The 144,179-nt window shown below is 41.6% G+C and overlaps 1 protein-coding gene and 1 long non-coding RNA gene across 2 annotated transcripts in view; both read right to left on the bottom strand.

Moving 5' to 3' along the window:
- The window catches only part of LOC118787674, a 7,035-nt gene extending 2,071 nt beyond the window's left edge, over positions 1-4,964 (bottom strand). Inside the window, exons 1-2 of the long non-coding RNA XR_005005389.1 lie at positions 4,670-4,964; positions 3,457-3,523 (exon numbers count right to left, since the gene is read on the bottom strand). This is a non-coding gene — a long non-coding RNA (uncharacterized LOC118787674). The remainder of the gene's footprint in view (positions 1-3,456; positions 3,524-4,669) is intronic.
- A 57,752-nt stretch (positions 4,965-62,716) lies between these two features.
- LOC118787687 (UPF0606 protein KIAA1549L-like) lies at positions 62,717-142,887 on the bottom strand. The gene is given in 23 exon segments (XM_036543292.1): positions 62,717-65,060; positions 66,088-66,239; positions 66,846-66,994; positions 67,339-67,436; positions 68,947-69,282; positions 69,284-69,331; positions 75,492-75,624; positions 77,416-77,639; positions 78,505-78,629; positions 79,401-79,531; positions 83,595-83,785; positions 86,401-86,436; positions 86,681-86,844; positions 88,484-88,655; positions 97,521-97,672; positions 98,058-98,117; positions 99,401-99,569; positions 99,837-99,970; positions 100,458-100,677; positions 102,563-102,678; positions 102,906-103,433; positions 106,710-107,066; positions 142,272-142,887. Coding segments are annotated over 23 exon segments (4,194 nt in total). The 5' UTR covers positions 142,489-142,887; the 3' UTR covers positions 62,717-64,778.
- Positions 142,888-144,179: the final 1,292 nt, after the last annotated feature.

Raw genomic sequence — 144,179 nt, 5'->3', positions numbered from 1 at the left:
GGAAGGGAGTTGACGGCGTACTCGACCCAGGGGAGGTGCTGACTCCACGCAGACGGCTCCCGAGATGTCAGGCACCGTAGCACCGTCTCTAGCTGCTGATTGGCCCGCTCGGTCTGGCCGTTGGATTGGGGGTGAAAACCAGAGGACAGACTGACGGTGGCCCCCAGTAGTTTGCAAAATGCCCTCCAAAAGTTCGACGTAAACTGGGGCCCTCGGTCGGACACCACATCGGAGGGCAGGCCGTGCAGTCGGAATACATGGCTAACGAGCAGCCGAGCGGTCTCCCTGGCGGATGGCAGTTTGGGTAAGGGGACGAAGTGCACGGCTTTAGAGAACCGATCCACGACGGTGAGGATGGCGGTGTTACCGTCAGATGGTGGCAGGCCAGTAACGAAGTCCAGGGCGATATGGGACCAGGGTCGTCTGGGGACAGACAGGGGTTGTAGCAGACCGGCGGGGGGTCGGGTGGAGGTCTTGCTCTGGGCGCAGACGGAGCAGGCGGCGGTGAAGCTCCGGATATCCTCCGCCAAAGTGGGCCACCAAAACCGCTAGCTAATGAACGCCGCTGTGCGCCGGGCTCCAGGGTGGCCAGCGAGCCTGGATGAATGCCCCCACTGCAGGACCTGAGAACGGACAGGCTGGGGAACAAAGAGGCGGTTAGGGGGACAGGAGCTGGGACCCGGTTCGTTCTGGAGGGCGGTGCGGACGGCGGCTTCGACGTCCCACAGCGCCGCTGCGACAACGCATCGGGCTGGCAGGATTGTGCTGGGTTCCTGGGAGTCCCCGGCAGGGGCGTGCTGGCGCGAGAGGGCGTCAGGTTTACCGTTCTTAGAGCCGGGTCGATAGGACAGGGTGAAATCAAAACGGGAGAAAAAAAGGGACCAGCGGGCTTGTCGGGGGTTGAGGCGTTTAGCTGATCGGACGTACTCGAGATTCTTGTGATCAGTCCAAACCAAAAACGGAACACTCGCCCCCTCTAGCCAGTGCCTCGAGCGCCAGCTTGATGGCTAGCAGTTCCCGGTCGCCGATGTCATAGTTACGCTCGGTGGGCGTAAGGCGGTGAGAGAAGTAGGCGCAGGGGTGGAGCTTGTTGTCGGCGGACGAGCGCTGAGACAGGACCGCCCCCACTCCCACATCCGAAGCATCCACCTCCACCACGTACTGACGAGCGGGATCGGGCTGGGTAAGGACGGGCACGGCGTGGCTCTGACCTTCGACGAGCAGGGTGGCAGAGAACAGGGGACGGGTCTGAGGAAAGTGACGCAGCGGGGTTACACTCACCTGTAATCCCCCTGCTGCGGGTGACCGCTGGCCCTTGGCCGGGCAGTTCGCCACAAAGTGGCCGGACTGCCCGCAGTATAGGCAGGACTGGGTGCTGAGCCTCCGTTGGCGCTCCGCGGGAGACAGGCGGGTGCGGTCGACCTGCATGGGCTCGGTGGTTCCCGGGGATGGTGGTGCAGGACCCCTGGCCGCCATCGGGAGGGGTTGCTCACGGACGAGACCGGGCAGGCTGCTGGATGCTTTCTCCCTGCGTCTTTGCGAGAGGCGCTGGTCCACACGGATAGCCAGGTCCACCAGGGCCTCGAAGCTGGCAGGCAGCTCTCGAGTGGCCAGCTCGTCCTTAATGGGCTCCGCGAGACCGTGGAGGAAGGCGTCGAACTGGGCCTCCGCGTTCCATCCGCTGGTGGCGGCCAGGGTGCGGAAGTCGATCGCGAAATCTGACACCGACCGACGCCCCTGGCGAGCCTGCAGCATCTCTCTCGCTGCCTCGCGGCCCTGCCTGGAACGGTCAAACACCCTTCTCATCTCGTCGGCGAAACCGGCATACGAGTGGCAGAAGGGAGCGGCAGCCGAGGCTCCCGGCCGGGAGGGGCTGGCGGAGCCGGTGGGTAGGCAGCCGCCGGCGGAGCCGGTGGGTAGGCAGCTGCTGGCTGAAAGGGTTGGCTTTCTTGGTTGAGCTGCAATTGTTGCAGCCGCGCCGAGACCTCGGCGAGGCTGGTAGCGAAACCCTCCAAGGACCGGCTGATGGAATCCAGCTGGTTCTGGTGTCCCCCCAGCAGCGCTCCCTGGAGCTCCAGGGCCGTCCTCAGCTGCGGTAGGTCCGCTGGGTCCATACTGGCTTGTTCGTTCTGTCAGGAACGGGGATCGGGACACAAGCGCGGACCACCGGGTAAGCGAAATCAAGCGTTTATTGGAAATCGTCAGGCAGTTCGTAGTCCAGGGGCAGGCAGGGTTCAGAGACACGGGAAGGCAGTCCGGGGGCAGATCCAGGATCAGGAGTCGGGGCAGGCAGAGTCGGTAACCAGGTGGTCAAGAATCGGGCAGACGGAACCAAAACGGCAGGCGAAGGGCGAAGTCGAGAATCAGGCAGAAATCCGAGAACAGTGGTCAAAAACGTCAGGTTAGCTAGAGCGGGGACGAGACAGGAAAAAACTCACTGCAACGAACAAGCAAACAGACAGGGACACGCAGAGGAGATATAGGGCAGGGATGACGAGGTGATGGAATACAGGTGAGCAGACAGGCAGCGGGGCGGGGCTAAAACACAGGGGAAACGAACGAGAACACCGCGGCTAAGGGGGCGGAGCCCTGACACTCTCATCTACTTCTTGGTTGCCTGTCGTGTCTATACCGGAAAAAAATGAATGCTTTTTGACCCTGAACCATTTTCAGTGTCTACTCCATAGTCCACTCAGATGAAGATGGTTCAGGGGCAAAACGCATCCGTCAATTTGGCACGCTTCCAACAAAGTAAATTAAGAAGTTCATAAACTTGAGAGTGCGTTTTTTGGTTTAAGTCTCTGCTTTTTCTCACACCTAAAGACTCTGAAATGCTGGGGTTGAGCACGCCTGCCTCCCTGCTTGCCAATTGTCTCTGTCATTTGTTGTTCCACTCAGTCTGAATACAAGGGGGGTTCCAGTAGGAGACAGTGTTGGCGATGCATACTCTCTGCTTCTGTTTATGGTGATGCACATATGATGTGATCACAATGGAAGCACAACAAGCTATTCTGAACTATTCTCTATCTACACTACTGGTCAAAAGTTTGGAATCACCCACTATTTTAGTGGTTTCCAAAGTTTGACCAGTTGTGTATATCATGCATCCTCAACAATTAACATTTTGTAAAAAAAAATTTTTAAAGGACATCTCTCTTCTTATCTGTAGGCATCATACCTTGCAACCCTTGGAGGGCTGAATACAGGTGACACTGTAAGGAGGATCATGCGCCATGTCTTAACCGACAACTGTGCTACCCAGTTCAACTGGCTTGGGCAAGGACACAAGAAGGCTTTCACAGCCTTGAAAATAACTACTGTGATAAGAGGTGTTTGAATAAGTCACTGCATTGCTGTCATTATAATTGTAGAAAAGACAGTCTACCTAACAGACAAGACACTTTTCAATTCTCCTGCAGTTATTGCATAATATTCTCAATGCTCAAGAACTGTTACCTGTTCAGGTGTGGCCACTTCGCAGAACGTCAGCGCCAGTGAGTGTGAGGCCCACATAAAGAGCTGGCTGAAGTACAGTGGTGACAGGCATGGAGGGAGAAAAAGGAGAGCTGAGAGACAGCAGGGAGGTATGTCACAGCCCTGAATAGGGGGGAAAGTCATATGAGAAAGTAACATATTGCACATGAAAGTGTATAACTGACAAACAAGTAGATAATCATCAATCTCTTTTCACAGTGGATTTATAAGGCTATTATCTAGGTCAGGGGTTCCCAACCTTTCTCAGCAAGGGACCCCCTAAAGCAAACCTGATTCAATCCGAGACCCAACCCCCACGATCGTGCCACTTAAACAAAATTACACATTTACATCATTATTATGCTTAGGTCTTAATATACAGAGCATGGTATATACAGAGCATTTGTACGTCGCTTTGGATAACAGCATCTGCTAAATGAATAAATGTAAATGTAAAATGTAAATGCATGGTTTTAAGGGCCTGTGTCCACCTAGCGCTTTGTCCGCCTAACCCCAAGCTCTGGGTGCTTAGAACTGGAAAAACATGTCGCTGCTATCAACTGGGACTGACAATTTAGTGTAAAAAAAACAGGAAGAGCTAGGCAACATTCTTAGCTATGTCGATGAAAGCGTAGTAGGCCAGTCTATGTCGAAATTTGTTTACAATAAATAAATAAATAAGTTTAAGTACCTGCCTTCTAAGCATATTAATTAGATGATGTTAAATTAAACTATACAGCCTTACCTCGTAGTTACCAAATGTCACACTCAAACGGGCACCATGAGCGATAGGCTATGCTATTCCTTACATAGGAAAATCCAAACTGACCTAATTATGTCACGTGGTTCATGCATTAGGTGTCACATGCATTTCGCAATACTAAGGAATATGAAAATTGCATTTTGCAATTGGCAATGCAATATATACTACCAAGGAAATATACAAAGTGCAATGCAATCCTCAAATTAATTTGAATCATTTTGCTTCGAAATTAAAATGAAAATTCATTTAATTGCATTTACATTTGCCACGTCAATACTTGCAGTAACATTTCGTTTACAAAGACAAGTCTGTGGAGCAAAGGCATCAAAATTCAAATGCATTTTCATACTGCATAACCAGTTTGAACATTGCAGGCCTAATGGTCGGCGGAAATTAAACAATTAATAACTAAACAATTAAAAACTTTCTTACCTCATAGTTTGCAGTGATATCCTCTTGAACGGGAATGTGCTCACGTAACGTGCCTGGCGCTCGATCTGTCACTAAATGGTTGTGTATCTCCTTTTCTCCACAGGTGGTGAAACGCCGGTTTATTTCAGTTCAAGCGATTCCGAGTAAGAAGGGTAAAGAAATGCGAGCACAAATGGCAAACAGCCTACATGCAATTCTTTTCCATTGGTCTTTAAATATGTAGCCTATAGCCTATACATTGATCTAACGTATTTTTGTATTTTCTCAGGAACTAGGATCCGGTCCTGATGACATAACTGATTGTAGATCATTTGGTAAATGATTATCTGCATTGTTTGTTTGCAACCAGCCACCGTACGCAGGTCTCACTGTCCAATCAGAATGCTCTGTTGTTCCCAACTCTATTCTGATATGTATCTGGCGCCAGTTAAGCTGTTGTACGATTAAACTACAGTCGAGGTGTACTTTCGTGTGATCATTGACTCAAGCGCTGACAAGCAAACTTTTACACTGATCGTATTTCTTTCTTTCTTTCTTTCTTTCTCTCTCTCTCTCTCTCTCTCTCTCTCTCTCTCTCTCTCTCTCTCTCTCTCTCTCTATGTATTCATTTATTTATTCATCCATTCATCTGTTTATACACTTCAATAAATATTGATAATATCTATAACAACTTGTTATCTGTCTCAATTGGTTAAGACATGTTTATCAGTGAATAAATTGGTTATCAGCAATAATTTTCTTGTTATGCCATAGCCCTATTATGTTGGTACAGACCTTACAGCTCACGAATAGGCATGTCTCGAAAAATTAGCCATTGCACATGATAACATGTCATGATGACCTGTTCATTATTGATTTGCGTAGTCTACATTGTAGACTCAACAATATTGTCTGGGCATCGAATTGAAAACAAAAAAATAAAAGACGTCGGCAATTGGTTATAAGCCAACGTCTTGCCAACCAGACACAAGCTGCATGGTTGGATTGTGACGTAATGCAGATAAGTCGATGTCCAACGTAGAAACAATGTTACCCCGACGGCCAAAATGACGTTGACCCAAAGTCAGTAATCAACGTCATGCCAACCTTTGTCAAGCCGTTGTTCCAACGTCGGGCCAAGGTATGCTTGCTATCTGGGTATGTAGTTGAAATTCTGGGGTGAAAGCTAAGGTGTATGAATGCACTACATGGACAAGGCAGTAGTCCACTGGTGGTTTGTTTAGTAAGTAAATGATATTGAGTTAAAAGCAATAACGGGTTTGACTGTAGTCAGATGAATATTAGTGCATACATTTTTGAACGTTTGTTGAATGAGAAGATTAGCTTGTAACTCCACTGTTACAACTTGAGAGAATATTTAACGACATTCATATGAAAGAAAGAAAACGCTTACTTAACCAGTGTAGGAACATGCAAGTGAAAGCTTTCTAATGTTCAACATCGGTAAAAAGAAATAACGTATACACATGGTAAAATATTTTTAGTGTTTATAGTGTTCTCGTGCAGTGTGTCGAAACTCTAACACCAAGTTAAACCATTGCCAATGAAGAGGGAGTTGTAGTAAGATTGATCGTTTACTTTGACATTTCCTCATACATGCAGCATACAATGCAAACTGTAAATAAAAACAGTACAAAAATATTCAGTGAAAACTGTAAATAAAAACCAATACAAAAATATTCAAAGTCTGTGTCCTTGACTAAACACTATTGTACCTAGCTGTAAAACGAATATATAGCCTATATTGCCGTTTTGTACCATAGCAGTTACCGTGGCTACCAGCATTGCCATTAACTGTATGATAAACAAATCGCTACTACTAAGATCACTTATCAGACATCGTTCTTAACTAAATCGTTACTAATATATGTTCAGACAACATGTCAGATAATTAAACTTACGGCATTGCCTTTAAGATGCTTCACAGTAGCTTATGTTTCAATTGTGCCTCAAGTATCTCTATTTATCTGCCGAACCAGAAACAGTTTAACCGCAAGCGACCGAACTGCAAAGGACGTCATCAGACGACACAAGCAGGCAGCGAATATGATTATTTACAAACGAACCCTCAAACTTCAAAGCAGTTATCAACTTCTTATATTCTATAAGAAATAATTATCAACAACTTATTATTATTATTAGATTTTTTTGAAGTAGAATTTTGAAACAAAGAAAATAAATAAATGCCTTAAGGGCAACACAATACTCGTTGAACACTTGTCTATGTAATATTGAACATTTGCATATATAAATATGAACATTAGTTGAGCATTAGAATGTTCAACAAATATTAATGAAATGGTTTAGTAATTGTTGAATATTTGTATATATGTTGTTGAACAATTTGTATCGCATAGGTTGAGTGAGTAGTTCTAGTTCAACTAAATTATTTTGAGAATATGTAGGTATGTTCATGAATCGTCACATATACTCTATAGATAATCTGTCAAACTTCTACAGACAAAGTGAAACAGTTGAATTGTTGAATCTCAACAAATAAGCTGTTGAAATGTTACAAATACTCTTTAAACTCTGTGTAGGTGGGCTATCCAAATAAAGTGTTACCGACAATTCTATCAAATGTGATAAAACACAGTATCCTGAGTTAATTTTCACAGCATGTAGCCTGACTAATTACAATGTTGTTGTTACACACAATGGCCACTGTGGCACATGACTTTTTTGACATTTTTGTGCTAGTCAGAGTGCACATATCTTGGAAAATGAGAAACACTCTCATTATGAGCAGAACGCCCTCATATTTGGCAAATTCCACCCCAGACACCTGTCTTTCATATTGCTTAAGCAGCCGATGTCTGAATTTGCTTCGTAGTAACGGAGACCTGCAACTCTCTTTGTAGGTACTTAAGCTTGCATGCATATCTCTCTCTGAACTGGCCAATAAGCACCTTCATTTGTGGACAAGAACAGAGAGAGGGAAGGACATTATAGCCCTGTCCTTTATACTCAGGAGGACTACATAATATCCTGTACGTAACCAGTCAAATGTCAGTAATACACACTTATGTAAACTGCATATACTTCATTACAGTTGTGACTTTTGTTATGATTCCATTCTTGCATTCAATACCCTACAAAACTGTCATAGTAATTCAATAATAATTATACAATAATAATGCATTAATGTGTTTATCTAGCTAAAACCTGATCCTTTGATCCATATTCATGGGGCATTCCATAAGCCCCATCAGAGGACAGGCTGGACACCAGTAACTGTGTTCCATCACAAATTTTTAAAAAATAAATTTTTCATTGAATATGACATCTCTCCTGAATATTCATAATTCATGCATGAAAATAAGGTGGCATCTCTTTTCCAGTGCGGCTTCTTCCTGGTTTGTGCAAATACGTACACAAATATCAAATATATAAAAGACAATTTTCAATCATTCCAGTTAACGTCATAAAACAAAACATGAATTATTAAAAAGCCTGTGCCATTGAGTAGGAACATTGTTTGAGGACACTTAATTTCAAGGTTGTACATTAACTTGATCAAATATTTAAATGCATTATGTTCCTTTGCCTAATTTATTTAACCCTAGTGAAGTTGCTGATCCTGATATTTTATTGCTACATTATTTACCACAGCAGTATGCATTAAATCACCATGGCAACAATTTCAGATATTCCAGTGCACTGTTAATATCGTCTGTTTGCACAGCTGCAGTAACACCAGGCCTTAGAAATAAATCAAAAATGTCAATCAAGGCTTTTAAGGGGAAGGAAAGGTTTTAGGTCACTTATGAGCCCTCCAGGGACTTTCTCTGGGTATAGTAATCACATATAATTTAGCCCACTTCCTGTTTCCTCCCCTCGTTGCTAAGGAAGCTGAGTTCTGACAGGTAAATTGCACAGTTCCAGGATGATCGGACCCCAGGAATAAACAAGGAGAGACCATGACCTGGATATTTTTGCACAGTTCTTTGTCTTCTCTCTTTTACAGCACTCTCACAGACAAGCTGGTTTAATGACCCTGCAAAAGGCAGCCAAGTGCATCTCAGGCACACAGAAAACAAAAGCCACATCGCAGAGGCTGAATTTCCATTGTGTACACATCACACACACACAGATGTTTGTATGTATATGTTATGGGCCCTGGAACTGCTTTGGACAAAATGACATTCTACAGCAGCAAAGATATACAAAGAATGTATAGTTGGTAAGAAAACAATTATACAACAGGAAATGTTTGTGTTCAATGTGATTCAAAGCAAGCTCCATTAAGCAGCCCCTGCAAGAGTGTGTGGTTCTTTTCTTTCCACTCATGGGAGAAATACTGCAACACAAAGTTGGAGGAAGACAACATCTCTTATTCAGTCACTTAGGATTTATAATTAGCTAGTGTGTGTTGCAATCCACCACGTTAATACAAACTGTCAAGAATGAACCCCACAAAGGTGCCAAAGTCTTGGAAAATGTTATTGTCATCTGAATCGACTCAGATTAAAAGACATTTAAAGATGACAGGACTTCTGATGTTTTGGAATGGAAATTTCCTTTGCTTCACAGCAACATTACATATTTATTGCTGCTTTGCCATTTTCTACTATGATCAACTTTCTACATAGGTGAACATAAGAAGATGAAAAGATTTTATTGTGATTAATAGTTGTACTCCTGACACAAGGTGGCAGTGTCATGAGACACATGGACAGTTCCATGATAGAAATACTCACATCTGTGAGCCCCTACCAAATAAATCAGTTGGCACTGACTTGGAAGTCCACAAAACCTTCAAGGAAGCCCTATCCAGAGGTTTCACAGTGGACCGAGCACCACAATAGTCCATCAGCACTTGAGTCCAAACATTACCCTTTGGCATGGTTAAATATGAGAATCCCACCTCAGCAATCCCTCTAATCAGTCTCCTTGTCAGGGTTTCAGAGACTGCTTCCCGCAACAATCAGCAGGCGTCCTCATGATAGCCTGTCTGGCCCAGTTGCCTGCTGCTTTCCCAAGCTTCCACCAGAGGGACTGTCTTCCTGTTTGTGCCTGTCCTATGTGTGCCTAATCTTGTCGGATTGTTTTCACATGTTTGTAATTAGTATCTGTGTGTTTGGCCTATTTAAACCCTGCCTGTAGTTTTGTTCCCTGCTCAGTCTTGAGCTAGCTTGCATTGTGTGCCTTCCCATGCCTAAGTTTGCTTGTTGTTAGTAAAGAGTCTTTATCTTTTGAAACCCTTCTGTGTTTTGAATGATCTCTGCATCTGGGTCCCTCTTGCTCGACTCAGCTGACAGCAAGAGGCTGGTTCTTCAGATCATATGTTTAAGTGATGTGTAGTGCTTTGGCTGGCATTACAATAAAGTTGGGCTTTTGGAGGATGATGAGTGTTTGCCTCAGATGATGGTTTTGCTAAGGCTTGCCTGGGGATTGGGAGTGGTTTAGAAGTGGTCAGGGTTTCAAAACCCACCCACCTCTGGCTGAAGTCTCTTCATCAGCAATCAATAGGAGAGGGTGGATTGCACATACACTAAGGTATCACATTGGAAACAGGCCCTTCAACCTTCAGGGGACCACATGGCTTTTAAGGCAGCCTGCTATGCAAAGTAATATAAGTAATGTTGTCAGTGCTCCGCCTCCTTAGCTGTCGTGCTTTTGTTTTCCTTGTGTTTTAGTCCTGCCCCGCTCCCCGCCCGGTCTCCGCCCGCCTGATTGCCTGCACACCTGCTTTCCATCCCCTCGTCAGCCCTTGCAATATTAAGCTTTTTCTTAATATTGCAAGTGCCTAAAATAAGTAATATGAAAAAGGACTGAAAATGTTTTAGTTCGTAACACTTGGAAATATCCTGTGGAAAGCAATCAACCCCACATTTGAATTTTCACCTCGGATTTCCCCATTATAAAAGCTTATGATGAAATTTGAAGCTTAGTCAGTTCTGAAACTAATGGTAAACCCGCAAAAAAAAATGAAGCCTGTCTTGATGGATGGCATATCAGATATAATTTGCTACCATATGATTATTTGTCAGAGTGCACAAGTTAATTTGTGGTAGGGCTTGAATATTGTTTTGCTCACACTCACTGGTCTGGGAGTGTTGTGAGCCTGGTCTGACATTATTGCTTGTTTAAATTCAATGGATACACTAATGTTCTATTGCGATGGAAGTAGCTTTGGACAAGAGCGTCTGCTAAAAGCATTTAATGTAACATAATGTAATGCAAGGACAGGATCAGTTGCAGTAATGACAAAACACCTAAAATAACAATAATAAAAAACACCTTTGCATGACAAACCTCTGTAACTCAAAGCAGTTCAAACAATGGCACTTTGTATTAGAATAGACATGTCATGTATGACACGGTTTCTCAGCCAGTGGGTCACGGATCATTCTATAGGGGGGTCGCAAAACTTTCTGTGGTGTGTTTTAACCGAACGCAACACGAAATTTACGAGCTATGCGAATGCATGAAAAGTCAGTGGCAGGAGGCGAATGGGCGGAGTTCGCGGCGAAACTGCGAGCGACGCGAAACGAGCGTTCGCTTTGAGTTAAAAACATGTTCAACTCGAGCGAAAATTTCGCCTGGCGAAAGCCAATCACCTTCAAGTAGGGCTAAAAGCCACGCCCATTTCCCATAAATTTCAAATCAAACTTGCTAGCAGCGTGGTGTAGTCAAAAATGCTTGCTGTGATGTGGCGCGAAATTCGCTTGTTCATTTTTCAGGCAAGCGATCAAACCTGCGCGAGGAAAGCGAAGCTGAGTACAAATTGCCCATTGCCCCAGGAATATAGAACTGGGGATTGCCGGCGCAGTTCGTAAGTGCACTTCATAAAAGGCTCATTGCGATATTTGGGCGACAGTATTGTCGAATCGTATTTTCTATTGTCGTATGTCCCCTTTCCCCAATTCTACCATGCCTGGATATCATTTCAGAGCGGCAGTCTCAAGTGTGACATTAACGTGAGTAAAAAAAAAAAAATCAGTTTGCCTCATAGTCTGCCTAATGATTGAAAATGTTTGTATGTTTTCATGAAATTAATTATAATAAGCATATACTGTACTGTAGCCTAGGTCTAAAGGCATTTCAGTTAGGCTATTTATTTATTTCTCCCCTTAATGGGTTGTGGATGACTGGCATACAAAAAAAGTGGATCGCAGTAGGCAAAAGGCTGAGAAACCCTGATGTATGACACTCAGGGCCGCCCCAAGCCTTTATGGGGCATTAAAGCATATTTGATGCATAATTTAATTTACTTTTTTCCAAGGAAAATTTGTAATTCTTATAGGCTATTGTGTGTACCAAAAATGTAGGCTAAACAAACATCCCTTCCTTCTTACCACCAACTCACTTTTAAGGCATTTTGAATCATTCCTGCAAAATCAGTGGGCTAGTCCCTTCTTGTGAGCAGATGTTTCTGTTATGGACATGAATGGGTTTAAAAAAGACAGCGGCCTGAGGTGACCTAGCCAATCTTAGCTAGCTAACCTTGAGTAATGAGTACTGTAAGTAGGATTACTGGGGCAAGCAAGTGTCTGAATTGGCCAAGCAGTTGGCCTTGGTCCAGGATGTTAATTGCTAACAGAGCGTAGAGAGAAATTGGCACCTCACCACTGGTCTAAATTTGACCTACTTTTGTTGGTTTCATTAAAGGAAATACATTTTTTTCATTCAAGGGAAGCTGATTTTTGAAAGTTCACTTTAATTCTTTTCATTCCATTGTAGCCTGGCACATTATAGATATGCTTCGCAAACATATCCCCTTTTGCCTTGCAAGAATTCCAACTTGCAAGACAAAAAGGTGGTTCTGACAAAACACTGTTTTATTCCGTAGTAAAAGTTGTGTAGATCACAGTATAGGCCAGGCCTTTATGGGGCCCTAATCAGAATTTGATTTGCCCCCCCACCACCTCGGCGCCGCCAATACTATTGACTATTGTTAATGTTTGATCACTCGCACGGACTGTACGTTAGTCTGACTGACTGTGCTTGCATGATAGGCCGTAGCCAGGGCAAAATTTTAACTGAGGTCCAGAAGCATAAATAGAGCGGGTTTATTTTATAGCTGTACATTCATACTTTTTTGTTTTACTTTTTCCCCCAGGAAAATTTGTAATTCTTATAGGCTATTGTGTGTACCAAAAATGTAGGCTAAAAAAACATCCCTTCTTTCTAACCACCAACTCACTTTTAAGGCATTTTGAATCATTCCTGTAAAATCAGTGGGCTAGTCCCTTCTTGTGAGCAGATGTTTCTGTTATGGACATGAATGGGTTAAAAAAAAGTCTGACGATCTTAGCCAATCTTAGCTAGCTAACCTTGAGTAATGAGTACTGTAAGTTAGTTGATACAGCAACATATAGCAACCCTGTTGGCCCACATTGCACAGGTAACGTTAATTTTCAAAGCTGTCGAATTATGAGGCTAGCCAGTGCTGTAAGATGAAATCACATTGACAAGAAGCAGAGCACCAGCCAGTGCTGCGCTTGTGATTACTGATGAGGTTGTTATAGTTTGGTTAACATTACAAGCTAGCTAGCCGTTTCAGAGACGTGTGACAATTGCCTCAGGAATAAGTTCTAATTGACTTAAGACAATTTAAGCCATTTAGTATTTATTTATTTGGCGAATCGATACGACCATAGGGCTTACAGAGAATTCGCTCAGATTCGTTGAATGTTTGGCCTAGGCTATGCTCTAACATTAGCTTAATAGATGCATTGGTAGGGGTATTTATAATGATGTCAAAATGCTTTCGTTCACAAAATAAAATCATGTTCATTCACCAGGGGCGTAGGAACCGGGGGAGCAGCGGGGGGGGGGGCACACATGCCAACTAGTTCCCCAATAAAACAGGCCTGTGGTATAAATTAATTTCTCTAAATGAGTAAAAACATTATTTGTAGTCGTGTCACAACAACCAGCAGACTTAGAATAAAAGTTTAACTTGGAAATGGAATATCGTTCTCCCTGATCACGTTTTGCGAGCGCGCCACTTTTACTGACTGGATCATGATCAAAAAACATGCAAGCACAATCAACTTGAACCAGCCCTAAACATGGATCCGCCCCCAGGAAAAGAAAAAAAAACAGACATTGGATCATTTTTTGGAGTAAAGACTACTGTAAGTACGGTAGATGAAATGTTAGTGGTAGGCGTGTGTGAATTTATTTAGCGACCAGTTTCACGTTAGTCATCTTTTGAATAATTTGGCAACAACGATTGTAGCCTAGGCTGTTAGCTAGGTAGTAGGGCTGGGATGATATGCTTTTGTCACGATACGATATTATCATGATACTTTGGTGCCGATTCGATTCGTATTGCGATTCCAATATATTGCGATTCAACAAGTATTGCGATTCGATAGTATTGATTACTGCGATTTTTCTGGAACTATTTTTATTCGTGTCACAGTATTCAGCAGCCCAAGCGTTTAGAAGCACTCTCTACAGGCCTGGTGGAATTCTCGGCCACTCTTGGCTCACATTTGTCAGTGAAAGCAATAAAGCAGTGCAGCGTCACTATTACGCATATGATGTCACAGAAAGTATTGATTCTGGGAAGAAGTATCGATATTTAGTATCGTGCTATAAAAAATCGCGATATATCATGAATCGATTTTTTTTTCCCACCCCTACTAGCTAGTTTCTGTACTGTTGAAACTACTGTACGTTAAATAAAATTTGATTTCAGGAGAAACGACGACCGCAAGCACAGTACACCCATTAAACAGGTTTTTATTTTTGAAGATAACTCAGGGCTCCCACTCATTGACACAGCAGATTAACTGGGACGACACAGCTAGCTACAGCAGTCGTTTAAAAGGCACTGGGCTAAAAAAAACATCGAGTTCACGAGGTAACCGCCTTTACAAATCAAGGACGTAGGAAGTGTTCTTTCCAGGCTACTGGCCGCATGCTATTTTCAGTATCAAATTATCTATAGCCTACAACTGAATAGTATTCTGTTTGAGTATGTCGTAAATTTTAATATATGACGTTAGCTTGTCACTTATTTTGCTGATCATTTATGAACAAGCTAACATTAGCTAGCCAGCTGTTTTGTCACTGACATATTGCTGAGGTAAAGTTAGTATCAGCTAGCTAGCTAGTAATTCCGATGGGAGAATTATGTGTTTGTGTAACCTGAACATTCAAAGTATCACAGCTCAGTAAGCTATGCTGACAACCAGGGACCAATTTTTGTGTCAACTGTTGCGTTAGCTTGATGGGCACTAACATTAATGTAAATGAATACCTAAATGTTTAGACCGAATAGTGGACTAGCAGCCTTATTTCAAGCCATCCTGATATGTTTCATTCATCAATCAAGATATATGCTCCTTTAAGGACTTGAAGAATTGTGTATATAGATATACAATTAATAGCAAGTTGTGCCGTCCCATCCCATCCCGTACCGAGGACCAGACCTCGGCGACCTCATAGCTGGCTACGGGGGTGCTTGCATCAAAATGGAGTTAAGGTCCGTTACAATGGGCATGTGCATGAACATGACACCGGCTCTGTGACAGAGGCAGCGGGAATTGATTAAACCAGTAGTATTATCTAGCCAGCCCGTTAACATAATATTGCATTTTTGTATGATTACCATTGACATATCACAAAAAATAAATAAATGAAAAACATTTCAAGCTCTCTTGTGGGACATTTCAAGGGGCCCTCTCTTGGGGGCCCTCTGGTGGCCATGGGGGCTCTAAGCAGGCGCTTAGTTCACTCATGTGTCGGGCCGGCCCTGGTATAGGCATACACTGGATATTGCACGGTAGATCGAGTACCAATAGCATAGAAATCATGACCTTTCTTTATACCCCATAAGACGCTCCCCATCAAAGAACCTTTGTGTGAAGGTGTGTGTGTGTGTGTTAATTTCCATTGAAAAGGCATCATTTCCTGGAGTTGGGCTGGGCTTGAGACGAGACTGACAGGATGTCTCTGTCCTAGGTGTGAAAGAAGCTGCACAGTTCCTCCTCCATATGCTAACTCACTTCCCTCTCACCTTAGTGGGGCCATCTTGAAAGCCCATTGTTGTTACCCCCTTGTATGCATAATCCAAGAGTCAAAAGAGATTTTATTGTCAGCCAAGTATAGTAGGGTTGAAATAACATTTCCCTGGGACCCATAGTGCTACATTCAGACAGTGAAGGACGAAGACAACTTAAGGTGCACAGAATAAAATTAATAAATAAGACAGTGGGTACAATAATTACTAGAAAACAATAAAAGACAAAATAAAACAATAAATGGATAAATCGACAGGCAGAAATGTGCAACTAAAAAACTGTAAACAGAGTTACTCATTAGGTAAAGTGACTGTGCATTTAAGTTTTTGGGGTGTTCAGTCCAGGGGAGTGGATGGAGGAATGCTGTGCCCTGGGGTGTGGGTCAGTTCTTGTTCAGGGGCAGCAGGGAGTTGAGGAGCCTGACTGCCTGAGGGAAAAAAACTGTTGCAGTGTCAGGGAGTGAAGGTGCGGTACCTTCTACCAGACAGCAGGGGGGTGAACAGTCCATTGGAGGTGTGGGAGGGGTCTGTGGCAATGCTGGTTGCACACCGGATGCAGTGTTTATTGAAGAGTTCCTTCATGGTTGGGAGAGGGACCCTGATGATCTGCTAAGCTGTCCTCACTATCCGCTGTAGGGACTTGTAGTCAGTGACTTTGCAGTTCCCGAACGAGACGGTGATGTAGCTGCAGAGGACACTTTCTATGGTCCCTCGGTAGAAGGTGGTGAGGATGGGAGGAGGGAGGCTGACTATCTTCAGCCTCCGCAGGAAGTGAAGAACGTTGCTGGGCTTTTTTGGTTATGGTGGTGGTCCTTTGCTATGTGCACTCCCAGGAACTTGATGCTGCTGTCTCCACAGCAGAGCCATTGATGTTCAAAGGAGTGTGAGTAGCAGGGCTCTTCCTGAAGTCAACAACCATGTCTTTAGTTTTCTCAACATTAAGAGACAGATTGTTGTCTCGACACCAGTCCACCAGCTAACTGACCTCTGTTCTGTATGCTAGCTGTATCGTTGTTACTGATGAGCCCCACCACTGTTGTGTCATCTGCAAACTTGATGATGTGATCTGAGCTGTGCTGGGCAGCACAGTCATGTGTCAGCAGAGTGAACAACAATGGACTGAGCACACAGCCCTTGGGGGATGCCGGTACTAAGTTTGATGACCCTGGAGGTGTTCTTCTCTATAGTGACAGACTGAGGCCTGTCAGTCAGGAAGTCCAGGGGTCAGTTGCAGAGGGAGGTGTTCATGTCCAGTAGGCTCAACTTGCCTACCAGTTTCTGCAGAATTACTGTATTGAATGCTGAGTTAAAGTCTATGAAGAGCATTCTGGCATAATTGTCCTTTCTGTCCAGGTGGGAAAGAGTAAGTAGTGATACTCCGGTTGAAGCGGTAGGCAAACTGCAGTGGGTCCAGGAGATGGGCCTTCATGTGCCTCAGTACCAGCCTCTCAAAGCACTTTTTAACAATGGGTGTGAGTGCTACAGGCCGGTAGTCATTAAGGCAGGACACGGTTGACTTCTTAGGCACTGGGATAATTCTGGTTGTTTTGAGGCAAGCAGGTACTGTCGCTGTGCACAGGGAATTGTTGAAAATGTCCATGAGAATGCCTGCCAGCTGCTCAGCACATTCTCTGAGCACCTGACCAGGTATGTTGTCTGGTCCAGCAGCTTTACGTGGGTTGACTCTGTGTAGAGTATTCCCCGTAGAGCAGGGGTCTCCAACACGACGCTCGTGAGCTACCGGTAGCTTGCTGCCTGTTTTTGAGTAGCTTATGTACAAAAAAATCTGACAACAAATAAATGCACCCTGGAAACCTCTTCCCATTTCAATCCAATCAAATACACAGATGTCCCACCCCCCTCCAACACAAAATAATATCAGCTGTCAATCAAATAAGTTACCCTGTAGGCTAGCTACTGAGGTAGCTACTGAGCTAAAGCAAGGAGTTTGGTGGTGTTAGCATACCAGTTTAGCTTATAAAATAGCCAGATTTATGATGAATAAAGACAGTGGCCAGGCCAAAAAAGAAAAAAAACCACGCTATTTCCATGAGGAATGGGAACGTGATTTTTTCACGAATGTGAAGGACAAGCGTGTGTGCCTCATCTGCGGTACCAGCGTTTCAGTCGGTAAAAGTTCAGCGGCACTTCAGGGACATTCTAAAGCTCTTAACATGAAAAGGCTTAACGTGGCTTAATGTTCCAAAACAGCGATCAATGATCACCAAATTTCTCTCGGACATGTCTTGTCATAAACACTTTCACCTGTCAAAAAATCAAAACTGAAATCCAATGAGTATGGACGTTATCTTACATTAAGCATTTTCCTCTCCATTGATGCCCATTATAAAGAAAAGGCTTAACGTGGCTTAATGTTCCGAAACAGCGATCAAAGACCACCAAATTTCTCTCGGACATGTCTTGTCATAAACACTTTCTCCTGTCAGAAAATCAAAACCGAAATCCTATGAGTATGGACACTACCTCACATTAAGCGTTTTATTCTCCATTGACGCCAATTATAAGGAAAAGGCTTAACGTGGCATAATGTTCCCAAATAGCGTCTAATGATCACCAAATTTGTCTGACATCTCACGTCATAAACATGTAGTAATGTTTTCTATGACTTGTGTCTATGATGTGAATTTAAGATGTTTTGATATAATATGCGAGTGTGACAGAGTGCTGTCACTACAGATGAGTATGCGCTCTGACTGCCATACTAAGGAGCCTGGCTCTTTGGCGTCACGGTCAAAGCTGCAGTTTGGTATCCTGTAGACCTGTTTTAAAGTTTGACAAATAGAATCTATGTACACAAGTATTTAAAATGTTAGCAAGCCAGCTAGCAATCTAGCACCGCTTTAATATATTAAAGTACACTACAGAACACATGCCGGTTAGACTGAATACTTACACAAATGTAAATATTCTGTAATAATAATCACCTTGCTGCAATCCCAAGTTATGTGAAGATTCTACATAAGGAAGACTGTAGTTACATGACACACAGACTACTTCCTTCCAATACATTATACCATATTAAAACAGGTACGCCTTGTTTTAAAGTTTGACAAGTAGAATCTATATACACAAGTATTTAAAATATTAGCAAGCTGGCTAGCAACCTAGCACCGCTTTCACATATTAAACTACACTACAGAAGACATGCCGGTTAGACTGAATAAAGCAAAAATAATGGAACAAACTGTGTACCATATCAGGATATCAGGTTACACAGAATTAACTGAACAAGTCGCTCATTTCTTTTAACAAGTTCTTCCATAACAAGCGCGCTTAGGTTTTAGAAAAGTAATTCATAAATGTGTTCATAATACGAGCAAACCACGTAATGCATGCACTTCTTTCTTCGAATACGTTCTTCCATAACAAGACCGCTTCGGTTTTACAAAACGTATTCATGAATGTTATTCACAGTACCATCAAAGCAGCAAACACGACATTAAAGCAGATTATGAAACATTTTCATTGCAGTGAAAAACGTATCGCTTTTTCCAACGATAAACAGAGCTTAACACAAGATCAGCTGCAGCCCAGTTAAGCGTACCTGTATATACTTTCAATGACGAACGGAATCTAGCTTGCTAGTCAAATACGTTTTTATTTACACATACAACGCTATTTCATTTTGACAGTCATAATCATATTCGTTCAAACACGTAAACAAGCGGGCTTCGGTTATTACAAAACGAATTCATGAAAGCATTCATAATAGGCCTACTAGCAACGTAGCAAAAACCCTGTTATATTAACCTATATGTAACCAGCTAGTGGCAGCACTTCTTGGACAAGTGTCTCTTTTTGGCCACCGTAGTTTACCGGAAGCGCAAGTCCCCCCCTTCTTACAGCTGTTTCTGTTCCCGCAATTAACCTAGCGTTTGCGAGGTTAAAACAAGGAAGACTCGGCTCATTCGGGATACGTTCAGTCCACTCCACTCTATCTGCGGGAATAGACGGGGACTGCAGAAAGGTTGGTCTTATTTGATGTTTCAGTTTAGTTTAACATTTCTTTGAAATAATATTCATGGTGTATTGTCTCTCCAAACAGTTACCGGTTCTCCCCCTTCCATGCTTGGCTTCTTAGGCATGCATCAGAAACAGTGACAACGGTATTTAAAGTCTTTTCATTGTTTAAATATGTCGATTGCGTACGCTCGTTAACTATAAATTACTTTTATAGATTGATGCAGCGTACGAGGGCTACGGGTTAGTGCGTGCCTACTTAAATGCTGGAACGGAGGTATGATGCGTCGGCCATTAACACTCCCGGTAAAACTGAACATATGGCTTAATTATTAGCCCCATAATTAAGATTATGGCCATCTTACGTTAACCGTGTGCTCGTATTCACAGGTGTCTGCCATTGCTATTTTGCCTGATTATAAGTTTTGTGCTCGTTTACTTTTTCTTGTATTTGTTTTTTGTTTCTTTGTATTTTTTTTTTTTTGTGTGGCCACTCGGCGGCCCCCATGGTGGGCTTTTGTCGCATCCGGTAGATGCGGTTTTTTGTTTCCTCTTGAGTTAATTTTTTTTCTCGCTATTGTATTTTTGTTTGTTGTATTTTAGTTGTTTTGGTTAATGTTTAGGTTATTGTTAATTGGGATATTGTTAATACTGCTGCCAGCTGTATTTGGGAGACTCTTTTCCTCCTGGCTCTCAGCTTCCGGGTACTGGCTTGTCACCTTGCTTAAATATTCAGCTTCATAGGTATTCATCATAAGTTCTAACTTTCTCGTTTTTACCAGCAGGAGACAGTTAGCTGCGCCGGTGTTTGGGTTACTGGATGGTGGTTCCCTTCTCCCTGCACTGCATGAGGTGAACTAGGCGTAATATTTACAAGCACCTTCACGTTATACTGCGGCTTGCTGTGTGTGTGTTTGTGGTGTGTAATCCTAGATACTGGGACACTTGGAGTGAGTTTGATGAGCTGGCCTCCACCCCTCCAGGTAACTGCATTCATTGGCCCATATTTACATTCTAGTGCATTGGCTTTTTTTTTTTTTTTTATTTGACAGCCAGTCAAAATCTTGCGATTCCCATTCTTTGCCCTGTCCTTAGCTAAAGTGTTTTTATCTAATAGGATCTATTTTTATAATAAAGGCATGTTATTAATCACATTCTTCTCTCAGAATTCTTGTCATTTATTTAATAAAATTGCCCAGTCAACTGGAATACACGTCTCTCATTCTCATACAACTGCGTGCTGGGGAGCCTTTCCACTTGAATTGATGGTTACAAATCTTAAGGTGTAAGTCCTTAGGTGGCGTAGTTTGGCGTGGTGTCTTGTTATATATTACTTTAATAGTGTTCGGCCACATATTACGAAACATTTTCATTGCAGTTAAAAACGTATCGCTTTTCCAACTATAAAGAGTTTAACACAAGATCAGCTGCAGGTGAGTTAAGTGTTTCAGCGATCAACGGAGTCTAGCTTGTTAGTCAACTACGTTTTCATTGACAGTTATTTCGTAATGACAGTCATAAGATCCGTTCAAACACGTAAACAAGGGCGCTTCGATTCTTACAAAACTAATTCGTGAATGTATTCACATTGCTAGAGAACAAGAATTGTGATACATTGTGCGCACCTAAAATATGCTACTGCTAAAAATATATAAAATAATATTGCAGGTAGATGAGCAAAATATTTAATATTCTTAATTCCTATAATAATGTGACGGAAGCGCTCTGATTCCTTTTGCATCGTCAGTCAATGGCGGATGTAGCCCAAGCCTGCTATACTGAGAACTAACGATTCTGGCAACACGTAATCACCCGGTCTTCATAGTCAGTGAATCTTTGGAGTCCGAACGAACTGGTGAACTAAGGAACTTGTCAACAGTTCATCAGGTTAGTAAGCAGAGTTTCGAGTCTTCGTAGTCACCGGATCTTTTGCATTGTCCCACATCAGCTATGCCGAGATGGCCAGTGGGAGGTGCTTCGAGAGTTTTAGCATTTCAGCCATTGGCTAGTTGTCATGAACGTATTGCTGATAGTTTTGTGACAGGCTGCTTCGTGGACTGACCGCATATCTAATATCCACTGGAGGGAGAGTTATAGCTGCTATGCCAGCTAATCAGCGCGCATGTTTGCAAACCGGAAGGAACGAATCTTTTAGACTAGGGATTCAGTACACACAGTTCACATCAAAGATTGCGTGTTGCCAACTTTGTATTAGCTAGCAAGCTGACATGATTTAAAGAAATAAGTCATTAAAATCAAGGCTGAATATCCCGAGAAAAGCACAAAAACACTGAAAACGTTGCTCCCACTTCCAACATCTCTGAGGGGGGTTTTCCGCAACAAAAATGAAATTTACGGAGTACACTGGACATAAGGAACACACTTCGGGTTGCAATGTTTTTAGTATATGGTCATTGAGAGAAATATGGACTTAACGTTATTTAAATAATATCATCGTTAGACCTACTTAAACTAAAATGTTATGAAAAAGCGGCCATACTAAACTTAGGCCTATAGGCGTAATCGATATTCCGGTCGTGTCGTGATATTTTCCAACATGGACGCACACAACGGCCGGTCCGGGAAAATATTGTCTATATGAAACCGGTCTGTGGTCACATAACATTGACCTTAATTTATACTAACACGCTTATGCTGATGTAACGGGTGGTCTCTTACTGCGTTGTGTATTAGATTTAATATGATGTTACGTGGGTCGGCGAGCGAGCGAGTTTCGAACCGAGGTTCTTACTGCTCGCTGCCAACCCCTTACAGCCAGCGTCGTTGCCAGTTGAGCTAAAGGCAAATTGCCGTTAGCCTGTCGGCAACAACGCTACTTAGCCAGGTCTCAGAGGGAGTGACGTAGCCGCTGCAACCACTCGGCTACCTGCTACCCGCTACCTAAGGCTTTACGCAGGACTCACACGAGCTACTTCAGCTCCGCTACACTCACCCCCCTTTGACCTCCTCTGACTCCTCAGCGACCACTGGCGGCCAAGCTGTGCTTTAGCCAGTGATCCGGGTCACGGCACCAATGTAACGGGTGGTCTCTTGCTGCGTTGTGTATTAGATTTAATGTGATGTTACGTGGGTCGGCGAGCGAGCGAGTTTCGAACCGAGGTTCTTACTGCTCGTTGCCAACCCCTTAAAGCCAGCGTCGTTGCCAGTTGAGCTAAAGGCAAATTGCCGTTAGCCTGTCGGCAACAACGCTACTTAGCCAGGTCTCAGAGGGAGTGACGTAGCCGCTGCAACCACTCGGCTACCTGCTACCCGCTACCTAAGGCTTTACGCAGGACTCACACGAGCTACTTCAGCTCCGCTACACTGACATGCTTCTAATCATTCAAAATAATGAAAAACAGGTTCAGAATAACTGACATCCACTGCTTTTCTTTTTTGCTTTCCTTTTCTGTAGTTCACCAACTGCCAATTGTACAGATAAAGCAGTTTGACTCCCATTTGAAACCGGGACAAACTGTACTATCTGTCAGGGGAATCAGATGACATAAAGCTCCCCGCAATGAGCCAGTGGCACCCTGGTCACAGTTTATCTCGGTAGCCCGTAAGGCCCAAAGCCTGGCAGAGCTGAGGGACAGAGCTCTGCTGTTCAGGTGACACACAGCTCCACCTAGTGGTGGTGGAAGGGACATACAAGTTTTGGTGCAGCTGAATTCCGTTTGCAGGAAACCAGGAGGCTATTCATCAAATCTAAATTATTACTCACAGACCACAATTGTTCCTGTGTTACTTGTCAATCCATTTGCGCAGTTCCTCACACATTTTTATTTAGAAAGAGAGGAATTGAGAAAATGTCATGATCTGCATGCTTACCAGGAGGGTGTAACGTTGAAAATTAAAGACTGGTAAAAACTATGAGAGGATGAAAACATTTGTAATTCCCGAAAATCTTAGATAATGCCACATATCCATTTACATCCATCAGTGATGAAAACCATTATCACTCAACAAATCAATAGTTTTCATGTTTATGTTGAGGATTCAACATACTGTTGTTACTGACGCAATGCCGTCAAGTACAAATCAGTCAGACGTCATTTATGGACATTAAGACAGATAACATACCCTCAAACATACCTATAAAGTGGCATTATTCCCCCAAAATATACAACCACCTGCCTAATGAACGACTTACATTAGTATACACTGTATATTAAACAAGTTGATGGCAATGAGGAATTCTGAGTGACTTCACCCCATTCGTAGGAATATAATTTTGGACAGTGATGCTGTATTTCATATTGGGGTCGACCGATTATCTGGTCGTAAAATAATCGGGGCCGATATTTGCGAATTTTGATTATCGGTTATCGGTATATTTTTATCTAAATTCCCGATTTAAAAAAAAAACTTCTAAAAGCAATGTGTGTACTATCCCGACGCATCCCCCCTCTCAGAAAAACTGCTATTGGTATGGCTAACATTCCACCAAATTCCCTCATTGGCCGAGACAGACAACGTTATCTGACCTTGGAAATCAAACGTTTTCTCAGACCTGCTTCTGGAAACAAGGATGGAAGGTAGGCTAAGTATCCAGTAAAAAGGTCATTGTGCTCAAACCATGCCGTTAACCAAATTTTACTAGGCTGATTGTACCTTTTTGAAGCAGTACAAGTAGTCTACGCTTAAGATAAAAAACAAGCTTGGAATATAAAAGAAATAAGGACTTGTAATAAGGACTAACTGGCGAACTTATTAACAAATTACAATTACAATTTGTTACTGCACAATTAACAAATAGTAATGTATATTTATTCTTTCAAATGAAACATTCAAAGAAATTTACCCAAAAGCACAGCCCTTCTGAATTACAGTCGTCGTTCAAACAACCCTTCACGAAATTAAACTAGCTCGCTTGAGGGTGCACTGTATGTCGGAACGTCGCGGCAAAGCTGAAAATACCTGTTTGCCGCTTTGATGTTTCTTCATTTGGCCTCATCATCATCATGGAAGTCGAGTTATTAAAATAATTTGCAGCACACAGTTTGCACTTCACAGTATTTTCGCTAACTTTATCACAGTCCTTCCACACAGTACCCTACTTTTGTATGAGCTGTCCGTTTTTCACATAAATGACTTATGAGCAAATGGGCTCCTAGAATCTCTCCGCAGCTTCAGAAAAAGCGTGGACGCACAGGCTAGTTTTAAGGTTTGATATTTCATACTTTATGATGAAAATGCAGCCTAAATGATGTGTCAATTCCCTTTATTTCTTACGCAATGATTACCATCGTTCTTCCGATAATTGAATGCTTTTGAAATAGCGATAGGCATCTGCTGCGTAGCCAAAATAAGATAACCATAGAGAAATTTCACCCACAACGTCAATATTAGCTCACTTTTAGTAGGCCCTGTCTTTCTCTCATACACCGTCTCATTCGAACGTGCACACCCTAGCACACCCGCTGCAGCTCAAATGTGACCCTCCCAGATAATCTGTAATGCCAAATGTGGTCATTTTAGTTATTGAAATTTTCAGTTTATTTTTATCTTTGTAAAATAATTTTCATTTGATCTTTTTGCTCTTTATTTAACTTTATGCCTGAAAACATATAATATAGAGGGTTTGTAATTAAGTCCATGTTCTTTTCACACCGGAAAAAAACACGTTAAAAGCATTCAAATATCTGAAATATCGGTTATCTTCCTCTTTTTGTCACAGATAATCATTATCGTATCGGCCTTGAGAAAACCATATCAGTCGATTTCATATGTTGTTCCATCTGTTGCAGTGGTTTTCCATGACAGAAAGCTGTTTATCTCATGACACTAAACCAATTTTTGATATAAATAAGAAATTCTAATATATGTGGCAATGTACATGGCAAAGCCAGGCATGTTTGGTGAACTGGCCATTAATTTCTGAGGCAGGGGCCATTAGCAAAATAAAGTGCCTGAGCATATAATGCATGCTGGTTGGCCAGCCTTTTTCCTTCCATTCACACAACAGTAATGCAAAGCGTAGCACTTAAACATGTCAGCTATTCTACACTGTCAGTGTGATGCAGTGGTGTTCCAGTAAATCTTCCAGTGAGGCACTCAAATCTGGGAAATGATCTTGGTGTTACATACCTCACCCAAAAAAAGGTTTAGCATAAAGAAAGGTGACCTGAAGAATGAATAGGTGCAAATCCCACCTGAGGTAATCCATGTCACATCCATTTGGTGAAACACGTTAGTTCTCATGGGTTATGTTCTCTAACGAGACAGAGTAAATGCTATGGACTGTGTTTGAAACATAACAGACTTGACTGTCGAGTCCATGGTTCTTTCGGCACACCTCTTCTTTTAACAGAAAGCCTTGTATGCAGAGCACTGCCACTGTCCTCTTGCATCATAAAAATGATATGTGTTTCTAGGATGTGTTTGCATTCTGTTGTTCATTACTACAGGAAGGAGTCTAAATGCAAGCTCAACAAATACGGACAGCATTGTAAAATGTTAAAAAAGGGAGAAATATATGCTATTTTCCAGGAATATCAGTGGCCAGTGATGTAATTATAGAACAGCAGGTTAGCCTTTGCCATTTCTTTCATTAATTAGACCCTCTAGATTACAAGTTTTAATTGCAACAGCACTGACAATTGGTAAGGATAAGTAAGACTGTGTTTCTGTGCAGCCACTAGGACACTGATATGCATTCCAGCCTGATTAAATGTGCTGCTGTTTTATAACCTTAACAGTGCTCATTTGCATTTAATAAAGAAAACTGTTTCACACCAAAACCCATAAATTACCTCTCCTTGTTCTAATCACACAGTGTTGCTTCTCCATCCCCCATTTCAATTACCTCCCTGGTACATTTCTTTTCCAGATAACAGACACATTTTGTGGAATGACGGTAACAGTGCACTGACAGACATCAACAGTGACTGCTTTGGGGGAGAAACGTCTTTACCGCTGCGAAGCCTGAGTCATTGGAGAGTAACATCACCTGTGATGGAACACAAATGTGTTTTGTGATTCAAAGATGTTTTCAGGCTGACTTCTTTGATGTCTGTTAGAGAATCTGCAAATCTAGTGAACAACACAAGTTTTTATAGGAAAATACTGTTCACAGTTTACACTAATTAGGCAATTTACTACTGTAATCATAACATAGTGAGTAACAAGTAATCTGGGGAAGCAAAAACTGTTTATGCAAATTCATACTATTAAATAACTGGTATAATTACAAGGTTTAGGGTTAGGGTTCAGGGTAAGCCTAGGCTATTTACACGCCCCATTGAATCAAAACTTGCATTGCATTTAAGTAACTGTGTTAAAATATTTGTGGGTATTGATGATAATTACACAGTATCTGCAATGTAATGACATGTCATTGAAATGGCTCACTTCTAGTATTAAGCACATGTTAATCAAGAACACTAATGAGTACCACATTGCCATGGGCAGGAAAATTGTTTCCAATGACCAATGTCAGATTAGTTTATCGACTTCTTAGGGTTATATTTAGGGGAATTTAAGAGGATATTTTTAACCAACTCCACAGCTTGTCTGTAAACCCTTTTTTTTTCATTCCAAAGCAGAATTTTTCATTCCTTTCAATATTGCTGTGCAAGACACTTCCTGTATTGCCACGACTGCTTAAATTTGTTACCCAAAGTCTAAGACATATCAAGTATATCAACGCTGAATAGCGGCCAATTTGAGTGCCCTCAGGAAGACCTCATCGCCCGCTCTGTTGTGCAGACTCAGCTGAGGCTGAACAGTACCCAGCTGGCCCATTTTAAAACTTTCACAGATCTTAAACATCTGTAACTCTGAGAGTAACTGAGGCCCCGGCCCCTGAGAATTGCACAGGCAGACCAGAAGCCTGTCTGTTCACTGCAGAGAGTGAGAGAGTGAGAGTGCCGCACTCAACACAAATGATACATAATGAATGGTTTCTATTTCCCCCCTACAGAATGGGCACAGTCAGAGTCACATCATTTGCAAATACAGTACCGCTGGAAACAATACTGCAAGCCCAGTGGTTTCCAAACTCCATGAGCATCCCACAGATCCAAGATGGTTCATTTCTCTCTGAAGAACAAAGTTTTTGAATCTCGCAAGTCTGTGTTCCTCTGTTCAACTCTTTCCCAAGACTAGTTTCTCCTTCTCTCTCACTGTCTCTCTCTAACTCATTACAGTTTCATTATAGCCTTTCTTTAGTCAGGTATACTGAGTCATAACTGCATTGCAAATTCATTCTGTTAGGTGGAACTATGATAATGCAACATCAGTACGCCATTAATACCCCTTTTCCAATAGCGTTTTATACCATGAAATTCAAAACAGGATGAGTCTGCACTGATGGATGACCTTGCCGAGCAGGAACAAACCATGAAATTTTAGCCTATAACATATCTGTTTCTAGTTCATTGGTGCCAAGGCCATGGGTGGAGTTGGCAAAACATACTGGGAGAAAAGGCTGAGTGTACAGCAGAATTTTTTTCTAGGTTTCCCATGTAACCCTATGGTGGCTTATACTGACATGCAGAAGCAGTGAGAGCAGGCAGACACTTCCAAAACCATCAGCTTTGTCTCACCGGCATGTCACCAGCTTTCTCCTGATGCATGGCAGGCAGGCATTTCCATGCTGGCATTTTTTGTTGTTTTCATTCCTGTCCTTTTTTCCCCATCATTGCTTCCTTTGCAGCCTCACACACATTTTTTAGGTGATGGCTTTTTTGGTTCAGTGAATCTTACTGCACTGCCGAGGCAGTTCTAAAGCATTAATCAACTTAATGAATTAACCAGTGTCAAAATAATGCAAGATAATTTCTGAATATCTGAATTCTGGGAATATTATTTTAAGCCAAAAAAAGGTAAGGTGCAAATGATAGATATTGCTATGGCCATTAAAAATGACATATATCAGATATCTGAAGACTAAAAGCAATTTTGAGGGAGCAACATTTGTAATTATATACAATGAGTGAGAAAAACAAAAGAGAATGAAAAAAGTGGTAGGTATAAACCTCCTTTGGAACTGCGGGAGAGGGATCACACTCAGATGGGTGGGCTCTGGGTTTGACAGGACACCATCCACGGCACAGTGACCTCAGCATGAGAAGGCAAAGCAGGGAGAGAGATTAGTATATTTGTCTCCTTCCTCTCCCCTTAGGTGTGTGGGAGTGCAAAGGGGTGAGGGGAGCCTAACCTGACTCCAGCCCCAGGGTGGGACCTCGCTCGGCTCCTTTGACCCACTCTCAGCCTGCCATGATGCCCACTGAAGCACGTTCCATTCCTACGCACTCAGCCCTTCATACCAAATGCAAAACAGCAGGAACACACCATTAAGTCAGAGCACTGAACACTATGAACGGGGCTGGCCCAAGCCTTTATGGGGCCCTAAGCAGAATTTGATTTGGGGGGCCCCCCACTGCCTCGGCGCCGCCAATAATATTGACTATTGTCAATGCTTGATCATTCGCTCCGACTGTAACTTAACGTTAGTTTGACTGACTGTGCTTGCATGATGGGCCATAGCCAGGGCAAAATTTTAACTGAGGTCCAGAAGCATAAGTAGACCAAGTTTATTTTATAGTTGTACATTTGTACTTTTATTTTACTTTTTTCCCCAGGAAAATTTGTAATTCTAATAGGTTATTGTGTATCAAAAATGTAGGCTAAACAAACATCCCTTCTTTCTTACCACCAACTCACTTTTAAGGCATTTTGAACCATTCCTGTAAAATCATTAGGCTAGTCCCTTCTTGTGAGCAAAGATGTTTCTGCTATGGACATGCAGTCTTGGGGAGTAACGCAATACATGTAACGTCGTTACGTAATTAGGATACAAAAAAAGGTAACTGTATTCCGTTACAGTTACAGAAAAAAGACATAATCAGATTACCGATACATTTAGTAAAAATGGGGATTATTAGCAGGATTACAATTTTAAAATACAATTTAAAATAAAGAACGATATACTACCATGCACATTACAACACTTAACGAGTCTCACAACACCACTCTGGTCTGGAGTGAAACCATAGGCAATCTTACAGTTGCCAATTCATTATCATGGCCTCTAGTGAAAAAAAAAATGCTCTCACTGGGTGGAAATTTCGCCATTAGTTTGTCTTTAAAGCAGAAAAGGGGAACAACATCACAGTACAGTGCAAGTTATGCCTTAGAGCTGTGAAAATGCTGTCACCATCCAAGGACTCGACATATAATTTTAAGAGACAAATATAGGTAAGACCAACAGTTAATGTTAACTACACAGAAATCCAGTTAGCTAAAGTTAACATTAGTTAGTAAAGTGCTTGAAAGCTAAATTAGCTAGCTAGCTACTTGCACATTCAACTGAAAGCTACAAATACCATCTTACAAAGACTACAATACAAACAAAACAATAAGCGTAACTAGCTAGCTACTATCACATTCCACTGGCAAATACAAATATCACCTTGCAAACAAACACATAGCTAGCTACAATAATAAAAAACGCAGAAAGCTAGATAGCTTGCTAGCTAATTTGGCTTTCATGCACTTTCCTCAACTGTCATATTACTAATAGCTATCTGGCTAGCTATCAAACTAATACAGCCTCATCACGTCTCTTCTGACCAAATAGTTAATTTTACCACAGACACTGCAAGCAATTTGTTCTGACAACCTTAGTACGGTTAGCTAGCTAGCTACCAAGTTAACATTATAGTTAGTAAATTCGCATAGTTACCGCCAATGTGCGAAATACCGGTGGCAATCGTGGGTCCCCTACCCATACCCGCCAACATTTAGGTTTTTTCGGCGGGGGGCGTTGGATAGTAGTTAAATAATTGTATGTAGTGTGTAGATTGTGTTTCATAGACGATCTGGCAACTTGGGTAACGTCAGACAAACATGCAAAACTTATGGATCCGTGTATGACGATTAATCATAATAAAGTTTGCCAGGGAAATTACGGGAGTTTCCCGGGAGAAACAACAAAACGGGAGGGCGCTGGGAGATGGCTTTTGACTCATTGCAATGAAAAGCAAATACATTATTTTGTGTTTACATCCCATTTTGTACGAAAAATAATATCAGCCCTATGTTGGAGACAATGCAGAAATATGCTGTGCTTTCAAAACCGGATTACTCGACAACACAGAGGAATAACTAGTATCATCGGAAAGGGTAAGTTCTGCTGTTTATTTTAATATGCGGTACGTTGCGAAGCGATAGGGACTTCGTGATTTATTCAACCGAGAAGCAGAAGTGTGAAAATGGGTGAAGAAATTAGTAAAGATATTACTTTGCAGAAGTTGTATCTGTCTTCATAACGTGATTTTTTATGTATGTACAAATATGTGAAAAGCATCATTACAAAGCTCCGGTTCCGCCCTTTCTTGTGACATGTGTTCCATATCTATGCAATGACGAGTTCACTCATTCAAACAAGAGTAATGGGTGTGGAGATGGATGCAGAGCTGTATACAGATTGTAACTATGATTAGATTTGATGTAAATTCAAAATTATTTTTCTCGCCAGCACTTCGTGGCATAGACAAGCAACTAGCATCGTTAGCGATGAATACTTCGTGAGCAATTCAACCGAGAAGGGATGTGAATTTGGACGCAGGCTGCGTCTGTCGGGCTTTAAGTGTCAAAATACATTTTTAGTGACAATTGCAACTGACAATTTTTGCTGTTGAGGCTGGGGACCCCCGAGACCCCCGTATTTCGCACCCTGGTTACCGCTATTAATCTAAACGCGCATTCGCGCATAACAAAGGAAGGAATACAAACAAATAACAAATTAACCTAACAAGGAACATAAAACATTATATTAGGCTAAAGAATTTCACTTTAATTTACTTTAATATTGTGATACTTGAATTAGGTTACTGATTACATTTTTTAAACAAGTAATTCGTAATTGTATCAGAATACATTTTTAAAGTAACCCTCCTAACCCTGTGGACATGAATGGGTAAAAAAAAAAAAAAGACAGCGGCCTGAGGTGACCGAAGTTAGCTAGCCAATCTTAGCTAGCTAACCTTAAGTAGGCCTACTGTAAAGCCCCTTTCACACATGCACTGGACGCCCGAACGTATCCGGCCCTTAGCCGGAGGAGCTGCATGTGAGAACGCAATTGTCCGGATCAGGCGGACCGGACATGTGGCGGACTTCTTTCTGCCAGCTCCCTAGTACAAACTCCGCCTTATGTCGGAGTGAGCCCATGTGTGAACAGAGCAGGCAACGTTCCGGAGAATCCACGAGTGGGCGTGTTGATGACGTTTCTATTATGTGACTGGCGCGAAACCGGAAGAATACAAACATCTGCCCCGTACTCTTTTTCGCGTGCCTGTACATTGCTTTCCACTGTTTCGTTGACATTGCGGATGTTCGGATACATGCTATTTTGAGTCCAATGATCATTAAAGAGATAGTTAGCTATAGCTATACTGCCAAAACTTGTCTCTTACGATGATTAATAACATTGGTTAGTAGTTTATTATCTGGTTAGTAGCTAGCTAAGCTGTAGCTAAGTAATAGTGATAGGTATAATGAGATAGGTGAACTGGTGACCTAACATTACATAGCGAACAACAAAAAAACTTACCTTATTGTTATAATAAATGTATAATTAATAATAAATTATGTGTACCAGTAGCACCATTTGGATGGCTATGTGTGATTTTTTATAGGCTACCCAAAAGTATAATAGCTATATTCGCTTTCTCCTCCTCCGTGCCACATTATGTACCCGTATCACCGAAAGGTAAGACATTGAAAAGAAAAAAACTTCAACTCGCGAATACTTTAGGTGATCTTGTCAATACTTTTCACTCGTGAGAATTCAAGTGGCGTCTAACTGGAAAATACCACGAGGAAATCTGGACGTTTCTAAACTCGCAATGATTTCAAGCGACAATGTAACATACTACAAATTTAATTATTAATGGTCGCATACTGGGTACTACACTGAAAATAGCATGCAGTATACAACATATAGCCTATTTGTGTAGCACACAGTGTGCAGTAGGCGGTTTCGAATACAGCCACCGCGATTTCTGCAGCGTAGTTTTTGCGTCATGTCATGCCTCCTGCACGCTCTACCCAGGCGCCGCCCCTCACCTAAACCAAACCTGAGTATTTCCTGGAGGTGAGAACATCATCTGTCACGGACAATCTCCTGTTGGAGGAGGGCAATTCCGACCAAGTTGCCGACCTGATTTTCCGCACATTGTCCGGAGTTCATATGTGAAAACGGCTTATGTTAGTTGGTATAGCAACATATAGCAACTCTGTTGGACCACATTGCACAGGTAACGTTAATTTTCAAAGCTGTTGAATTATGAGGCTAGCCAGTGCTGTAAGAAGAAATCACAAGAAGCAGAGCACCAGCCAGTGCTGCGCTTGTGATTACTGATGAGGTTGTTATAGTTTCAGAGACGTGTGACAGTTACCTCACTCGCTTGGCAACAGAGCTACCCGCTGCCTGCTACCCCTCTCTCCCACTCTTTCCTCAGCAAACAGTTTTTGTAAAACTTTTAGGCAGGCTCTTCCTGAATCATTTTTGTCAATTAGTAAACCATACAATGCAGTGTTATATTTAGCGTTTGATATCAGTGAGCGTTAGCTAGTTAGCTAGCAATTCGGCAGCAGCGCTTCCGAATTACATTTTGTATCAACTAAACGTTATCGAATCGAACTAGATAGCTAACTAGCTAGCTAACATTTGATTACATTAGCTAACGCTAGCTAATTAGCTATCTAGCTCAATAACGTTTAGCTGATACAAATGTAATTAAAGCACATTACTACGAACTCGACACGATTGCACAGTGGTGTTTCTTCCGAAATATGCGAGTTCGTATGTACTGTACTGTACTGATAGGCAAAATAAGTGTAATCTATAATCTATTCTGAAATTAGATTAGTCCAGTGAGTGATGTCACAGGATTTCCTTGATTTCCAGTTTTGGAGGACTACTTTCTTAGTGACAGTTAGAGAAATGAGCAACGGATTCCTGAGTTTTGATGGGATGTGAATTTTGGAGATATCACCAAATGATAACTTTCATTTGTTATTGGTTGGACTAAAGACGAAAATGTCTGTGATTAGTTGGGACAGCTGTAATCCAACCCCTTGCATTGCGCCGCTGAGAGGTCTGTGTCACGCCCCCCAATTTGAGAACCATTGGCTTAAATAAGTCTTATTTGTTGGATCAACACGACCATAGGGCCTACAGAGAATTCGCTCAGACTTGTTGACTGTTCTGCCCAGGCTATGCTCTAACATTAGCCTAACAGATGCGTCGGCAGGGGGATTTATAACGATGTCAGAACGCTTTCGATCACAAAATAAAATCATGTTCATTCACTCACGCATATAATGCAAAATGTCGGCCTGAGAGGGGAAAAATGACCGAGGTACAGACCTCAGCGACCTCATAGCTGGCTACAGGGGTGCATGCATCAATATGCAGTTACCGTCCGTTACAGTGCGCATGTGCATGAATGTGACACCAGCTCTGACAGAGGCAGCGGGAATTGATTAAACTAGTAGTATTAGATAGCCAGTCCGTTAACATAATATTGTGTTTTTGTATGATTACAATTGACATAATATATCACAAAAAATAAATAAATGAAAACATTTCTTGTGTTGTACGACATTTCAAGCACTCTTGGGGGCCCTCTGGTGGCCATGGGAGCCCTAAGCAGGGCACTTAGTTCGCTTATGCGTCAGGTCGGCCCTGTATACAACTACAGGGTATAGAGCAACTAACAAGATCCAAATTCAAAAACAGCGCAATGAGTGCCAAAGTAAAAACGATAACAAAAAACACACAGCACACTGGACGAAAAGGCTCGGTTTCCGGAGATATCTGTATTCGTATTTGTCCCGATATGAAAGAAATAGGGAGATATACGAGCAGACGCGCTCCGGACACGCAAGTGTCAATTGTCATATCCGGAGCGTGTCCAAACTCCGTAATGGCACTGTATCAGCACGCATTGTATCAAAAGTCCGTATACTTACCCGGATTTCATCCACATCTCACGTATTCCAACAAAACGTTTCCGGATATGTTTCGTTCTAGTGTGCATAATTGGACTCCGTATATGAATCATAGGGAGGGCCTATAGTCCCCACCAAATCCTTACATTTCTTGAGCATTTATGCACATGCCCATTTTTCTCATGCTATTGTTTTTACATTTTTGGACTACATCGCCAATACAAGTTTCAAAAGAGGGACTTAAGAACAGCTATATTTTTACCCGATATTTGGCATAATAATGTAAAATACAGTATTTACAGCCTAAAATGCAAATTCACAGACAGAAACACTTGGTGCACAGTGTTTTATTTAGCAAATCAAGAAAAAAAAATCTTAGATTTTTTATTCAGTTCGCCAGTTCATGCCGCTGAACATACACCGTTTTAGCGTGTTCTGTGGGAGGCTCACGAGTGGAGACTTGCCCCCTTTCCATAATGCGCTGTCTGGTGGAGGCAGGTTTTCGACCATTGCATCTGTTGGTGTCCAGGACCTTCTGACAGCTCTGGACGATCCTTATCAGCCACGTGGCCTTCCATGCCAGTGGCAATACAACAAACACGGACTTGTCTTCCTGATCACTCTCCTTGTCCAACATCATCTCGGAGTCGGTGCCTTGGAGGAAGGTGTAGTCTTCATTATCCAGGATATCACACACAATTGCCAACCGTTTTTTGAAAAGCTACGAGGCAATATTAAGCAGAGGGCACAGAGCAAAAAGAAAACTTTTAGGCAACAGCTATTAGGACTTCTGACAAGTGTTCCGTTGAATTCTATATAGTGTGTGTATCAGTAACCCAGTGCAATTCAAGGTAACAAAATCATTCCCTGGTGTACTTTCATGTGAATATGGGTGTGAAGCATGTGTCCAGGTTGGCAGGTCTGAACTAGGATGTGAGCCTGTCTGAACCGCTGCCATTTACCACTGACATGAAATTACAATACAAGTCACTGAAAGTGTCCTGATGTATGCTGTGTCACTACAGACCCTGTCACGTCTGCTTGTTAGCATTTTCCTCCTAACTTCCTCGATTGTCCCTGCTAGAGCCATCTTATTTTGGGCCTTCAGATTTTCAAAGAACCTGTTGCAAGCCTCTGTGTCAAAATAAGTAAGTAAACAAATAAATAAATAAATAATCAATTAAAAGATGTAAAAACTTATCAATGTGTCATTGCCATTTGGATGTCTATGATGAATAGGCTTAAAGCTTACTTCTAATGATGCTGTCTGGTCCCTGTCTTTTATGGCTCACCTCATTGTGAGCTGCTCGAAATCTGTACAGAGAAGATATAAATGGTTAAAAAAAGGTAAAAGGTTTATATATATATATATATATATATATATATATATATATATATATATATATATATATATATATAAATATATTTATACAGCTGTATAAATGGATAACATTGTAAAGAACTGTAACCTATGTAAGTCGCTTTGGATAAAACCGTCTGCTAAATGAATAACTTAACTTGCTTGCTGAGTGCACAAATGGCGTGTTAATAGGCCAGACGCCACTTTTGGATAATTAATCGTTTTTGACTGAATACCCTCCATGAGGGTATGTTTTTACAATCTCCTATCTGCATAAACGTTTAGTCTGATCATCCTTAGTGTTGCACACTAGTCCTCATTTCACTGTCTTTATAAGGCTACATTATTTTCAGTTATTAGGCTGATTACATGATAATTGCTTCATTGGTTTCTAAATGTCTATCTGAGTGTGCCAACTTTGCAGAAATAGCAATAAGTTCTTATGTTGGTGCATTTCTCGAATCATCATTAATTTTGCACAACTGCATTTCTCAATAGGCTACAATTAGTGCAAACTGCAAAACATTACCTGCAAAAGCACATAACTTACTCAAAATGCATCATTTATGTCTAAAAAGTAGGCTATTTATGACAAATAAACAGGTCAGGGCCTGCAAAAAGAAAAGTTCCCGTGTCACTGGAACAAAGTCAAATGCTTAGTCATTTTGTCAGTATAACAGTTAACTCTAAACATTTTCTTATGAGAACAAGCACAAAGCTGCAGTTTTTCTGTTTAGAATAATTTCAACATTAAAAAGTTACTTTACTGTATGTGGGCGATTATCAGGATTCATATTTGCTGTATTTTCATTGCAGTTTGTGGCCATATTATGCCATTCATTATCATACAAGTTTGAATGAGTGGTTTAGAGCTACTTGTCTAATAAAAGTATTCACACATTTTGAAATTACTGTTCAGGAGAAGCATATTCTGACAGCTATAGAGTACACTATTATTACTTCTAACAATTGTGCTGGTGGAGTTAAAAATATTCTACCATGATACCTGATCTAAAAACATATGCTCACTTGTTGTACAGCTAGCCACAAGTCAAACAGCAGAGTTCCAGATAGGCCAAAATGATGACATTTCTCAGGTGAGTTAACTAATGGCACAAACTTTTGTAACCAGACTGGTCATTACATGAGATTGCATGTAATACACTATCAAACAGATAACAAAAACATTGATTATCCCTTATACAGGCCATGAATGACTTCCAGGCAGAGCAGCAAGCTGAGCAAGAGGTAGAATAGGATGAATGGGTACATACATTCATCTATGCATACATACATACATTCTACATTGCATGTGTTTAGGTTTAAGTTACTTCTTACTTACTATATATACACATCATCTTAAAGGTGGCCACAAGTATGCATGAAGACCACAATAGTGGCAGTGAAGGCTTTACTGAAGATGAAGAGGTAAATGTATTGTCAAGGTTAATGACCACATTACATGACAAAGACAAAAATGGTCTAAAGGAAATCAATTTCTACAATGTCCTTTACAGTTTAAACCCTGTGTTAATCCAAGTTACTGTTATTAAGGGAAGCGGATCTCTGGCCTCAGATGAAGACTTGGATGAGGAGGAAAACACCTTCAAAGTAATTTTCATTTCATTCTGATCTTTAGGCTTGATAAATAACTGAGATTACACACTCCGAACATACTGTACTCATCATGGATTTTATTTGGTAAATTTACAACATCCAGCAATCAGCACACAAAAATCAGTATTTTACATACACTATATTTATACCTTTATTTACACTACATACCATATCTACCAGATTTTATATACATGTACATAAAAACACTAGATTTACACTACACTATATCAGACAACAAATACACAACCTTTATTTACAGAACATTTACACTTCATACCTTTATTTCCACTCAACAGTCATCTACTGAGGATCCAGGGGTCATCACGGATGAAGAAACCGAATGGCTGGACAGGACAGAGAATGGCCCTGTGGAGGCTGCAAGTACCCACAATGCCTTGGTCTTGTTTGTGTTCATGTTACTTTCCAAGTGGAAGTGCATTTTCACTGTTTCTGACAATGCATTTGTGTCACTGCTCAGAGTCATTAAACTGTTTCTAAAGGCATTAAGTACACAGTTTCCCTTTGACCCAATCAGAAGCCTGGCAATGCACTTCCCAACCACTATGCACCTCTTTAGGAAGACAATTGGTGTCAATAAAGATGACTTTTTGAAGTGTTCCACATGTAATTCAGTATACAGCCTTGATGAGGCAGTCAAGATGTGTGTATAATGAACGAGGCAAAATTATTAGGAGAGATTCAAACAAGTGCTATCATGTATCCTATCCAAGCCACCCCCAGAAAAAGTTTAGGAAAAAATGCGGTACAGTCTTGATGAGGTCTGTTTTGGGCAAAGAAGGAAAGGAATACCTTTATCCCAAAAAGGTTTTCTGTTACCAGAGTTTAATCCAATCCATTAGAGATTTAATCAAGAGACCTGGATTTCAGGATGCATGTGAGAAGTGGAGAGAACGCACTGTCCCGGAAGGGATGTATGTGGATATCTATGATGGGAAAGTGTGGAAAGACTTCCGTGTTGTTGCAGGTCAGCCCTTTTTGGAGAAATCTGGTAATCTGGGGTTCATGCTCAATGTTGACTGGTTTAAACCATATAAGAACATCAATGATTCAAAAGGGATTATGTATTTGACTGTTCTGAATCTTCCAAGGGAGGACAGACATAAGGATGGGAATATCATTGTTGCTGGCATCATCCCAGGCCCAAACGAGCCAAAACACCACATCAATCGTTCCTAGAGCCCCTAGTTAGTGAACTTCACAAGCTCTGGGATGGCGTATACTGCACAGACAGCAGTGGCAGAGACCACTTAATTCACACAGCTCTTATGTGTATTGCCAGTGATATACCTGCTGCATGGAAGGTGGGGGGATTTCTTGGACATATGGCTACTAGAGCATGCAGTAAATGCATGAAGTCCTTTCCAAGAACAGCAGAAAATAAAACGGACTATTCTGGATTTGATGAGGTTGGGCCATTGCATAAGAACACAGATCTCTGTGTGTATGCCAAAAGAGCAAAGACTTTAGCAAAGGCTAAAACCAAGGCAGAGAGGGCAAAGCTTGAAGGCCAGTATGGTGCTGGATATAGCTGTTTGCAGGATCTACCCTACTTAGATGTTGTGCGTATGCATGTTATTGACCCCATGCACAACATTTTAGAGGGCACAGCAAAAAGGGCAATGGAGGTCTGGAAAGAACTTGGCATGATTTCTAAAGAGGGTTTCGAGATTTTGCAACAAAGGGTAAATTGTTTAAAACTGCCAAGCAACGGGTGAGTCTGATCTCTGACAAACTCTACATAGACAATAACTTATTTAAGGACCCAAATATCACCCCCTGGCTAGAATGACTTCACCTCATACCAATTCTTGGTGCCAGTGACTGTCTGTGAACTGAGAGCTGCTGAAAACATAACTGTCTAACCCTAATAATATAATGGTAGGAATATGGAGTTATTGCAGGAAGGAGGTAGAGAAAATAAACCATGCATGTGTATATATAAGTGCTATGCTACAGTCATAATGCGAAATGATGTTTATGAGCAGGCAGGTTAATGGGTGACGTGCATGTATAGTGTATTTACTTTTCTTTATTATTATTACTGTTATTATTATTATCATCATCATTATACATCCTTCATTATAATGATAAGTCCTATTTTTATTAAGACCTTCCTGTTGCAAGTGAAACCGGCCTGCCCTTGGCGTGTGTGTGTGTACGTGTATGGGTGTATGTGTGTGTGGGTGCGTGGGTGGCTGTGGGTGTGTATGTGTATGTGTATGCGTGTTATGCACCTTATTCTCTTTTCTCCTTCCCTTCTTCCCGCCATGTATCTCTATCGTGCTACTTCACCGCAATTGCACCCCTCTCTGCCATCACTACTCTTTATTAAGATTCTTACTTCTATCTCCCAGTATCTACCCATTATCTCTCTCTCCCCGTCTTCCCTCTTATCTGTCTCGATCATTGTTTATAAAAAACAAATCCAAAGATATTATAAAAATGACTTTCCTGCTGTAATATTACAACCCTACTCCAGACCCGCTGTACACAGTTGAGTCTTCAAATGACCTCCAAACTCGACTACCTATCCCCAATTACGTCAATGTTCTTCACTCTGAGTGCTTGTATGTGTCAGGGCTCCGCCCCCTTAAGCCGCAGTGTTTTTGTTTTTTCCCCATACCTGTGTTTTTGTTTCCCGTGTGTTTCAGCCCCGCCCCGCTCCCTGCCTGGTCTACGCTCACCCGATCCCTTCATTACCGGCACCTGCCTGCCTGCTCACCTGCATCCTATTGCCTCGTTACCTCTGCCCTATATCTTCCCTGCGTGTCTCTGTCTCGTTGCTAGTTCGTTTCAGTGAGTTCTTCCTGTCTCGTCCCCGCTTTAGTTCCCTTGAGTCGTTTGCTGTTGCTGTTGCCGTTTCCTGCCTTATTCCCGACTTCGTTTCTGCCTGCCGACTTGGATCCGTTGACGCCATTTGCCTGCCTGGTTCCCGAATCTGCCCGCCCCGACTTCCGATCCTCGATCTGCCCCCGGACTGCTTCCCTGTGTTTTTGAACCCTGCCTGTCCCTGTACTACGAACTGCCTGCTGATTGAGATTAAACGCTTGGTTCCGTTTACCTGGTGGTCCGCGTTTGTGTCCCGATCTCCGATCCTGACAGTATGTTTCTGTGTTTATGTTACATGTTTATTTTAGTTTTATTATATGCTTTCACATTCAAAACCTTCCCCCACATGCATCCTTACTGCACATTGTGTAATTCAATATCAATCACCACAATACCTATCCCATGGTACTGCCAGTGAAAATAACATCATGGAACATAAGAGGAATCAGCTCCCCAGCAAAAAGAACAAAAATACTAAATCACCTAAATAAACTAAGATCTGATATCTGCTTTATACAGGAAACTCACCTTACAGAGGCAGAATCTCGGAAACTTACAGCTAGATGGATTGGCCAGACATACCACTCCACATACAGTTCCAAGAAACGAGGCGTTTCCATTTTAATCAGTAAAAACATTTCATTTTCTCACAACTCAACTTTGATCGATCCAGAGGGACGTTATATCATTATCACTGGTACTATTGGAAAAGACACTCTAACTCTAGCAAATATCTATGGCCCCAATGCAGACTCTTCCTCCTTTTTACACTCATTATTCTCAGAACTGTCTAATTTTCCTGACTCACATATCATCTTAGGCGGTGATTTTAACATAGCATTGGACCCAAACATAGATCGCTCATCATCAACCTCCACTAATAAACCCAACCACTCCTCATCCTTGCTTAAACAGTCCATGACAGATTATGGACTGATGGATATCTGGAGAATGAATAACCCCAGTAATACTGAATACTCATATTATTCACCTTACCATAAATCATACTCCCGTATAGACTACTTTTTGGTTAACAACTCTATCACACACAGAATAAATGACTCAGCCATCCATAGCATTATCATCTCTGATCATGCCCCCATTAGTATTATCTTCTTAGCAGAACATCAGCCCCTCCCTCCTCCCAGATGGCGCTTCAATAACTCATTACTTAAGGACAAAGAATTTCACGACTACTTCAAACACGACTGGGCATCCTTTATAGAAATCAATAACACTCCTGGAATAACAGCATGTACACTATGGGAAACTGCAAAGACAGTCATGAGAGGGAAAATTATATCGTACTGTACATACAAAAAGAAAGAAGAAATTGCAAAAGAAAACAACCTGCAAAAAGAGGTGAAGAGATTGGACCTTCTGGCCTCTCATGCACCTACCGATTCAGTAATGAAGGAACTCCTGAAAACTAAATATGAGTTAAACAACATATTGAACAAGAAAACTGAAGGCACCCTCCTCAAACTCCGACAGCAACATTTTGAATTTGGAAATAAAACAGGCAAACTATTAGCAAATCAGTTAAAACAACAAACAGAGAAATCTATCATTACCTCAATCATAGACTCATCCGGAAATAAAACTCAAAACCCCTCCATAATTAATGACTCTTTTAGATCTTTTTACTCAAATCTTTACACTTCAGACCAGAACTCCTCGCTTAAAGATGCTGAAAGATTTCTCAGGAATGTCTCCCTACCTAAACTAACTCAAACCCAAGCAGAAGATCTAGAGGTACCTCTCTCCCTAGAGGAAATCACCAGAGCGCTTCATCTCATGCCTAATAATAAATCACCTGGACCAGATGGCTACCCTGCAGAATTTTATAAACAGTTTTGGCCTCTCCTTTCACCTCTGTTTTTTAAAGTGATATCTGAAATCCACCAAAATACCACTATTCCCCATCATATGAACACTGCCTATATTACACTCATCCCAAAACCAAACAAGGACCCCATTCAATGCTCCAACTATCGCCCCATATCATTAATCAACACAGACACGAAAATTATTAGCAAGGCTTTATCAGTCAGACTGGAATCTGTCTAATTAATTAATTAATACACATATTAATACACATACATCAAACCGGCTTCATCAAGGGGAGGCATTCCTCAGAAAACACACGAAGAGTATTCAACCTGATCAATTTCTATAAAAATAACACCTCCTCTAACAATCCACTATTCATCATAGCAACCCTTGATGCCGAAAAGGCGTTCGACAGGGTAGATTGGTCCTTTCTCTTCACCTCCCTTAATCACTTTGGATTCCGGTCATATTTCACCAATTGGATTAAAACACTGTACAACTCACCCACTGCATCTGTTATAACCAATGGACTTACATCAAAACCATTTCAGTTACAAAGACGTACTAGACAAGGATGCCCTCTATCCCCACTACTGTTTGCACTTTTCATTGAACCCCTGGCTGCTTCCATTAGGCAATGTGACCGTATCTCAGGCATCCAATCAAACTCAAACCACCATAAAATCAGTCTGTATGCCGATGACATTCTGTTATACATTACAAACCCCTCATCCTCACTTCCAGCAGTCCATAATCTGATCAGTAATTATAGTAGGGTGTCTGGCTACTCCATCAACTGGACAAAATCAGAGATTCTGCCTATATCCAAATTCAACTGGGATGCTGAGGCTGGGGCCCCCCTCTTTAAACGAACAGCAAAATCTATTACATACCTTGGAATCCACATTTCTCCAAATTTAAACTAATTATTCAAACTTAACTATACCCCCCTACTACAAGAAATAAAAGACATCTGGAAAGATGGAATAAATTACCATTATCTCTAATTGGCCGAATCTCAACCGTTAAAATGAACATCCTCCCAAAAATAAACTACCTCTTTGCCATGACCCCTGTCACCCCTCCCCTGGGCTGGTTCTCCTCTCTCAATAGTGCAGTCACTAGATTTTACTGGAAACACCAAAAACCACGAATTAAACTATCCACCCTCCAAAAGCTCAAACAATACGGAGGACTCGGGGCCCCAAATTTCTTTTACTATTTCCTCTCACACCAATTACAGTATATCTGCCACTGGACAAATAACACCAATCTACCTTGGCTAGATATCGAAAACACTTTAGCTCAAGAATTGAACATGAAAAATCTCCCATTTATAGATAAACCCATAAAAACTCACACTTGTTACAAAAACAACAACACTATCAGCACCACCCTAACTGCTTGGTGGAAGTCAAATGAAATTCTCCATTACAGCCTCTCAGCATCTATCCCTACTCCATTATGGCATAACCCCATGTTTTTAATCAATAACAAATCCTTTTTCATCTCAATCTGGAATGAGAGAGGAGTAACCAGCCTGGGACAGTTACTCGATGATGGCTTGCTCATGACCTTCAACCACATCCAAAAAAAATATAACATACCGGACCACTGCTACTTCCAGTATATCCAGTTAAAAGAAGTCATAAAAAACATCAACACTAGGAATTTTAATAATCACAGCCCTCCCCTCTATTTAAAGTTACAATCACTCAAACCTAAAAAAAATGTTATCCCAAATATACAAACTCCTAGCATCTGAAGACAGCACTATATCAATCCCTATTATATTATAGCATATGCAATAATTCATTCTCTATGACATGTAATTCCAAAACCCAGCTTATACAGTATAAAGTCCTCCATAGAACACACATTACTACCCACAAACTTTACCACATGGGCTTTAACCAAAGTAATACATGTTCATATTGTTCAGCCTCAATAGATGATTACTTCCATGCCCTCTGGCTCCGCCCACATGTCCAAAACTTTTGGTTGGAGGTCTTGAGCAGGCTATCTGAGATCCTTAACCTCAGCATCCCTTTATGCCCCATCATAGCTTTACTTGGCAATGACTCTACACTACATACACCGAAACATCTCAAATCATTCATATTAATATTACTAACCATCGCCAAAAAGACCATATTACTGAACTGGAAAGACAGAACCAAGATATCCATAGCTCACTGGCTCAATCTACTAATAGACAATTCAAATCTAGAAAAACTTACCGCATCTTTGAAAAACAACATTAAATCCTAAGAAGATAACTGGTCCCCTTTTCTACAATACCTTCAACGCTGAATCCTCTCCACAAATGACCCTTAACATTACTATTCTTTTTAATTTTTATTTATTTGTATTTTTTTTTCCTTTCTTATATATTTTTCTCTTTTCTTTCCGTTCCAACAAACCTACATTGTCTGTCCTGCCCCATCACGTCTTGTCAGTCTTGTTATGCTTTATGCCTCAACCTTTAAACGTAAATACATATATAGAAAGAATGATGTATTTATTTTATTTATGTACTTATTAAATGTTATTATGGGTTGTTTTTTTGTTTTTCCTTTTCCTTTTTTTATTTTTCTTTTTTCCATATTTTTTTTTCTTTCTTTTTCTTCATTGCTTCCCTTTGCTCTTTTTTTGTAGTTGTTGTTGTTGTTGTTAAATTAAAAAAAAAAAAAAACTACCAAGCAACATTGACTCTGGTATACCGTCAAAGATTGATGCAAGGTTTGAGGGCTTCACGGCAGCACAGTGGAAACTGTGGGTTTGTGTGTATTCCACCTTTGCCCTTAAAGGTGTGATAAATCATGATCACTATCGGCTATGGAGAATGTTTGTTTCAGCTGCACAACTGCTGTGCTCTCGTGTCATTTCTATGTCTGAAGTTGAGGATGCAAACAGGTGTCTGAAGATGTTCTGCATTTCATTCCAACGGCTATATGGAAAAACATGGTGCACCATGAATATGCATCTCCATCTTCATTTAGCATCTTGCATCCTAGATTATGGGCCAGTCCATGGGTTTTGGTGTTTCTCTTTTGAAAGAGCCAATGGTATACTAGGCCTGTATCACACTAACAATCGTGATACAGAATTGAATATCATGAGGAAGTGGCTCACAGAATGGCAGGTTGCTGGTAGCCAACTAGTATACCCTTTTCCCTGGGAGACATTTGATATGGATATGCAATCCATATTTGGCCAAACTGTTAGCACTAATGTTGTTGTAATATCAGAAAATCTGAATATCCTGCACAGCCTCTCTCATGACCCAATACCCTCTAACTTTCAGTATGACAAAGCTGTTGAGTTTGTGCTGCCTCCAATTAAACAGAGTACTATGTCCATATCAGAAAACTCTGCATTTCTTTCCATGTTTAAGGTGCTTTATCCACATACACACATTTTGAGGGTATCCTTACACTACACCTACTGTAGCAGGTTTAGTTTAGCTGGGGATGTGTTTTCAACATCAAGCTTCAGAACAGGGTCCTCTGCTTTCACATGTGCAAAGTGGCTGAGCTGTCATCCAATAACAGGTGATGCCATCATTAACCTAGCTGCACCCATGTGCCCAGGACAGATTCAGCATATCTGGAAGGTTTTGGTTTACAACATGAGGGAGGGCTCTGTGGCCACTGCTGAACATGTTGTTGCTCAGGTGAACTGGTTGGAAGAGCATGGGGATAAGTGGCACTACAGTAACAACAGTACCTGCACTGTCTGGGGAATAGACTATGTACCATGGTCTTATGCATCTTTCATTCCTCTGAAAAGGCTTCTTGGTCAGTGTGCTCGTTGTTGCTGTAAGGTGGCCTTTTCTGAAACAAGAAAAGAAACTGTTAATGTTATTGTAACACTTCCATCCATGAGATGTGTCTAAAAGTAAATTGTTTTTTATAAGTTCTGGGGTAAAAAAAACCAGCTATTGTTATTATTTCATTTCAATTGCTATTTTAATTTTGTTCAAATATTCAAAATGGGCTGATTAAATCCCCTTGGTTTGGTCAACTACACTGATCAACACTAATCAACAACAAAAATAAACAACCTTGTATAATAACATAACACTCCTACAGTCTCAAGTTCACTTCTACAGCTTAAAGTTTCGGCTATCTCCTTCCATCATCTCAGTAAAAGTGGAGATAACTGCAGAAACATCGTGTGATATGCTAAATTTATACAATTATAATTACCTGTGCGTTCAGTATAATAGATTAATATAGGCATAGTCTAATTTCTTGTCTGTGTTATATCATATCATCTCAGAAAGGCAAGAAAAGGCCGAGAGGGAGTGCGTTTTCTGTTGAGTTGCCAGCTCTGAAACCTTACTGGTGGGCAGTAGGCGGTATAGGCAAATGCTCGGGGCGCCGTCCATCCATAGGGACGCCCCAAGTGAGGGAAGAAAAAAAAAATTCAAAAATTTAACCTTTTACTAATACTATTTTCATACTGTTATTTTGAAATACTACAAAAAAGCCCACAACAACATAGCTTCATAGCCTATTTTCTGGGTTGCCCGCACCATTACTCTTGGGCAACACTTCCTGGTACACTGCCTGTACTGTGTGTGTGTGTGTGTGTGTGTGTGTGTGTGTGTGTGTGTGTGTGTGTGTGTGTGTGTGCGCAAGTTAGTTTGCACAGTTGTTTACAGACACAGTGGTTGACAGCTTGTAATGGGAGCGAAATAAGCGAAATGAGCGACACCGAAGAAAAAGCAGTGCCCATGACTAGCTTGAAGGACGAACACATCGTCGACAAGAAAGGTCACTCAACTTAAGTAGTTTGGAGATATTTACAATCCGACAAAAAAGCAGCATGCACTGCAAACTGTGCCGACGACACGTGTCATCAAAGACAGGCAACACCATAAACCCGTTTCATCATTTGAAACAATATCACCTGTTAGAACACGTAGAAAGTGAGAAATTATAGTCCCAAACGAGTGTTGTTAGTGGACCCTCGACAAGCACCAGGCCAGTACCCAGTGCGACTACCCAGGAGCAAACGATCGTATCAGCATTTTCCGTGCCAAAAAAACGAAAAGACACAAAGACATCACAAATGCTATTGCATATTGCATTGCAAAAGACATGCTTCCCATTATCACAGACAACTTTAAAACCTGAGACTGTAGACAGACTTTTTTTTTTTCATTTTTCCATTTTCTCCCCAATTTGGAATGGCCAATTCGTTATGTGACGACCACAAAAGTGTCACATTTGTGTTTGAAATATGAAAATGTGAAGAATCTTTGTCTTTTCTCTTAATACAATTTAATGTATTTTATTTTGGGAAAAAAAGGATTCCCCCAAATGTATGCATTCTAGCTGGAATGGTGGGTTTCCTCATTACTGCAGAGTTTGTGAACCTGACACGCTGCCTCCTCATTTCTTTCTTGTGCTACAGGTGGGTTAATATACTAAACTGTCACAAAACTAGGGTTTAGTCACATAGAAATGTGTTTGGAATGTAAGTGAACTGTTTTAGTTGATTGATTTTCGTTAGCGCTTTGTTTTGACTGTGTACGTAAAGAGAGCAAGCGCCGGTGAAATAGCCGTTTACTGACGACATATGCATTTTGTTAGAGCTAATCAGCTCAACATCCACACTTTCCCCACGCGCGTGTGCACGCGAAAATGTTTTATGAGCTCACCTTGTTAGAGTGTATCGTTTAGGTCACTGTATGTTAGCTCCCCACCATTTTAGAAAACTGTTCTGCTCAACGAGTCTATATAAGAACCGTTATGATTAAAAAATGATATTTGAAGTATATGCATATGAAGTTATGAATATATGAAGTTACAAACGAAGCACTTCATGTTGGTTTAACGTATGCTTTGCAGTGCTGCGATGGGAAAAGCCATTGTAATTGTTTGCAAGTTTGCAAGTATCCTAGTCACTTAGCTGGTTAATATTACCATTGTCTATACATTTTATTTGATAAATCGTGTAAAATATCAGTATGAAGAGTGAGTGAATACATATGTGGTGCTGGAATGTTTGTTTATTCTGAGTTTTGTATGGATATAGATACTGAAATTCATGGTAGTGTTAAAAAGACATTTCATTTGTAATATGTGAATCATAAAATGAGTTTAAGTAACAGAGATAAATTTGTTTAATGGAATTCTTGAATAAATTACTGCAGAGTTTGTGAACCTGACACGCTGCCTCCTCATTTCTCTCCTGTGCTACAGGAGTCAATCTGCTCACGCACGGTGCCGTTGTCATGGTACCCGTTACAGATTTTTGGTGGCCCGTACGGGGAGCGGCAGCAGATGCGCAGGCTACAAGCACAACCAGAATCAGCAGTTTGAAGTGTTCCGGGAGCTGACGCCTCTTCAGCCCAGATGCACAGGCCCTGCTTTCACCAGAACGAGTGCCTGTGAGGCTACGACTGTCCTACACGCGTGGAACCAAACCGAAAGCTGCGGGTGAGAGAACTACCTGGAGGAGCGACCAACGGTGAGGAAGAGGGAAAAGCAGTCATGGCGGACAGTGAGAGAAAAAGCTTGGTGTGGAACATCAAGAAGAGTCTGCTCACTCTGACGGCTGATGAACTTTTCCAACTAGCCCAGAGTGTTGGTCCTGTGCCGGGAAGAGATTCATCCATGCTTCAGGTTGGTGAGGAAGAAAGTTGCTTCGAGTACATTCTAGCTTTCATGAACAGTGAGACTTTGGTGGAATCTGAGGATTCAGGTATGGCAGTGTTGTTAGAGCTTAATGATACTGTGAATAATGTCATTCAGAGTCGTGATGTTCAAACAGGTACAGAGGTTAATGTGCACAATGTATTGTCAATCCCAGTACTGAGTGAGAATGTGACATCAGGTCCATCAGATGCAGTTACTGATGACATGACAACTGATAATGTAACCACCAGTGTTCCTGACACTAACACAAGCCGCACAGCTACAGTTAGTCTGGCTACCCCTTCACCAATCACCAACCCTCCACTCACACATCCTGATGTCAAGACAACGCAGAATACAGACACAGAGTTACAGAGAATGCTTGCTAGTTACGCTGAGCTCGGCAACAAAGTCTTACAATACATTAACAATCCCACATCACCGCCTACACTTACATCACCAACAATACAATCTACACCACAAGCTGGCAACACTCACACACCTGAACAACACTCGCACGGAAGACATGACCGTGACGTTCCCCTTCGAGATCTATCACTGCTTCGTTGCGAGTTCAAGATTCAAGGTGGACAGATCGGTGACCAAAGCTCAGACTTAAGCTACAACAATATATGCAGACAAATTGATGAAGGAGTTAAAGAACGATTCAGTGAGTCTGAAATACTGCGAGGCGTTCTCCGAGTCATCAAATCAGGAAACTTTAAAGACATGCTAATGCACAAAGATGATTTGGGGCCGAGAGGGAGTGCGTTTTCTGTTGAGTTGCCAGCTCTGAAACCTTACTGGTGGGCAGTAGGCGGTATAGGCAAATGCTCGGGGCGCCGTCCATCCATAGGGACGCTCCAAGTGAGGGAAGAAAAAAAAAATTCAAAAATTTAACCTTTTACTAATACTATTTTCATACTGTTATTTTGAAATACTACAAAAAAGCCCACAACAACATAGCTTCATAGCCTATTTTCTGGGTTGCCCGCACCATTACTCTTGGGCAACACTTCCTGGTACACTGCCTGTACTGTGTGTGTGTGTGTGTGTGTGTGTGTGTGTGTGTGTGTGTGTGTGTGTGTGGGGGGGGGGGGAATAAAAGAATAAAGAAAAACAAAGGTCACTGCACTGATACCATAAACTGCATAACATGTACGAAATGCACAACTGCTATAATATATCAAGATAAACGTTTGCTCAGCATACACAAATCACCGTGGTATATTGACTACATAACGTGGGTAGCCGCCATTTTAGTAACAGCATGGCTAATTTTAACGCCATCAACCTTAATGCAATACTAGCTAGCGGCTATTACGAGCACTTATTAGTTAACGCAATTAACATCGTACCAATCTAATATAACAGACGGTAATGCCGTAAACGTAAACATTACTCACAGTGTTTTAGTAACTCACACTGCTTGAAATAAGATAAATCTTATTCCAAACTAGCCTTAAACAAACTGAAATAACTTGGTGGCTACTCAAAACTCGCCGTTCTTCCCACTGCTGTCTCTCCCTGCCGTCACACCCACAATTCCTCACAAACACGTCGCTGTGGCAGCAGGTGCGCGAGTTTCCCCGAAGTCTTTCGTACACAGACGAAAGGTATTGTGGTGAATAGTTTATCTATTGCATAGTAGTTATCGTTGGAGCAGAGTGTTACTAGTTTACTTTGTACGATAGTAACGACAGTTCATACAGTTGGAAAGACTTCAGGTGTTTGGGGAATAACCTACAACATAATTTTGAGAAATACACCTTTTCTTTTAAGTGTGCTGCACGAACCATCCACTGTCTGCCTCAAGAAACCAGGCATACATTATCTTAATCTAGTTAGCCAACGTCAGCCCTGCTTGTAATAGTCAATTAAAATGCTTTTCCCTTTCAATCCCCTTTTGTAATTAATAGCTGTAACTTGTAAGTAGGGCTGGGCGATAAAACAATAACAATAATTATAGCGATATTTTTCGATAAAAGTTCTATGTAATTAATTGCCATGCTTAGATAGCACGCACAGAAATGAATCACGAACTGCCAATCATGTTGCAGGAATAGAGGTATGCATTGCGCAAGTTAGTTTGCACAGTTGTTTACAGACACAGTGGTTGACAGCTTGTAATGGGAGCGAAATAAGCGAAATGAGCGACACCGAAGAAAAAGCAGTGCCCATGACTAGCTTGAAGGACGAACACATCGTCGACAAGAAAGGTCACTCAACTTAAGTAGTTTGGAGATATTTACAATCCGACAAAAAAGCAGCATGCACTGCAAACTGTGCCGACGACACGTGTCATCAAAGACAGGCAACACCATAAACCCGTTTCATCATTTGAAACAATATCACCTGTTAGAACACGTAGAAAGTGAGAAATTATAGTCCCAAACGAGTGTTGTTAGTGGACCCTCGACAAGCACCAGGCCAGTACCCAGTGCGACTACCCAGGAGCAAACGATCGTATCAGCATTTTCCGTGCCAAAAAAACGAAAAGACACAAAGACATCACAAATGCTATTGCATATTGCATTGCAAAAGACATGCTTCCCATTATCACAGACAACTTTAAAACCTGAGACTGTAGACAGACTTTTTTTTTTTCATTTTTCCATTTTCTCCCCAATTTGGAATGGCCAATTCGTTATGTGACGACCACAAAAGTGTCACATTTGTGTTTGAAATATGAAAATGTGAAGAATCTTTGTCTTTTCTCTTAATACAATTTAATGTATTTTATTTTGGGAAAAAAAGGATTCCCCCAAATGTATGCATTCTAGCTGGAATGGTGGGTTTCCTCATTACTGCAGAGTTTGTGAACCTGACACGCTGCCTCCTCATTTCTTTCTTGTGCTACAGGTGGGTTAATATACTAAACTGTCACAAAACTAGGGTTTAGTCACATAGAAATGTGTTTGGAATGTAAGTGAACTGTTTTAGTTGATTGATTTTCGTTAGCGCTTTGTTTTGACTGTGTTCGTAAAGAGAGCAAGCGCCGGTGAAATAGCCGTTTACTGACGACATATGCATTTTGTTAGAGCTAATCAGCTCAACATCCACACTTTCCCCACGCGCGTGTGCACGCGAAAATGTTTTATGAGCTCACCTTGTTAGAGTGTATCGTTTAGGTCACTGTATGTTAGCTCCCCACCATTTTAGAAAACTGTTCTGCTCAACGAGTCTATATAAGAACCGTTATGATTAAAAAATGATATTTGAAGTATATGCATATGAAGTTATGAATATATGAAGTTACAAACGAAGCACTTCATGTTGGTTTAACGTATGCTTTGCAGTGCTGCGATGGGAAAAGCCATTGTAATTGTTTGCAAGTTTGCAAGTATCCTAGTCACTTAGCTGGTTAATATTACCATTGTCTATACATTTTATTTGATAAATCGTGTAAAATATCAGTATGAAGAGTGAGTGAATACATATGTGGTGCTGGAATGTTTGTTTATTCTGAGTTTTGTATGGATATAGATACTGAAATTCATGGTAGTGTTAAAAAGACATTTCATTTGTAATATGTGAATCATAAAATGAGTTTAAGTAACAGAGATAAATTTGTTTAATGGAATTCTTGAATAAATTACTGCAGAGTTTGTGAACCTGACACGCTGCCTCCTCATTTCTCTCCTGTGCTACAGGAGTCAATCTGCTCACGCACGGTGCCGTTGTCATGGTACCCGTTACAGATTTTTGGTGGCCCGTACGGGGAGCGGCAGCAGATGCGCAGGCTACAAGCACAACCAGAATCAGCAGTTTGAAGTGTTCCGGGAGCTGACGCCTCTTCAGCCCAGATGCACAGGCCCTGCTTTCACCAGAACGAGTGCCTGTGAGGCTACGACTGTCCTACACGCGTGGAACCAAACCGAAAGCTGCGGGTGAGAGAACTACCTGGAGGAGCGACCAACGGTGAGGAAGAGGGAAAAGCAGTCATGGCGGACAGTGAGAGAAAAAGCTTGGTGTGGAACATCAAGAAGAGTCTGCTCACTCTGACGGCTGATGAACTTTTCCAACTAGCCCAGAGTGTTGGTCCTGTGCCGGGAAGAGATTCATCCATGCTTCAGGTTGGTGAGGAAGAAAGTTGCTTCGAGTACATTCTAGCTTTCATGAACAGTGAGACTTTGGTGGAATCTGAGGATTCAGGTATGGCAGTGTTGTTAGAGCTTAATGATACTGTGAATAATGTCATTCAGAGTCGTGATGTTCAAACAGGTACAGAGGTTAATGTGCACAATGTATTGTCAATCCCAGTACTGAGTGAGAATGTGACATCAGGTCCATCAGATGCAGTTACTGATGACATGACAACTGATAATGTAACCACCAGTGTTCCTGACACTAACACAAGCCGCACAGCTACAGTTAGTCTGGCTACCCCTTCACCAATCACCAACCCTCCACTCACACATCCTGATGTCAAGACAACGCAGAATACAGACACAGAGTTACAGAGAATGCTTGCTAGTTACGCTGAGCTCGGCAACAAAGTCTTACAATACATTAACAATCCCACATCACCGCCTACACTTACATCACCAACAATACAATCTACACCACAAGCTGGCAACACTCACACACCTGAACAACACTCGCACGGAAGACATGACCGTGACGTTCCCCTTCGAGATCTATCACTGCTTCGTTGCGAGTTCAAGATTCAAGGTGGACAGATCGGTGACCAAAGCTCAGACTTAAGCTACAACAATATATGCAGACAAATTGATGAAGGAGTTAAAGAACGATTCAGTGAGTCTGAAATACTGCGAGGCGTTCTCCGAGTCATCAAATCAGGAAACTTTAAAGACATGCTAATGCACAAAGATGATTTGACCATAGACGAGCTCAAAGGCTTTCTGCAATCTCATTTAGGTGGGCGTAGCAACACAGAACTTTTCCAAGAGCTTATGTGCACAAAACAAAATGACGGTGAGATCCCACAACAGTTTTTGTACCGTGTCATAGGCCTCAAACAAAAGATCCTGTTCGCTTCAAAATATGCAGACACCGAAGTGAAATACAATGCAAACACAGTTCAAGATATTTTCCTTCACACCATATACCAGGGCCTTAGCCATAAGCATAATGACATACGCCGAGAGCTTAAGCCATTGCTCTCTGACAGCAGTGTGTCTGACGAGACAATTTTAAAGCAAATGATGAAGATAACAAACACTGAGAATGAGAGACAGAGACGTTTAGGGACAGTTAAGAAGCAGAAAGAAGTAAGCGTACATAGTACAGAGCTTGAAGTTGCAGCAGTACAGGGCAGTAGTACAAAGAAAGATGCTCCAGATAAACAGTCAAAGACTGATGCACTCCAACAGTTAACTCAGAAAGTAGAGGAGTTAATGAGTAAATTTGAACTGCTACAACGACTACAGCAGCCTCAGAACCCAGAATCTTGCCGTAATTGTCAAGTTAAAGTGGATCAAAAGAAAAGATCGTATAGCTGTGCTAAGTGCCTCGAACAGAATCGCCCAGGTTGCACTCATTGTTTTTACTGCAGTGAAGATGGCCACAGAGCAGTAGGCTGTTTGAAGAAACCTAAGCGCCAGGAAAACTGGAGCTGGTCTCTGCCACGGGACAAGCAGTGACCGGGCTCCACGTTCAGTCCCACAGTGCTGAGTGTAACGTAGGGGGCTCTGAGAGTCATACAAAGACAGCATTACCGAGTCAAAGAACAAAAGAAAGCAATGAACAAACTTACTCTGAATCCCCCCCTTTCCCTACCCACCCAAACAAGTAGGCGTCTGGCCAAGTTTATAGGAGCCAAAGCCCTTGCACGATGTGACCTTAATGGCTTGACAGTCAATGCTTTATTAGATACTGGAGCTCAGGTGAGCATGATTGATAGAGGCTGGAAAGAGAAGTATCTGCCAGATGCACCCATTAGGCCACTCAGTGAAATATTTGATGACCAGGAAGAGCTGGAAGTACATGCTGTGAATGGAGAGATCCTCCCGTTTGATGGCTGGGTCCCCATCGCAGTCAGCTTTAGTGGGAATGCCGCGTTTAGCCAGTCAATCATGATACCTTTCCTCATCTGTAGCATTCCACTTGCCCAGCCGTTACTTGGATTTAATGTGCTGGAGGAAGTGATACAGAATCGACCAGCAGAACTTGTTCCAGCCCTCACCACGCTTCTGTCTGATGCAATATCTGTCCCTGCTGAGAAAGTTGAGTTGCTGGTGAACTTCATACAGACTGACAAATCCTCCATGTATCAGGGACATTTAAGAACTGGCAATTATGACACTGCCGTTCCAGCCGGACAAGTAGCCTGGGTTAAGTGTCAGATCCCGTCCGTTGTAGATAAGTCAGACCCTCTCCTCTTGTTTGATGACAACAATGCCCATCTCACAGAGCTCGAGATAGGGGAGGGCTTACTAGAAATACAAACTGCAAGGAGACCTTATGTAATTGTACCAGTGAAAAATAGCACAAAGCATTCTGTCACTATACCAAAGAAGACAGCCTTGGGTAGCGTCCAGACTGTGGCTAGGGTGATTGAGAGTAGTCCACTAGAGATGCCTCGGCCCAGAACAGTAGTTAGCACCACATCAGCTGCTCAAGCTACCCCAGCCTTATGGCAGCCTCCTGTGAATCTCAGCCACCTTAGTGATGACGAACAAGAGAAAGTTAAGAAAATGCTGTGGGAAGAATCAGCTGTTTTTGCACGAGACAGCCATGACATTGGGTGTATTCCTAGTTTACAGATGTCGATCACCCTCAAGGATGAGATACCAGTACAGAGAGCCTACTCCTCCGTCCCCAAACCACTGTTCAAAGAAGTGAAAGAGTATGTACAGGATTTACTGATGAAAGGCTGGATTGTCAAATCAAAATCCTCTTATGCTGCACCAGTGGTCTGCGTCCGGAAAAAGGACGGTACTCTCCGCCTCTGTATTGATTATCGTCTCTTGAATCAGAAGACCATCCCTGATCGACATCCCCTACCTAGGATACAAGACCTGACTGACACACTTGGTGGCTATTCCTGGTTTAGTATCCTCGACCAAGGAAAGGCCTATCATCAGGGCTTTATTGCCAAAGACTCCCAGCACCTCACAGCTTTCATTACCCCCTGGGGGCTGTATGAATGGGTCCGTATTCCATTTGGCCTCTCGAACGCCCCTGCGGCCTTCCAGCGGAGTATGGAAGAAATGTTGGGTTCCTTGAGAGATGATTGCTGTCTCCCGTATCTTGACGATGTGCTTTGCTATGCAAGAACATTTGATGAGCACGTGGAAGGGGTCCGCAAAGTACTCCAAGCGCTGCAGAGACATGGGGTGAAGCTAAGACCTGAAAAATGTGAGCTGTTTCGACGAGAAGTGAGGTATGTGGGTCGTCTTGTGTCAGCTCAGGGAGTAAGGATCGATCCCAAAGACCTGGACACAGTGCGGTCGTTGGCCAGCAGGACACCACAGACAGTTGGAGATGTGAGAAAGCTCACCGGGTTCCTGGGTTATTACCGTTCCTACATCCAGGACTTTTCAAGGATAGCGAAGCCCATCTATGAGCTATTACAAGTCAAGCCAGGACAAGCAGCTGTAGCGTGTGGAAAAAGCAAAGGTCCACAACTACCTTCCAAAACACCTGTGGAGTGGACTGCTGACCATCAGAAAGCCCTTGACCGACTTGTTTCTCTCCTTGTTAGTCCCCCCGTGTTAGCGTACCCGAACTTCAACTCACCGTTTGTATTACACATGGATGCATCAGACCAGGGGCTGGGTGCGATTCTTTATCAACACCAAGATGGCAAGTTGAGAGTTATTGGGTATGGGTCTAGGACTTTAACTGCAGCTGAGCGAAACTACCATCTGCACAGTGGAAAGTTGGAGTTCCTTGCCCTGAAGTGGGCTGTGTGTGAAAAGTTTAGGGACTATTTATTTTATGCACCTCACTTCACGATATACACAGACAACAATCCACTGACCTACATTATGACCACAGCAAAGCTAAATGCAGTAGGCCATCGGTGGGTTGGGGAACTCTCAGATTTCAGATTTGACATAAAGTATAGACCAGGAAAGTCTAACATAGACGCTGACACACTGTCACGTCTCCCTTTAGATATTGAGGCTTATGCTGAGTCCTGCACTAAAGAGTGTACTGAAGATGTGGTTCGTGCTGTATGGGATGGAAGTAAAGTAGCCAAACAGAAAGATGTAGCCTGGGTGGCAGCTCTCAACATCTCTTCCCAAGCCGACCCATCTCCTCCCTTCGATCAGTTGAATGCAATAAGCCACGATGAGCTTGTGGACGCACAACGTACATATGAAGCCATCAGTGAAGTGGTTAAGCTGAAAGAGGCTGGTACGCCTTTAACTGATGAAATACGGAAAGCTGCTAGTGGATCTACCAGACGACTATTCCACGAATGGGGAAAGCTAGTCTTGGAGAATGGTCTTCTGTACAGGTGTGCCAATGATAGGAAACAGTTAGTACTTCCTGCTAAGTACAAAGATCTTGTCTTGAAGAAACTCCACAACAAGATGGCTCATGTTGGCACGGAAAGGGTCCTTAACCTCGCCAGAGAGAGATTCTATTGGCCTTTTATGGCTAGAGAGATCGAGGACCATATCACCAAGAAATGTCCATGCATAAAGTCAAAGAAGCCAGTTACACATGTTCGCGCCCCAATGGGTAGTATCACATCAAGCTCGCCACTTGAGTTGGTGTGTATCGACTATTTGCATTTAGAGACCAGCCGTGGTGGCCATGAATATATCCTTGTGGTTGTTGATCATTTTACAAGGTTCGCTCAAGCTTATCCAACAAAGAACAAGAGTGGGAAGACAGCAGCTGAGCGCATTTTCAATGATTTCGTCCTCCGCTTCGGATATCCATCAAAGTTGCACCACGACCAAGGCCGTGAATTTGAGAATGAGCTTTTTCGTACACTTCAACAGCTGTCAGGGATTCGTCATTCGAGAACATCGCCGTACCATCCCCAGGGAAACCCTGCAGAACGGTTTAATCGGACGATACTGCAGATGTTGAGGACATTGACTGAGAAAGAAAAAGAACGGTGGAAAGACCAAATCCCACGAGTTGTACATGCGTACAATTGTACTCGACACGAATCGACAGGCTTCTCGCCCTTCTTTCTTTATGGCCGTCATCCCCGTCTTCCCATTGATTTGCTGTTTGGGTTGATTGACGATGGAGAGTCTGACTTGCCAAAGGGATATGCAAAGAAGTGGGCAAAGCAGATGTCTGAAGCCTGTCGAATTGCCAATGAGAACAGCAAACAGGCCAGTGCCAAAGGCAAAGTGCTCTATGACAAGAGAGCAAGAGGAGTGGTACTACAACCTGGCGATAGGGTCTTAGTCAGGAACCTCGGTGAGCGTGGTGGACCAGGAAAACTACGGTCGTATTGGGAAAAGTCCATCTATGTCATTAAAGAACAGTTTGCGGACAATCCAGTATACGTAGTCTACCCTGAGTCTGGGGACAAGAAGAAGACGAGAACACTACATCGCAATCTGCTGCTATTAGTGAATGACCTTCCAGTTGAAGCTCCTCCATGCCACACCAATCCTGAGAAAAGAACACAGAAAAGTAAGAGCCAGACCAGACGTACCAACATCCCGGAACGCGCAGACCTACGGGAAGAATCAGATTCAGACTCCGATTCTGATGGCGACTCAGGTGGTCATCGTTATTGGCTGAGGGTACCTGCAGAAAGGATACAGGAAACACCTGCTGCAGTCCCACGGCAACGACCTGCCATCACTTTGAGACGTCCAACCCCGGTACCTGCACAGGCAGAAGAGAGAGCTGCAATAGACTACTTACCTGAAGCAGACCTGATGCCTGAAAGAGGAGTAGAGCCAGAGGAATCTGAACAGGATGAAAACCCTGTTGCTGAACCTGAGGAAGAAGATGGTTATGATGAGGCCCAAGTGCCCATCCAGGAAGAACAGCCTCCGGTCGATACAGTGCCAGACAACCAGACAGAGGTCAGAAGGTCGAGTCGGGGCTGACGATCTAGACAGATCTTTACATATGAGAATCTCGGTCAGCACAGACTGACAACACAAGCCACAGTTAACATGACAAACACGAACTTTCAGTCACCTGCTTACACCGTTCCTCACACCACCCAACCTCTACACTCATTTATTCCGTGTACAACACCAACATATCCACTTAACCCCTATTCCACTCTTTACCCCCCATTTACATATGTGCCTTACACCTTAACATCACCACAGTACATATTACCAGTTCCTGTTACCTGTTAGAAGGAAAAGTAGAAGTTGACTTAGGTAAAGTTCAGCAGAAAATGGTGGGACCCATTTCTTTTTGTCGGGGAGTGTGTGACGACCACAAAAGTGTCACATTTGTGTTTGAAATATGAAAATGTGAAGAATTTTTGTCTTTTCTCTTAATACAATTTAATGTATTTTATTTTGGGAAAAAAAGGTATCCCCCAAATTTATGCATTCTAGCTGGTTTTCTACCCTATGTGAAGCGAGATATATTTGCTCCGGACCAGCAGGGGGCAGGGTCGGGTGACGGGTAGCTGCGTGAATGGTGGGTTTCCTCATTACTGCAGAGTTTGTGAACCTGACACGCTGCCTCCTCATTTCTCTCCTGTGCTACAGGTGGGTTAATATACTAAACTGTCACAAAACTAGGGTTTAGTCACATAGAAATGTGTTTGGAATGTAAGTGAACTGTTTTAGTTGATTGATTTTCGTTAGCGCTTTGTTTTGACTGTGTACGTAAAGAGAGCAAGCGCCGGTGAAATAGCCGTTTACTGACGACATATGCATTTTGTTAGAGCTAATCAGCTCAACATCCACACTTTCCCCACGCGCGTGTGCACGCGAAAATGTTTTATGAGCTCACCTTGTTAGAGTGTATCGTTTAGGTCACTGTATGTTAGCTCCCCACCATTTTAGAAAACTGTTCTGCTCAACGAGTCTATGTAAGAACCGTTATGATTTAAAAATGATATTTGAAGTATATGCATATGAAGTTATGAATATATGAAGTTACAAACGAAGCACTTCATGTTGGTTTAACGTATGCTTTGCAGTGCTGCGATGGTAAAAGCCATTGTAATTGTTTGCAAGTTTGCAAGTATCCTAGTCACTTAGCTGGTTAATATTACCATTGTCTATACATTTTATTTGATAAATCGTGTAAAATATCAGTATGAAGAGTGAGTGAATACGTATGTGGTGCTGGAATGTTTGTTTATTCTGAGTTTTGTATGGATATAGATACTGAAATTCATGGTAGTGTTAAAAAGACATTTCATTTGTAATATGTGAATCATAAAATGAGTTTAAGTAACAGAGATAAATTTGATTAATGGAATTCTTGAATAAATTACTGCAGAGTTTGTGAACCTGACACGCTGCCTCCTCATTTCTCTCCTGTGCTACAGGAGTCAATCTGCTCACGCACGGTGCCGTTGTCACGGTACCCGTCACAGTTATCACTCGGTCCCATTGCACAACCCCCACCGTTAAACCGGGAGAGCGTGGACAAGCACATGCCCTCTTCCTCCGAGACACGTGATGTCAGCTGCTGCTGCTTTTCGTACTGCGGTCCACAAACTAAGCTAGCACACAGATGAGTTGGAGGACATTTCATATGCCGCTTTGGCACGTGGACCACAGGCGCCCGATCGACCAGCAGGGGTCGCTGTTGCTAATTGGCTCGAAGCCCCTGCCGACGTACTCACCCCTATCCCGCGGGAACGACGCCAATGTGTTCCGCCTGTGAGCTCCCGGTCACTGTCGGCTAGTAACACGGTCGGGTTCGAACCGACGCCGTAGCGTTCAGTCATTTTATGGTTCACATTTTTTGAAAGCCAAAGTGCTAATGTAGAAATATACAGCAGGGTATCATTAAATATAATACTACTAAATATGATGATTTACCAAGAATGTTAGATTTAATCTTTAAATGGGAAATCTACAATTAAGTGGCAGTAATTATATATATATATATATATATATATATATATATATATATATATATATATAAAATGGAACTGAAACTGGAAGATAACACTTACAAAATGTTTCAAACCGTCTGTACAAAGGGTTTGGCATGCTGACTAGAATTAATTATTTATTGTTTTATTTATTGACATTATCCTTTAAAACACTTTTAAACTTTGCAGTCTGAGCCATCTAACATGTGTACTGTATCACACTGAAGCATTTAATTTTTCTATTAAGATAATTATTTTGTTGAGAAAAAAGGACTGAAAAAGGATTTTACTCAATTTTACTCATGCATATTTTGATGTTGAAAAAAGATTTTATCATTATAATTGTTTTGAATGTTCTACCTCAGATTTGTGAAATGTTCCATAGTTTGGCAAGTGTTTGTCATGTTCTGACCATAAAGAATAGTTTAAAACCACAATTAACTGGTTTCTTCAACTTTCACTCAGGAGCAAAAATCAGCCTTTAAACTTGAAAGAAACAATGATTTGACATTTATCATGATAATTATCAATATCGACTGAAATGAAAAATTTCATTATGATAACATTTTTGGCCATATTGTCCAGCCCTAGTTGTAAGCCTTTGCATTTTCATTATTGAATAGTCTTATATATATAGCAAACAGCATGCATCATGTGAGAGAAGTGCTCATTGAATACATGTTTTGTGCATGAATGCTAGGTGTAATTACTCTTGCTGTTTGTGTTTAGAATTTTATAGGCTATAATGTGGCTTAGGTGCTATTATTGGCTGGGTTTCACCATCAGCAGCTTTTTTTATTAATATAATGTAATACCTAATGGTCACATATACTCCTCTTCTCTCTTCAGATGTACTTTTGAAATATTTCAGTCCCACCCCTGCAAATCCTGGGCCACCTGCAGACACCAAAGACATAAAGCTATGCAGTTTCTGTATGAACACAATGAATGGTGGTGGAACTGGCTGCGATGCAAGGGGCACCAGCTAAAATCTTGCCTAGGGCAACAAATTGGTCAGGGCCAGCTCTGCTGGTGGGGGTCCAGGTGATTGTTCCTGAGGAGAAAAGGGGACAGTTAAGTACTGTACGTTCCAGGGTTTTGGATCCATGTAAAGTATGTGACACTTAAACAAGCATAAGCACTTTGCTTGACTAAATGACCAGGAATTTGATCATGTTAATCTGTACCACCTTGTTCAGGTTAAGAACAATGAACAGTGCATATCATACCATTGGACAGGAACTGGATGGATATTTTGTGCAGAACAGCAAAATAAAAAATACATAAAGATATTCACAAAGGGGTGATTAATTTATCACAAAATAAATTAGCTGCAATTAGCGAGAAACTAGAATTTCATGAGAAGCAACCCAGAACTAATCAAGCCTCAGCTCTTACAGAATTTCCAATTAGTCTTTAATGATTCAGTCTTACTTTGTTAATCTATCAATTAAATAAACAAATCACAAACATCACACCATCACTTAATTTTACTAACACTTTTATTAGACTCCTTCTTACTCATTCAAATCAAATATAATCTTGACTTTTTTCATTGTCATTATTTTTGAAACACCAGAATGCGAACATGTTAATTTTTACAAATGAATCTGGTCAACATCTGTAAAACAAAACAGAAGATGCTTTTTTATCATACATATATATATATACATACAAACTAAGCATCATTAGGGTAATAAATTTCTAACATTGTTAATGGAGGCTTCAACAGATCAGCAAAAGTTAATGTTGGAAACCAGTATATGATAAGAAAACACTTGATATCAAGGAAATAACGCTTTACATTTTATGTACACACATCTGTGTAGAGTGTGATGTTTACAAAAAATTATTGTGAGAAAATGCATTTATTGCACTGTACAAAGGAGATGAATGAGATTTAAGTATAATGTAGAGGAAGATCCAAGGAGGATTTGAAAGCATCCTTTGGCTGGTTGGCTAAAGTACAGTACTCTTAGACACTCAGCATATTTAGTCAATTGCACTGGGGCTGTGATTTTGATGATGTCCATTTCTTTCCCTTTGGGCACTTTAGAATGAGACTGACACCAGCCATGGCTAAAACTAACTTCAGTGACTAAAGATTCAAGACTCTGATGACTGTTTTTCTAGCATTTACACAAATCTGAGAGAAACTGAGTTGATGTAAATAAAATGATGAGGGAAAGAAATAAGCTTTGCAAGTGACCAACAACAATTGTTTTTCAAGGAGCAGTCATCAGATAGAGAAAAAATTCTAGGTAAATACATTTAGGGGTGAAAGTCTTATCTGTTGTTCTTCCGTTATACTATACATCTTGTAGCAAGTTCATAGTTATTCAATATGCATACCTATTTGATATATTGGGTATTCAATTATACAAATTGATATGTAACTCTCATTTTGTATACATTTGTTAAAAAAATTAGTGTTCTTGAGTATTTCACATTTTGTGTCGCAATTGCATAATGCCTGCATTGATATTCGAGGTCTGGTGTTTTACACCTTGAAATGATGTCATTCTGTTTGCTAGTATGAGAATCCTCACCCCCTCTTTAGTATTAATAGTAATTAAATTAATAGTAATTGACTTCCCTGGTCTGACTCAGCAAGTTAATATTGTGAATCTATGCTTAAAAATTAAAGTGCATTTGAACAGTTCCATTATGAGTTACAGTACAATCATTAACAGGAAAACATTCTCACAAAGCACATTAACAATTCACTGAAATATATCCACTTCTCTGAGTACAGCTTCACTGTTGAGCTCAAAGCTTTTACCAGTTGAGTGGAATGATGGGTGTTTTTGACAGTCAGAACCTCCATACTTACAAAAAGCCCTTGTGTGGAATATCCTAGGGACGCATGCATGAAAAGCATTCTTTTTTTCAAATACATGCCAATAACTTCAAAATACATATTCAAAGACAGATAATTGTACATTATAACAGAATGTATTTAAAGATATAATAACTCCACTATCTATGATTGGAAGAATAGACTTTTGTTGGGCCTTCTGTTCTATAACCACAATAGCAGCAATTATAGGTGCTGGCATTTCCAAAGATGTTTTATCATGTTCAGAAGCTATTCCTCCATTGTTTATGAGTGTATTAAAATGTAGATGCAGAACATTTTATGGTTCACATTTTCTGAAAGCCAAAGTGCTAATGTAGAAATATACAGCAGGGTATCATGTATAAAACAATAAGTATCTTACAGTGGGATTCAATGTGGCTTTCATTTTCACTCTTTAACATTGCTGGGATGAGGTGATGTGGTCCACTGTGTGTTTTCCTGAATTCCTGATCACATCCACATTTTACTCTTTTAAACACTACACTAAACATACTGCTGTGTGTCATTGTAATGTATGGTCTTGCTTGAAAAGCAATGTACAAGACTTATAAGAGTTCATGCAAAATGTGGACTTTCCCATGTTTTCTCTTAAAAATATGACATTTCATTCACACAATCACACTGTTCCCATTTGAAAGGCCTGCAGCTTTTAGACGCATGGTTAATGATGGCCAGCGAAATCACTCTAAGTTGATGCTGTGCTATTGCCAGTGCTCCAGCTCTTGCCTTGATTAAGACTACTAAATATGATGATTTACCAAGAATGTTAGATTTAATCTTTCAATGGGAAATCTACAATTAAGTGGCAGTAATTAAAAATGGAACTGAAACTGGAAGATAGCTTGAGATGAAACGATTTGCCTTCAGTGGTGAAATAAATAACACCAGAGGGAAAAAGAACAATTTCAGCTTTAACACAGAACATCAAAACAGCAGAGTCAGTAGCTTTGCCCTGCTTAGCAGAGGACAGAAGCAGGAGACCAGTCCCCAAATGTCACAGTACATAAAAACAGAAGTTAGGCCACCTGGTCCCTAGGTGGCGCTAGACCTGGAAATTGAATATGTCCGTCTGCTTCTTGGCCAGCTTGGCCACCTCCTCGCGGATGGCCTTGACCAGGGCAGCAGTAGAAATGTTGCTGAGGGAGGTTTCATGGGTATCGGTCTCTGTCAGGCTCTGCTGGGAGGCAGCAGTGGAGGGCGTGGCGGGGTGGTCCAGGGCACTGCGGCAGGATGAGGCCTGGCTGTACTGCCGGGGCAGCTGGGAGGGGCTGCTCTGTGGGTAGTGGGGGTGAGGGAAGGCCTCCACGTACCCCGGTAGGGGCGCCTGGAAGAAGCAGTGCAAGCATCATGAATTGCAATGCGTTCCACACAAAACCATCACCACACAAAATTCTCCTGTGATTTTTTTGTCCATTGTGATCATCAGTATTAGAATTTGTTATTGTGATTTGTTAAATGTTTGATTTTGTTTTCCAGTAATTTATAAACGTAAATTAATTATTTAAATTCTGTTATTAAAAATTCTGCAAAATTGAAAGGGAAAAACAAAAGGGAAACACATACAATTACATTTTCACAAAAATCTTAAAATATTGGTCACACTTTATATTATAATTTTCCCATCATACAGCCTTCATAAAGCAGTCATATCACCGTTATGAGCATGGCATTTCTAACTTATAAGGCATTCTTGAACAACTGCAGTGCTTTTTGATGGCTGGCATGTCATTAAAAAATGAAACCATGCACTTGAAAATGTGATGCATCAACTACTATGAAAAATTCACTTTTAACTGCTTTGTAAGGTGGCAATGTCATGCTCATGTAAGCTATATGAAGGCCTTAAAAAAAAGCTGACTGAATATAAAGTGTGACCAAAAACTGAGTGTTCTACTGAAGTGAAATCAATTGAAATCAAAATGAGATGTCAATTCAAACAGAGTGTTTGAACTTTGCCTAGAACTATATTTAATCTGGGTATGAAATGTGTGTGATTTTCTGACAGTTAGAATAACAGACTCTGAAAAAGATGGGATTGTGTTCATTTAAGAAATGTGCTCAACTACCCTGGTATTTTGCTGCATCCACTCAACGTCACCGATAAATTCAGTTCAGCAAATGGTTTCTAAATGACACTGGTTCTGCAAAAAGACACTGCATGAAGGCATTTGGTTGAGACAAGCAGACAAAACAGGAAAAAAACATTCCATACATACAAGGAGGCAAGTGCAGGGAGCAGGTCAAATAGGCATTACAAGCATATTGGGAGGGGTAGGGGGCGAGGTTAATGGCACCCTTCTCATTTGAAGCATACTCAGCGTACATAAACTTTAAAATGAAGGTTGTCTTACAGATTCGGCCCACTGGTGGGGAAGGTCCTCTGGCTCTGGGGGGTAGGACATCCAGGATGGGCTCCTGTAGGAGGAAGGGGGCGTGGGGACCAAGTAGCCAGAGTAGCCAGGGCGGGGGGCTGGTATAGCATACACTGCTGTTATTGGATTTCCTGCAGAGATTGACAGAGTGATCAGCCAACCGGGGGACAGCCCTTGTGTGCATACAACCCACTGTAAGCTCATGCACCATGTCTGTTTCCTTTGCTTTTACAGTGAGCAAGCCACTTGATAAAACATATCTTATGAACACACCATTATAATATCCTGCATAAGAGAACCAAGAGGCTGTAGTGTGAAATAACATTACGGTGGTGTATACTACTTAGTGTACCTCACATTTTAGTTCATCCAACTCAACTGTGCTACAATATTCCTAGGGACAGGCAACAGGTAAACATTGTTCGGTGATTTACAATGATTAATGCAGTAGGGGAGATCTATAGCTAGAGGTTCCGCAGTTATTATGCAACATATGGCTTTTCAATCTGAAGCTGTGCCAAATACATGTTAATGTATTGCCTGTTTGATGTACTTCATATGTATGAATTGGTTACAGACTTTTAAATGCAAAACAAATAAGCAAAATTATGATCAAATCTAAATAATGCATGTTATCCACCATCAGTTCTGAAGTTATCTCTGCAGTCTTTGCAGCTGAATGTTCTTACTTCACCCATATTTAAGCATAGGCTCCCCCAGTCATTTTCAGATCTCACCTGAGTAGTTTGACATGGGCGAATCGGTAGTGACAGGAGGGAGGGGTGCTCTGGTGATCGGCACATAGGGAGCACTGTCATGCTGGCCGTGCATCTCAGGAACGGAGGATTCTGAAACCCTGGCCTTCGAGCCCATGTCAGATGAGGAGCTGAGGAAAAGAAAATCACAGCTCCAAGCATTGTTGTATTCACCACTGACCACTCGGTGGCAGATGTGTGTCACATAAACACAAGTATGGCACCGCAAAATGGCACAGCACCCTAGAACAGTCATTAATATTCATGTCACTTTTGTTTAAACCGATTTAGGATTCAGATTTATAGAGGAGCTGTGCATAAAATCACACTAGACCTGCCAAGTTTGCGTTATTTGGGATAATGTGGGTCGTATCTGTGAATTTTCACGTGTCTAAAGCTACATTACTTCCCACTCCCTCTGAATGTCTTTATGAGTGTGAATGAAGGCACTGCTGGCAGTCAGATGCACACTTACCACCGCAAAGAGGTCCCAGGAGCAGGGCCCGTTCTTGGTGGTATTGGGGGTGGCGAAGAGCCCACAGTCATCTCAGGAAGCTGGGTAAAACGGAAGGCCTTGGGGGTCAAACAGAGCCAAAAGTGAATTGCGTTCTCAATAAAGACCCATCTGCAGTAGGGCTGTGATGGTAATGATTTTTTTCTTCCCGCGGTAATAAAGCAACAAATTACCACGATTTAGCGGTTTACCGCCCCCACCCTGGCGCCACCCTCCGACCCCCACGCCACCCTCCGACCCCCACCCAACCCATAATGTTTGCACATGAACAACTTGTTTATTTTTCTGCAAAATTCTCAGGAAGGCTGATTACAATTTAGAAAGTGATTGCAAACTTACAAATATTTTACATTTTAACATTTTTACATTTAACATTTTAACATTTTAATATTTAATATTTTATATATGGCGTCTGAAGCAGCATGAACAGGTAGGCTATATGTAGCTGCATTAAAACAGTTTTAATTATTTTTCAAATCAAATGACAAATAAGAAGATGGTAAGGGAACATTAGGCTAATAGTTTTTAAACATGCAACATAACTGAACATTCATGATGTCGGTAGGCTATCTACTACAATCACTGCTTGTATAAAGTGCTGCAAAAAAATCGAAATGTACTCATTCTTTATTTTACGGCCTTTTTATTTTACGTGGCAAACACAGATGTGCTGAACGGCAAATTTCGTTTTAACCCTTTTGGTCACACCGGTGTGATTAAACTGGTGCGATTAGAACACTAGATTGGAGAAATTTTAGCTAATTTTAGCTTTGAGGAAGCAGCGATTTCACTCTAAAAATATAGCAAATGCTAACTGAAATCTATAAGAAACTTAATAACGCAAATGAAAACATAATGAACCATGTAAGGTAACCCGCACGCTACATACCATAACAAATAAGTTACATGCGAAAGGGTTAAAACGAAATTTGCCGTTCAGCACATCTGCGTTTGCCACGCCTTTCAGTAATTCAGCCAGGTGAATATCCGCGCTGGAATTACGGAAGGAAGTTGCAGTCAAACTTGATAATATGGTTAATTTGTGTTAAAACATTAACACGTTAAAGTTTCCAGATTAATCGCGAACGAGTGTTAAGGTTGACAGCCCTAAATTAAATAACTAATTTCGGTGATGTGGTAATGTGCTCAACCCCGCGGTAGGCCTCTCATGACCGCAGTATTGCGGTGATGCTGTTATCGTCACAGCCCTAATTTCTGCAGTACAGAAGCACAGAACACATGGGAGATCCATCAGAACCACCTGAAAGACATCTGGACCTTATGGACATGGAAAAATAAAGAGGGGCGCTCACAGTGGTGGAGGATACATCTGCAGTGTTCCACCTGGGATTTGAACACACAACACTCCAGGTATGGCATCCTGCACAGTTCAGGTGCAGTGCCCTTTTAATTTAATCACATGCTGTTGCAGCACACGCAGCGGTTCAGTGCATCTTGGTCAAGCGCATCCTTGGCTAAACTAATGGCTGACTCTTTTTGAATGGTCATCAGCTGTAGCGTTTGCCCTGCGGCGGGATGAAACTTGAAAGATGGTTTAAATGAGCTCACTGGTTTGGGGAGGCTGCACTGGTACACCTCCGGCCTGTAGGCAGGCACCCACTGCAGCCCGCCGTGGGTGCGGCTCATGGTCCCAGGGGCGCTGGTCACCGCATCAGAGTAGGGTCCATGATGCCCTGGGCTGTAGGTGCCGTGGAGGTGGTGGTGGTGGTGGTGGTGGTGGGTGTGGGCGTGGCCATCCGTGGACCGTCCTGCTGAGGCAAGGCTGAAAGCCTCCTCTAGGAGCAGGTGCATCTGCTGCCGCACCTCATCAATGGAAGGCTGTGAGCTCAGAGTGGATGTCTCAGAGTGACCTTTGACCTGCCGCCCACCACTGTAACCCTTGGAAGCCCATCAGCCGGTCCACATTGGTCTCCTCAATCAGCTCTGGCTCCGTCTGAAACACAAACAAGCACGCACGCACGCACGCACACACACACACACACACAAAGGTTTTTTTTATATACAGCGCATGCAAGGTCCCCCTCACTGCCATTTACAGTTTGAAAGCATTGCACATTCTCAGATATTCATAGATCATATTTCCCATTAGAATCGGTGAAAAGGCTATAATGACATTCACTTTCATTGTCATTCAGGGAGGTGACATTCTAAAGCAGGCATGTAAAGGTGTCAATCTCTCTATTAAGGGTCTTAAACGGTTCATTTTAACTGGCAGCAATCAGACAGTTTGACAGAAGCACAGTTAAGCAGGGTCAAGCAGACTGCATAGTTGACCTTAGAGAGCAACGCCAGTCCTAGGGGCCTGTGCCCCATAATGCTGTGTGCTCACCTACAAACTGCTATAGCTGGAAGTCTCTCCTAATACCTGTTGTCATTTAATACAATCAGGTTGGACATCCAACTGGAAGCGAAACTCTGACTCTCTTTATGGCCAGAAATGGAGGTCTGCTTATTTTAAGACTGAGAACAAGGGAGAGACTCTACCAAAGCCCTTTAATGGGCTTGAAAGAGTGCTTTGAAGAAAGCCGTGTCTTGGCCTCAGTGGGTTTAACAGGAGACTGTTTTGCACACTGATAAACAATCCAGGAAATTGGAATGAGGTATTTGAATGCCATGGCAAAATTCAGGGGATTTTTCTCCCCCCCTCCCATCTTTGCTCACATCCCCTCTCCTTCTCTCCCCTCCCCTTAGTCTGTCTGCCTCACTCTCACACTCTCTTATTCCCTCTCGCTCTCTTCCTCTCTTGGTGAAAAATGGGCGGCAGCTACTGGTGCCCTACTTCCTGTGTGTGAAAGAGAGTGACTGGAGACCTAGCACCACACACCTCATAAATCAGTCCTCTCGCAACACAGACAGTTGAAGTGAGGATCTGCACTGATCTCGCCCCTAGCTATGTGCTCCTACTATCAACAACAGCTAAACCATTCAGCAAGAAAAAAACATGCTCCTCTTAAGCCCCTTTCAGATATGCACTGAAAGCCGGAACGTATCCGGCTCTTACCCGGAGGGGCTGTATGTGAGATGAATCATTGAATCATTCGGACCACACATGTGAGGCATTTCGTTCTGCCAGCTCCCTAGTACAAAGTCCGTCTCAGGTCAGAGTGAGCCCATGTGTGAATACAGCAGGACACGTTCCGGAGAATTCACTGTGAGCGAGTGGGCGTGTTGACGTTTCTATCTTTCTATCATGCGACTGGCGCAAAACCGGAAGAATACAAACATCTGCCTCCTACTCTTTTCTGCGTGCCTGTGAATTGCTTTCCACTGTTTCATTGACATTGCGGATGCTATTTTGAGTTCAGTGATCGTTAAAGAGATAGTTAGCTATAGCTATACTGCCAAAACTTGTCACTTACAATGATTAATATCATTGGTTAGTAGTTTATTATCTGGTTAGTAGCTAGCTAAGCTGTAGCTAAGTAGCCTAATAGCGATAGGTATAGTGAGATAGGTGAACTGGTGACCAAACATTACACAGCGAACAACAAAAACTTACCTTCTTGTTATGATAAATGTATAATTAATAATAAATTATGTTTACCGGTAGCACCATTTGGATGGCTATGTGTGATTTTTTTATAGGCTACCCAGAAGTACAATAGCTATGTTTGCCTTCTCCTCCTCCGTGCCACATCATGTGCCCCTACCACCGAAAGGTAAGACATTGAAAAGAAAACACCTGAAAACACTTCAACTCGCAAATGCTTTTCGTGAACTCGTCAATACTTTTCACTCGTGAAAATGCAAGTGGCGTCTAACTGGAAAATACCACGAGGAAATCTGGACGTTTCTAAGCTCGCAATGATTTCAAGCGACAATGTAACATACTACAAATATAATTATTAATGGTTGCATACTGGGTACTACACTGAAAAACAGCATGCAGTATACAGTATATAGTTGTGCAGTCCGCAGTACACAGTATGCAGTAGGCAGTTTCAAATACAGCCACTGCGATTTCTGCCACGTACTTTATGCGTCGTGTCCTGCCTCCTGCACGTTCTACCCAGGCGCTGCCCCTCACCTAAACCAAACCGGAATATTTCCTGTAGGTGAGAACGCGTCTGTCACGGACAATCTCCTGTTGCGTGCTACATGTGTGAAAGGGCAATTCCGGCCAAGTTGCGGACCTGATTCTCCGGACCTTATCCAGTGTTCATATGTGAAAACGGCTTTATTGTCAGCACCAAAGCTGATTGTTATTGCAACTGCAGCACCAGTGTTTACCACTCCAAGTAGTAACCTCTAATTTCTGAGAAGTGAAAGTAAAAAGCTGGTATTTGTCAGCTAAAAATCTGTTTTTAATGATTTTTCCCCTTCATACAAAGGGTGAGCAATGATGTTGCTCTCCACCAGCAGCAGTGTAGGTACATATTCCCAAACAGTAGCTCCAGAGAATAAAGGAAAAGGAGAGGTGCTTTAAATGTATAATATATTAAAAATTACATAGCCCAGACACCTCACCCTCACTGCTATGGGAAACTGGGAAAGCCGTAATCAGAGGAAAAATCATATCATACTCTTCACATAGGAAAAAACAGCAACAACAATTGGAAAATACAATAGAACAAAGAATCAAACAATTAACAAACGAAATATCCTGCAATCCCAGTGAACCAAAATAAAATGAATTAAAAGAACTCCAAACACAAATTGAAGATATCATACAGAAAAAAACACAGTTTCTAATTCATCAACTGAAATATAATGGTTTTCAATACAGTAATAAAGCAAACAGTAAATATTTGGCAAATCTACTCCAACACAAAAAAGAGAAATTAATCATCCCATCCATCTTGGACTCCACAGGAACCATCACTCAGAACCCGCAAGATATAAACAACGTATTTCGAAACTTTTACAGCAATCTTTACTCCTCTGCTCACCAACCCACACAATCTGAAATTGATGCTTTCCTTAACAATCTGACCTTACCGAAACTAACTGCTGAACAAATTAATTTTCTAGATGCACCTCTTAACCTCAGTGAACTCACCATAGCTCTCAACAACATGCCAAGTAACAAATCTCCTGGACCAGATGAATTACCAGCCGAATTCTACAGACACTTTTGGGACATATAATCACCACTATTCAACAGAGTAATTAGAGAAATAAAAACCTCTTCCACCGTACCCACACACATGAATACCGCTGCTATGACATTACTATTAAAACTCAACAAAGATCCAACTCACCCCTCTAGCTACCGACCTCTTTCACTAATGAATACCGACTTGAAAATTATCACCAAAGTGCTAGCAACCAGAATAGAAACAGTCATCCCCACGCTCATTCACCCAGATCAGACAGGCTTCATAAAAAATAGACACGCCATAGATAATATATGCAGACTTTTCAGCCTAATCAATATATCACAACAAACCCAACAGAAAACCATTATCATTTCACTTGATGCAGAAAAAGCTTTTGACAAGGTAAATTGGTCCTTTTTATTCAACACATTACACAAGTTTGGTTTTGGAGAGTCGTTCATCCACTGGATTACAACACTGTACACATCACCCAGAGCCACCATTAATACTAACGGAATCACTTCACCAAGTTTCACACTGCACCAGGGCACCAGACAGGGATGCCCACTCTCGCCTTCTCTCTTTGCTATTTTCATTGAACCTCTCGCAGCAGCAATACGACAGAACAGCCAAATCCAAGGAATTCAGGTAGCCAACACACAACATAAAATCAGTCTATATGCAGATGATCTACTACTCTACTTACAGAACCCATACGTATCACTTCAAGAAACTTTCAATATCATCAATAAATTCTCAAAAATTTCACATTACACTATAAACTGGAATAAATCAGTCATATTACCCCTCTCAGAGGATGCCTGGGATTGTGGAGCTCAGGACTCTCCCCTCTCTCTTCACACTGGCAACATCAAGTACCTAGGGGTTAATATCTCCCCCAGGCTGTCAGAGCTCTTTAACCTCAATTATACTCCCCTCCTCAGGAAAATTGAAGACGACTACAAATGCTGGACCCAACTCCCTCTCACACTTATCGGAAGAATTGCCGCAGTGAAAGTGAAAACCCTACCCCAGATTAACTACCTATTTTCTATGATCCCCACTACCCCTACAGATAAATGGTTTAAAACACTCAATTCATTAACAACACAATTTTACTGGAAAAACCAAAAACCCAGAATTTCACTCTCAACACTACAAAATAAAAAATCATATGGCGGGCTCGAGGCACCAAACTTCCTTCACTACTTCCTCGCAAATCAATTACAGCACTTAGTCACAATACAATTACCCCTGGCTGGAACTAGAACAAAACCAATGTACAAACATCTCAATTGCAGACCTCCCCTTCCTCCCACAATCAATCAAAAAATCTAACTACTGTAAACTCATTACTATCTCCACAACTGTGACAGCCTGGTGGAAAACGAATCAAATCACTAAATCATCACTAGCACTAAATAAGTTCACCCCACTCTGGCACAACCCAGACTTCATGTTACAGAACAAACCTATTTACTTCTCCACATGGGCACAAAAGGGAATCACACACCAATTCCAATTCCTTCAATATCAACAACTTAGATTCAGAATTAAAGACAAAACCAGTTTAACCAACAACACACTACAACCCTCTCAATTAGTTGATGAACTCATGAAAATCAATAACTCTAAAAAATTAACCTCCAAACTATATATACTGATCTCCAACTCAAATAATATAATAACAATACCAACAACCAAGTGGGAAGCTGACCTAACCCTCTCTCCCAACCCTGATTTCTGGGAACAAATCTGTAAGAATACCTTCTCCATGACCACTAACACAAACCTGCAGCTCATACAATATAAAGTCATTCACAGAACATACATCACTCAAAGTAAAAAGTTTAAAATGGGACTAGCCAACACAGATATCTGTTCACAATGCACTTCAGGTAGCACAGACAACTATCTTCACGCCATCTGGCTCTGTCAACCAGTCCAGTCTTTCTGGATCACGGTTACTGAGACACTCTCCACCATCCTGAGCTACAGAATCCCACCATCCTCAACACTCTGTCTCCTTGGTGATATCTCCAAAGTTCACATCCCATCAAAACTCAGGAATCTGTTGCTCATTTCTCTAACTGTCGCTAAGAAAGTAGTCCTCCAAAACTGGAAATCAAGGAAATCCTGTCACATCACTCACTGGACTAATCTAATTTCAGAATACATTTCAATGGAAAAGAGTAATGCTCAGAAAAAGAACCAAATATCAGCCTTTGAAGACATTTGGTACCCATTTCTAACTTTTCTAAATTCAATCCAAACATAACTACAAGCCGTGTATATTACCAGACACATACCCCCCTGCTCCCCTTTTTCTGGCGCCCCCCTCCCCCACCTCACCCCCCGACCCCTAACATTCCTACTCTCGGTTCACCCTCCCCCCCTTTTCTTTCTTTAATTTATTTATTTTGCCTATCAGTTACCACAATTACACATACACATAGACACATGTCACTTACACTCTTGCAGAATATATCTGACAACCTCCTTCAGCATCCCTAAACCGTGACCACCCAATGTGAATCATAGCTTACTTTACTCAATCTCTAATAACTTGCCTCTTCATGTTCGTCAACTGTCTTGTCTAGTCCTGTCTTCCCAGTCCTGTGCTATTGTCCCGTCCTACTCGTCCCGTCTTACTCATCACTTTGTTTTTTCTTGCATTTCTTTATTTCACATTCTGTATGTTGTGCTATACACAATCCCCCCCTTTTATGGATATCCATATTATTATGAATGTATTGCCTTATTAAAAATAAAGTTGTCCTCCGAAGAGGGGGGATGGTGGTGGGTCTTTAAAAAAAAAAAAAAAAATACATAGCCCTATGAATTTTCAGAATTGAATTATTCAACAACTCCTCCACCTCAGTACGTTCCCCCACATGGTTTACATCAAGAAATTACACAATTGTTCTGTTTCAGGAGAAAGGAGCAGCTTTACATAGACCTTATAGCCTCTAGCCACTGCCCTTTCAGATGAGTGCTCTCTTTCTCCACCCTGTGTGCTATGTCTGGAGATGGCACTGTCAGGCCCAGACTCACATCGTAGCCACTGTTTCGGATCCCCCTTCGGGTCCTCTCTCTCATGACCAGCAGGTCCATCTCAGTTCCGCCTGGACTGGGACTGTTCAGAGACTGCCGGCTCCGGTACACAGGGTTCCTCATCTGGGGGTGTCTGTAATCAGGTGGTCATCATCATCACCATCATCATAAGCATCTGCACTGTCATAATCATTATCATCATCATCATCATCATCATCATCATAATTATCGTCATGTTCCTCCTCATCGTTAACATCATCACCATCATCATCATTATCACCATCATCATCATCATCATTACTGCACCATCACAACTCACATAGAGCAACTGAGTTCAGACTGGACTCCTAACATTGATCCTCTCTGTTGTGTCCTCAGCTGAATAGCTCCTCCTCTCCCTGCATTCAAACCTTGCCTTTCAGCGCTGAGCTGGACTGGGATATTCTTAATTAAGCAGCAAAGCGAAGTCTCTATTCATAACCTACACATATTGTACAGCACTGTGGCACAGTGGTGAGGGCTGCCAGTCACACTACCTTAACCTAAGAGTCTACTGCAGTACAGTGTCATGGAATGGAATATTAATATAGCATCAAAAAGTCAAATCTTTTACAATTTAAGCCTTGTGAGATTACAAATATGTGCCATTATAACCTGTGGATGTTCAGAGTATATTCTGTTGTTTGTGCCTGTCTTAACAGCTCTTTGCTTTCATCCTTGCCCTCATTGCTGGCTGTGCATGGCTCAGTTAATCACAAAAATACAAGAGTGGAGGATATGTTAACACGCTGCTAAAGCCTCCAATGTAACTATAACAAGCACTATGTCATGTCTTCCTTTTTCCTAGTATTCAAAAACAATGTAGAGCTGTAATCCTTTCACATTGAGTGGAGGAAAATGGAGAATAGTTTTCCCAGTATGTCTTGTCTAAACTTGTCGTGTTATGTTATACTACTTATAATGTAATTTACATGCAATATTTTATGACCACACAGGGTTTTGCTGATCAGAATTGATAACTTCAAAGGGAAAAGCAAACCACTCATTCAATTTTACTGAGAACAGTTGGTACAATGATGATATAAAGTGCATGTGAGGACCATCCTGAAAGCAAGTCCAGCTCCATTCACTTTGAGCCAAATGAATCCTATTCCCACTCCCCTCACTTTGACACAAATGAATCAAATCCTCTTATTGTTTCTAATGGGAAGCAGTCAGAGTTGGGCTATCTGAAATTGGCTCCTCTGCTAAAAGGGATTAGGGTGATTAAAAAGGAACCAATGTGTTTCACTTCAAGAAAATAGATTAAACAATTACACAAAGACCAAAACCAAAGCTGGTCTAATGGAAAAATGACAATTGATATATATGAGAAATGTAACCCTCACAAAGTCCAAAAATATAATCACAGACTATTCAATAGAATCAGATCTATTACCCCTTGAAACATCATTGGGAGGAAAAGCTTGTTGCTGTTAAACAGAAAAAGAGATAAAGTGACAGCCCAATTAGTTTTGTGTGTGTCCTGACACTGGGGTCATAAAAATATTCCCCAGGTCCTGGGACATTTTGGAGAAAGCCATTTTTTCAATTAATTACCCTGAGCCCAGACACTGTAGGGCAGTTTCAGATTTTCACATTTATTTTATTTTGTGGTCTTTCAATTAGGTAGATGGACCCTATGAAATGGTACTGTTTCCACCTGATAGAGGACAGCAGAGACGCCTTTGCAGAATGCACAAAATCACAGGCCATCTGGTCACATAATTAGCCCTTGCAGATGTGATAAGTTTCCCAAGCAAACCTCTTCCAAAGCGTGCAGTGAACTGCACAGCCATCAGGTCAAACCAGTGATCTCCTCTCGTGTCAACAGCAGTGTAGCCCCTGAGATCCGGAATGGATGTTACCCTGACGTCGTCCTCACCTTCTCCTGGACTTGACGTAGGTGGAAGCCCTTTCCTCGTCAGGGTCCAAGGCCTTGTTGAGCTCCAGCTGGGCCTTCTCGTGGCTGTGCCTCTGCCTGTGGGTATAGGACCTGTTGCTGGTGTCGATTGCAGGGAAGTCGTAATAGCCCTTCCTCTTGGCCTTGAGCCGCAGTTTGTTCCTGTAGTGCTCAATGTCTGACTTCTGCTTCAGGGCCATGCTCACCTGGGATGACAAGATTATACCACACACTGAGAGTCTAAGAGGACTAATTTCAGCACAAATGATGCACTTGCATTTAAAAGGAGATTAGGAGACTGTGACGGAGTGCCATCACTACGGTTGAGTATGCGCTCTGACGGCCATACCAACGAGCCTGGCTCTTTGTCGTCGCGGTCAAAGTCGCATGGTTGGTACCCCGTAGACCCGGGTTCGAGGCTGGGTGGGGTGACTGCTCTCGCCCTTTGCTACAAATGGTGCCAGAAGTGGGATGGCTTGCCGCGAAGCCATCGGAGGTGCGCCCAGTGTGTGAGCCATATGAGGGACCCCCAGGTTCAGTTGACTCCAGTGTGTGAGGGACCCCAGAGATGGGTGAAGCACTGGTGAGTGGGGCACCCTGGGATGGGAGAATGTGTGAGGGACGCCATGGCACGTGAAGTGCATGGGCACGTTTCCCGAAGGGGAGGGCAGTGTGATGGAGTGCCGTCACTACGGTTGAGTATACGCTCTGACGGCCATACCAACGAGCCTGGCTCTTTGGCGTCGTGGTCAAAGTCGCATGGTTGGTACCCTGTAGACCTGGGTTTGAGGGCGGGTGGGGTGACTGCTCTTGCCCTTCGCTACAGAGATACTCTTATCCAGACAGTTTTTACATGCTACCCATTTATACAGCTAGATATTTATGAGGCAATTGCCTATAATACCTTGCCCATGGGTACAACAGCAGCTCCCCAGAAAGGAGTTGAACCAGCAACCACCCTGCTCCTCACTACTACACCACACTACTGCGAATTTCAGCAATATGCAAACACAAGCCTCCAGATGTATAGGGTGTGTGTACATGTTCCTAGCCACCACTCAACAGGCTCACCTCTCCATTGATTATAGCTGAATCCTGGCTGCGGTCAGAGGAGGCAGGCTGGGAGTAGCTGGGTGGAGCCACCATGGGTTTGATGGAGATTAGCTGCAAAGAGCCGGATGAGGAGTCGTAGGGATCTGCCAAACACCAGGACACTCAGTGGATGAAAGCTGTACCGCCTCTAGTTATCCACAGTCACATACAGCCACTGGTCATACAGCTAATAAAGCCTGCATCAGGACCATGTACAGCAGCTAGGATAGCCACATACAGTACACTGATTTTGACTAGTTTTCTTGCAAGGTTATTGGTTATCCCTTAAAAGTATCTCTGTGTTTGTCTGCAATATGTGGTATGTGTAATTATGGTGTAGCGTAACAGCAGTGTAACATGAACAGTGACTTCAGCTTAAAGTCTCACTAACTGTAGTTCTTGATTGCAGAAAAGGCACACATTACACACAGCATAAACAGAGCAGTTAGAAACATAGGCCTTCATTAAATAGATCCCAGGGACGTGCCCTGCAGTGCAGAGCCAGTGTGTGTCCAGGTGTCACCTTTCTGCCATTGCTGAGTGTGAAAGGGGTTGGGGAGATGCCTCACACATAGAGATTCTGTTGGCCTTGGTGACTCACTGTATCATATCAGCATATTCATTTTCCTTTCCCTGCTGAGTGTACACCTCCATGGCTATAAAACCACTCAGGCTCCCTGCTCAGTCACCATGCAGTGCAACATGGCAGGTAATGAGGGGACCATGCACCCCCCCCCCTTCAGTTTAAACGTTTCATTTTAGACTGAGGTATATCTTTCTGCTTTGCCAGTGGGTACGTTTTCTGACCGCACAGACAGGGTCGTATTGACCATGGCCGCCCTCATCTTCCAGGAGTCACGATCGGCGCCCCTCACCACTCCTCTTGCGTGCCTCCTCTTTTGCCATCTTCTGCTGCTGCGGGACTTTCTGTACTGTTGAGCCCCTGCCTGAGTGGAGCTTCCCTGATTCGTTGCTGATTATGGAGCCATCCTCACTAGGCAACCTGCTGCAAGTAACCATAGCAACAAGGAGCAATGGTGAGTTTCCTGTGTGTTGGCCCCCGTTAATGGCTGGGTCTTCCAACCCCCCATCCTCTGAGCTTGCCTGTATTGACTGACAATCAATCAATCAGTGATGATGTGTACAGTTCCTTGTGAACAGGAAGTCTGATATGATAACCCAGTTTTAATAAAGAATATAAGTAAGTTAGGCTTGTGAATTCACCTCAACAACAAAATGTTGGTAACACAATGGTAATGTACTGTATGGTCATGTCACATTCCTCAAAAACACATAGGAAACCACTTAAGCCTCAAGTCAAACTAATGAGAAGGAGTTTTCAGCTTTGGGCCTAATGAGTAAATCTTAATTTACAGTGTATAAACAGAGGGAGAGCAGAAGAGTCTTCAGCTGCCCTGAGAAGCTGTAGAGCACAGAGAACAGCCCATTTCCGGGGGGCTGGAAAGCTGCAGGTACTTGTACTGGTAGAGAAGTCAGCAGGAATGCAGGCAGGCAGAACTGTGTGCCTATCACAGTTCCTTTGTCCCACCCTGATCCTCCCCTCACTTTCAAAGCTTTTCTGTTGACCCTGCCCCAAAAGGAAAATGACATCAGAGCTCTGCATGTGTGTTCCCAGCAATAGCAGCTTGCTAGAGGGAAAAGAAAAGATTGTTTGCTCATTCATCTCACCATAGCAGCTGTGAAAACTGGAGTAACTTCAGCATTTCCTGGGTTTTTCTTAAAACTCTCATGCAACCATGAGGATAATAACAACCAATGCTTCATCAGTCTATACTAAGGGATTGACAATGAATTAATTGCCCTGGTTTAAAGACATTAACTGGTGTTTGATTGCAGGGCTGGCCCAAGCCTTTATGATACTCAGTCAATATTATTGTCAATGCTTGATCATTCACTCAGACTGTAACCTAATCTTAGTCTGCTTGCATGATGGGCTGTAGCCAAAACTTTAACTGAGGTCCAGAAGCAAACTTTTTTCCCAGGAAAATTTGTAATTCTAATAGGCTATTGTGTATCAAAAATGTAGGCTAAACAAACATCCCTTCTTTCTAACCACCAACTCACTTTTAAGGCATTTTGAACCATTCCTGTAAAATCATTATGCTAGTCCCTTCTTGTGAGCAAAGACGTTTCTGTTATGGGCATGAATGGGTTAAAAAAAAGACAAGCGGCGCGAGGTGACCGACGTTAGCTAGCCAATCTTAGCTAGCTAACCTTGAGTACTGTAAGTTAGTTGATATAGCAACATATAGTAACTCTGTTGGGCCACATTACACAAGTAACGTTAATTTTCAAAGCTGTCGAATTATGAGGCTAGCCAGTACTATAAGATGAAATCACATTGACAAGAAGCAGAGCACCAGTCAGTGCTTCGCTTGTGATCACTGATGAGGTTGTTATAGTTTGGTTAACGTTACAAGCTAGCTAACCGTTTCAGAGACGTGTGACAGTTGCCTCATTGTTGCTTGGCAACAGAGCTACGCGCTGCCTGCTACCACTCTCTCCTCAGCAAACAGTTTTTGTAAAACTTTTAGGTAGGCTCTTCCTGAATCATTTTTTTTTAGCAATTAGTAAACCATACAATGCAGTGTTATATTTAGCGTTTGATAACAGTGAGCGTTAGCTAGCAAGCCTTGCTAACTAGCTAGCTAACGTTATATTACATTAGCTAACGCTAGCTAATTAGCTAGCTAGCTCGATAACGTTTAGCTGATACAAAACGTAATTCGGAAGCGCTTCTGTCCCACAGGTAGTGAACAAACCGGTTCAACAGATTTGTGAACATGGTAAATATGTAACGTTAATATTTACCTAGAGTGACCATATTTTGGTTTTCAAAAAAGAGGACACTAGTTAGTAGACACTAAAATGTTATTCACTGCCGGTAGGCTCTCGTTCTTGTAATCCCTCCGACTAGCAGATGTGACAGAAACGACCAGAGGGCCTGCAGAGAATTCGCTAGTATTTTTGTTGACTGTTCTGCCTAGGCTATGCGCTAACATTAGCCTAATAGATGCGTCGGCAGGGGGGATTTATAACGATGTCAAAACACTTTCGTTCACAAAATAAAATCATGTTCATTCACACACACACACATAAAATGCAAAATGTCAGCCTGAGAGGGAAAAAATTACCGAGGTCCAGACCTCGGCGACCTCATAGCTGGCTGTGGGGGAGCGCATGAAAATGGAGTTACCCCCCGTTACAGTGCGCATGCGCACGAACATGACACCAGCTATGACAGAGGCAGCGGGGACTGATTAAACCAGTAGTATTAGCTAGCCAGCGCGTTAACATAATATTGCGTTTTTGTATGATTACCATTGACATAATAATATATCACAATAAGTAAATAAATAAATAAACATTTCAAGCTCTCTTGTGGGACATTTCATGCGCTCTTGGGGGCCCCCTGGTGGCCACGGGGGGCCCTAAGCAGGCGCGTAGCTCGCTTATGCGTCAGGCCGGTTCTGTTTGATTGCATGACTTCAAGAACAAAGTGGCACCTCTTCTGTGGCAAGCAATAGAGTGCTGAGGTGGGTACGTCATCACTGGTTCTTCGCTGGTGTCGGAAGTAAATTCCCTATGGAAAATTACAATGGGCTTCGCACACTATCCATCTTTACTCAAGTTCGGATTCATTTCAGGAGCTGGGAATTTCCTGAATTAACCTGTTCGGTTTGAGGATATATTTGGACTCGTCAAATGTTTCGATATTTTCCAAAAATGTTAAGATGTAAGACTTGTAGTTCGTTTTGTAGTCCACTTTTCGAACGACATATCAGAGCATTTGGGTAGTATGCAAATTTATTTCCCCAGTGTTTAAGTCGCACCTTTACAGGTTTTGTCTGGCAGAGAGGATTCTCAGGCCAGCGGAATTTATCTGTTTTGTAAAGGAGGAGAGCTGTTTCACTCCAGTGCTCAATGCAGATATACTGCCTCAAAATCATGAACTTACAATGAACACAGTTATTTGTAATTCAAAAAGGTGCTGCTTCTGACCATAAACCTCCCTCGGCCAGACACTAAATCAAGGTACTCTTTATAAATTGCACTAATACAAATGTATTTCCATGTCTTGATGTCAACAGATATTTTTTACATTTTTTATACTGTTCATGAGAAATATATTTATAAACCTCATCTTCCTACAACTAAAACCAAACATCTAAATTATATAAAATATGTTGAGATGTTGAAATTGCTGAATGTTGAATAACATTTAGGTAAGCTTCATAATAGCTATATTTCAAAGCCTACATGGCATAAACTGGCAATTCCTTTTCTCATTGGACATCATCGTCATCTACACATACCTACACACATACTGTAAATGCACATGTACAAATATACATACATCATAATCACACATCATACACAAACACATGCTATTTAATTCTGCTTTTTCTTTGCCAGAAATAGTGATTTCATATTAATTTGAATTTAAGAACATATTGGACAAATAGAAATGACAAACAGCTTCAAAATTCTGCATCAGTTTGGATCATGGAATCCTTTACAAGATATCAAAGATACCTGACCCAAAGTGATGGAAATAAACCTGTAGACCATAAAACATTCATAATGGTGTTAGGAGCCAGGATACCCAGCATTCATGATTCATGACATCCCTCTGAAACTGGCCTCATAAATTCATCACTGATGCGCGTGGATCATAGCCTGCTCAAAAAATGCACACTCTGCCTCAGCTGGGCCTTTGAAAGAAATACCCAATGTTCTTGTTTGTCTAAGCCCAGACTGCACAGCTAACTTATTCATTAACCCTACATCTAACTCTTAATTCCATGATGGAGTGAGAGTAAAGCTAGAATGGCTTTATGTTCTTTAGCAGCTATTTTTATACATGGAATTCAGAGTAGTTACACTGGGAAAACCTCACCATTTGAGATTCACAAGGTAACATTCCTCACATCAGAGGCCTACAGGCTTTCATCACAGTCAAAACAGGCATGAGAATGCACAATGATCAAAGGATTTTTTGACATTTTGCAGTACTCCTGTGGATCTGATCCACTTGTGGGTCTCACCTTTTGCGTATCTCACTGGACAGGGTCTTTTTGGAGGCACTCCCATCAAGGTGTATCCCCCTCTCCTGTGACAGAGGGGCATCCCGGATGGGCAGGGGTAGGACAATTGTCTCCTGTGTAACAGGTAGCACCTCTTCATCGCCACCCTGCTGGCCGAGGTGTTGCTTGGCATAATCAAAGCCTTGCACTGGCTGTGGGGAAAACCAAAGCTTCAGGTAAATATTCAAAATAGTGTGATTCAGTGTGTGTGTATGTGTGTGCATGTATGTATATATAACTATACATGTATACAGACAGACAGAGGAAATAGTTCAAGAGATGAGGTTTTTACCAAAAGTATATCTCACTGTGAAGTTTTGCTTACTGAGTCCCTGCTGATGTTTTTTTTCTTCAATACACACAGGCATGAATGCAGGGAACACATGGCATGAGAACAGAATGTCTTACTATTGAGGAATTTTTAACAGAGCAATTTAAATATAACTTTCTTTACCTTCAGGAGAAACAAGAGGCACATTGTGCTGTACAAGCACAGTAACACTTAAAAAAATCCAGGACCAAAATGAAGATGAAAAAGTAAACAAAACAAAGTGGAAATCATGTTGTCTTGGAAGAAGCTGTCTTTTGGCTACAAAAGAAAATATTTATGACATTTATACCCAAATGATACAGGAGCAATGTGCCATTAACTGTCAGTCACGCAGAGTTGCTCCTTCTGTTCTTTCAAACAGAGGCTTCAGTTCTGTTTTTACACAGTGTTAGACAGAAGGGCTGCTTCTGTTGAGAGACATACATTTACCTTCAATTGGGACATAGTTTAACAGGCAGTTGTCTTTCTCAGGGTGAGTGCTGGTTCTTAATAGTCTTGTTGGTATTGCATTTCATTGTCAAACAACTCAGTACTTTTATGCCTTTAAAGGCCTGCTAAGCAAAAAAAAAATCTTGCTTCCTGGCATCAGATTGTATAGTATTCTACTGGGTAACAATTGGCTCTGTATAAGGTCTCTAGGAATATAAGTGCAGTTTGTGTCCCTCATTGTAAGATTAGTATCCTGAGACCAAATGGGATTGTGTAATCCTGGCCAAGAACAGGTACCCACAGCCATGTAACTCGAGTAAAATAGGACAAAGTGGGTTTCCTCTGTTTCCTAGGATTTAGCTCACTCTAAATAAATACTGATTTATACTGGACAGAGGCTGGATGACTGATGGGTAGACACAGATAGGTGGATGCAGGTGGATGGACACATAATCAGACCCTAGACAGGCTATCAATCTGGATAGTCTGTATTTGATTGATAAGTGGACTGGTTGTTATTGCAGTTTGCTCCAGCTGATGACCTCTCGATTGCTTGTTATTGATACTGAACATGTTCAAGGCAGCAACCCGTTATCCAACATGCACCTGGGCCCCAGGGGTGTTCTCTCCAAGAAAGTTCTACTTTTTTACACTTTGGGGCACTCTGTGGAAGAAGGAAAATCTGAATTTTTATTGGATAATGTGTTTACTCACTGGTGAAAACTGGCATTATACCGCCTATGGCCTCATTATGGAACCGTCATGTTCCTTCAATTAATAAAAAGCTAAAAGTTTTAGATTAATACGAAATTTCACATACTGGACTGTTTTGTTCCTTAACTGGATCTGACAATGAAACCTTATACGTCAATGCAAAGTATAGACACAGGCACACCTTCATCATGATTTCTGTTTGAGAACTGGCATGTCACGTTAACAGTATATTATTTCCATGTCCTTTATTTGCATGTGGTTACAGTTGTGCATGGCACAGCAGCTGATTTTAAACAGAGAAGAGACACTGCGAACTTCAGTCTGGGTCTGCCTACCTACACCGACTCCAAAACTAGGTCAGTGTGGAACAGAGAGAGACGAAGGGCAAAACAATGTATTTCATATTCATCATTGAGCACACCAAATTCAGTATTGCTGGAGCTGCAGTATCATTAACGAAGCAACAAACAGTCATGGGTATAGACAACTGAAGTATATTATATATGGTTGCATATGCCATGCCCTACTTGCCGCAATGTCCTATTTTCCCTCATACTAAGGGTGATATCTGATATTGCTTGTAAAAATATAGCATGTGGCCTAACTCCACTATATAAATATACAGGTGCTGTGTCTGACCCTTTTCCTAAGAAATACTAGTATGCTGTATACTTATCCCACTAGACATACCAAGGTGATGCAAATCTGATTTATTTCAATACAGAGGTCTGTTATCTGTTGCATTAGGAGTAATGATACGTCTTTTTACAGTGTACTGTATATCTATTTTAAATGACTACATAAACACTGACTCTAGCATGAGGGTTGCCTTTATATTTTTTACATAATATGAATTGCGCAGCATAATCTAGTAAATGCCCCAAGACTGTAAACCATTCATCTGAAGGTTATAGGTTTATTTTATTTTCTTTGCATAATGTTTCATTGATCCTAGCTAGAATAATCCAGCATTCAGCTCAGAGATGACATGAGTTTTCCCACTTATCCCCAGCCAGGCAGGAGCACTGTTATATGATTAGAGAATTCCACAGGTTATAATTGTGGCTCTGAATGATTGCCTTTACATGTTAGAAAGCAGTGAGAAGGCCAGGTTTCAAAGAGTCTGGACCATCAATTTGCATCTGTGGTCCATTCCAGGATGCACTACGCCTCATTGATCTTTTGCATTGGAAGTACAGCCATTGATTTTCCTCACCCTCTGTAAATTTGGCAAAGCACATACAGATTAAAGCAGAACCATGTTCATTCATTTAGGAATAATTCAGTCGGTACCTGGTGGTAATAACTGGCCTCCCTCCGATATGATGTCTAAACAAGAAAACAATTAAGTCACATTAAAAAAAATTGAATGAAAATATTGTTTTCTTAAAATGCCACTTGACTGCTGTTCCATGCCACAATCAAGCATCACTCTAGTCAGGCACAGGCACATGACCCACAGTAAATGCAGAGGTGAAGCAGTCACCGTTGAATAAAGCAGTACATTCAGGCCAGATGTAATGACAGTCCCCTCCAGGTGCTGGGGACTGTAGGGGCTCAATGACCTGCTTACCTTAGTGCGGGGGTTAAGGTTGCCCATGGCGTCCGTCTTGAAGTCGCCCTTGTTCTTCCTGCACAGCACAGCGGTGATGATGATGATGATGACTGTCACCACGAAGATGGGTGCCAGCACCGCAGTGATGATCCACAGGTTGTTGGGCGGGGTCTTCACCACAGCTGGCCCATCACATACCAACTCTTATCAATCATTGCTCAATTCATACAGTAGAGGCCCTTGAAGAGCAATTTGCAGTGCCAACACTTTACAAATTAAACACAGTGAAAGTGCACGCACAAATACCCATTCTTATTTTCAAATAGTGTACGTGCTGAGTAAAGGAAAATGGAAGCAAAATATCAGTACATCTAAGCAGTATCTAAGATTATACCACTGTCATTTCATCTTTAACATAGTATTTATGATTATATTCCTCTCCATTCATCCCGGCCAACAGGATGAATATGTTAGTGGACATGTTACTGCAGCAAGTATCTAGCTAACTTGCTGCATACACTTGCTAAATACAAAGTATATGTCAATAATAAGTATACTGTTGTAGCTAACTAGGTTGGCAGCTGGCTGGATATTTAAATTTGCTGTGTAGTTTGTGAGCTAGCTACTTTTGTTTATTACAGGAATTAGCTACTTATGTAGCTAGCTTCTGGGGAAAAATTGCTAGGTACTACCTGGCATTCGGTATTTCTTCCTGTTACACAAAATGTCCAATCAAAATAAAGCTAGCTGGCTACACTTTGTACTCAGTGCATACTTTACAGCTGACAATAGCTAATTAGCTAAAATCAATGTGCTATAATTTGCTAGTTTATATTTTAGGCTACAGGCTAAAGAGGTGTAATGTCTTCTTCCCCTCATGGAACTGGAGTGCAAGTCACCTGCAAATGGGTTCCTGCAAACTTGTAAATGGGCTCTTGCTGTGTTAGTCAAAATCAGGCCAATTTTAGTATTCTTTTCTCACTGTTCATTTTCATTTGTTCCAATGTACACTTCTACACACGGTTACATGTCATTTAATCACATAACTCTCCAGAGTTTACCCTTTCCACTGGTTGTTGAATCAGTCATGATTGCTTGTAAAATCATTTAGTTTTTGTGGCTGGTTTCACTGTAATCAATCAGAATCTGTTTAAAGTAGCTGTAGTGTGAAAACATGGTAACTCCTCACTCAGAGCAGTACTGTGCAGTGGAGTTATATCTGATAGGTTGTGTCTGGGCTGGGATGTCACTTCTGTCCCTTCTGTGAGTAAGTGGTTGAAGGAAAGGGCTGTGCAGGTGAAATTAAATACAGGACTGTGCATGCTGCCATTTTCAGCATATTCAGTTTTCCCATGGTCTGAGATATACCAACTCCAAACTGGCTTCTCTGATACTATAACTCATACTGTGTCTGTACTGAACATGAAGGGAAACCTGTGTTTATGCTTTCAGAAAGTCATTTGCAATAATAACTGCATCACGGTTTGTTAAAGGAGATCAAAAAAGATTTACAAACTTCTATTTAACCTTTTGGAAACTTTGATAATAAAGCAGTCATTAGGTGTTGATCATGAAATCTGTGAGTTTGAATAAATAGCTGAAGTGCTCACTTTTCAGACATTACCACCCTCAAATCCACGATCAGCTACATTATCAGTACATAATGTAAGATACTACCTTCCTCCTTGGTCTGGATAAAGGTAACCTGTACTATTAATATAAACATAAATTAGTGGGTTCTGTACTCTTTCTTATGTTAGTCTATATTCAAAGAGAAAGGTACCTGAAAGTGTCAGTAGTACAGTGGAAGTGTGGACTTACGTTCAGCTTGGAGTTGGATGAAGTAGCCAAGAGTAAGGGCCATAGTCTGAGAATCCACTGTGTTGAGGATCTTGGCTGCTGAGGTGCCAGGCAAGGGAACACCGTTCAGCTGGACATAGTAGGTCATTTCAGCTGGGTTCTTCTGACCAGCAACTCTTCTAATGCTCACCATCTAAACCAACAACATGATATTCATTGCCTCTCTTTGCTGTGTTATATAACTATGTCATTTTTTAATAATAATTATAACCAGGAGCAACAATGTAAGGCTTTGGTTTAAGCTAGGTATAGTAGACATGCTCAATGGGTCAAGGAAGAGACTTAAAGATGTGAAGAGTTCAAAGTTCAAACTTTAGTCTCACTTGCTCACATATGTATTAGCTGTTTTCTAATAGCTTAAATGGACCTTAAAAGTTGGACACATTTTTTTTTAGCTCATCTCTATTACCTTAAATTACAAGAAGGATATCAATGCAAATACACGTGGGTTCAGCAGTGTTGTAAAACAAGCAGGGTTGGGAGGGTTACTTTTAATATGTATTCCACTACAGATTACAGAATACTTGCTCTAAAATGTAATTTGTAACGTATTCTGTTAGATTACTCAAGGTAAGTAAAGTAATCTAAATACTTTGGATTACTTTCTGTACAGTTTTTTAAAGAATGTTCATCCAATTAAGGTTCTGAACGTTTATTTTTAGAATGTTCACTTAGCATTGTTGTGACTAACATTTTGGCACCCCAATGTTAAGTCTATGAGCATTTCATCGCAGTTTCTTCAGAACTGTAACTGTTACAGTTACAGAATGGTACATTACACGAAAACATGAGTTAGAAAAGGCACGAGCCACCCTACATACATTGTGAGTGAGAAAGCTTAACAATTTAATGTATAACATGCATAGTGTAAAATTGCTGGAGTAATCGCTGTTTTGAAAGTGAAATTTCACTTGTTTTGTAACGTTAGCTAGTTAGCTTTAATACTATACCTACTAGCCTACTAACTAGCTGAATAGCTAATCCAGTGCAGCCAAACTATGTAAGATAGCTAGCTAGCAACCAATATTAGCTTAAATAATGAAAAAGAGAACTTATTTCAAGATGCTTCTTCAGGTTAGAGGTTGACTCTTTTGAAGCAGATAGCAGTTTGGTTGTTGGCAAACACAGCTTGCATTGCATGTTGTGACCTTTGCCAAATTTGAAAGTGAAATGGTCCTGGTATTTCCATGACATAAACACGTTGCACTGGTTGCTTTCTGTCTCACTCTCCATTCTACTGTCTTGTGAATCAGGCAGGTTGCGTGCTTTTTTTTTTTTTTGTGAGGGGCATATGGGAGATACACCCCAGGGCTGCCTATCATTGGATAGATTTTACAAATGAATAAACATTAAATGAAAAAAATTTATTTAATTAAATAGAAAAAATCCAACGTCCCTTCAGTAATCTGAATATTTTTAAAATGTAACGGTAATTTGATTACCATCAATTTAAATGGTAACTGTAATGGAATACAGTTACTCATATTTTGTATTTTAAATACGTAATGCTGTTACATGTATTCCGTTACTCCCCAACCCTGAAAACAAGTGACATCCATGTTAGACTACTTTGCATTATGTTTTGCTATTGGCCACCATAAATTTATTTGCCTGAATTTGTATCTGTGACTATGAAATTTTCATCATTCTTGTTTATTTTATGTTTTACCCAGAAAAATATTTTATTAATCCCCAAAAACTATGGAGAAAAAAATGTGATCATTTTATCTAAACTACAGTGTAACAACACTGTACCTATCCAAAAGTCAAGGCAATATGCATAGTACAATACAAACTCAAACAGCACACATAAAATAGTATATTACCTATACACATTACATAATACAATCTAGGTCTGCCCCCTAATAGTCAACCAAACGTTAGTCGATGAGAAGAGTCAAGTTTTCATTGGTCGGTTAATCGCAAAAAACAAACAAAAAAACCCCCCTCAAACTCCATTCGGGAGCTGCGCCTTGTCGTTAAAAAGTTATTAGACTATGTCGGGCAGGAAGTCATCCAAAGTGTGGGATGATTTCGAGTGCGTAAAGGATGAGAAGGTGACATGCAAACTCTGCATGCAAAGATTCGCCTATCAATCGTGTGGATACATCATACTTTCGCGGAGTTACATCACGGAAAGTAAATTCACTTAGGCGGTAATTTTTTTTTTTTTTTGAATGACAAGTTGTGTCTATTGTTTCATGCGTCATAGTCATGATCATTTGACAGAATAATTGGTAGGCTACTTTAACACATCCTAAAGTTTGCCATGTCAGAGTTTCTCAGTTTAGAAGCAAGTCAGGTTTAACTGTCAGGAGCCATTGTCGGGACGATTGTAACAGTTGTTTCTTTCGTCTACAATAACAACTAGGCTATATATTTATCATATTATTATACCGAAGTCGTTCCACATTTGTACAACATAGCAACTGGTATTGACAGAACACACACGTGAGTTGTTGATTACAACGAAAATTAGTTTCTGTCTGTAATCTTATCTTTTAAAATGACTTTTATCTGAAAAGTGTTACTTTTGTCCAGGCTCTCCCCTAAGTAGCCTAACGTTATTATCCCTTTCGCACGTAACTTATTTTAAGCTTCTCATAGTTTTCAGTTAGCATTTGCTATATTTTATAACGTTAAATCACTGTTTCCTCGGAGCTACAATTAGCTAGAATTTTTCAATCTAGTGTTCTAGGCCCTGTTCACACCTGGCATTAACATGCGTCTTGGATGATCCGATCACAAGTGGACAGCGCTAAGTCCAGGTGTGAACGCACCTGGACTGCATTTAGGACGCATTGAGATCCTATCTCTCAGACCACATTTGGACGTGGTTTGGGCCGCATATAGCCACATTCTTTTAGCAGTGTGAACGCAAATGCATCCTGGGCCACATTGAAGGACCGCCTACTCAACTGACCTCCTCTGCTTAAGCAGAAGTACGTTCTCATTCACACACACCGGTGTGATTAGCTGTGTAGCGCGGATGCTAAAACTGGCGCGACTGGAACACAAGATTGGAAAAATTCTAGCTAATTTTAGCTTTGAGGTAGGCCTAACAGCGATTTAATGTTAAAAAATATAGCAAATGCTATCTGAAACTACGAGAGGCTAAATAACGCTAATGAAAACATAACAAGTTACGTGCGAAAGGGTTTTATAGTGCGATAACGGGCAACAACTAGAGTTCGCAAGCTACCTCAAATGCTTCCAAGCTCTAAAGGTGTAATGCAATATATTACATGGAAAAATGGTATTATGAATAATACGTTAAGTGTTGTAGTTCTACAAATAAATGTTAGACTGTTGTGGGAATCAAGATTTAGCCTACGATATCATGAATATCAAGGGGACATTCTAAAATGCTTAACGTGGCTGAATGTTCCAAAACTGCGACCAATGATCACCAAATTCCAGGGTCCATACTCATAGGATTTCGGTTTATTTTTATTTTTAATTTATTTATTTTTTGACAGGTGGAAGTATTTATGACAAGAGATGTCTGAGAGACATTTGGTGAGCATTGATCGCTGTTTTGGAACATTAAGCCACGTTAAGCGTTTTAGAATGTCCCTTCTTCCAATGTCCCTTCAACAAGTGCGTTTCGGTTTTAGAAAAGTAATTCATAGATGTATTCACAACACTAGCAAACCAGCAAACACCCTTTGATATTAAACTACATTATGAAACATTTTCATTGCAGTGAATAACATAAGAAACGTTGGAAGCATAATATCTTGCTTAGCCTATTTAATTCAACCATACTGGCAAGGTGTCCATAGCTGTCCAATTCCATACCGAAGGTTTGGAAATCAGCTTATGTTCTCCCCAAGGGCGTAGGAGAGAGTTTGATATTGGGGGGGGGGGGGCACACAACTTGCTATGAATTTTATGTCTGTATACATAATCCCAGTCCTTAAAGGAGCATATATCTTGATTGAAAAATAAAACAATATCAGGATGGCTTGAAATAAGAAGGTATGCGCGTGTAAACACCGCTGTGCTTTCAAGAAGAGCTGCATACCTCTGTTACTACTAAGCTCATTTTGACATATAGGAGATGCACATCTGGGGCAGAGTTTGCCCAACATGAAGGTGTGTCACCCAACATTAGGATGTGTCTCATTAGGCTAAGATTATGTATAAGAAGAGTTATTTTCCTCGTGGAGATGGAAAGTGTATGACACTAATCCACATAACCAAATGTCACACTTTGATGTAATGAATGATGCATGCCATCCAATCACAGCAGAAGACAGCCAAATATGGACTACACACAACAGACAGGATTTCCCTCACTATATAGCCAGGGAAAACAGGTGCAGCGTTGATGAAAATCTGTGGCCTTGAACAACAGGAAAGCACGGAAGTACAGTACATACTGTGTGTACTTTTTTGTTTACCTTAAAACATTTATTCGTCTGCAGCTTGTAAAACTTAAAATGCCAACTGAATACTGTGGTGAAGTTTTCTTCACAAAGTTGGTCACATAATTCTCCCACCGGTATTACTAGCTAGCTAGTTGATGCTTACTCAGCAATAGGCCTATGTCAGTGACAAAACAGCTGGCTAGCTAACGTTAGCTTGTTCATTAACAATCAGCGGAATAAGTAACAAGCTAACATTATATATGAATATTTACGACATACTCAAACAGAATACTGTTCAGTAGTGGGCTATAGAGAATTTGATACAGAAAATAGTGTGCGGCGAGTAGCCCAGAATACTTCCTACATTCTTGATTTGCAAAGGTGGTTACCTCGTGAACTCAATGTTTTTTTTTTTTTTTTTTTTTTTCTCAGGCCAGTGCTTTTTAAACGACTGTTGTAGCTAGCTGTGTTGTCCCAGTTAAGTTGCTGTGTCAACGAGCGGGAGCCCGGAGTTATCTATGAAAATAAAAACCTGTTTAATGGGTTTACTGTGCTTGCGGTCATCGTTTAGCGTTCAGCGTATCCTTAAGTCAAATTTTATTTAACGTACAGTAGTTTCAACAGTACGGAAACTAGCTAGTTAATAGCATAGGCTACAATCGCTGTTGCCAAATTATTAAAAATATGACTAACGTGAAACTGGTCACTAAATAAATCCACACACGCCTATCAGTCAGTACGTTTACATGGACAACAAAATGCCGATATTAACCCGATTAAGACAATACTCTGATTAAGAAACTACCATGTAAACAGCGATTTCTGATTACCTTAATCCGGTTAAGGTCAAACTCGAATTAAACACTAATCGAATTAAGACATGTGGAGTATTCCTATTTTACTCGCATTATCGAAGACATGTACACACCTTAATCACACTATTAACGTCCTGTGGGAGTTTTCGCTGCATTTTGCGACAGCATACACACACGGCAGTGGTCAACCGTTTGACGGCAAACGAGAGCATGGCCAGAGACGTTTTAGTAAGATCTGTAAGATCTTTGGCATGGCTTCAAGCAAGAAAGCACTTGAAGCTTCCGTAAAATTAAAAATGAAACATCCAAAACAGTATTGTACCATAACGACTGTATCTCGGTAGCCTAGCCTACGTGAAATTCTGGAGGGAGCGTCGGATGGCGTGACATGGGAACGTAATAGACGTGTGCCATTAATCAATCTATGCTCTACAATGTTTCTCAACCCTCTCCTGTAGGACCCCCTGCCCTGCATGTTTTAGATCTCTCCCTGCTCCAACACAGCTGATTCAAATGATCGAATGAGTTGATTATTTGAATCAGCTGTGATGGAGCAGGGAGAGATCTAAAACATGCAGGGCCCGTCCCCATCCCCCATCCCCCGGTTCCTATACCCCTGGTTCTTCCCCTGTTAAAAGGTGGAGACCCTTCAAATGTAAATAACTACCATCCTATCTCCAAGCTTCCTATATTCCTATATTGGCCAAAGTCCTTGAATCTTTAGTGAATGCTCAGCTCAAGAATTACTTACTTAAAAACAACATTCTGAGTGGGGTTCAGTCAGGCTTTAGATCAGGGCACAGCGCTATCACTGCAGCCATGGCAGGGACAAACGACATCATAAATGCACTTGATAAAAAACAGCACTGTGCTGCATTATTTGTTGACCTGTTGACCTAGCATTTGATTCAGTTGACCATCAGCTGTTGTTAGCTAGACTTCATAATATTGGCCTATGTGAAAGGGCTGTAAACTGGTTTAAAAATTATCTTACAGACAGAACAGTGTGTTGTTGCTGAGAATTGTAAGTCAAGTTTCTTCTATATTAAGAAGTGTACCCCAGGGTTCTATTTTAGCTCCTGTTTTATTCTCCATTTTTATTAATGACCTAGATAATGGGATGCATCCAGCTAAATTGCACATGTATGCAGATGATACAGTCATCTACACAATTGCTCCTTCTGTGCGTAAAGCCATTGAGGAGCTCCAGACTGCATTTGTGTCACTACTGACCTTGTTACATGGTCACAGGCTAGTCCTGAATGCACACAAAACAAAATTCATGACTTTCACCAGAGCATGTTCTCAGGCAGAGTCTTTTAGCATTGTTACTTCACATGGTACATCCATTGAAAAGGTGCCAGTTTATAAATACCTGGGTATATGGTTAGATGAGAAACTGTCCTACAAAACCCATATCTCATGAGGAAACTTAAACTTGGTTTTTATTATCGTAATAAGGCTTGTTTTACATTTGAGGCTCGGAAGACGCTTGTTCAATCCACATTTCTTCCTATAATTGATTATGGAGACATAATATATATGCATGCAGCCTCCTCTGTGCTGCATAGGCTGGAATAGACTGGATAGTCTATCATGCATCCCTGCACTTTATTACAAATGCCAAGTCACTCACCCATCATTGCACCTTATACAAATTAGTGGGCTGGACATCGCTGTCCCTACACACACAGCTACACTGGTATGTTTTCATATACCAAGGCATGTTGGGTAACCTACCCCTTTACCTCTGTAGTCTTCTGTATTTCACAATTATTTAACAAGGTCTGCTAGGTGGTTACTACTTCGAGTCCCCAGGGCTGTTACAGAATTAGGCAAGACTGCTTTTTCTTATTGTGCACCAGAGGCGTGGAATAGTCTACAAAGTATGCTACATTTAGACGTATTAGTGCCCCTCGGTGAGTTTAAATATTTGCTTCAATGCTGTGCAGGAGGAGTGTAAATGTTTCCTATCGTCTGGACCGGTTAATTGATGTTATGTTGCTGTATATTTTTATGCTGTAATGTCTTACTTGTAATGTCATGTAACTGTTTTAATGTTCCCTGCTGTCCTCTTGGCCAGGTCACCCTTGCAAAAGAGACTTAATATCTCAACGGGTTTTTATCCTGCTTAAATAAAAGTTAAAAAAAAAAAAAAACAGAATTTAACAAAAGAGTTAAGGGTAGGCTATTTAATTTCAGTGATGAACGGAATCTAGCTTGCTAGTCAACTAGGTGTTCATTTACAGATACAACAGGCATTATTTCATAGTGACAGTCATAACAAGATTCGTTGAAGCAGACCTTTAAATGATGCGTAAACTTACTTTTGCAAACGGAAATGATGTATGTGTTTATTTGCATATAGAGCAGGGAAGTAAGATCCGATCACAAGAGGTATTTAGAGCTGTCCACTTGTGATCGGATCACCCAAGACGCACGTTAATACCAGGTGTGAAGAGGGCCCTAATCGCACCGGTTTTAGCATACGCGCTAAACGGCTAATCACACCAGTGTGACCGTACGCTCGGAAGGGTTAATCCATTATGCTAAATAATTAATGGCCTAATTAACATTAACGAATTGCAAAGTTAAGGCTATATGCAGCTAAATAAATATATTGTCATATGCGCTATTAGGTTTACCCAAGTGTTCGTGGGGACTGGGTGAGCTACAGTACCTCGCTTACTGCATGTTTAACTTCATGTTCTGTTTCATGTTTATTTATTGTTTGTTTTATAAGTTATTGTGTTGGTGTTACAAGTTCATAAGTTATATTATGTTATACTGTGTTGAAATAATTAACAAAATGTTCAATCTCCTTGCTGGTTGTTCCGACACATTCAGAATCATTACCGTGTTCCGTTAGCATTGTCATTGTGCACTTGTAAAATTTATATTTTAAAGGCTCATTATTACGGTTTTGTATTTCTCTGTAATGTAGCACAGTGGTAACAATGTTACTTATAACATTCTTCCTCAGCCCTGGAACTCAAACCATTTTCTGATGCCCCAAAAAATTTATAGCCCTATTTAAATAATTAAATTAATGTCATAAACATGCGACAACTAGTCGACTAATGGCTTGAACTAACGACTATTAGTCGACTGGGAAAATCTTTGGTCAGGGGTAGCCCTAATACAATCTAAAGATATCAAAAACAGATAAAAGAGAAATCCATTTTTCATGACTGATCAGGGCATGTGAATGAATCAGTTTATTAATTCTCCAGGTTTTTGACAGTAACATTAAAATAATGCAACAGCATGAGATTACCAAGTGTAAAATTATTTTGAAACATACTCCATGACCATGGAGCAGAGTATCTCAAAGTATTTATCCAAGATTCCCTGCCCTTCCCAACCTTGTAGGTAGTATTTACTACTATTCTGAGTATGAAGGGACCACAAATAAGAGCAAAGTACAGATTGGCAGCATTTGCAAAATGAAGAGTGTGAGACTTGTACTTTATCATAGGTCTTTTTAAACTCCATAGTAAACTCGACGTAAAATTGACTGATTGCTGTACCAGGAAGCCCTCCAGTCAGTGCAGTGATATCACGTGCAGAACCATAATAGAGGTTCAGGCATGTAAGTTGTATGTGTAAAGCATGCAGAACCAGTAATGCATTCACATTTAACAAAGACATAATAAGAAAGTGGGCAAAGGAGCATTCAAGCTTAATTGTTGAAGGCAACCAGTACTGAACCTCTCATTCACTTTGAATGTAGAAACCCTTCAGGCTTTGACTGGGCACCATTGACTTTACACAGGTCTGATGAGTGAGGCAGGCCAGCTCCCTTCCTACCTGGACAGTGTAGCTCCCTGCAGTGGTGGCCCTCTTGAACCTCGTCCCCTCCTGGCGGGCCACCATAAACAGCTCAGCCAAGCGCTGTTCCATCAGCCTGGCAAAGCTCTGGTAATTCCCCTCCAGATAGGAGCTGTCGACATCCTGAATTACTGCAGAGTGGCAGAAAGGCGGGGTTACAAAACAGGAAGAGAGGGAGAGAGATGGGGACAATGGCAAGATTTTCCTGTATTCATCAATCCCATTACATTTGGGCTGATCTTGGGATTCCAGAGCCTTTCTACTTAATAGAGGTATAAGGAGGAGGAATGTAAAGAATCATCCTACACACAAGCCATTCTAGAAAGTGCTCTCATTTCTATGAAGCTTAAATCTGATCTGGTCACACACAAGTAAATGTCAGTAAGCTCTACATAATACACTACAAAAAGACAGCCATTATTAACTTGGGATTCTGCATAGAGCCATTGCAAAAACACCACACACAAGACCTACATGTGGTCCAGTTAGCTGTTAATTGATTGGTAGGCTAATTACCTGTGATTACCCAGTAGTCTCTCGTTGCTACTGAAGTATTCAGATTATGATACTCTAAAGCTGCAAAGAAAGGGGAGGCGCGAGTTTAGGACAGCCAGTAAAGCACAGAAAAATGAGGCTCATAGTGAATTCTTAGATGAATTGTATGTTCTCAGGCTGATTATGTTTTCTGGCAGGTTGATCTGTCGGAAGGATATTAGTGGAATGTGAAATCACAGATGGTGTTGACAAGCAAGCTAATAAAGCCCAATTCACTGTAGCATGATACTACTTTGATTTGGTTGGTTGGTATATTGCCAGCTATTTCATTGTTCCAGTTTTGCCACTGAAATAAAACAGACAGTAAGCACATACTCTCATTCTGTTATCAATGTAAATAAATGTAACAGAAACTCTTCACACAGCTGATTCCACTTTAGTACAAAAGGTCCTGCGAGCCACGTTTGATCTCTACATAAATTAAGTCTGTTCTGTTTTTCTTTCACAGAATCTCCAGTGAATCAATGAAAGTCTGCTATGGAGAAAAAACTGATACAAAGACACAAAGTGAAATCCAAAAGGAACACCAAACAAGGGGTTAGAGTGTATAGAAAATGAACATCTCCTCAGAAATGAAAATAAAAATAATAAATAAAGAATGGAGCTGTGGTATTGAACAACTGATCTCTGTTAGGACCAGGCCTGAGGAAATCTGTGTTCTGTTAAATGAGAACTCTCCCTGTTACTTATTTACTCTATGCTATATGCTATGCACACCAAACCCTCCCTGTGCATGAAAGAATCATATTCATAATCAACGGTGCAAATTGTATGGTATTTTAGATTTGGCTGTAGTTGCATCAAAACAGAGTTCTCCTGTGATGCAAATCTTCTGGGGGAGGGAGCAGTCTTCCTAGATGCCTTGTTAAAAAACATCATGTGACAGGCCTACTAAGGGGTCCAGGTTGCCCCACATTTCAGAGCAAACTTCAGATAAACTAATGCCAGACTGTCATTCATAGCCTTGTTGCTGCACTGTCCAGTTGTATTTCCATTCACATTTTACTGTACAAATAAAACCAAAGGAAAAAAAAGGCTTGTTAGGGTCGTGTGTCCTTCGAGCAGATAGCTTTGAACAGAGGTATAAGGTAAGCATTCTGTAAGCCATTCATTAAAACTACAGCATACAGTCGAGAACCCTTAATCATTGCCTGATGTTTGGCTCTTCCTTGCTTATTCCTTCAACTCAATTTCAGCCGATCATCACGCAACATGTCAGTCCAAGATGGCCATACAACTTTCACTGAGTGAATGCATGACAGAAGTGCCTTCACTATTGTCCCATGATTCACTGTTCCACTTACGCTCCGCAATGATGAGGGGGGGGAAGAAGAGGAAGTACCCCACCAATTCAGCTGTCAGTTGCTTAAGGAGATTACTGGAGGCAGTGCCGTTCAGGGCGGTGCTCCCATTCCACACCACGTAGATCAGAGACACAGAGGCTGAACCCAGTGTCTGGGAAGTGCTTAAGATCTGATACACACGACACAGAAACAACAAATAATCTCCACAGGGACAAGCACACTCCATCGGAAACATGAGCACACAGACACACTGTACAGACACACTAACCATCAGCACTGAAAAAGCTGCTTTTTGTGTTGAGTGGAATGAACAAGTTCTACTTGAGGCAGGCATAACAAAACAGGAAATCACTATATATGCATGAGTAACAGCAATAATGTGGCCCATGTTGAGCCTTTTCTCACTTGTCCATGCATTGATGAATGATGGGTGTACCTGAACAGAGAGTCTACTGTGAGCATTCAGCACTTTGGACTCTGCCTCCATAAAAGCATTGGCCAGGCGCTGCTCCATCAACTGAGCAAAACTGCAGGATTTTATATTGTCTCCTGCACCCACAAACCTGAGGACTAATCCAGCACAGACAACATAATGTCATTATCTATAAAAAGTACATTTCCTTATGACAGCTATTGTAAAGGTAATTGTAAATGTAAAAGTATTTAGGAAAATAGTTAACACTTTAGGTTAATCAAAAAACATAAATATTTGTTTTCATATTTTTTTTCCACACACCTGAGAAATTTGTATTGTTCTGTACTGTTCAGTATAAAATACACATTTACCACTCATTTGAAATGTAAATGAAATAATTTGTAAAGCTCTTGCAAAAGCTCACAGGTAATGACCCTGCAGTGATACAGAATACAGAATACATTTGTTTCATAAAATTAAAAACATTAAATGGAGGTTATTATGCCAGAACACATTTAAACTTTAACACTTTTATAACCTTACAGTGTAGATCACCAATCAATTGCATACACACAGGTGTGTGGGATGCTGTTCTAAATCCTGACAGTGAAAGCTGACACATTCCTGTTGACTGCCTCCCACCTGTTTTCAGTTGTTGGGAGATGGCTGGGCTGGGCACCCAGGGAGTGATGGGAATGGAGAGAGACTGTGCTGCAGGCACAAACTGCCTGATGTCCGCCATGAGCTTGCCAGCCCCGTACGCACTGAGAGCATCTGCCACCACAGAGGCTGTGTAAACTGTGCTGCCACTCGCTGCATAGTACCCAACGGTCACATTGGAGCCACTACTCAGGCTCTCAACCTGACAGACAAACACACAGGTTACTGATCAGATTGATGATGTGCAGTTAATCTGTTCTACAAAAGCTGACAGTTTTCATCACATACTTTTCCATATTAGTCCTAAAAAATACACAAAGGAACAAAAAATCTTTACACCTCTTCATCAACATTAGTAACCATCCGTGATTCATTATCCGTCATGGTAAAATATATTGCGTATTGAGATAGCAATCATTTATTTCCCATTTTCATTTTCATTTATTTTTCTGGTAATTTTGATGTCCTGGGTCCAAGACCTGTGCAGTTGTGTATGAGGTTCCCAGCTGATTACCTCAGAGGTCAGAAATAATACATGGCCTCTGATGGACAGCAGCTGAATCGCAGCCATGCAGCATGAAATCAATGCTGTTATTCTGACTGTGCCAGTGCTGAGAGAAGCCACCATTGTGAGTAATGTGCTCATTTCCACAGAGGAGAAAAGGATAATAGTTTATTCATATATGGGGTAGAAAGGCTACAAAGACATAACACACAAGTTTTGTGTGAATAACACAAGAATGGTCTCAGCAAAAACTTTGACGAGAGTTTATCAGCTCGTTAATGAACAGCTGTCATGCAAATCATTTCAGGAGTACAGGCCACATGACTAAAATATGGTTGCTAGGAACCCAGAGCCCAATCCATTTGAGTGTCAAATTCATTACAAAACATCAAAAGAACCCCATTATCATGATCTATGCCTTTGATGATGGCCATTTAATAAATTTACTGAAGTTCACATGAAGCTGACAACTAAAAATCACAATGATTCAGCACTGGTTCTCCACAATTAAGGCCTGCTGTTCAAGATTTGAACAGAGTTTCTATTCTAAAAGCTACTGCAGTCCCCTCTTTCCCATTAATATTTTTTCACAGATTGTGTTTCATCCAGACTTGGAGTGAAACTGTAGTTCTCCGTTCACTAAAATGTAATTTGAAAGATTACTGAAATATATATTCATTCTGAGAAGCAATTTCCCCACCATGGTCTGTTCCTGCAAAACTCAGATAGTCATTATCTCTCTCATACGCTCCCTTAGTTTTACAGTACATTCAAGTGACTCCTTTCTCTGGCATCTCTGTAGCATCATTAAAAACTATCCAATTTTTCCTGCAATCTACTGGCTTCCCAAGGGCCAAGAGACTATGAGCAAAAGATACACTAGTATTTAAATCTTGAAAGTGAGAGGACCGTCTTGCAAGCTGCACTAAAAATTTACAGCAGTTAATTTTTATGACTTCTTTACATGAGTATAGCAAACTCTTGGTTTTTTATTCATGGTTGGAAAAATCTTGATAATTCATCTTCATGTCCAGGAGGATTGATGCTGTCTGAAAGTCTTGAGCTCATACAGACCCAATGGAGTTGCAATACAGACAAATGTTGAATTCCTCACTGCCATCTCTCACAGAAAGATCTTACCACAGTTTCTCTTCATCTGGGAACCACAACCAAATTTATCTGAAAGCCATTTTGACCGAACGGATCCATTTTGCATGAATCGTCAGGCTGTCCACTTACTTCAGAAAGGCTTTCTATAGCATGCACCTTCAATGTTATAGAAACCTTAAAACCTAGAGCTTGAAAAGGAGGGAGGGACTTGTCAGAAGAGACACTGCAGTTAAAAAAAGACATCATGCTAAATAGATTCTCAGTGCATTGGTTTTCATGTTCCTGCCTAATGTTTGATCTTTGAAATTTATAAAAACAATCATTTTGGTATTTCCAGTTGTCAGATAAGTTGCACCTTGTGGCATGCGAAAACGTGAGATGTATGAGGAGTCAATACATCACAGAAGAAACATGGCAAATGACAACATCACACCAGCATCCCAGCATCAAAAAGAGATAGAGAAACTTAGACCTGTGCCTGAACATTGCTGTCATTGAAAGCCTTCTGCAGAGCCTGGGAGAGGCCTTTTGGGAGATTCTGCTTCAGTGCCATCTCAAGTCGGTTTTTTCTCAGATGTATGGACAAAACTAGGGGCAAAAGACACTCACAGACATTAGTGGATTACACTCTCCCACTTCTGCCATTCAGGTGTCAAATCACTGCTACACAACATTATTCATTGTCCATTACATCAGGAAATAAGTCAAAAATGCCAATATCTTAATTTGATTTTGAGTTGCAGCAGAGGTAGTTCACAGCATCATGACATAACTTGTAATAAGAGTAGATGACAAAGTATGGCAGTCGGTCATACCTGTTTTTACCCAGATTTTCTCTGAGATGTTACATTGCAGCCGATGGATCTCTGTGCTGGAACTGGTATGAAGGGCAGGTGTGGTTGCACCAGGAAAAGAAATCTTGAGCCTTTGTGTGGTGGTGTTGGATGTAAGAGTTGAAGCAGTTGTTGATGTTCTGGGAGCAGTCATGGTGGTTGTCTGTGTGGTTGTGGACACAGTCTGGGTGGCTGTGATCTGTGTAGTGCTGCTCAACTGTGATGCAGTGGTATTCCTGGTCCTCACAACCTCTGTGGTCATAGCTGCAGTAGTGCTGGTGGTTCTCATGAGTTGAGGGTTGGACTTTGTTGTAGATTCCTGAGTGGCGAAAGTTATGGTTGTTGTTGCCATTTGTATGGAGGTGGTTTCAACCCTGCTGGGTGTAAAGGTATTCTTTGTGTGGGTGGTGGTTGAACTGGTGGCATTCCTTATGTGGGCAGCTTCCATTTCTCTATATGCTGAGAGAAGGGATACAAGGGCCGAAGAAGAACTGTTCACTGTTGCCTCCTCTGTAAAGACAGAACAAGTGGTATTTACAACTGGAACAACACAGAACATCAGGGTGGAGGATGTAGAAAATGCATGGAAAGATGTAACGGGCAGGACCAAGATGAGAGGGTGTGGTGAGTTCAGAATGTAGACACTGATGATACTGCGCCAACAGAGGTCACATGGATGGCAGGTGACTCTGGTGGATGATATTCCTTCTAAAGTGGAATGTTCCATTTCTGTGTTGACAGGGGGAAGGAATGTGGCTGCATTTGTGAGCATAACTGTGGATGCAGGGAGTGATTCAAACAAGACAGCTGAGATGTTGGTGTTGGTTAAAAAGAAGTGGAGAGAGGGTTTGGGAACAGCTTCACTTTTCATTATTCTCTGTGGAAGATCGTCCTTCAGATGTTGAGGCTGCCTTTGACTGTGATGAGTAGGTGCTTGCTGAGGAGGACACACATCCATCAGGAGTGAATGATAGTACACTTGATGTTGGCAGAATAAAGACTTGAGCCCATGTGGATGACAAGACAGCTGCTTTGCCTCTGCTATTGAGGCCATACTCTCGTCAACGTTCACCTCTGAGGTCATATTCATGAGTATTATGAGTAAAGACATCAAGCTGTTAAAGCTGAAGTCTTGTTTGGATAGGTCTGTGTAAGTGTAGACCACTCAGTTGTGTGCACAGGATTTATAACAGACATCTTGGAAAAGAGACAGTTTTATGTTCTTCTGTCAGCTGAGTGAGGCAAAGTAGTGACTGAATATTCTAGAGATTAGGTTAAAAGTTAGGTTTCCTGATGCACTCCTCATACAGTAATTATTCGCAGTATTACCATAAATTACTGTTCTCATTACATCCATGTTTCTCTGGATTAAATGTGTACAGTATATACATCAAACCACCTCACTGTGTTGATATAATGTATTATATTTCTTGTGTTTGTAGATAGTCAAGACAAAGTTGTATTTGACGCATTTGTTGCTTTTATGGTACTTTTTTAATGTCTGCAAGAGTGGAAAGGCAATCCGTCATAGCACTTGACTGTTCCCATGGCTGAGTTCCATTAAGAGCTGGTTGTCGGTTGGATGAGGTGTACTCTGTGTCAAATGCCACTGTAGATTCATCTGCAAAAAAGCCTCTTGTCAAAGGTGTCAGTTTAGATGAAGATCATCAGTGGATTGCTTAACAAACAAGAACACTTCAGTGGTTTCAGTCCCTGTCCCTGTTGTTAACATGGAAGGAGCACTTGTGGTAACTTGATAAACAGTTAACAGATGAGGACTAATGCTTACTATTGTGTCCTTATGGAACATGGAGAAAAATGTTCTTTAACAGGGAATGACTAAAAACTTGAGGGAAGAACTCAGGGGTACAACTTAAATTTTCATGAATAATATCCTGAGGTTGTGGGAATGATTAATTATTTTGAGGAAATGGTTGAACATTTTGGGGTACAACTTTATTTCTTGAAAGAATGAGATCCTTATCAAAAGTGGTTAGCTCCAGATATGAAGTCATTCCTATGAGACAATAACATTCCACTGAGATATTTCAGCATGCTGTCCCCTGTACAAAATATGGAGCCATTCCCATGGGATATGTTACACCCACAACAAACCAAATTTTTTTACCCACGTTCCCTTCAGAGTATTGTGTTTCTCATAACCTAACACAAATTAAGCAAAATCTTTCATGCATTATGAGTAAAAGTATGCAGAGATGATGACTGTAGAAATTCTATTGATTTTTTGCTGAACTGGAATGCTGTATCATCCCTGAAGCTATCAGTTACCACCTTGATTGCTGTGGACCTTGCCAGAGTGACAGCAAGCAGGATGAAACAGTTTCAGGAAATCTGACTTCAAAAACTACAAGAAGGGGCTCCCGAGTGGCTCAGTCGGTAAAAGCACTCATTCTGAGCGCAGACTGAATGCTAGGGCCTGGGTTTGATCCCAACCGTGTCACTATCCAACAGTGACCGGGAGCTCACAGGCGGAACATATTGGCTTTGTTCCGCCAGGGAAAGGGGTGGGTTCATCGGCAGGGGCTTCGGTCCCGTTAGCAACAGGGACCCCTGCTGGTCGATCAGGCGCCTGTGGTCCACGTGCCAAAGCTGCATATGAAGTGTCTTCCTCAGACTCATCTGTGTGCTAGCTTAGCTTGTGGACCGCAGTGCGAAAAGAAGCAGCGGCTGACATCACGTGTCTCGGAGGAGGGCACGTGCTTGTCCACGCTCTCCCGGATTGACAGCGGGGGTTGTGAAATGGGACCGAACATCGATGACAAATTGGGCATTCCAAAAATTCGGGGAATTGGCCATTCCAAATTGGGGAGAAAATGGAAAAATGAAAAAAAAAAAAAACTACAAGAAGAGATGATGAGTCACTGGTATTCACTTTCAGGTTATAATTCACAATCACAGCAATGACCTTACTGGCAACCTGGTCAGGCAGGCAGCAAGAACCCCAAGCAAGAAGCAAGCTTAACAAAGTGACAAATTCATGAGGAAAAGACATTGTTAGTGGACAAACCAGAGAGAAAAGTTAATTAGTAAAGTTAGTTGGAATAAAATGTATTCTGCTCTGTGGCAGATGGATTGACGGACACTGACCAGGAATCCAGGGGTGGCATGAGAAGACTGGAGCAGGGTTTCTTCTGGGTTGCTCTTGCAGCTTTTTGCATTGCTTGATAGTACTGAGTGATCACAGTCTAATTTGTACTCTATGTCTGACGGTGGGTATCCTGTTGGAGTGACATGGGAGAACTGGGAGATGCCATTTATGGGTCTGACCTCAAATCCACCACTGTCACATGTGAGATAAAACTGGAAAGGATAGAGGCTTTATTGCTTGATAGTAGAGGAAGGCTTGAGGTTAATTCTTTCACTTCTGTAGAGTGCCCATTACTACTACTGTAGAGGCATATCTGAGCTGGCATGGCCTGATATGTTCTTTAGAAGAGTATGTATCTAACACAGTTAATAAATCAGGTGTCCAAATTCTTACATTTATGCTCTATGTGAATCTTTGTATAGAAAGTGCTAATTAAAAGCCTCATATTTGTTTTTGAAACCCTGAGTAACATCTTAGAGACTTGGGGTTCTGAGATATATGGATTGGGTGATTATGGGATGATATCATGGATTTGTACAGTGATGCTGATGTTGACATACACATTCTTGAATTATTGAATGTTTCTAGGAATACAGACTGCACTGGTACTGTAACATTGCATCTTGTCTCTGGCTGGGGTGGATGTAAGATCAGGTGATTCACGCCGGAAGTCAAACCTGAGCTAGAAGAGGTGATACTGCTCACTGCAGGAGCTGCAGACAAAGGCTGAGTTCCTCTGGTTTGATTCTCTGCATGCCATTGGCCTGTTTGGATGTCATTGCTAGAGGTAACTGGGGAGGGAAGTGAGTGCACTAAAGTCTGGGGCCTTTGAACCATGCTGGAAAGCATAGTCAGAATAGATGAGAATGCAGGTTCTTTTCTTGTGCTCTCTGCTGTCCCCGGTGGATCAGTGTGGATGATTGAGGAAGACTCCTCCTCCAGCAATAAACTGGCTGATTGGTGAGAGGGGACTGTCGAAGATACTAGATCCTGCAGTGGAGATGCAAATGCTGATCCCTCATTGCTCCCTTCATCTGGAGAAGCAGGTAAATATACATTAATGTTCAGCAGTGACACAAGCAGTGGCTAGTTTCAGTCTTGCATGTCAATAATAATCCTCACAAAAAGGAATTTGAAAAGCATATTTTCTACAAAAAGACTAAGACAATAGCAGTTTCTTCATTGAAGAAAATACAAACAGTACCACTGAAAGCAGAGTTATGTAAACAGTTTCAAAACATGCATTTAAAACAGAAATGAAGGAATATAGTGTCATGCGAACACATTGATTGATAAAACTCCTGTGGTAAACAGCATGATTGAAATGGAAAATGCTTGAGCAAACTCCTTTGGAATGGAATTGTTACGTCAATATCTATTGGATGAGTATACGAGTATGCTGTTTTCCTCATCCCCCTTACCAACTACGCCTTCTCCATGTAAGCCTTTAATTATCGTAGGTTTTTTGCTAAGTATCAATGCTATCCTGCAAAGAGAAAAGCATTGCTACAGTAGAAGAAGTAACATAGCAGTGGGAGAGCTGAAAAACAGTGCCAAGATCATCAAACAACCACTATGGTAAAAGCATATATGAAGTGTAAAATGAAAACCTCTCCTGATTTCATATCTTAGCATCCATAAGAAACCATTAGTGCAACAACTATCATGTAAAAATTTACTAACACTAGTATGCACACAGTTTTCATCCTCAACTATATCACGTATATAGTATATACTATATCTATATCTATACTATACTATATCCTATATACTATATCATGTATGTGTGTTCAGAAGCACACATACATGTCCCCCTCAGCATTTCAACTTGCAACATTCTGGCAACAAGACTAGGGGGTCTCATACGTCAACAAGAAAATGCATGTGAACTAACTTGATGCACAAAATGTGAATATCTTATTAAGAAACAATTTTGCATCGACAACATATGCTCCTGACCATGTGTGTGAACATTTCATTGGGTTCATTGGACACGTACCTCAGTCCTTCAAAGTAGTAATTATCAAGCCTATTCTGAAGAAGCTCAGTCTAGATCCCAATGACTTGTCTACTACAGGCCCATTTCAAATATTCCATTTCTCTCAAAAATCCTGGAAAAAGCAACTCAGTGCATTTTTATACTCTAACAACATTTTGGAAGTTTTTCAGTCTGGGTTTAGACCTCATCATAGTACAGAAACTGCTCTTCTGAAAGTGCTCAACGATCTTCTACTCTCCTGTGACGATGGCTGTACCTCTCTTCTTGTGCTACTAGACGTAAGTGCAGCCTTTGATACCATTGATCACTATATCCCCCTTAACCACCTCGAAAACCTGGTTGGCATAAGAGGACAGGCTCTATCTTGGTTTAGGTCCTATCTATCAGAACGATATCAGTTGTGGTTGTGGGAATGTGTCTGCTTTTCTCGTTATACATGTTGCCTCTTGGCGATATCATCCGTAAACATGACATATCCAATGTTATGCGTATGACACTCAGTTATATATATCTGTCAAACCTGATGCCCTCTGAATATATCAGACATGGAGGCCTGCCTAACAGATGTAAAGAGTGGCCCGAAATTTCCTCCTCCTTAACTCAGACAAAACCAAAATATTAGTTGTTGGCCAAAATTAAATCAGGATCAAATTCACTCATTCTACACTAGACCTTGATGGTGTCTCCCTTGCCTCAAGTGCAGCCATCAAAGACCTCGGTGTTGTTATTGATCCTGAGCTTTCTTTTGAAATTCACATAACTACCACCTCTAGGACTGCCTTCTTCCATTTGAGAAATATAGCCAAAATCAGGAAAATCGTATCGCTGAAAAATTAATCCATGCCTTTGTAACATCCAGATTAGACTACTGTAATGCCCTCTTGTCAAGATGTGCAAATGTCTCATTAAAACCCCTTCAGCTGGTACAAAATGCAGCTGCTAGTATCTTAACTAGAACTAAACACTTTGTGCACATTACCCCAGTTCTAGCTTCTCTCCATTGGCTACCCATTAACTACCGGATTGATTTTAAAACACTCTTACTCACATTTAAGGCTTTACATGGGCTTACCCCTCCCTATCTTAAGGATCTTCTTCACCCATACCTTCCAAAAAGAGCCCTTTATTCCCAAAATACCAGGCTTCTCATCGTTCCAAGAGTGGGAAAAACTACTATAGGCAGTAGAGCCTTTTCCTATCGAGCCCCTCTCCTGTGGAACAGTTCACTCACCGAGATTCGGGGAGCAGACTCTCTGTCCACCTTTAATTCTAGGCTCAAAACATATCTATACAGTAAATCCTTCAGCTGAGGGACATGGCCTGGTGCTGGCATGGATCATAGAGTCTCTGGTGGACTAAGTGGTTATCTGTGATCTGGTGTTGACTGCCTTAGGGTCACCCTCATGATTATGCCGGTCCCTTGCCTCCCATCCCCTAGGTATGCTGCCATAATTTTAGCCTGCCAGGGTTTTTTCCTTGTTGCACACTGGCATCTTTTTCCTGCCCCTCCTCTCCTGCCTCTCTGCTGTACATTCCTGCCACTCTTATCATTCACTAACCTATTTTTTTCAATTCTCTTTTCCCCACCCGGCTCCTGCCTGGAGCTGTAACTCAAGCAGCACTTCGAGACCCCCAACTCAGCTTCCTTGCCGTCATTTCTGTGGAGCCCTCCATGTATCAAGAACTGGACGCTCAAGGACTACATGCCATGCATATTCTGCTGTATAACTTTTAAAATTTAAGATTTACAAGACTCATTGTGTCTTACGCACCTACATTGCTGTGTCTTACTATTTACATGTTTCACAAGTACTGTTAAGAACTTCATAGGAAATTCTTTACTACTCTATTTGTCCACCCAGTGCCAGCCAGAGGCAGATGGGCTCCCCCTCTGACCCGGGTTCTGTTCAAGGTTTCTTCCTATTAGTCAGGGAGTTTTTCCTTGCGCCTGTCACCTTTGGCTTGCTCTGAGGGGTTATTAGGCCTGGAATACCGATGTAAAGCTGCTTTGTGAAAACTCATGTTGTAAAAAGCGCTATATAAATAAACTGAATTGAATTCATTGTAATGTCAGCGCTACAGGGGACATTGCACAGATGCAATGTTCCAAATGGTGTGAGAAGACACCTGCTCAATTGTCAAGGGCAATGTTATTATTTAGTGTGGGATGACGACTGAAACTCTTATTCTCTGTCTTTGATTTTCCATTAACAAAAACACACAATTGTCCATATTATTTCAAATAACAGTCCCTAAAGGAAATGTAACCTCCAATACACTGAAAGTTTTGATTTATACCATGATCCAGTTATACAGTAGTTCTTTGAAAGTAATCTCCTAGTCTTTGTAAGATGAAGTAACATAAATAAGAACATCAATGCATATTTCTATGAAACAGTACAGTAAAACCAGAATAAATTGCTGAGTTTAATTTTTTCAAGTAACCTCACTATACACCTTGAACCAATTGTTTCATTTGATCGATTACCTTTTTCTTGATAATTTACCTTGTAATGCACTTTCCATTGGATGTTAATTGTTTTGCCTGCAATTTAGTATGCCACCACTTTTTCAAGTCAGTTTGCACATGCAACTGGCATGCTGGCACCCATCCACACTGCGCCCATCATTCCATTCTCAACATATCCACATGGGACATCTTTCATTACTTAGTAAGCTTTGCAAGCCTGTCACATATTCTGCTGCTGGTGTCTGTTTTACTCACAAGGTGCATCCAGCTAATCTCATGCAATGCAAAGTGCCTGTTTTGCAATCAGACTTGTGAAGGCAAAGCACACAAATCTTTCTCGTAAACCCTGCTCATGAAAATTATCTCCTGGAGGTACCCCACATTTACCCTGTGGTTTATTAATGGATTATCATGGCTACTCACTTCCATGGCGAGCGTCAATGTCCAAAATAGTTTGCATTTGCAATTGCACAAGACCAACATCCCTGACAATTTTATACTGTACAACTGTGTTTTGAATATAGACATGCAGGCTATGCATGATCAACCCATGTAATCTGCAAGGATTTGCATGAACTGGCAGAAAAAATAATTAAAAGCTTTGGTACCAAAATACTGTTGTTGCCGTTATCATGTCCATGGTTAATAATACAGTTAGAATGTTGGAATGCCGGAGGTGTATTCTGGGTACATCGGAAGGAAAGGGTTTTAATAAAAGAAATGTGCCCAGCGGAGGAGTGAGTAGTGTGTCGTCATTGTGTTAGAGATTAAATTCAGCGACTACTGCTTAACTTATTAGAAAAGCAGACATATAACATTGGCAACGCGGATAACGTTCATTTTAGTTAAATATACAAGTTTAGTTAGCTAGCATGGATAAATCCAGAATTCAAAACTTTGCATGCTATACAGAGCCAGCTACACTAGGTTCCAGGTGGAAGAGGTGGCTAACATTGTTCGAGCTGTATGCCGACGGAAAAGGACTCATTATGGATGAGATTTCACCGCTAGCTACGAGGCAAATGAGACGTGCTCTACTACTACATCTTGCTGGACCAGATGTACAGGATGGACATCTGGTCCAGCACAATGTAGTAGTAGAGCACAGACAGACTACCAGGCGGCAGTCGACGCATTGAACTTGTACTTCGTGCCACAGATCAACACAGCGCTAGCAAGACACGTGTTTCAAAAGATGCATCAAAAGCCAGGTGAGACAGTGCAGCAGTTTGCAACTCGCCTGCAACAAACTGTAAGAGACTGTGGGTATGGAGGAGATGCCGACAACCAAATAAGGGATGCAATTTTGAGCAAAGGGACATCAGAATATGTACACAGAAAGTTACTAGAAGAGGGTCGGGAACTGACACTAGCCTGTGCACTGAAGATAGCTTCCCGCTGCGAGAGCATCGAGGAGCAAATGTCCGCTATGTCAGCACAGCAAACGCGAACACTGAGACGGTAAATCGAATCTCTCAAAAAGGAAAGAAGGGAAAGTTAGGAAATGAAAATGCAAAAGGAAAATCAAACAGAAAATAAAAATGACTGAAAGTGCTACAGATGTAGGAATACGGACCACCTGGGCCGAGATCCCAAATGCCCCGCACATGGAAAGGCATGCCACAAGTGCCAGGGAAAAGATCATTATGCAAAAATGTGTCGCACAAAGGGTTCAAAAACAAAACAAAATGTGAACAATGTCGATGCACATAATGACTTTGCGTTTGCCATTAATGATAACTACATGCCAGAGAGACTTACTTTCTGTGTGGGGGGAGTAAACATGAGAATGTTGGTTGATTTTGGCGCAACAAGCAATATAGGCTAATAGGTGAAAATGTATGGGAAAGACTGAAGTCAGAACGCATAGAGTGTCAGTCATATGTCCCCAAGACAGAGAGGAAACTCTATTCATACTCCTTTAACCAGCCATTAGAAGTCAAGGGTGCATTCACATGTGAGGTTTCAACAGGAAACAAAACAGAACATGCTGGGTTCATTGTAATCAAGGGTAATGGTGAACCCTTGCTGGGAAAAGCGACAGCAAGATGCCTGGGGGTTCTGAGAATAGGCGCTAACATCTCAGCTGTAACAGACATTAAGCAAACACTCTAACAGCAATACCCAGAAGTATTCAGTGGAATAGGAAGACTGAAAATAAGACAGGTCAGTTTGCACATTGACCCAAAGATGAGACCTGTAGCCCAGCCACTCAGGCACATACTGTTCAACCTAAGGGGGGCAGTAGAATCCAGGAGAAAAGAATTGATAGACTTGGACATTACTGAACCTGTGAATGGGCCTACCCCATGGGTAAACCCAGTTGTGATCGTCCCAAAACAGGGAAATGATGTCCGGCTTTGTCTGGATATGAGACGAGCCAATGAGGCTATAGTGAGGGAACACTTTCCTATCCCCACTGTGGATGAGCTGCAAGTTGGATCTGAAATGGGGTTACCATCAGCTTGAGCTGACTCCTGAGTCACGTGACATCACCACATTCTCATTCAGCACAACAGAGTGTACAGATGGTGCTGAACATGAAGGTGTTGAGAACATCTCAGATGACGTGATCATACATGCACGCGACCAAGAGATAAATGACAGATGGCTGCATGTGGTCATGGCAAGGTTCAGAGAGACTGGACTAACACTGAATCCAGAAAAATGCCAGGTCAACATGGATAGACTGATTTTCATGGGAATTCTGTTGTCGGAGAAGGGCATCAGGCCAACTGAGGAGAGGGTGCAAGCTGTAACGGAGGCACAGGAGCCAGAGAATGCCACAGAGATTTATCCTACAATTTGCAACACTGTCAGAGCCACTGCAATGCCTGACAAGGAAGGACACACCTTTCAAGTTTGGGCCAGAACAGAAACAAGCTTTCAATGCCCTCAAGACAGAGCTAGCCAGGGCTGCAACCCTAGCTTACTTTGACAAAGACGCACCAACACAGGTGGAAGTAGATGCGAGTCCCATTGGGTTAGGTACAGTATTGGTACAAAGCCAAAAGGGGGTTAAAGTTATGTGCATATGTGTATGTTATGTGCGCCGTAGCCTGACTGACTGTGAACGCAAATATTCTCAGAGAGAGAGGCCTTGGGACTGTTTTGATTCTGTGAGAGACTGCATCCATACCTCTATGGGAGAAAATTCGATCTGGTCACAGACCATAAACCATTAGAAGTAATCTATGGTCCCCGCTCTAAACCATGTGCACAGATAGAGCGGTGGGCTCTTAGGCTACAGCCATAGTTCACAGTGGTCCACATTGCAGGAAAAAACAATATTGCTGATCCGCTATCATGACTGCGGGTAAAAACAGTGAAACAGGTGGAACATGAGCATTGGGTGGATGAGTAGGTTCGTGGTAGTGAGTGCAACGGCGAAAGCACTCACCACCAGAGAAGTGGAAGAAGCATCAGCTACTGACCCAGAGCTACGTGAGGTACGCAAAGCAATAGCAACTGGACATTTTGAGAAATGTAAACAGTATGTGATCATTGCAAATGAGCTATGTACAGTAGGATACTGTCAGTACGGCGGCTTTTTAGCTGGCTTTGTTTTCGCTGTCCATGTGCTCATGTTTACTGTTTTCCCCTGTGTTCCAGCCCTGCCCTGTTCTCCGCCCTGTCTGCGCCCACCTGTGCCTGATCACCTGCCTGCCTGCACACCTGCATCTCATCCCCCCATCTGACTCGCCCTATATATTCCCTGTTTGTTGAGTGCTCTTTGCTAGTTTGTCTCAGTCCTCCTGTCTCACTACCAGCCGTTCTTTGTTCTGTTTTGCCTGCCCGTTTTGCGACCCTGCTTGTTCCTCTTGACCTCGATTAAGCTGTGAGTTAAGTTTATCATAAGATGGTTCTAAGTTTGGTTTCTTTAGCTGAGAGTTTAATTCCAAGAAAAGGAGGGATGTTATGTCCATGGTTAATATTCCAGTTAGAATGTTGGAATGCTGGAGGTGTATTGTGAGTACACTGGAAGGAAAGAGGTTTGAATAAATGTGCCCAGTGGAGGAGTGAGTAATGTGTTGTCATTATGTCGGGGATTAAATTCGGCGACTACTGCTTAATTTATTAGTAAAGCAGACATATGACATCCGTGCTCTCCGTTCTCTTAATTTAGCAAGTGTGTGAGTACAGTGTGTGCTGTTTGAAAAAATGCTCCACACTCAGTGTGATATGCCTCAGGCTAAAGGGTTTCCAGCTCTGTGGTACATGAGCATGACAAAGTTGTGTGTATAATGACCAGCCAAGTGTTGAACCACACCAAACGAGCTCAGTCTTCCTGAAGCTAGCCACCTGTTCTGTCAGGGGGGAGCATATGGGATGGCCAGTGAATGGAGAGAAGGGTGCTTCTGGGAGGAGTAACAGTGGGCACTGGAGGGGGAAAAAAAAGCAAAAACAGAAAAAATTTAACCAGTCCATCTTGGATCCAGGTGGTGGTGGTGATGGGGGAAGGGGTGATGGGTAACCCCCCACTTGATTTGCCATGGTTTCACACTTTTCCACCAAAATTAACTTACTTCCTGTGTCTCTATCCATAAACGGTCTCCATGTGGGGAAACGGGTCACTAAAATACCCAATTAACAGTGAATCTCAAAAGCCTTTTTAGTGTAATAACTTTAGTTTCAAGCTAAGAAACAATTAACATTAACATTAACAATTTTCTTCAAAGTCCAATTTACCCTTTTCAAGTTAGAAACACTCATGCAAAAACTACACCAAAGGACTGTTTGCAAGCAAAGTCAAAAAATAAGATCCCACACTAATTACAAAATGAGAAAAAGCTACAATTGCTATGTAAAAAATGAAGAGTAGAAAGTCATTGACTACATAAGCGGCATCCATCTGAAACTTCTCATGCTCTGAGCTGCTCAGCCCCTGCAGCCCACAAATCAAAAGCTCCCTTTTTTAAAACATGATTTTACCAGCATGGAACACTGAGGAATAAAATGTGCAATAGCTCCTCTGATGTTTTTCAATACAGCTTTTTCACCTATTCTACAGCAAGCACAAGTGAGAGAACTGAAGACCAAAGAGTAACATAGGGATGGACTGGCAGGGTAACAAAGCAGGATTTCATGTGCTTTGGATGTCCATTCAACAGGTAACCAGAAAACTGAGTCAACAGTACCTGCTAAAATATGCACAAGCAGTCAATTAGTGCTTAGTGTGTACATGCATTACAGAGAGGGAAATGTGGGGAACAATGATAGACCCTAGCGTAGTCAAAGAACTCACAGACATCAGGTAATCTTGAGACTTCCTGTGGGCAGGCAACCATGGCAGGAGGCACCAGTGACAGCTGTCATGCTGGAATCAAGTCAGTTAGCTCCTCGTTTTACTATCTAATGTATAGTCCCATCTGTGGGACACACAGAAGGTGGAGAAAGCAAGAAATAATTCTCACCAGCAGACTGCAGGATATGGCTCCCTGGCAATGCAAACTGAGCTTGTGAAGACATCAAAGACAAAAGAATGTAATCACTATTAGGTGTGGAGGTCACATATAGACAGTAAACTATCCACCAAACCTCATTACACACCATTATAAGGAGACACAAGGACAGAGAGGGGAAGATAACTGCACAATCTGGACAGGAAACTGGGCTGCCAGATTTGAGCTTCAGTAGTTTGGCTCCTGCTTCTAATGTGTATCCGATTTCCTGTATGATAATACATTTTGGTTTTTCCACCTGCCAAGTTCTGCTGGGCAACTTCACAGGCTGAACTGGTAATACACCCTTATTGTTCACTGTCATTTTCAATTATGGTGAATCAACAAATGCCCTAACACACTGCTAATATTGTAAATGACCCTAATGTTGGAGTGCAATTAAAAACGGTTTATGGAAGGAAAGGCAGAGATTTCAAAGGTGATACCAACTGGCACTCTTTCCTCAAAAAAGAGGTGCAGCCAATAAATGCTATTGATTTCCCTCATGTAAATTACACTCACCCCCATCTCTTCACTCAAAGGCACAGCCTGCTCCCTAAGATCTCACACAGGGCAATATGTCTAAAGCTGATGAATAAAGAATTATTAATGTTTTATCAGACTTCTACGAAGGACACGAAATTAACATTGCATCTTAAATTGATACTGACCATAAGGACACTATTCTTCACATGTACCTTGGGTCTGCAACACCTCTGTGAATACTCCTTTTTCCCACTGTTTTGTCATGCATATTCCTCAATGCATGACCTCAATGCAAGATCAATATCATCAATATCAATATCTTCTCCCCAAATTGCATTTGGCTCAATATGTCTGTCTGTTTGTCCTTTCAGTCTTTGTGCTTGTTTAATTTGACTTCCAGATGTTACATTCTAAAAATCCAGGCGTAAAAGGTATCGCTGTAATGGTTGAGCACAAGGGAGCCAGATGTAGTGATAGGGTCTTAAAAGACAAAGAATTTTTACTAGAAAACAAGCGAACTTGGGCACAGGAGAGCACACAACGCACAGTAGCTCAAGACTGAGCAGGGAACCAAAGTACAGGCAAGGTTTAAATAGACCAAACACACAGAGACTAATTATAAACATGTGAAAACAAACTAACTTGCTCCTTCAGCAGTTTGATGGTGGATGTGGCAATAAAGCCTCTGAAACCCACTTCTATAGGAGAGACTATTGTTTTCTAGTCCCATTGTCATGCTTTCACTGCCAGATCTGCATAGCATAGGTTCTTGCACTCCTGTGCTTCATCTACTGAGTGCTCCCATGGGACTGTGAGTTCAATAATGTAGATGATCTGCAGTGACGTGGACCAGAGCACCAAGTCTGGCCTACAGTTGGTGGTAGCAATCTCTGATGGGAAGATGAGTTGCTTATGGATGTCCACCAGCATCTTCCAGTTGCGGGCCATATTCAGCTGTCCTATTCCTAGTTTAGGAGGGAGTTTTGTTAGTCTTTTCCCTCCCTCCCAGACGAATGCCTTTGGTCTCAGTGTGCTGGTTGTTCTTGGGTGCAAGGAGTTGGTTGAGCTTGGTCTCAACTGCTGTTGCCAGTCTCTTCAAGACCTGGTTGTGGTGCCACGTGTACCTGCCTTGTGTGAAGCTGGTTTTGCAGCTTGTCAGAATGTGCTTGAGGGTTGCTGGAGTTGGGCAGAGGGCACAGGTTGGATCTTCACCAAACCATTGATGGAGGTTTTTTGACAAGGGAAGCACACCAAATGTGACTCCGATGATAAAGCTGAGCTTGCTTGCTTCCATCTCCCAAATGTCCTTCCAGCTGATTTTTCTTCTCTCAGTGCTGTCCCGCCATGTCCATTGCCCCTGCTTAGCCAGGGAGACAGCCTTTGCACTTCAGTTTGTATCTTCTTGGTGCCACAACTCCTTGACTACCAGATGATGTGTTGTTTTAGTTGCTGCACCTGTTCTTTGTGAGGCTGGCTTTGTACCATCTACCAAGGCTTTTGACAGGCTGTTTGGACACTATTGGAATTGGGTCATCATTGATGAAGAACTTTACATAAGAACTTTACATCCACTTAATGTTTTCCTGCAGCTTTCCAAGTAACCACTTGGTGCATGGTGCAGTGGTGGTCAGTGTTGTTAAATCACCCATGTACGCCCTGATAGGGGGAAGACGGACTCCAGCATTTGTCCTTTCACCACCTACTACCCATCTTGAGGCCCTGATGATGACTTCCATAGCCACTGTGAAGGCCAGAGCTGAGATTGTGCATCCTGCCATAATGCCTACTTCCAGTCTCTGCCATGTTGTGGCACACTCTGCTGTTGTGAAGCACAGGTGCAAATCTTGGAAGTACAGCTTCACCAGCGCTGTGATGGGCTCTGGTACTTGGAAGAAGTCGAATGCTTCCCAAAGCAGTTCATGGGGAATTGAGCTGAGGTCCAGGAAAATCACATGGAGATCACTTTTGTTCTTCCCAGCTGCTTGAATCTGGTGCCAGATCATACTAGTATGTTCCAGGCACCCAGAGAACCCTGGTATTCCTGTTTTCTGTACAGATGTATCAATGTACTTGTTTCTGTCCATGTAGCTGGACATTCTCTGTGGAATTACGCTGAAGAAGATTTTTCCTTTGATGTTCAGAAGGCAGATTGGTCAGAACTGATTGATGTTTCCTGTGTCCTTTTCTTTTGGAATTAGATCACCACCCGCCCTTTGCCATGCCTTGTTTCTGCCACACTACTCTCATGAGCCTGCAGAGAAAACATAAGACGTCTGGTGCATTCTTATAGAGCCTGTAGGGTACTGCCTTATGCCTGGGAGCAGATGCTGCTCTTGCCTGTCAGACTGCTTTTTCCATTTCTCTCCATTTTGGAGGTCCACAATCCAGGTAGTAGGCAGGCGGCAGGATTGGCAGAATGCCCGATGGAATGACCATTCGCCTCTTTAGGCTAGTGTGAATCTTATCCAGGTGCACTTTCAGTTTTTACTTTGATGTTTTCGTGGTTCCACTTTTCTCCATTTTGAAGAGAAATAATGTTTGTACACAGAATTATATACAATTGTAATTATTTTTATTCAATCATTATAAAAGGACACTGAAGGACAGAGAAATATCAATATGTGCAAACACTGGACCTTTTGCTTACACATACCAGCAGTTTTGACTTCTCCCACCATAAATGCTGGTTTTAAACCATGCCGATTAGTGGATGCAGGACTCTTCTAACCAATTCAGCCATGTCCTGCCATCTGGTTTGACGATGAATGGAACGTTAAGAGTAGGCAGATTTTCAGAGCTGCTTTAGTGGGGCAGCGAGGATAATTGCGATACTTTTGCCATAGCCCCTGGAACCTACCCGGGTTACGTTCAGAGATAACATTCAGCAGGTAGGTCCTTAGAATACCTTTCATACACCTGACTCTGCCAAGACGCCACAGAAGAGAGCCCCAGAGGCCTGGCGGGCCCCGTTAAGGCTGGGTGAGGCTTTGAACTTCCAGAGCCAAAAGCAGACTGTGTCTTAGACTTAAGACAAACTCCTGGAAAAAAAACTTTGTTTCAGTTCCCATGTCTCTGCTGAAGTCTGCATTTCAGCTTTTTTTTTACAGTTACTATTTTCAGAAAATGTGAACTAAGTCTTGCTTGGAGGAGAATGTACAACGACTATGCCTTTTCACGGCCCTTTTCCCATGGGCTGAGGTAGAGAGTGTTTTATGAAAGAGTCTGTCTCTGTTCTGGTAACATATTTTAAAGGAATTTTATGACTTTCAGAAAAAGCTGGAAGCTAGCAGTAGTTGTGCTCTGGAAAGCAATGAGCTCAGTAGCAAAACCTGATTTTCACCTCTATAGAAAAGTGTCTGCTTGGCTTTTCAAACACCCCCAAGAAATTCTTTTGAGCTGGAAAAATACTTCTGAATTATAAGCAGCACATCTGAGGTAGAGCAGTCATTTTCATTTAAGAGCAGACAGAGGCCTGACATTATTGAGTATTGGCTTAATACAGTAACTACAAATGTTTCCATGATGATTTCATTAAAACAGAAGCATTGTAGACATAAATGTTCTATATATTTTCTGAAGTGTAATACATTTAATCATTAATATATTCATCCAGTTACCTCATCTACATTCAGCAGTAAATGCTTTTTGAAAAAATAGCTTGCTGTCAGCCAACTCAGTGTCCCTTAATCAACTCTGCATTCATGAAATCAGAAAGCTCTCTGTATAGAACAGACGAAATACCCTAATTGAATATGACTCTTTTTTATAAATACCTATGAATAGCATCTGCTTTACTATAAAGTTGAGTGAATGAACACACCCCACACCTCAGACTGAATTACAAAGAGATCACTTGGTAGCTACTCTCTAAGTGAGAGAAAAGGCATTAAAGCACCAGAGAATCCCCTAGATAAAGGGGAGAGACAGAACAAAGGAGTAGAAGAAGGCAGAGAGAAAGAGGATAGAAGAAGGAAATGGAGCAGGGGAGAAGCACAGGAGGAAAAGAGGGGGAGCAAAGGATGAAAGAGGACAAAGACCAGAGGAGAAGGGGAGGAGAGAAAACAATGCCAGAGGAGAGGAGTGAGGCTAGAGGGAGAGGGAAAGGAGGGGGAGTAGATGAGAGGAGAGTAATGCAACCAGGTGGAGGAGGTAAAGAGGGAGAGATACAGATGGAGAAAAGGAGAGGGAGAGCAGAAGAGAAGGAGAAGAGGTGGAGCAGAGGAGGAAAGGAAAGTGTAAAGCCCCTTTCACACATACACTGGATGCTGGAACGTATCCGGCCCTTACCTGGAGGAGATGTATGTGAGAACGCAAATGTCCAAATCAGTCGGACGGGCCATGTGACGGACTTAGTTCTGCCAGCTCCCTAGTACAAAGTCTCACGTTGGAGTGAGCCCATGTGTGAATAGAGCAGGTAATGTTCCGGAGAATCCACTGCGAGCGAGTGGGCGTGTTGATGACGTTTCTATCTTTCTATCATGCAACTGGCGCGAAACCGGAAGAATACAAACATCTGCCTTGTACTCTTTTCTGCGTGCCTGTACGTTGCTTTCCACTGTTTCGTTGACATTGCAGATACATTCAAATACATGCTATTTTGAGTCCAATGATCATTAAAGAGATAGTTAGCTATAGCTATACTGCCAAAACTTGTCTCTTCCGATGATTAATAACGTTGGTTAGTAGTTTATTAATCTGATTAGTAGCTAGCTAAGCTGTAGCTAACTAATAGTGATAGGTATAGTGAGATAGGTGATCTGGTGACCTAACATTACATAGCGAACAACAAAAACTTATCTTACCTATTATAATAATTGTATAATTAATAATAAATTATGTGTACCGGTAGCACCATTTGGATGTGTGTGATTTTTTTATAGGCTACCCAAAAGTACAATAGCTATGTTCGCCTTCTCCTCCTCCGTGCCACATTATGTACCTGTACCACCGAAAGGTAAGACATTGAAAAGAAAAAACCTGAAAATTAAACTTGCGAATACTTTAGGTGATCTTGTCAATACTTTTCACTCGTGAGAATGCAAGTGGCATCTAACTGGAAAATACCACGAGGAAATCTGGATGTTTCTAAACTCGCAATGATTTCAAGCGACAATGTAACATACTACAAATGTAATTATTAATGGTCGCATACTGGGTACTACACTGAAAAATAGCATGCAGTATACAGTATATACTTGTGTAGTACTCAGTACACAGTATACAGTAGGCGGTTCCAAAAAACGACTTAAGAGGTAGACCACAGGGAGGCACAAGAGGAAGCAGACAGAAGCAGCAGGCCTGGAAATTCTCACACCAGCATTTTTATAGGAGGAGCGAAGGTCACAGCTGGAAACTGTCATATCCCTCAGGGTGTGTCAAAAGCCAGGGCTGGTGGGGGTATAAGCAGGGGGACACTGTGTACGCCACAATCCCCCATCCTGCGAATGCAGGGGTGAAAAGGCAGAGGAATGTAATGTCACCATGGAAAGAACCCTCAGTACCAGCATTTTTATTATTTCAATATTTCATCTCCCATCTCAGACCGTGCTGCAGGGTCCTGATGCAATCCTGAGGAAGAAGGGCCTCCTTAAAAAATAAATTAGTCACAGAGGTAAATCACAGCTCATGCTGTGCAGTGCTCTAAGGTAAACTCCTTCTTTCACATGCAGTAAAATTATATGCAGCCCTCTGTGCTGAGCACATACTGTAGAGGCTGGTGGATCAATAATTCACTGGGGTTGCTGAGGGAGAAGCGTCTCCATGGTGCCTTATGAAACTTGTGTTGGAAAGAAAAAAACAGTACCGCAGCATGGAGACATGAACACAGAGACAGGCATGAACAGTTCACCTACCTCAAAGTTAGCTCATTAATGTTTTACACACGTTCTGGAAAAACTTATTGATTGTTTATCACTGCCAGATTTGTCCAAGTTTTGGTTTGCTTGTTTTTCTATCAAGACATCTAATTCATGTAACTTATAGAAAAACAGTGCAAAATGAAATCAGGAGAAATTCATCCTCATTCATCATCAAAAGCTGAAAGCAAATTAGTAATATGTATTTGATATGGAACTAGTTATAAAAGCTGCATACTGAATTCACAGTATTCACAACGCATTGACAGAAAACAACAGTCTAAAAACACCCTGTTTCCTATGATTCAGAATATTGTGTGAGGACTTCCTCTGCACACCTTGTGCGCCCAGCCTTTTGTGGATTACATGGGTGTAATGAAACTCACCTGGAGATAAGCCTGTCAGTAAGATGGAGGCCAGTCACATAGTCATTAAGGCATGTGACTGAGCCCTCTCTTAAGCAAAAAGAGGCAACATAGACCATTCTTCTTCAGGAACAAAAACAGTGGCCTTGTGTGACTCAACTTCGTGAACCATCAGTAAGAAAAATGACTCATTCTTAAAGTGGACATGAAACGGCCTAATTTTGACGAGTTTTGTACAGAATTAAGTGTGTTGGAATTTATTTTGAGAAAATTTTAGATATAAAATGATTACACGTTAAATTACAATAGATTTATGTTTGGTACTAACTTATGCTTTCGCTCTGGCTCGCTGCCATATTGCTGTTGCTTCACTGACTACATCATGAGGTTGGTTAGTTGGAAAGTTGACCAAGGACAACAGCAGTTGCAGTGGTGGTATCTAGAATTTCGAGAGAAACCTGCTTGTTGTTTGTGAGAAAAGTAATAAAAAAATCTGTAAAATCATTTTTAAATCAATATTTTGTGTCAAATTATTGATTTCTTTAGTAAGTAGCCGTGTAATAAGCTGATAATGTATAGCTTCGTGTTGGGGTCCTGCATCACCCCGTCGGGGTTTATTTCGCAATAATGACCGGCTCGCTGTACATAATCCCTTACATATTATCTAATAATTATCTTGTAAACTAGATGGCTGTGCTTTAAAGGGAAAAGACGTAACATAATCCTGGTCGTACCTCTTTCTGCTCTGCCAGATGGGTGTGCCGTTGGGCCCTTTCCTTACGGCGCACAGCTACTTCTTTGCTATCAGACTGGGTCGGACGGTCTGTACACCCAATCTAATAAGAGGAAAAGTCATACACAGGGAGCGGCCTTGGACTTCAGCTTGTTGGTCCGGCGAACCACCAGTACGCCTGACTCTCGTCCACATTATGCTCGTTTACAAAGTGCTCGCTACAAACCCTAGCATCACGGCTAACTGGGGGATTCTTTCGTTTCAGTACAGCTAGCCAACGATAAAGAAAAGTATGAAAGTGGACAATCTTTCTTTGGTTTTTGACTCTATAAAATTCATTGCTGCATCCAGGGGCAATACAAAAGTGACCCCATTGCATCGCTTTTTAGTTTGGCTTTTCTTATTTTCCATTGAGTCAGTGATTGTCAGTGCTGTCACTAGTTAGCTAATGTGAACTAATGTAGAATGTCCAAGACAACCAACCTCATGATGTCACATTCTAAGCTAAAACAAGATGGCGCTACACTTGTTTCAAAAATGTAACTTAGATTACTTATTATTTTTAATCCAGTTTCACTGACAGTGTTAAACCTATAAGGATTTTTAGAGTGAGAATCCATCTCGTAAATTATGCTAACTACATCTAGTGTTTCATGTCCACTTTAAACTGTCATTTCTGGATCCACAATGACAGGGAGGTTCCAAGGTGGTCTAATTCTAGGGCAGCACGATGGCTCAGTGGTTACCACTGTTGCTTCACAGCAAGAAGGTCTTGGGTTTGAATCCCGGCCGTCCCAGGTCCTTTCTGTGTGGAGGTTGCATATTCTTCCTGTGTTTGTGTGGGTTTCTGTCAGGTGCTCTGGTTTCCTCCCACCATCAAAAAGACATGCACATTAGTGTTAATATTCCTGTCAGTGCCCTTGACCATGGCACTAACAACAGAACTGGAGTTAGTCCCCGGGTGCTGCACTGTGGCTGCCCACTGCTTCGACTGAGTCAAATACAGAAGACGAATTTTCCCACAGGGATCAATAAAGTGTACCATTTACCATCTTACTTAAGGTTGGTAATAACCTGATTGAACTGCCAGATATAAACATATAAACATGATAGTGTATATGCAGCCAGTGACATACTGTGCTTGACATTGTGAATATACAGACAAAAAGAACAACCCAGCTAAGAGCCACTGTGGTGTGCTTAGTTCCTAACTTTAAATAAGGAAAGTAAGGGCCTAAATAGCGCTCTTGAAACTGACGGGGCAGTTTCACCCGTGCACTGGGTTCAGGAGAAGGTTGCAGTGGTGTGTTGGCCAGGTTTCCGGTTGAGAACCTTATTGAGGAGTTTGTGTGGTGTGAAGGGTGTGTGTGTGTGGTGTGTGTATGTGTGTGGTTTTGTAGGCGCAGTTCTTTACCCCACAGGAACTGGTGCAGTACTACAGTGGGGGAGGTCACCACTTCTTTTATATTGTCCCATACCCCTGGGCCTGTTGGGGTTCCTATTGGTGGCCAAATGATACAGACAGGTCAGAGGGCAAATGGTGATCTCGGGGCTGTCCTTGGGAGTGTGCCTATGCCTCAAGTTAAGCCTGATTTATGCTTCTGCATCGAGTCAACGGCATACCCCCACAGAGCCCTCCGCGTCACCACGTACCCCTCTGCCGTCACCTGACGTGCACCTCCAAAAAATTGTAACTTCGCGTCGAGGTGACACAGACTGCAGGGGCTGTGATTAGTCCGCTCAGTACATCATTTCCGGCATTTACCCTTTCCAGTTTCTCCCTCCCGCTATACCGCCATTTTTAAAGTGCTCATATCGAGTTGTTTTCTGCGCAATATCCATGGATCAAGTTGAGGAGCGTTGTTCTAGCGTTGTTGTTCTACATCAATCATCTCCAGCTCCAACAATACTCTTTCCCTTTCTGTTGCCATTGTTCACTGTGAGCGGAAAAACGAAGCGGGAAGCTAAACAATCGACGAGTTTCGCGATTGACCCTTCAGAAACCACACATCCCCTAGCATTATGGTGGTGAATTGCACAGCGACGCAGAGCAATGCATTCAACCCCGACGCAGAACTTCGAAAGGTTCACGACGGCATTGAAGCGATGGCGGGGGGTACGACGCAGAAGCATAAACCAAGCTTTACTTGTTGGGGTCCTGCTGATAAGGGGAGCAGCAGGACTGGTTTGGGCAGGTTTCAACTGAGTTGTAAACAAAGTGTCTGTGAGAGGTGAGGGTGGTGTGCACAAAGACAAAGGAATGTGGCCCTTTTCTACAGTTCTGGTGTACTGAAAACGGACTCTGGTCCAGCTGATTATAGAATGTACAACAGACTTTTTTCCATAAACAGATTGCAAGTAATACCACAGAAAAATTAGAAACTTCCTCCAGTTATCACTGTAACAAGATGAGGAAGCTACAAGGACAGCCCCAAACAATAAGCAACAACACAGAGTGAGAAAAAGGAAATAAGGCAGAGGTGCAGATCAAAGTCTTCCAGAACCTCCACACACAAGCCAAGGACACTGACCAGGAGCAAAATGCATCATATTAACTTTCCTTTCCCCAACTCAGAGCAAATGTTATTGGGCAGAATTTTGTTTGTTCCTACAATCACATTCCCTGCTCTGTTTTCCCATGGGCTGAGATATATGGCTTGCTCTTTTGATGCGCACACACACACCATGCCCCTGGCTCAGCCAGCAGGGGATAAATCAATTTCTACTATACAGAGAACACTACAGACCAGTGTAAGGGAAAAAGGACGCAATTCCAATCTTCATGGAAAAGACTTCTTTATTTAGAGGAACGGCAGTTGTCAGAAACATGAAACACACTCTGGGTTCAGTGGAGTCAAATTGAACCCCGAATGTTCAGACTAATTCCCATATACAGTTTAGGTTGTTCTTAATGTAAATGAACCGGACCTGTCGCCTGTATAATAATGAAATTAGGTTACGCTCTTGATGTGAGCGGACCGAACCTGTCGCCTGTATGATAATAAATTCAGAGTGCCGGTTTTGAGTAAGCCAGGATTCCATTGTTTGAATAAGCCCGGATACCCCTTTGTCTGAGAGAGTTCTTGATTGCCCACTCCCGGTCCCACTCTATACTTGTTTGCCACCTCGCTTGACCAAATTGTTAAGGTGTCAGCAGAGGTGTGGACCATCCTGTTGTGGTCTCTATAGCCGTTTTCACATGTGAACTCCGGACTAAGTAAGAAGAATCCAGTCCAGAAATTGGCCGGAATTGCCCTTTCACACATGTAGCACACAACAGGAGATTGTCCGTGACAGACGTGTTCTCACCTCCAGGAAATATTCCGGTTTGGTTTAGGTGAGGGGCGGCGCCTGGGTACAGCGTTCAGGAGGCAGGACATGTAGCAAAAATTACGCTGCAGAAATCGCAGTGGCTGTATTTGAAACCGCCTACTGCATACTGTGTACTGCGTACTACACAAGTATATACTGTATACTGCATGCTATTTTTCAGTGTAGTACCCAGTATGCGACCTTTAATAATTACATTTGTAGTATGTTACATTGTCACTTGAAATCATTGCGAGTTTAGAAACATCCAGTGTTTCCTCGTGGTATTTTCCAGTTAGATGCCACTTGCATTCTTACGAGTGAAAAGTATTGACGAGATCACGAGTATTTGTGAGTTGAAGTATTTTCAGTTTTTTTCTTTTCAATGTCTTACCTTTTGGTGGTACGGGTACATAATGTGACACGGAGGAGGAGAAGGCGAACATAGCTATTGTACTTTTGGGTAGGCTATGAAAAAATCACACATAGCCATCCAAATGGTGCTACCGGTACACATAATTTATTATTAATTATACATTTATTATAATAGGTAAGGTAAGTTTTTGTTGTTTGCTATGCAATGCTAGGTCACCATTTCACCTATCTCACTATACCTATCAGTATTAGTTAGCTACAGCTTAGTTAGCTACTAACCAAATAATAAACTACTAGCCAACGTTATTAATCATTGTAAGAGACAAGTTTTGGCAGTATAGCTATAGCTAACTATCTCTTTAATGATCGTTGGACTCAAAATAGCATGTATTTGGACATATCTGCAATGTCAACAAAACAGTGGAAAGCAATGTACAGGCACATGGAAAAGAGTACGAGGCAGATGTTTGTATTCTGCCAGTTTCGTGCCAGTCACATCATCAACTCGCCCACTTGCTCGTGGTGGATTCTCCGGAACATTACCTGCTCTATTCACACATGGGCTAACTCCGACATAAGGCGGAGTTTGTACTATGGAGCTGGCAGAACTAAGTCCGTCACATGTCCGGTCTGACTGATTCGGACATTTGTGTTCTCACATACAGCTACTCCGGCTAAGGGCCGGACATGTTCCAGAGTCCAGTGCGTGTGTGAAAGGGGCTTATGATCTCAAGCCCTTTGGGATGCCGTGGCTATTCAAATTAGATCATGCCTAGTAGAATACACATTCTGGGACAGAATGCTGTAATTTCTTACACCAGACGCAATCCAATACATTTAACAGGGGTCAACTCCCATAGATGTGAACCCCGGATGCTTGTCCACTCTCGAGTCTACTAGGGTGGGGAGACAATCAGTATTAACATCACAATGTAGAAGAGCTATAGGTAAAGAGGTCACAGATGAGTTGTGGTTTTACTCAATATTAATAGTCCAGCCATACGCCAGCATTCCCTCCATTGGATGACGACATCCAATTGATTCAAAGCCTCAACAGGATTCAATTACCTAAACCCAAGCTTGCATGTGACCCAAAGTACCCTTGCCTCTGAGGGGAAAAAAGAAAAGAAACAATTACCCCTTTTCCACCGACACAAACTAGGTGCTAGTTCTGGGTTGGTGCTAGTGCCAGTTTGGAGTTGCTTCTAAGAACCGGTTTGCTTTTCCATGGGCTAGAGAGCCACCATCCGGTGGTCTGACGCCACATGTGACGTAATAGCCATTTCTGGGTCCAAACGCTCCTTAAGATCACAGAAGCAAACAACATTTTCACGATCACTTCCTTCTTTAGTGAGGCACCATTGAGGGTTAAAAAGGGTCTAAATTCTTTCAACTCCAATAGAGTGATTAGTAGTGGTGTTCAAAAGGATTATTTTTAGTGACTCGGTTCCTTTTGTTCAGTACAATAAAATGATTCGATCCGTTATCCATTATCCATGATCCGTTACGTGAAACTAAACTATGCTATGCAAACAACCATGCAGCCGCAAAGTATGCTTCGTCTTTAGGAAGGTAATAGAACCCCACATTTTAATGCATAGGCCTATAATAAGTACGTTATTTGCTAAAACTAAAAAAATGCACTGAGGAAAAAAGAGCCTCGCTTATATCCAAAGCAAAAAACTTCATTTTACAAGTTTTGAACAAACCGAGCCCAAACATTTTAATATAGCCTACTTGTAGTCACCACTCAAATCGTAATGTGACAGTGAAGGTATGTCTCTGTCCCCGCTTTCTGTCACACATATGGTAGTTCATTAAGTGCACCGAACAAACATATGGGGTCCCCCCTCAGAAGCATTTTAGAAAACTCAGCTTCCCGTGAATACCTTCCCCTATATATATATATATATATATATATATATATATATATATATATATATATATATATAAGAAATGCTAACAACAAAAACAAAAACAATCTGGAGAGCACACACTTCCACAGCAGTGGCTAACTATAGTGGATAACTAAATAGTTTACTGAACTATTTAACAGTGATTCAGGTCAGTAGAACCATTGTGCTGAGAACATTTTCGGGGCATTTCGGGTCTCATCATCAACATAGACAGCCTTTCGAGTCTGAACGAACTGTTGTACTGAGAACAGTACATCAGGTCTGTAGGGGGAGTTTAGACTCTTCCTAGTCACCGGATCATTTGAGTCTGAAGGAACCGTTGTACTTAGAACTTGTCAATAGTACATCAGGTCATTCAGTACACAGTACACAGTCGGGGCATTTTGAGTTTTCCAGAGTCAGTCACATGCTGTGCAGTGTGCAGTCACAACCATGGTCAGCATAGTCACTGAGCCGCTGTGCCGAGATGGCCAGTGGGAGGTGCTTTGAGTGTTTTAGCATTTCAGCCATTGGCTAGTTGTCGTCATGAATGTACTGCTGATACAATTTTGTGATAGGCTGCTTCATGGACAGACCACATAGCTAATTTCCACTGGAGGGAGAGTTATAGCTGCTATGCCAGCTAAAAGATATGTTTGCAAAGAGGAAGGAACAAATCTTTTAGACTAGCGATTCAGTACACCTCAAAGATTCATTCAAAAAGATTCTTTCATTCATGTACTGCACATCACTAGTGATTAGTGTAGCTGTTCTGCCAGGTGGTATAATCAAGGGTAGAGTCCAGGCATCCATGAAAAAGATGATTTACGAGGTTGAGGTGAGTTAGAAGTTAGCAGTAAGCTAGCTAGCTAGTTGACATCTAAAGATGATGTGCCATGTTCTGGCTGAGGTATTTCTAAAAAACAAAAACGTACAGGACTGCTACAACTTTGGACGGAAATGAAGATCAAAAACTAAATATGTACCAGGCAGGTTTTGAAGGGTTAGTGAAGTTAGGCTAGTGATATAATGATCTGCCACCCCCCGGCTAGCTACAGCTAAGTATTGTTAGGCTAATATATATATGTCTTTTAATAATATGTCTTTTAGAAGTGTTAGGGTTAGGGTTAAATTGTTTTCAATATAGGTGCATGTTGAGGGTCAGTCAGTGAGGTACAGCACCTGCGAGTGCCCAATCGGCAGAGACAAGTGCCATCATATGGCAGCCTTGTTTATTTGGGTGGAGAAAAAATTGTCCCTTGTTGTTTGAATAGATCTGTGTCCAAAAAACTATTCAATTGTCATTCTACCACTTTACTGGGCCGGTTTGGCTTTTGCCAGTGGGTGCTAATATTCGCTAGGTTAGCTAGCTAACGTTAGCACCCACTGGCGCCAAACTTTGTTTTTCTTCATTCATTTAAGAATTGTAGCTTGCCTTATCAACTGCAGCCATTTCCTCTTCTCTTTATCATTGTGAGTAAAGTGGTAGAATGACAATTGAATAGTTTTTTTGGACTCAAATCTATTCAAACAACAAGGTACACAGCACTGCGGCATGCTGAAAAGACGAGAGCCTCTTTTGAACGGCTCTTTGGAACGAAGGGATCTGACTCGTACCAAAGAGCCGTTCATTTTATCGTTGCGCCCAAATTTCACTTCATGCCCTAAATTCATTCAGTGTAGCATAGTGGTTAAGGAGCAGGAGTCGTAACCAAAAGGTTGCTGGTTCATTCCTCACTGAGAGAGAGAGAAAGAGATAAGCACAAGTACACAATGACATTAGGTCTGGCAATATGAGTATCATCATACGATATAATTATTTCACAGATGAACCTAGTAACCCCCACCCCCTATGTAGCAAAGGGCAAGAGCAGTCACCCCATCTGGCCTTGAACCCGGGTCTCCAGGGTACCAACCATGTGACTTTGACTGCGACACCAAAGAGCCAGGCTCGATGGTATGGCAGTCAGAGTGCATACTCAACTGTAGTGACAGCACTCTGTCACACTGCCCTCCCCTTCAGGACGCGTGCCCATGCGCTTCACACACTGAGGTGTCCTTCACGCATTCCCCTGCCGTACTTCTCCCATCCCAGGGTGCCCCACTCACCAGTGCTTCACCCATCTCTGGGGTCCCTCACACCAAACAAAAAACAACAAAAAACAAGAGAACAATGCTTTAAAAAACAAACTTGTCCACTACACTTTATACAATGTTAGCCTTTTGTGAAGCCAAATGTTAAGTGACATTGGTAGGTGAGTCAATGTCAATGTTAGAAAGTAGCAAGCTAACGTTAGCTACTGTTACCAAGGTTACGGTAGCTGGCTAGCTAGCTGCTGGTCAGCTAACATTACCCAAGCAAGCATAGCTACTAATTTCCCACATCAATGACGTGGAACGTAACAAGCCATCAATGTTACATTTGTAACGTTCATGTGAGAAATTAGTAGCTCGCTAAACAGCTAAGAAATACATAGCTGGCTGGCATCAAGGCGAAACATTTGAAAAATAAAACTCTGGTTTTTCTTCTTTTTCTTCTTTCAAGCCAGACTAGACACTACACTAGCTCTGCTTTTTTTTTTTTTTTTAAATGGCGGTCACAAAAGTTTTAGTTGGTCTTATTTGTCACGGTAATCCTGCCCCCAGCCCCTGACATAGCGGTTCTTTGTTCCTGACCAGCAAAGTGTTGGTGCCGCTCTCGAACCAGTTTTCCTGGCCAAGAGCCGGTTCTTTGCCTGTTGAAAGGCGAAGAACTGGTGCGAGATTAGGCACCGGCTCCAAACCAGCCCTCAAACTGCCTTGGTGGAAAAGGGGTAAATATGTTCTTCAAGGTGTCCTTACAGTCTCATCAGTTCATCTTCCAAGACTGGAGGAAAAACAGCTCTGAGGGATTCTTTTACAGGATTATCTCAACTCTTGTCTATAATGTACAATTTTTTTTCCTAAAACACAAAAATTCCAGGATACATTAATAAATCAATTATTATACAGCAATATAATAATATTACATGATATTATTTGACTATATACCTAAGGGTCTTATCTGTCCTACTTAATTACAGTATATTTCAGTTATTTATCATTGTAACATTTCAGTTTCATTTAGTATCCCACAAACCTAAGTACATATGCATAATAATAGTGCAGCGCAGAGACCTGCTAACATTAGATAAGGTAGGTGGCCTTGAGCTGCAGAGTGAAACTGGAAATGAAATGAGATGCGTGGATGGTGACCCCACCGGGAAGAACAGCTAGTGCCTTCACCAGTACCATCAGTGGAGACACACCTGCACTACATGTGAGGTCAAGTTGAGACCATGGCGGTCGCTTCTGGAAACGAAATTGAAAAAGACACATCAAGAGTCACTTCTGAGACTCTTGTATAGTATACAGATGATCCATTGCCCATATAATTGTATTTATCAGCTCTTTTGTCATAATCTGATATTTTACATGTATTATTGACATGGGGTAGACAAATTATTGGAAACACAAAATGAAAAAGAGCTAATAATTTGAAGTAACTAAATCTCAACTAAAAATAAGAGTGTAAGTTTCTAAAGCAACATGGGAGATAGAGCATAACGGATTCTAAAAGAGGTCAAATAGTTGCTGTATGAATGCATTAGACAAACAAACAGCAAAATTATTTAATATGTCAAGGGGAACACTGCTGAAATTATCATGGCATATGGCAAACAAGGGATCAGTGGTCACAAAGCTGACTGACAGAGAAAGACAGGCACAATAGGACAGTTGCAGCCTCAAAAATATATATTCACATAACTGAATCAACACCTCTGTGACCCTGTTTCAAAAAAGATTGTACGTCACAACCTTCACAAAGCTGATATTTATGATAAAGCTGCCATTTGAAAACCACTTGTAACCATAGCCAATGCACAACAACGTATAACCTGGTAGGAAGAAAGTAATTTGGTCTAATGAGTCGTCTTTTAATCTATGTGGATGTTTGGAGAAAGTCAAAGGTAGACTTCCACCCACACTCCCTCTTCTGAACTGTTGAACATGGCGGTGGATCTGTTGTGGTATGGGAAGCAATCTCATGGGAGTCACTGGGTCAGATTATTACTCTATTACTTAGTCCCAAAGAATACAAAGGGAAACCATGTGCAATCTATGGTGTAGACATGGTTTCCTCCAGATGTTCCCACATTCCAAGAGTATAATGCTCCCATATAATAACAGATTCAAACACCTTTCATGACCTCCATAATCACCAGATCTAAACAAAGCTGAATGTTTATGGGAAGTTATAAAACTATAACTATAAAAAGTGAGGAGTAGGTTTTCATCTCCTTCATCTCTCAAAGAAGTGCAGGCTTTCCTTCTTGAAGCATGGTCTAATATCCCACTAGAAACTATTCAAAACTTGTATAAAAGAATTCCAAAAAGGACTTGGCAAATGGCAGCCCAACTCCTAATCAGTTAATACATATATTTATTATATTGTTTAACATTCCCATTATTTGTCAACATTTAATGAGAAATAGTTCCATACATATTTTGTTATATAAAAAGGCTATTTTAAGGATAGGTAGCACCTAGAAAGGCACCTTGTCTTAAGCTTTAACTTCCCTGTATCGTTGTACATATTGGTGCTATCAAATGAATCAAAAAGTTGTTTTGAACTTATACTAACTTATAAGAGCAGTGTTTGATATTACAAAACTAGAGAGTTACAAAACTACAGCTATGCAAAGAAGATAAGCTAACCTGAAATCTTAAATCACAATTTCAAACGCTACCCCAGGCTGTCTGAGCTCGTATGAACCCCAGAATGCATTTCTCCACCCACATTTCTCAGTGGGATGTGACACAGTAAATATTAGTATTGTTCCTTCTTTAAAAGAAAAAAAATCTTTATCACTAGTGAATCTACAACACTGATGATGACAATGAGCATTTTTACTAAAACACCAAAATGGTATGAGGAGATTTTAATATCTTGCCATATCCACTTTAAGTAAAATGTTGTCACAGAAGAACTGAAGGACCGTGATTTCTGGAGGAACTGTGATCTTGTGAGGAATTTCCAACAGATTTGCACCCTGAGGGTTGATCAATAAAATATCCATGAAAGATTGAAAGATATGCTGCTCAGCCCTTTAAGCAGAAGGAAAATTTATCTGTGAGGATGGAATATCTCTCTGAATTCAGAGCAATTATTCATTTTCAAGAACAAGTGTCAGTGCTGAGGGCTAACTCAGAACTAAATGCATAAATGTGCCAGAGAAAACATATCATGCTATTCTGGCCTGACTTAAAATAAATCAGTTACTTCTTATACCCACTTTATTACCAAGATTACATCCACAGAATGATAATGTAATATTAGTCCTTTAAAAATGGAGGGGAAATATCCACATGAAGAGGGAATTGTACTGTATATTATTGGGATGACTCAAATTAGTGGTAATGGTCACAGTAATTTTATTAGAGGTCCACATCTAGGGTCCACATCTAAGATATGAAATTAAAGTAAAACATTAGTGACATTGATCTAGTAGGAAACACAATAGCAATACAAAAAGTTAGGGAAAAAAAGCATTTTACTGATAATGCCTAATTGGTTATATGCAACAGTTGCCCTTTTGGATGCTGAATGCCTAAGGGGTGTGTGTGCAGGTGTATGTGTAAGAGAGAGAGAGAGAGAGAGAGAGAGAGAGAGAGAGAAAGAGGGGAATATCAGCAGGGAGGAACAGCTGAAACAGCTGAACACACTGCAAACCAAACAGCTAAAACATAGACAAAAGGGAAATATTAGGCTTGGATCTGTAGCGTGTGCAAGATCACAGCCTCCCAGGACCGAACTCCACACAACATGACTGACACTCACTAATGAAGGAGCCTCTGAGGACTGGTTCTTTTTCCCAATGAGCTAAAACAGAGAGTGGTGAGTTCAGCAGAAGCTAAAGAGGGAGGAGGAAAGGGTATGCAGAAATAAGGAAACACTTGTTTTGTTGGAAGGCAAATCAACTCCAAGACCTAATCGCTTTATTTTCACAAGAGTTTTCATTTGTATTTCATCATTCTTTCACACAGATTTGCATTTTAAACACTGGAGAAGTAACTGAAATATGTGTGCTTTGTACATGGGTATATTTTCCACATATATTTTGCACAGACGTTTGGCACAACCCTGAATCAGTAGTATGTTGGGCGACTACGACTGGGGAAATAAGGGAGCAGTCACCTCACCCAGCCTAACACAGTGAACTCCACTCACACCCAGAGCTCCTTCCTGTCGATCCCATTGATCCAGCAAATGACCAATGCTGTAGCTTAATGACCCAGTCTGCAGGCAGGCGGGCAGCCATTCATATGCACTGCCGCCTGATCAACACTGCTTTCCTTTCTTTCCTTAAACTCCCTCATTAACTTCCCCGGGGAAAATTGCCGGGGAAACTTGTCTGGGGTTTGACATGCGTTGGCGTGGATGTAACACCAATTTATGATCATGAATGTCAGCAGTGATCCTCTGACCTTTCATTCCCTCTTTGAAGCACATCTGTTAAATGGCTCACGCCATTGCCGTTGGCCACACAGTTTTATCACGAGAGAGGAGACCTGGGTTCATCTGGGTGCCCCATTCATTAAAATAATGGGCAGGGGCTGAACCACAACAGGCTCCCACTCAGAGACAACAATGGCCGTGATTCATACGCAGGGTGCTGTTTTCCCCCTAGTAAACACAAATTTACGGCCACACCCAGCGTGAGGTGATTAGTGACAAAGCAGGTTTTGGGCCCTGTTCATTTCATGGATCAGGGTCCCACGTAACTTCAGGTGATGGGCAAATTATACCATGCCATGTCACACTAGTCACATCCTGCCAAAGCAGGCACTCCACACCCACCACATCAAACAGTACAGATGTTCAACAGCTCTTTGCTTCCCAAAGGGGACTGGCACAACGAGACACCACCACTTCAGTCCTTAACATGAGGTGATTAGATATTAATGTGGATATTACTCACCCAGACAGATGGCCTGAAACTTTCACATGGGAGGGCTTCCCCATATTCATTTATCTCTGTGAATCCACGGTGCAAGTACTGATACCCAATGGCCATGCTTAGATAAATATCTCCTTAAAAATAACCTGGATGTTCTCAATATTGTTGTTCCTGTTAACAGGAAGCTATTGTTGGGTGTGCTGTCATGCTGCATAGCGGCAGATGGTAAGGAAGATGATTTTTGGGGTGCAGTAGCTCATTGTTCTCTTGCTGTTACAGTATCTTCAACATGTTCTTAAATCAAACATAAAGTCAACAACAAAGTCTAGTAATGGAGACTCAGGGTTCCAACAAAGGTTGAACATGACCAAAGCATAGGCCATTAAATAACCACCTAACCCTCAAGTAGGGGTTATCAGAAAAGGGGAGGTTTTTTCCTTCTTTTATCATCTTCTTATGCATCGAGCATCATAAGGGGAAAATAATATATATAAGCAAAGTGGTATCAGATTCAAAGCTTGGGTAAAAAACTGACAATACAAAGTGCTCTGAGTTACAGGCTTATCTGCTAAAGAAGTGCTTAAAGAAGATGAAGTGTATCGCAAACCAGCCGCGATCTCCAGCAAATCTCTAGTGTCAGAAACCACATCACTGGGAAAACGAATTCCACTTGCCGCACTCACAAGGCCATAGTGTTATCCCACACTTCTCTTAATTTATATGCTAATTTTCCTCTAACTCTGGTGGCAAGTTTTCTGGTTTCACTGATAAGAGGAAGGCCTGAGAATCCCCCATCCTTGTTTGTCTTTCCTGTGGAGTGCTCGAGACCCGGGCTGCCACCTTGACTGGTTTCATGGTCCGTTGATGAAATTGCAGCAGGCAAAAGTTGTGGGACACGTTCCCGGCACAGAATTTCTCCCTGCACCTCATCTCTGACATTAATCTACTGCTGCTTCATCACACAATTCCACCTATTTATTTGCCCGTCCTGAAACTGTGGTGCTCATTTTTCTCCCAGCCACTGATGTGGAACTTGCTTTGCTCAGCACAAGCTACCTGCTTTGCTATTTGTATTACACTCAGGGCCGGCCCAAGCCTTTATGGGGCCCTAAGCAGAATTTTATTTGGGGGGCCCCCATTGCCTTGGCGCTGCCAATACTATTGACTATTGTCAATGCTTGATCATTTGCACAGACTGTAACCTAACGTTAGTCTGACTGACTGTGCTTGCATGATGGGCTGTAGCCAGGGCAAAATTTTAACTGAGGTCCAGAAGCATAAGTAGAGCAGGTTTATTTTATAGCTGTACATTTGTACTTTTTTAAAAAACTTTTTTCCCCCAGGAAAATTTGTAAGTCTAATAGGTTATTGTGTACCAAAAATGTAGGCTAAACAAACATCCCTTCTTTCTTACCACCAATTCACTTTTAAGGCATTTTGAATCATTCCTGTAAAATCAGTGGGCTCGACCCTTCTTCGGAGCAAAGATGTTTCTGTTATGGACATGAATGGGTTAAAAAAGACAGCGGCCTACTGTAAGTTAGTTGATATAGCAACATATAGTAACCCTGTTGGACCACATTGCACAGGTAACGTTAATTTTCAAAGCTGTCGAATTATGAGGCTAGCCAGTGCTATAAGATGAAATCACAAGAAGCAGAGCACTTGTGATTACTGATGAGGTTGTTGTAGTTTGGTTAACGTTACAAGCTAGCTAGCAGTTTCAGAGACGTGTGACAGTTGCCTCACTGTTGCTTGTCAACAGAGCTACGCGCTGCCTGCTACTACTCTCTCTCCCACTCTTTCCTCAGCAAACAGTTTTTCTAAAATTTTTAGGCAGGCTCTTCCTGAATCATTTTTTTTTTGTCAATTAGTCAACCATACAATGCAGTATTACATTTAGCGTTTGATAACAGTCTAGCTATTTAACATTAGAGTATGTTAGCTAACGCCAGCTAATTATCTAGCTAGCTAGCTCGATAACGTTTATCTGATACAAAATGATACAATGTCATTCGGAAGCGCAGCTGTCCCACAGGTAGTGAACAGACCAGTTCAACAGATATGAAAACATAGTAAATATGTAACGTTAATATTTACCTAGAGTGACCATATTTTGGTTTTCAAAAAAGAGGACACTACACACTAAAATGTTATTCACTGCTGGTAGGCTCTCGTTGTTCTTATCCCACCGACTATCAGATGTGACAGAAACACGGTCGCTTATCACTCAGGAATAAGTTGTAATTGGCTGAAATAAGACACGATAGGGCCTACAGATAGGGCCTCGATACGACCATGGGGTCTACAGAGAATTCGCTCAGATTTGTTGACTGTTCTGCCTAGGCTATGCTCTAACATTAGCCTAATAGATGCATCGGCAGAGGGATTTTCGTTCACAAAATAAAATCATGTTCATTCTCTCTCTCACACACATACACATATAGTGCAAAACGTAAGGGCAAAAATTACCGAGGTCCAGACCTCGGCGACCTCATAGCTGGCTACGGGGGAGCGCATGAAAATGCAGTTACAGTGCGCATGCGCATGGACGTGACACCAGAGGTGCATTCAAATTCGGTAAACTGAGGCAAAAGTTCCAAGCGAACGGTTTTGTGTGAACATTCCAAATTGCTCGGTCTCCCTTAGTCCAGCGTCCATGTCTGTTCGCCGAGAACTACCTTGTTCTGTTTGCGTTTGCTTGCTAATGTGAACGCACCTCAGCTCTGACATACACAGCGGTAATTGATTAAACCAGTGGTATTAGCTAGCCAGCCAGTTAACATAATATTGCGTTTTGTATGATTACTATTGACATTATAGGCCTATATCATTAAATAAATAAATAAACAAACAAGCAAACATTTCAAGCTCTCTTGTGGGACATTTCAAGCGCTCTTGGGGGCCCTCTGGTGACCACGGGGGGCCCTAAGCAGGTTAGGTTATGCCTCATTAGCTTAAAATGGGTGTGTCATTCATTAACGCACAGTAAGTTACCTCCTTGAGAGATGATAATGGTGGTGAAGATGTTAAGGATTAATGATATGCAATTCATGCATATATGTAATATCTCTACCAGATATCTCTATCCCCTCTAAAAATATCATACAGTATGGACTGCAGTGTAATTCCACGACTCATTTTTATTGTATTTAAGAGATCAACTGCTCCCTTATTCCACAAAAATATTACTGCACTTTTTGAGGAGTCTAATATGATTATACACTGTTAAGGACTCATTGACAAATAGCATGTCAAATACAGTTTATTGGACTGATTTATTGGAAATGACTGTGCATCATGAACACATGATGTCACAGGCCTTGCTCTCACAAGGAAACGCAAAGACCATGCAAATACCATATGCTCTAGCGCTAAGGTAAAATAATAAACTTCCCCGAACTGGGTTAAGATGTTGAAAAAGACACCTTCTCAGTCTAAATCCAAATTCCAATGAAGTACACTTTACTCTGTCATTATAAACAGTATCTATGACAGAGCCTGTGACAGTGAAGGCAATACCAACATCTCTTCCCCATTGGCACAACTTACACGAAATATAGCCATTAGTCAAGAGGAAAATGTAGATTATGGACAAAGGTAGCCTGCCAAAAATATGTTAAAGTTGTAAAGGAAAGCCAATTCCTTTTATCCTATATTGACAGATTGATATGATTAACTCAACAGACTCAACAGAACGAGAGAGGGATTGAACAAAAGAAAAAACACAATTGTATCATTTTGTTTTGCTCGTGTAAATATTTACATAACAAACAAATACGTTTTCTTATGTAAACCGCTGTATATCCATTTGGGCTTGCTAAACACCACTAGATCTTTAGTGTGTGTTTGAATTCAGAATAATACGCCACACAATAATTATTAAGCCAACCAAAGCTCAGAGTGTCTATATTTCCATGGTACAAGTGTGTATTCTCCAGGGTATATTTGGCAGCAGGTATAGTTGGCATTTAACTGAGAGAATTGCCTTCCTAAATTGTTCTTTGAAAATTAGGGTTCATTTCCTGAATGCATGAACACCACCATGCACAGTCAGTGTTGTGGAAACATAGATAATAATATTAAAATGATTTCAGAGGACAAGCCTACATTAAAACAAAGCTATTGCATGGTAGTTATCATAAAAAACTATGTCCAGCCAATCAGATGCAGAACAATCATAGTGTCATTATTAGAATAACTATTTATTAGGAAAAATATAGCTTTTCATATATTCTTAATCAAGAGCAATATAGAAAGGCTGGCAAATGTGCATCTTAGGAATACTTAGTTCTGCCTACTTTCATGAAAACAGTAACTGATTGTATAATAAAGACAGAACACTGCATATACTGGTATACATTATAATATTTACAAACCATTAATGACAACTATTCATGTATGGGCCAATAAACAAGCTGCTATCAGATCTAATAACCTTTCTCATGACACTTTGGCTATTTCCATACAAGATATCAGATGCAATATACCTATCTATTATCCTTATGTAATTTGCTCTTTCCATTTCTGCAAAAAAAAAAAAAAAAAAAAAAAAAAACCAAAAGGGTTTTTTTTAGTTGGTTTCCATGGCAACACAGCACCATAGGCTCTTGTGGATTAGTTGAAGGCTCTTCCAGGGGCAATTAAAGTAAAGGTCTCATCTGAAGTATGGCTAACAGGGCATTTGTGGCATTGTGAAAGAAAATGGTGTCTGCTGTAGAGGGCAGAGTGAACAGCAGCTACCTGTAAAGTTCCAACTCGGCAGATGAGATAGTTATATATGTGTGCCACATCATCATGACCTACTTGCACTGTGGCCTGCAAAGAGAACCGCTCTATATTTGCAATACTCTCTGGATTCTTCTGCAGCCTGTTTTCCCCTTTAGTAATAATTTTGCTGCAAGCCGGTAGTTTAAACTAGCCTGTGCAATATACTGAAGACAATGAAACAGAAGGGAACGTATTCACTACTTGGTACCACAACTGTACACAATTAAGAAGCAAGCAATAATATAGAGTCTATAATTTCCATTCCACAAGTAGCCCTTCAGTTACACCTATGAAATGTATATTCTGTTATCATTATTATTACTATCATGTTTATGTGTAACTCTCCTATCCTCGTACAAGTAAATATCGTTAGTGCAAATTTTACGGACTGATAAAACAGTTTGAGGAAGTACAGTAGTGTCCGTATTTTAAATGCTATCCACAATATGGCATTAATTCCTGGATGCTTACTTCAATGCATCACTGCTATTTTTCTTTAATACCGAGAATAATTACTTTTTATTTATACAAGTTAATCAGCCACTACACCGAAAAGATCGTATTTTTTTATCATAATCGATTAAGGATAACAAGCATATCATTCTGAAAAATGATGATACTGAAGTCAAGGTCATTATTAACAGCTGAAAATCTGCAAGCGAACTGCGTCAAATGAATGGGCGACCTCGCCTTTAAAGTTTCTGCATATTAGAAAGGTGGCGGTTTACATCATACAGGCGAAACTAAACAAAAATAATAAGCTCACATGTGTGTAGCCTACATTAAGTCAAAGATAAATCATCACATTCGCACACATGTGGCCTCGAGCTAACCACAAAGCACCTACGTATTTCCAAATCCCGATCCATCCCCGCCAGTCTCCCAGGCAAACCAGACAACTGCGACGCTGTACATTAATAATCTTTTTCATTACATTGATTTGGGTCTAGTACCATTACATATTGTCAATTTACCTTTTGTTCTTTAAGTTATGAAACGAATTTCCACAGAACTTGTTTGATCATTGGTATCATTGGAAAATGGAAAAAAAACACTGCATTAACATTTCTGTTAAATATGTACTACTGAATTCGTTGACCGTAGCCTGAAAAACCCTTGATGATGGCGAACTTTCCGGGAAATAAGAGAGTGCATTCAAGCATTTTCCATCTGGGCAGTATTTTCCACAGTGCTACCCAACACTACCTAGCGACAACGTATTTTGTCCGTAAAACGTACACCTGTGACTGTACGTATTGTTGATTATACAGTGCGATAACCATTACAAAAATGGATGCACCAGTTGTCCGGTCAATTCGATTGTGTGCCAATGTTTGCATTCATTTTAAGGTGTGAACGATGCAGGTGTGGATGGGGAATGGCAACACATCCCACATCCGGATAAGGTAACACCAAGAAAATAAGGGGAACGTCGTTAGAATAGTGTTTTGTTTTCAGAGCAAAACAATAACAACAGGAATGTTGGACGTTTTCAACCATTTTCAAAAAGCGTACACGATCATGAAATTCATCAGAAAAGAAATTCGCTTCTATTTCTTACCATCCGATGCCAGCGCTGATTGCGACAGAAGTAAAAGTATTCCTATTGATAACAAACGCTTGAGCCTTCCGTCGGGGCCAGGTGTCTTCCCGTTTTTCTGACATTCTGTGGCTCTCCCAGATATCCACTCCAGCGAGCCCAGAGAATGAGCTCTCCCCACTCTGCTGTTATACAAAATATAGGAATTATTATGCGCACTGCTCAAATTAGATGCCATTTGTGTATTCGGAACATATGTTGCAACGATGCTCGTGAAAAAGACATTTGATCAATCCGCGACACCACAGAGAGTGAAGCCGTCCACCAGTCCCTGTCGTCTGTGTTTCAACAAAAACAGTGGCATTGAAATTTTAAGGGATGCATCTGTGGAGCACTCCGCGCTGCACACTCTTCACTGCGGCAGCTCAATGATGCTCAGTTCAATTATTTAGAAAGATATGTTGCCTGCTTCTCAACAATTTCATTCTCCTGGTCACTGTCCCCACTTCGACATTGGGGTGTGCTAAGAAGCGTCCCCCCAGTTTTCGAAAGATGTGACTATTGTTGTAGCTAAGAAACGTCATTTCATTAGGAAAGAAATCACGTAGCTGACTCCTGGGTTTGCTGCGAAAAGAGAGCGTGGAGGTGGCGGAGGTAGAATTTAACGACCCCTGGTGGGTATCTATCGAATTACTCTCTGCCGAAAAAAAGTTGTGGTTTGTGGGGACCGAAGGCTCGTATACCATTTGAATTTGTTAACAGGGAATAGTTCTCTCTGAACAGCCTAAAGTGTCGTTCTTGTTCTAATTGTTATACTACGGCACCTTGCTATATTATTCAAGATACCTGACCTGGAGAGTATAGTTTTCCCGTACTGATTTCAGTGGTAGGTAGTTCGACGATCATCCAGCGGGATGAAGTAACCCTTTTTGCAGAGCCGGCCCAACGCATAAGCGAAATAAGCGCCTGCTTAGGGCCCCCGTGGCCACCAGGGGGCCCCCAACAGCGCTTGAAATGTCGCACAAGAGAGCTTGAAATGTTTATTTATTTATTTATTGTGATATATTATGTCAATGGTAATCATACAAAAACGCAACATTATGTTAACGGCCTGACTAGCTAATACTACTGGTTTAATCAATTCCCGCTGCCTCTGTCAGAGCTGGTGTCACGTGCGCATGCGCACTGCAACGGATGGTAACTGCATTTTCATGCACACCCCAGTAGCCAGCCATGAGGTCGCCGAGGTCTGGACCTCGGTAATTTTTTCCCTCTCAGCCTTACGTTTTGCATTATATGTGTGTGTGAATGAACATGATTTTTGAGTTTTGACATCGTTATAAATCCCCTGCCGACACATCTATTAGGCTAATGTTAGAGCATAGCCTAGGCAGAAAAGTCAACAAATCTGAGCGAATTCTCTGTAGGCATTTTAGTGTCTACCAACTACAACCCCTGGCAAAAAATATGGAATCACCACACTTAGAAGATGTTCACCCAGCTTTTTTTTTTTTTTTTTTTTTACTTCGTACCAAATAAACAAATCACAGAGATGAAACAACACATTTTTTGTTGAATAGCTGAACATTCTGGCCTCGTGAAACATACCTCAAACAAATTAAATTAAATTATTTTAATTAATGGCATACATTTTTCCAAATCTAGTAGAGGAAAAAATTATAGAATCACTCAATGTTGAGGAAAAAAATATGGAATCACCTTGTAATTTGCATTTCTAAAACAAATACCATCACAAGTATAAAAATGCAAATTAGTCTGCAGTTACAAGAGAGTGCTTGCAGACCTTAACGGGCTGTTGAACTTGGTTAATTGAAAGGAAACATGGCCCCAACAAGAGAGCTGTCAATTGAAACCATGGAAAAGATTATGAAACTCCTTCAAGAACGAAATCCAACATGGAGTGTGGCA

Source organism: Megalops cyprinoides, chromosome 13 (assembly GCF_013368585.1).
Source record: "Megalops cyprinoides isolate fMegCyp1 chromosome 13, fMegCyp1.pri, whole genome shotgun sequence".
NCBI classification, from domain to species: domain Eukaryota; kingdom Metazoa; phylum Chordata; class Actinopteri; order Elopiformes; family Megalopidae; genus Megalops; species Megalops cyprinoides.
The sequence above is the reverse complement of the archived record's forward strand: the minus strand, read 5'-3'. Positions and strand labels throughout refer to the sequence as shown.